The sequence below is a fragment of the Alnus glutinosa genome, chromosome 12 (assembly GCF_958979055.1).
Source record: "Alnus glutinosa chromosome 12, dhAlnGlut1.1, whole genome shotgun sequence".
Taxonomy (NCBI): Eukaryota; Viridiplantae; Streptophyta; class Magnoliopsida; order Fagales; family Betulaceae; genus Alnus; species Alnus glutinosa.
The window spans coordinates 20,466,464-20,610,642 of record NC_084897.1 but is presented as its reverse complement, the minus strand read 5'-3'; the positions used below and the strand labels follow the sequence as shown (position 1 = coordinate 20,610,642).

General features: G+C 36.3%; 9 protein-coding genes across 12 annotated transcripts; 1 reads left to right on the top strand and 8 right to left on the bottom strand.

Annotated features, from left to right (window-relative positions):
- Positions 1-912: 912 nt before the first annotated feature.
- Positions 913-6,497, bottom strand: LOC133883106 (DNA excision repair protein ERCC-1). The gene is given in 9 exon segments (XM_062322316.1): positions 913-1,419; positions 1,560-1,628; positions 1,733-1,804; positions 1,958-2,057; positions 2,402-2,478; positions 2,622-2,721; positions 3,078-3,181; positions 5,058-5,184; positions 6,179-6,497. Coding segments are annotated over 9 exon segments (1,212 nt in total). The 5' UTR covers positions 6,451-6,497; the 3' UTR covers positions 913-1,128.
- Positions 6,498-17,041: 10,544 nt separating this feature from the next.
- LOC133851420 (E3 ubiquitin-protein ligase ATL6-like) lies at positions 17,042-18,465 on the bottom strand. The gene has a single exon (XM_062287843.1). It carries the CDS (start codon positions 18,362-18,364, stop codon positions 17,207-17,209), a length of 1,158 nt encoding a protein of 385 aa, XP_062143827.1. The 5' UTR covers positions 18,365-18,465; the 3' UTR covers positions 17,042-17,206.
- A 30,101-nt stretch (positions 18,466-48,566) lies between these two features.
- On the top strand, positions 48,567-50,336 carry LOC133883017 (transcription factor bHLH94-like). Its single transcript, XM_062322194.1, has 3 exons — positions 48,567-49,287; positions 49,578-49,985; positions 50,130-50,336. Exons 1-3 carry the CDS (start codon positions 48,814-48,816, stop codon positions 50,220-50,222), a joined length of 975 nt encoding a protein of 324 aa, XP_062178178.1. The 5' UTR covers positions 48,567-48,813; the 3' UTR covers positions 50,223-50,336.
- A 7,039-nt stretch (positions 50,337-57,375) lies between these two features.
- On the bottom strand, positions 57,376-91,920 carry LOC133883016 (branched-chain-amino-acid aminotransferase-like protein 1). Of its 2 annotated transcripts, none has more exons than XM_062322192.1 (20): positions 91,625-91,919; positions 90,444-90,542; positions 89,652-89,723; positions 82,078-82,170; positions 74,337-74,474; positions 69,319-69,377; positions 68,599-68,701; positions 68,254-68,439; positions 68,033-68,133; positions 66,947-67,001; positions 66,674-66,760; positions 66,043-66,094; positions 63,124-63,209; positions 62,346-62,399; positions 61,693-61,776; positions 61,218-61,289; positions 59,874-59,954; positions 59,515-59,550; positions 57,923-58,068; positions 57,376-57,564 (listed from the first exon to the last, which is right to left on the bottom strand). In XM_062322192.1, the coding sequence occupies exons 1-19, from the start codon at positions 91,718-91,720 to the stop codon at positions 57,940-57,942; spliced, it is 1,683 nt and encodes a 560-aa protein (XP_062178176.1). In that variant the 5' UTR covers positions 91,721-91,919; the 3' UTR covers positions 57,376-57,564; positions 57,923-57,939. The 2 variants fall into 2 exon arrangements, with proteins under 2 accessions (XP_062178176.1, XP_062178177.1); XM_062322193.1 differs by lacking the exon at positions 57,376-57,564 and adding an exon at positions 57,591-57,770 and having other exon boundaries at positions 91,625-91,920.
- Positions 91,921-93,541: 1,621 nt separating this feature from the next.
- On the bottom strand, positions 93,542-99,183 carry LOC133852634 (uncharacterized). Its single transcript, XM_062289401.1, has 10 exons — positions 99,083-99,183; positions 98,777-98,846; positions 98,038-98,166; positions 97,860-97,923; positions 97,620-97,707; positions 95,455-95,539; positions 95,049-95,105; positions 94,607-94,723; positions 94,430-94,500; positions 93,542-94,224 (listed from the first exon to the last, which is right to left on the bottom strand). The coding sequence occupies exons 1-10, from the start codon at positions 99,181-99,183 to the stop codon at positions 93,699-93,701; spliced, it is 1,308 nt and encodes a 435-aa protein (XP_062145385.1). The 3' UTR covers positions 93,542-93,698.
- Positions 99,184-109,351: 10,168 nt separating this feature from the next.
- LOC133852066 (probable cinnamyl alcohol dehydrogenase 1) lies at positions 109,352-111,653 on the bottom strand. The gene is made up of 6 exons (XM_062288738.1): positions 111,522-111,653; positions 111,250-111,363; positions 110,937-111,167; positions 110,547-110,832; positions 110,310-110,460; positions 109,352-110,184 (listed from the first exon to the last, which is right to left on the bottom strand). Exons 1-6 carry the CDS (start codon positions 111,608-111,610, stop codon positions 109,988-109,990), a joined length of 1,068 nt encoding a protein of 355 aa, XP_062144722.1. The 5' UTR covers positions 111,611-111,653; the 3' UTR covers positions 109,352-109,987.
- A 5,565-nt stretch (positions 111,654-117,218) lies between these two features.
- On the bottom strand, positions 117,219-121,705 carry LOC133852321 (probable cinnamyl alcohol dehydrogenase 1). Of its 2 annotated transcripts, XM_062289062.1 has the most exons (7): positions 121,589-121,705; positions 120,658-120,752; positions 119,443-119,556; positions 119,138-119,368; positions 118,019-118,304; positions 117,753-117,903; positions 117,219-117,630 (listed from the first exon to the last, which is right to left on the bottom strand). In XM_062289062.1, the coding sequence occupies exons 2-7, from the start codon at positions 120,744-120,746 to the stop codon at positions 117,434-117,436; spliced, it is 1,068 nt and encodes a 355-aa protein (XP_062145046.1). In that variant the 5' UTR covers positions 120,747-120,752; positions 121,589-121,705; the 3' UTR covers positions 117,219-117,433. The 2 variants fall into 2 exon arrangements, with proteins under 2 accessions (XP_062145046.1, XP_062145044.1); XM_062289060.1 differs by lacking the exon at positions 121,589-121,705 and having other exon boundaries at positions 120,658-120,764.
- A 3,114-nt stretch (positions 121,706-124,819) lies between these two features.
- On the bottom strand, positions 124,820-131,939 carry LOC133851774 (cytochrome c oxidase assembly protein COX15-like). The gene is made up of 7 exons (XM_062288348.1): positions 131,591-131,939; positions 126,891-127,189; positions 126,262-126,487; positions 125,935-126,180; positions 125,729-125,839; positions 125,317-125,448; positions 124,820-125,119 (listed from the first exon to the last, which is right to left on the bottom strand). The coding sequence occupies exons 1-7, from the start codon at positions 131,762-131,764 to the stop codon at positions 124,949-124,951; spliced, it is 1,359 nt and encodes a 452-aa protein (XP_062144332.1). The 5' UTR covers positions 131,765-131,939; the 3' UTR covers positions 124,820-124,948.
- Positions 131,940-132,900: 961 nt separating this feature from the next.
- LOC133851775 (uncharacterized) lies at positions 132,901-137,683 on the bottom strand. 2 transcript variants are annotated; one of them, XM_062288349.1, is made up of 9 exons: positions 137,166-137,683; positions 137,008-137,074; positions 136,807-136,835; positions 136,509-136,717; positions 135,960-136,078; positions 135,247-135,342; positions 135,089-135,164; positions 134,563-134,716; positions 132,901-133,631 (listed from the first exon to the last, which is right to left on the bottom strand). In XM_062288349.1, the coding sequence occupies exons 1-9, from the start codon at positions 137,373-137,375 to the stop codon at positions 133,482-133,484; spliced, it is 1,110 nt and encodes a 369-aa protein (XP_062144333.1). In that variant the 5' UTR covers positions 137,376-137,683; the 3' UTR covers positions 132,901-133,481. The 2 variants fall into 2 exon arrangements, with proteins under 2 accessions (XP_062144333.1, XP_062144335.1); XM_062288351.1 differs by having other exon boundaries at positions 137,026-137,074.
- Between the last annotated feature and the right edge of the window lie 6,496 nt (positions 137,684-144,179).

Below are 144,179 nucleotides of genomic sequence, written 5' to 3'. Positions count from 1 at the left end.
AGCAGCAACGTCTTCTATTCGAAAGGAACCACAAGCCAAAGCTTGAAAGAAACGATAACAAAATATTCAATAACTTTACTTATTCAATATTTCATTATCGAAAGCTGATTTGCAATACATCCATCGGTCTTCTTATAACATCAACGTAAATTACTTAGAAGATGGAAACTAAAACCTTAAGAGTAAGCGAATAAATAAATGAATAAAGGGAAAAAAAAGAAGAGTAAAAGTAAAGCATCTAAAGAAAAACATTACCAAAGATTAAATCTAAAAAGGCAATAAAATCAACTAAAAATGGAAAGACTAAATAAAAATGACAAGTCCTAATCTTAATGGAAATTATTAAGGTTAAGGTTAATGCTAATTAAGGAAGAAAATTGGTTGGTATTGTCATCGGTAAGGGAAAAGTTCACATAAGCGCATTAACGCCCAAATCTACGAAGAATCAAACAATATTGTTTGTCGGGATTTTCGCACATTCTCATGCTTCTATACTTGTCACGGTTGGGCTTCCATTCGAATGGGAGTCCAACCGGGTGGTTTTGTCAATACTCCAGAACCTGATGGTTTGAAACCCTGTTCAAACGGGAATCCAACTGAGTGGTTCTGTCAAAACTCCAAAGCCTGCCAATTGGAACCCTATATGAACAGGGGTCCAATCGGTCGGTTCTGCCTGGCTGCCTGAGAGGCACAGTTGCGCCTCGTTCGAACGGGAATACAATTGGGCTTTTCTGCCTCGATCTGTAATCCGTCCTACATCACCACAAAATCCTTCAAAATAGTGAAAATCCTTCTTGCAAGCTTCTAGCACAATCTGATGGCAAACCATTTGTCATTGCAAGTCGCATGTACTTTCAAGATACCAAACATGGCTATGCTGGAGTTCATAGTGCTTTTTCCTTTTTTTGCAAGTTATAAAAAGACAGCTCAATTTCATTGCGGAAGATGATAGTTAATTATACGGTACGACTGTAATTCTAGGCAATCTATATATACATACAAGTTACAATAATTCTCTGCATAGAGAAATAAATGTTACAATACCTCTAAGATTTTCTGTAGTGCAGAATCACTGGGTGCACAAAATTGGGTGATCCCGACCTTCCAATCTCTTTATTTTTGAGCTTCTTATTCCAAAGCAACCCATGTTTCTCCTCTCTTCTCTGCTATTGACTATGTGTTCTTTTTACCAGCTTTATCAGCATACTTGGCAAAAGCAGCTGACAGGGCTGATTTAACCGTCAATTCAGGTTCTTTCTTCTTACGTTTGTTTGCATCTTCTGTGGACGTGTCCTCTTCCTTTTCTTCACTCACTGAGCAAGGTTCAGCATTGTCCTGGCCAGGAGTCTCTGAGACAGCAGGGCGGCTGGAAACCACACGCTTGAATGGCTCATGAAAAGTGTCATACAAGCGTCTTACCTGTTGAACATGGTGGACTCATTTTATTTGGAAACAATAATTCCTTTACTTTTAAGGAATTCAAATCAACCACAGGCTTACAAACACAGTCAACTGAATGACATAATTTGACTTGGCTCACTTTGAATGCTGAAAAGTACCTTGCGCTCTCCTATTCCAGGGCATCGAGCTAGATCTTCCATGGATGCATCCATGATATGAGAAAGGGACTGCAGTGATATGACAACCAGCACTATATGAACATACAAAGAATGACAAAGAATATAAAATAAAGCCCCAGTGGAAAGATCTAGGTGTGAAGCTGCAGGCCTACCCCGAATGTAGTACCAAGGGTGACTACATCAGTCTTGTTAACACGTCGAACTGTTGTAAGAGCATGATTTAGCTACAGTTTAAACGAAATGGTGTCAGTTCAATAAATTCATAGCGCTCAGCGCAGCAAACAAAGTTCACATTTTAAGCAAATTAAGACTCTCAATCAAATTTTATAATAAGCACAGATTTACTAACAGACCAAAGACCACAAATATATTGATACCCGTGATAGATAGTCCGTATCCATTTGGCCTTGAATAATGTCTGCAGGCTTGTTCTCATAGACTTTTATCGTCTCCAAGTACCGACCACATTCCTCCAAACTATAAAAGAGGAAGCTCGTCAAAAAATAAATAAATCAAACATGTTCTCCTCTCAATAGGCAGATTCATTAAGTGCTACTGCACTACTACTAACATAACCGAGCCACTTGCAACAATATACCAACTTCCTAGAAAAGAGTTAATTACATTTTGATTTGAACAGTAATGGAAGCAAAGCAATTCATCCTTGACCAGGCGTTGTAGCAAGCATATGATCTTCCTAGGTTAGAACCATTGTAAAAATATGATTTTGTAATACAATTCAGACCCAGGCTCCTACTGTAATTAAAATATGTCTTCATGATATGCTATTCACTAGCACTTGAAAGTAAAATAAAGTGTACCTCCAAGCACATAATAGGGTACAATCATGAAGCAGAGCTGTCTTAGTCACTTCAAGTAAAGGCTTGACTACATCTTCCTGAAACCAATGAAATAAAAATATTGCACCCTTTATTTCAAATGGACAACAAACAGCTAAATTGAAACATCCACATGGATCATTGAAAATCTTAAATTAGAAAAAACTCTACTAAGGACGGATATTAAAGTAGGTTGGCTTACCACATCAACATGGCATAGGACGACGCGAAGCTTGAAATTCTTTTGGAGTTCTCTGATACGGAAATATAAGTAGTCTGGGTGCAGCAGATGATACCGAAGACTGCATCAATTGCTAAACTTAATAGTGCTGATGCATAAGAGTGGAATTTAACATTCATATTACACAACAATTAGAAAAGGCAAACTAGGCAACTCTATATATCAAAAGCCAGGCCCAGTTTTTTTGTTAACTAAGGTTCTAACAAGGCCAGTCCTGGTCCAATGAGCCTGGATGATACTTCACATCAATGAGGCATTTGTTTGGATGAGCTAGCTCACTACATATGTTTCACTATCTATCAAGCTGTATAGCTGTAAGTTTAAATTCCTCGTTGTAACAGACTGACTAAATAGCACCCAGTTTATCACCTTGCATTCATGCAAATGAAAAATATGACAAGCTGCAGATGTTCAAACCTCAGATAGAGAGCACATGAGCTTTGACCAAGTAAGAAGTCACAAACAATATCTGCAAAAGCCCACTTCACATTCCTTATATGTCTGAGCAAGGGGTTTCCCTTCTACACGAGGAGAAAGGAATTCTAAATTCAGGCTAAGAAAGAAAAGAAGCTCAATAATTACTACTAAGTAGTTCAACTGAGCTCAAAACTTCTAAGTCCAAACGAAATTATCTTTTGCCATAAAACTTGATTAAAAAGGAGTACTTAAAAAGCAATGCAAAAATAAAATAAAGACATAAAATGTGAATGTCGAGATCCCAAGACAACCCCCAACTTTCAAAGGAGATGGCCCCACTCGAGGTGTCAACATTCTATAAGCTAGATTAAATTGCTTTGAAGAGAGTAGTACATTACAAAGATGCCAAACTGTCGCAATTATATATCCTATGCCTTCCCTCCTTTTTTCTTTTTTTTTTCTTCTTACTTTCTTCTTCTTCTTTATTTATTTATTTATTTGGTGTGTGAATGTTTTGTCTAGTCTTATTACATTAGAGGGTATGAAAATATATTAGAACCTTCAAGATATGAATGTTGATGGAAGATATTCTTTCTGATCCAGTTTAGGTGCAGATCTGCCTCCAGATGTCAAAAATAAGAACATACACTGCACAATGAAGTCTTATCCTAGATCAGCCGCTGTTTAGCAGGGTAGCTGAGCTATGTTTTACACTTAAATAGTATTAAATTAACAAAACCAAGCAAAACCTTCTTCCCATATAGCGTTGTTACTTACTATTATCGAATTAGACAAATACTGTAATCAATAATATATAAAGGAATAACTTGCAGCATCTAAAAGTTTCCTAGGCAAACCAAATCCAAAATTTATTGCATGTATTAGTTTATAAACAAATCCTCACATTCAACAGCATGATTACAACACATCTACCATTACCAACAGCTCTACATGTATATAGAGGGAAAGCCATGTGCAATGAAAGAGGCAAGCACGAAAATGCCTAAAGCTCCAACCACCAACAGATGCCTTAATCATAACATCAAATTATACAGCTGCAATGGCTATAATTAGGGACGGACCTATAGGGGTCAGGGGGCCCTGCCCCCCTCCCAAGAGGTCCATCCCAATTGAAGTTAATTGAAATAATTAGTTACCACGTTTTTTTTTTTTTTTGGGTTGTGTGCACCCATTTAGGAAGCTTTTCTAAAAACCCATATATTCGGAACTCCAGCCTCTCAAAACTGTGATCAGTCTTTATTTTTTTTTTAAAAAAAAAAAAGAGCCTTCATAATTTTTCCCTTAGTTTAAGACCAAGGGCATATCTATTTTCATAGAAACAAAAAGTAATGTCAACCTCTTCAACCTAGCTCTTCTATCTTTATCTTTTTTCTTAAAAGAACAGTAAACGAATTTACAGACAGAGAAGTAAGAACTCTTCTGAAAAAGGAAATAAATCATATTTGATAAACATGTCATAAATAGTTTGTCAGTTTTCTTTACCCAGTTCCAATTAAGAAATTTAACTAGTCCCCCCATTTTGTCACAAGGCAAAAAGTATATAAAAATATGTTCTTATTATTTTTTTTGGATAATTAAAACATGTATTTATTAATGTGAAAAATCTTGGTCTAACACAAGCGCAATGTAAATCTTAGACTATTTGCACTTTGCTATGTACGTAACGGGCCCTATATATGCTACAAACATTTTACCTATTTCAGATATCTTTACCAATCAATGTTTTCTTGCCAAAAAAATATGAGCATACCATCATTCACCAAGAATACCCAGCTGCTCATATATTTCTAGAGACAAACCCACACGATACCAGGAGGGATTTTATTTTAGAATTATATCCGACCCCCCCTTAGATAAACATCTTGGTTCTGTATCCATTGCTTAAAAACAATGTAAAACACAATATGACCATTTGAATTCTATGCAATGGCATAAGATGCCCTAAATAAAGACTCTTACCTGTCTGTGGCTCACAAGAATTGCATTGCGGTTCTGCGTGGCAAGGGATGTTGGCAGCGTTGATGAAGTAGCAGCAGCAAAAGTTGATGATGATGAAGAAGATGGTGCATCTGATTGACTAGTTTGCCTAAAACAAACAACAGATCAAATAGAGCATCTCAATTACAAAGAAGCCTAAAACAAACAACAGATCGCAGAGAGCAGTCTGAATTTTAAATGGAACTAGCAAAACAAACCCCCTTACCACAAAACTCATCATGTGGTTGCTGAGAAAACAAAGGAAATGAAAAGAAAGCAACTTTATGTGTTATAGTTTTGGTTCTTGTTGCCACTCAGAATTGAAAATCTGAACCTGCTTATAACAAAAAGGCCCCTACAAGAATCAATTCTTCATAGTGGTATTAGCTTCGTCTGGTAAAGTTCCTTCGTTTCTCAGGTATAAATCAATAAAAACATGAATATCTAAAGAGCGTTATATCCCTCTAGATTGAAAACGCATGCGTCATTGGCTCCCTAAACATAAAGCATTGCAATGACATAAAATAAAATCTTGATTTCGCTTTCATCCTTAACTATTTGGTAGCAAAGAAAACAATAGCCTCTATTCACCTAAGTCAAACACATATAGCTAAATTGCACATTTTACTCATAAATTTATCTCTTACAAACAAAAGCCAACAGAATCCACAAGTCCCCAAATTTCGTTTCCCCCTTTTCCTTTCCAATGTCAAATACACCAAAATAAAGCAAACAATGACAAGACCTTCCCACTTTCCAACAAAGCAAACAATAACCTAAATTTTCCCAAAAACCAACTTCCCTCCAAACAAACAAAAAACCAAAGGGTACCTTAAGGCTAAACTCTAAAACCACAAAACTTTCCCAGAAGCCAAATTACCTACAAAGGAAACCATCACATATAGATAACAACTAATTACTCCTATACAAAAAAGAGATTTTTAATTGAAATAGCTAAATGGGTAACCCAAGCCTAAACTGTAACACCGTAAAACATCCCAAAAAAAAAAACAACTTTCCACCAAAACGGACAGAAATCCAACTTTATAACATCAGCCAATATAAATATATTGGGTTTCAATTCAAAGGGGTAAATGGGGTACCTTGAAACGGTGTCGTTGGAGGCCTGTGCGAAATGCGAAGAGGAAGAGGAGGATGCATTGGATGGTGGGGGAGGTGGAATGTAGAACTCAGAGGATTTGATGAAGGAGAAGGCCTGAGAGAAGGACTGGGAAGGGTTGAAGAGAGATGGCGGGGTTGACTTCGACTGTGAGCTCTCAATGACTTCCTGATAAGATGGTATCTTTATCACTACGGAGCTTTTCCTCTGCTGCTTTCGCTCCCAGTTTTGCTGCTCTTCCTCTTCCTCCTCCATTACTCTTCTCAAATTGATGCAGAGAGAAACGCCTTCGGCTTCGGGTGGTGCCGTGGTGGTAATGTTTTTTTTTTATTATTATTATTTTTTTTTCGCCCTCCTTGTCAAAGTTGGGCCTGGATCTAATTATGGGATTTTATAAAACTTCGGCCCATTACATTGGGATCTTCCAAGGGGTTTTTTTGCGGCGCGTTTTAAACTTGTCAAGGCGGCACTTGTTGGTTCTATAATTATTGAAATCGTTTACTAGGATGATACTTATAAAAGAGAAATGCAAAGAACAAGAATTTCACGTCTGGTTTAAGGTGGAGATGCGTGGTAAAAGTCTGAAATCTTGCCTATGCAAGCTATGCTTAGGGGCGATAGTGTACCACCTCTGGAAAAGGCCTTGTTTGATAAGCATGGTTACAGGACATGATAGTGCTTAGCACTATTCACTGTACATTTTTTTCACCTTTTTACTTTTTCCAACAACAATTCACATCAAAATATTCCTACTTTTTTCACTTTTTATATCACATCAATAATTTTTATTACTATTCAATTAAAAAAATTCACTACAATACAAATTTTTTTCACTTTTTTATATAAATTCTTTTTATTTTATATCACATCATTACTTTTTACTAATTTCAAAACTAACAACTCACTACCCTGTAATGTTATGTTCTTTGCCAAACAACCCCAAAGAAATGACAACATTTCTCGCTCCGAAAAAGCTATTGTTTCTCAAATTAAATGGCAAGTTCGGGCTAGCTAGGATGCTGGCTAAAGGTTCTGTGAAGATTGTTGAGAATAATCTTGGCCTTGTTCATCGTTGGAATTTACAGAATCTGATTCAGGGTTGATGAGTTGTTTATGCTTGCTGCTCTGTTTTATTGCAGTTTATTTGTGCTGTGTGTTTGTTGATACTTATCCGGATCAGGGGAATTGTCCTTGATTAGAAGGCTTTCTTGTTTTGGGTTTGATGCTCTGTTTTCGCATCTTGTTTGTCTGCTGAGTTTTGTAAGTTTGCTGCTATTTGTGCATAGCTATGTTTTTTGGTTGTTGCTCCTGTCTAGGAGGTATGTCCCTGATCAGGTGGCTTGATCCAGTTTTTTTCTGGAGAGCCTATTACTCCTGTATTTGGGCTTTATAAAGGATTTAATTCATTAAAAAAAAAAAAAAAAAAATCACGTCTGGTTTCTCAAGCCGGACATAATGGACGTGTTAGAACACCATTTTAGCCAAAAGCTTGAAGTTATAGGTTCTAACAATTATCCCATTTTTTTTTTTTTTATAGGACCGATCCCTGCACAACATTGTGCACAACCACTCATATTGGTAAGACCCTTCCACTCATATTGGTAGGATCCTTGCTCATATTGGTAGGACCCTTCCACTCACAAGGGTCACACCAATGTGAGTAATTGTGCACAAATTATGCACAACTTGTTGTGCAGGAAGATTTTTCATTTTTTTATTCTCGTCCGATGTAATTAACCAATTAACCCCTCACACTCAGCACATGTATATTCTAGTAACCTTCTCCTCACTCACGAGTCTATTACCAAATCGGCTACACTCCTCCTCGAACAATTTTTTTTATCAATCTTACAAGCTAATTCCGAAAATCAATTATTTATAAATGTGCACCATGTCTGCTCTAATGGCAAAAGAGACCACTATCATCCATTATAATTAGGGTGCATGTCACCCTCAACTCTAATGCTTGTGGGTCATTTTCTAATATCAATTGTGAGTTTTGTACACTTGTTTGCGCCAAGCACTTTGTCCCTGCTTGAAACTGTTAAACAACAAAAGAGAATACAATTTTTTGTTCTTAGGATCATTTGTGTGGGCTTTATGAAGTTGTCTAAACCATATGCACCTTCTCTCTAATCAAACTATAATAAATTAATGAAGAAATTGAGAAAAAGCCTATGGCTCATTGGCACTCTCAAAATACGTATTGAGAGAGAAGGAATACCATGACTTATAAAGTGCCTAAGTAAAAGAAACTTTAGCGATGTGAGACACTTTAACACGCTCTCTCACGTGTGGCAACTAATAACCAAATACATGGACAACGACGAAAGGGAAATGCTCATCATCGCAAGAAACTTGGCTCTGATACCATGAAGAAATCTAAAATACAATAACAAATGCGGAAATAAAAGAGAAAAAAGAACACAAAGAATTACAGGTGGTTCGGTGTTAGACACCTATATCCATCACTACGAATTAACCATAGTGGTTATATTGTACTCATTGACTTGATTTGTCTACAATACAAATATCCATATTTATAGAGTTTAGAATAAATACAAAGTATGGTAATCAAATTCCCATGATTTGATAACAATTCCAATATTTGAATATAATTAATCCGTAAATAGAGAATATTACAATATCGACCAAATATAGAATATATGAAAAATATAATATATTTTCCATATATTCTAACAATTACAATGTCCTCCACTTCCACCATGTTGCATATCACCATAATTTCTAAGAGAAATATTTGGTTGTAAACTCTCATCTCATTCTTATCTCACCATTGTCTACGTGGATCAATAGTGTTGTTAAAAAAATTAAGGTTCTATTACACTCTCTCTATTATCTATCACATTATTGGTTAACGTAGACAAGAGTGGAATATGAGTGAAATGAGAGTGTACAACCAAGCATTTTTCAATTTTTAATACCACTATTTGGAAAGTAGATATGTAGGGAGTTTTTAGTGAAACATTAATATAGAAAGTTGAGATAGGTACCATTTGATAAATACTTTAAGATCCAAATGTGAGATACTGTGACATTACTCGACCCAAAAAATTAAAATATGAGTTTAGATCAAATTATGTTATATTAATCACCCGTACTCTTGACTACTCATTGTGACCGAGGCTTTGAGGATATTGGTACGTAGGCGGTTCTAATTTTAATTTCTTGTATTTTTTTTTAAAGTTTATTCTATTATCACAAACAAAATTCTAATACCCACACCTACCTTCAAAGGGGCAATTAATACAAGAAAAAGATTTATGTATGATTTGCCAAAAAAAAAAAACTTTTTAAACGTGTGAAACATCATATTGAGAAGTCGTTTTCTCCTAATTAATATACTTTCTTTTACAAATTTAAACAAAGAAAAATATATAAAAAAAGAAAAAAGAAAAAGAAAGTCCCACGAAGTAACAATCATTTTTTAAAGAGTAATGATTCACTACCACCTAAATATACAACTTTTTACCACCTTACCTATGTGGCAAGGTGGTCCCCTACTACTTTTTGAGTTTTATTATTTTTTAAAAATAAATTAAGGTGAGGGACCACCTTGCCACATGGGCAAGGTGGTGAAAAGTTGTATCTTTAGGTGGCATTGAATCATTACTATTTTTTAAATAGCTCCATAAAGTGACAAGTGTGCTAAAGGGATATATCAAACTACTAAGATGTGCCAAAAATATCACTTTTTTAATTATATTCCTATAATACATTTATTATCTTAAAAAAAAAAAAAAAAAAAAAGGATAAATGCAAAATCAATCTTTGTAGTTGATCTAAATTACAAATTGTTCCCTGCGGAATAAAAAATAATTCAGATGTCTTCATAGTAGACCAAATTAACAATTTAATCATTGCAGTCAAATTCTGTCAAAACACCTGATGGATTCTTGTTAGTGTCAATGTTAGCACCAATAAAATGACAACATGTGTCACTCTGAATAAAAAAATATTAAAAATATACATTTATAAAACAAAAAAATATATTTATTTATTTATTTATTTTAGTTTTATTAATGTATATTTTTAATAATTTTTTAAGAGTGACATGTGTCATCATTTTACTGGTACTGACGTGGCACCTAACGGAATCTGTTAAATGATTTAACTGAATTTTACTCTAAGAACTAAATTGTTTTTTTGGCATACCTCAGGGACCTTTGAATTCACTTTGATACGATATGAAGTGATTTATAATTTATGCCAACTAGAGAGACTGATTTGCATTTATCCATATTTATAATATATTTATATTGTTTTTAATAAAAGTAACACATGTCATCATTTTATTGGTGTTAATGTGGACACTATTGGAATCCGTCAAATGCTTTGACATAATTTAACTGTAAAGACTAAATTGTTATTTTGACTTATCTTAAAGACCTCTGAATTATTTTTTATACCGAATACAACGATTTGTAATTTAAGCCAATTATAATGACTAATTTTACATTTATTCCAAAATATATATATATATATATATATATATATATATATATATATATATATATATATATATATATATATATATATATATATATATATTGTATTAATCCACCCCCTTGGATATTTTTTTTCTTTTCTTTTTTGGTTTTAAAAAATAGTTTAGTTTAGTTTTTTATTTTATTAATTTTTTATTTTAGTTTTTAAGAGAATAAGGGTATTATAGGAATATAATAATAATAATAATAATAAATGATATTTTTGACATACCTTGTTAGTTTTTTGTATTACTTTAGCACACTTGTCACTTCATGAGACTATTTCAAAAACAGCTATTAGTTCATGAGGCTTTTTTATATTTTGATTATTTTATCCTTTAAACAATAAGTGAATAATCTTGAACCTGTTTTTGTAAAGGAAAATAATTTTTACACAATCCAAAGACATAATTCTTACACAACTCAAAATACATTGATGGAATTCATGCATGGTGGAACCCACAATCATAAATCTCATTAATGTATCTTAGGTTATGTAAGAAATTATATAAGAGTTATGCATTTGAATTGTGCAACAAACACATCTCGCTTGCAAAATAACAAGTTCTCTCAACCAACTATTGTTGATAAGATAAGATGGACAATTTTGAGCATTAATTACACGTGATAAGTTGTTGGAGAAGTAGGAGTAGAATATGGATGTCCATACTCCATAGGCCTCGAGCTTGAAAAGTTTGACCAACCAGCCTCCCAATCCAAAAGGCTATAACGATTGGCATGATCATATATTTAGCCCTTTCCCTGAATTATATAAATCTTCATAAAAATAAATATTTTTTTTAAAAAAAAAAGTTAACAACTTGTTTTTTGGCTCCTTCTGATATAAGCAACTAAAAAATTGTTTCTAGTTCTTGGTCCATATTAAAATATTTGTTAACAAACATGTTGATGTCTTATTAGAAAGTACAAAGGATGTGAGGTCAACCAAAGAAATGAAGGGACAGAATAAAACATTTAGAAAGAGCAATGTTTACAGCACAACGACCAAAAAAAAAAATAAAAAATAAAAATAAAAATCATTTTCATGTTAGTATTGTTGTACAAAATGTGTACATTTGTTGCGCAAAAAGCATTCCTCTTCAAAAAAATTCAAAAAAAACTTGAGTAAAGAGTCCAAGCAAAAAGGCAAAATCAAGCTACACCCATGTGGTGTTTATTCCATGTGGGGAGAATGAGATGGTGAGTTTTCAAGAGTAATGCTATAAATAAGTTTTTTATCTTCCAAATACGACGTGGTTTTTAAAATCATAATTAAATTTGTGTGTGTGTGTTTTTTTTTTTTTTTTATGAACTGATTACTTCATTGATTAATCAATAAAATCTTGCTCCGCAAGAATAACATGCCGAATAACACGCGAACACTCATCCAGCCATGATACATCAAGAAGTTGAGAAAGAGCAAATTTAGCCAACTTATGAGCTACCATATTGGCTACTCGATGCGCATGAATGACAGAAGAAAAATGCTAGGGGTACTTATAATCCTTTACAAAGAGAAGTTTACAAACTGATGTGGCGTCCAACATGGAATAAATGTTAAAATATAAAAATGTCCTTCTCCCTTATAGTCCCCGTTCCAGACCCGTTCTCCCCTCCAGTCGCCGGCCCGTTGAACCCATACACCGTCGAAAATCTAACACACCGGCCGACCAGTAGATTCGGTTGAACCCAAATTGACCGGTGAGAACGGAGAACGGTCAGCGAGGACGAAGCAAGGGAACGGCGACAGGGGTGGGTTTCTGGCCGGATCTGGGTTCGGGAATGGTCGCTCAATGCTCGGCCGGAAATGGGTACGAGAATGGACGCTCAATGCTCGGCCGAAACTGGGTACGGGAATGGATGATCGATTATCGGCCGGATCTGGGTTTGTGAAGGCTAGATCTTTGGACGGATTGGGTTTCCGGCTGGAACTCTGGCTAGAAACCCACGCACACCGGCGTGGGTTTGTTAGATCTCAGATCTAGCCGATGTGGTTTTTTGTTATGGCTCCTTTTTCTTGATTTTCTTGGCGATGAACATGGGCTGTTAGGATTTGGGTTGGGAAATGTCGGGGTCTGGGTTGGGATCCCTGTGGCTACGTTGACGGTGATCGGAGTCTGGGTTGGGATCCCTACTGTGACGTCGCTAGTTTTCTAATTTGATAAATAAAACACCAACCCTACGTGGCTAAGTTTTTAATTGATAAAATGCCACCTAGATGCCATGTTAGTTTGTAAGCTTCTGTTTGTAAGAGTTTGTAAGTACCCCTAGCATTTCTCATGACAGAATAAGAAAACATCTAAGAGAGGTAAAATAGTGTATCTTCTATCCAACGGCCAAAAGGATGTCAACAGGGCCCTTCCTTCTTCAGTGCTTCCACCACGTTCAGTGCATCACCCTCAAGGTGCACATGGGAGAGGCCCAATTCACAACCAAATTTCAATGCATTCCAAGCTCCCAGTGCTTCAGCCATGAACAAATCCACCACAAATGGAAAAACCTTTGCCCTGTGCTGCATAGAAACCACCAACTTCATCCCTTATCACTATCCCTATTCTCGTCTTTTGCAAAACAGGGTCTATAGCAGCATCCCAGTTGATTTTTAGGAACCCACTGGGAGGAGGTGACCACCTATCCCTCGAGGACACAATTCCTCTATTCATTCTAGTAGGCCGCTATAACACAAGAGAAAACTCTTCCACCATTTTCCTTGCCACAACTACAAGCTTTGGGGGTGCTAAAAATACTCGGCCAAAACCTACATCATTGTGCCTCAACCAAATCAGTCTACCAACAATAAGAGCCATCAATAGCTCCTCTCCCTCAAGCTTTGCCCACCAGAATTGCACCAGCCCCTTCCTATCCGTGTTCTCTATAGCAAGTTTATGAATTTTTCTCCCACACTCTTGCCACACCCCCGTAGAGGACGGGCATCTTTAGAGAATATGGAAGAGGTCTTCCTTAGGTAATTTTAATTAGATTTGTGATGGATTATTATTGAATTTTAATTCAATGATAATTTTAAAAGTCACATCACATTCAAGGGATAAAAAGAGGATAAAAGTCATACTTACAGCATTACTCGAGTTTTCAATTCATTATAAGTAAAGTCAATGCAGCTTAAGAGCATCTCAAGCATATGCCTATATTGTGTATATTTAGTTAATATGATGCAAAAATCGCGTCCAACAACTTGTCTTCTCCTTATCTAAAACACATGTTCTGCTTTTTTATTAGCTATTTTTAGGCAAACGCTATAACTTAGGGTTTATATTAATTTTTTTTTTCTGCAATCAGTTTTCTCTCCTTTCTCATGGTGGTTTTAAGAAAACAATAAATAAATATAGAATGGAATAAAAAATTTATTGGAGTTTGTATTGAAAAGTATATAGTAAGTAAAGTAAAAAAAAAATGATGCTTTTTAATTAGCTAAAATACATAACATCGTTGGAAATGCTTTGACTAATGGCTATCTAACAAATTCACTCATCAATAATTGAACTTTCCCGGGGGATCATTTCATTTTTACACCAACTTCCTTTATCAAGATTGTCATTTCGAAGCAATTTTGGCCAAGCCTTGAATACAAGTGAAAAGTAGAAAAACTTGGAGAAAATTAATGTTGGCTAATTCAAGCCACTTTTTGTTGTTGGGCAAACTACCAACGCAAAGATCCTGAGTCCTATAGAGCTGCCGGCTGCCAGTAATAAGCCTATTTAGCAGCTGCCCAACGACATATATTTCGGACCATAAGCCACCAACCCTCATCCACATAGCCTTCTGAGTTCAGGCTTCAACCACACACGTGTTGATGGTGGGGATCGGCCTACCTACCAATGAGGCTTTGAGCTTAAAATGTCTACTTTGTTAGGCACAACACAACACAACACAAGACGCAAAGCCAAATGCAATGATTTTTATTTTTTCAATTTAGTTTATAAAATTGTTTGCGTGTTTTTTAATTTATAAAAAATATATAATTTTTTAATTAAAATGTGAGAAGCACATGATATTTTAGTATAATTATTAAATAAAAAATGTATTTCTCGTATATTAAAACTTGAAATAACACGTAACAATTTTATGGACCGAATTAAAAGAAAATTTATTTACATCCAACAAAAGTATGCTTTAGAGATGTCACTTTAGCTTGTATAAGTTGTATATATTTACTCCTCAGAGTCAAAGAAAGAGGCTCTCGATAGCCTTTATGGCAAGGCGGATGAAACTAAAATTTCTTAGTATGAGGGACCAAAACATTAATTAAGGGTTAACTCTAATTTTGATAGGAGCCGGCCACACCTACTTTTTTTTTTAATGCAGGGAACTTTATATACTCATGCTTCGATTATTTTCGCGTAGAATGATTCTTGGAAAATAATTTTTGTATTTTTCGGTGTTTGGTAGGGATGAAAATAACGGTCAATTAGAAAATGATTTCTGTTTGACCAAAAATGCTTAATAAATTTTGAAAAATGATTTACGTTTTTTAAAAGTGTAAATTATTTTTCGTAGATGATAGACGCAGCCGACTCTCTTTTAAACAACACAGTCGACCTTTACGTTCAAGCAGTTGAGTATTGCTGGATTCCGACACTGGTCGGTGCCGGAATCCGACAAATTATGCCAGAATCCAGCGACATCCGGCAACTGTCACCAGATTTCGGCGGTACCGTGCCAGATTCCGGCCAAACTGGCTGGAATCTGGATGGAGCGGCCGGATCTTCGGCTATCTGGCCGGGATACTGGCCGAATCTCAGGCCAATTCGGTCGGATCATTTTATGTACGCGCCAAACACCAAAAAATGATTTCATTGGAAAATATTTTTCTGAAAATTAACTTTTCTAAAAATATTTTACGACGGAAATCATTTTACACCGAAACAAACGAAGTATTAATGTAAATATTTTAAAGGAAATTTGTTTTAGCTATATAAATATTTAACCATAAATACATTAAATATACTAGAAATGGGGTATGATAGTAATAACAAGTTCAATGACATTAAAATGTTACTGTGACCTCGTTTGGGTTGGAGAATGGACTTCTGGAATGAAATGATTATTTTATAGGAATAGTCATTACTTTGTTTGGTAGGGGTTTATTATTTGAAATAGTTATTTCCAACTATTCTTTCACGAAGAGGAATACATATTCCAAAATGAATAGATTATATTTTTCAGAAAAAATCACTCATTATTTTTTATTTTCTCTCAATTTTTTTTTTAAAAAAAAAATAAAAAGGAAAAAGAAAAAAGAACAGTAATTTTAATTAGATTCCAATTAAAGTATCTGAATTGTTACCAAACTAAAGAGTAAGAATAAACATTACATTCCACTCTCTTTTATTCTTGATAATAACTGTTTCATATTTCAATAGAACACTCATTCCGCAATTCAGACCAGACTGTAGCGTTTACAATGCCGGTCCTATATGCTTGCCTTAGGAGTCGATCAGGGAAATTGACTAGTCATTTAATTTGAAGCAAGGAAACAAAAATATTGACAGATAATTGCCTCTGGCCTCAATCAGCCAATATCCTAAAATACGAAAAAAGTTTTTTATTTTTAAGAAAATATGAAAAAAGTTTATCAGCGAGTTTATGTCAACTTTGACAAAAAGAAGGTTCCGATGAAATCAGTGTGGCGTTGCATTCCTTGGCGTTTAGCAACTTCAATGAGCTGCCAAAGAATAACTAAAATCACATGAACGTAATTATTGAAAACAATCAAATCTCAATAACCTGTTTTGTTTCGATTTGGTTTAGGTGTTCTGTAGTTACTTTTAATGGCTAAGATTTAATTTGAAGTTTTTATACAAAAAAAAAAAAAAGAAGAGAAAGTACAATTATATCTCAATCGTTGAAAAAAAAAATGTAGCACAGATATTATAATTTTTTTTTTTTTTTTTTTTTCACATTACTTAAGTCAAATCCGTTTCTGTGTTTGGCGCGGTTAAAAATATTTTCGGTTCAACAAAAATGTTTCCTTAGTTTTAAAAAATAATTTTTATGTATTTAAATTTCGTAAGCGAGTTTGAATTTTTTCTTCCCAAACCACCTACCTCTGCTGTACCACAGTCGAAGATTGCCGGCAGTAACCGACTTTTCTCTATCGTCGTTATCAAATAGAAAAACATTCTCAAAAAAAAACAAACTTGTAAAACATTGACAACAATGAAATGCGTGGTGAGGCTGCGCGCCCGGGTTTCCGGTCCACGCCAACCAATGCGGACCAAAGACATTTTGCTCTTTCCTTTTTCTTTTTCACCAAAAATTTTGATCATTTTATTCAAATTACTTGGCAATGGACATATGTCAAGCATCTAGTACACTAGTTCAAATGAAGTTTGTATGCTAGGATTGGCACATTCCCATTTACATACAAAATATTATACATCTATTTTACAAATTTAGACCAAGTTCGCTGGATAAATTAAAAAAAATAAATAAAAAAATTTACACAAATTGCATGGAAGAATCCAAAATTGAAAAATTGTGCCTTAAACCGGAGGTCGAACCGACTCACTCCCTGATCCTGATCCTTCCGGTCGAGCCGAAGTGCCCTCACCATCATTAGAGGCCACCACCTTCGTTGACTTTAACGAAATCGCTCTCATGAGAAACGGCGGCGTCATCGAAAACACCCACCGGTCTGACTTTAACATCCGGTCCCCGTTCTCGAGCCGCCTATAACTCTTTCCTCTACTACTCCCCTCCCATCCGGTTCGGTACCCCCGCCTCGAACTCCCTTCCCTTGGCAGTAGCACCATGCTTGTGGCCCGGCTCAGATGCCGGTTCATTATCTGCTTCCTCACCTCGATCGGCAATCTCAAAGTGAACCGCTCCGTGTTCTCACCCGGCTGGACCAGCGAGTGCCCTGTCGAGTGGGACCGCGGAAACGGAAGCCCACGCGTCCGGCCCGAGCTTGACCTACGTGTACGGTTCCGATTCAACGTCTGCTTGACGTTTATAACCACCGGTTCTTCCGGTCCTTGTTCCTTTTCTCGTTCGAGATCTGGGTTGGGTGGCTCATCGAGGACGGCGCCGTTTTGGGCTTCGACGTCTAACTCGGTCAATAACTCGGTAGGTAGGTGGACAGACTCGCCGGGTTGAGGGATGAGGTTGGCGCGGCAAACGGGACACGTGGTGTGGGAAGCCAACCAGGCGTCGATGCATTCCGGGTGGAACACGTGGTCGCACTTGGGGATCAAGCGCAGCGTTTCTTCGTCCTCGAACTCGTTCAAGCACACCGCGCACTCCAGCGCGCTTTTCCCGATCTTCAGCCCCTTCACCAAGGAGTAGGCCAGGGTCGGGAAGGTCTGGATCACCTCCGGGTCCAGCCCGCGCGCGGCCGCCGCGCGTCGGGAGAAAACGCGCGCCGCCACGCTGTTGCCGTTCTGGGCCCCCGCGCAGTTGCGGATGTAGATGGAGAAGAAGCCCATGAAGAAGAGGGCGGCAACCAAAACAACGACGATTATCGCCATCGAGGGGCTGAACTTGGCGTACTGGTAGGGGTTCTGCTCCGGGCCGGGCTGGGCGGCGGCCCAAGGAATCTCCAGCGCTAGGAGAGCAAGCAAAAGCAGAGAAACGCCTCCATGCTTCGCGGTGCAGGGGAGGCTTCGTAGACTAAAGATCGGACGGTTGTTAATAAAGCTCATGCTGTGTTGCTCGTTGCAGTTGAACTAAGCAGTGAGGGCATGAGTACACAAGAAGAGAGAATGCTCCGGAGGGTGAGGAGTGGGGGGGGGTTTATAAATGAGAAGAGAGAAGATCAGAGGAAGATGAAGGAGAGCTGCGGCTGCGTGGGAATCAAGAGAAAGACTTTTGGCGTTGGGGATGGGGTCCAGTTTAGGGGCCTTCGTTGCCTTTTCGTGAACAATATGGGAGAGGTGGTGGCGTCAGCACTCGGTCATGGCTGGCGCGACGCGTGGACCGATGTTATTTGCATGGGAAGGTTCCGAAATAAAAAAGAAAAACGGGGTGGATGTAATGATTGTGTGGAAGCCGTAACAGTATGACCGCATTTGAAAAAGAAAAATGTTAATAGTCACGCTCTATAATTTAGAATTTGTGCGAGATTTATTATGGACTTTTTGCAGAGTTCTTGAATAGAGCACTACTAGCATGACTTCGACCACATCCGCATGTCTGAATTTTTTAAATGAAAAGTCAGGTCAAATAAGTACTTTCAAATTTGTAACCTTTTCCTGTCCGGTAAGTAGAATTAGATAAATATTTTATAACTTTAGTTAAGGATACTGTACTTTTATTATATTTTGAAAGAAAATTATTGAACTAACAAAATATCTTAATTTTGGATATTAATTTTTTAGAAAGTCTCAATTAAAGGTTCTTCGTTAAAATTTTTATTTAAATCTTATTAAAATTCTTAAAATTTAATCGGTAGGGTTTTTTAATTGGCGACTAGAGTGTTAGAGTATATATTTCATTTTAAGTTTATTTTTATTTTTCTTTTAAGAATATTTTTCATTTAGGTTTAATTGTAATAATTTTTTTTATATTTTGTATTCTCTATATTTAGGCATTTATTATATTTTCTTGTAAATCTATTATCTTCCTTATTTAGTTTTGGTTTTCTTGTTCATTACTTGTGAGCCTCTTTATTGGAATATAGTTTAAGATCAATATTCAAAATGTAGCCCTACTTATTCTTCTCTTTTTCTCTCTTTGTTTGTGCTATAATTCTCATATTATTTATTATATTTTGTTAGTTTTTTAATTGGCTTATTTGGTGACTAAAACTTACTGGTTTTGTCTTTAGGAATATCGGTTATCTTCTACTCAAGTTTGAGATCAGTTTAAAGATTCTACTAAAAGAAGACATATCAGACTTAAGTGTCCGGACAACCAGAAGACGTGTTCGAACAGATCTTCCAAAGAGCATCTAAGTTTCTGCATGTCCAGACGGCTTGTGATTAAATCCAGGTGGGATTTCTAGAGAGCATTAAAGTTTTAGACTTGTCCGGACGATTGAGTCACATGTCCGGACATGACCTCAATAGAGTTTCCATATTTTGTCTTCTTCGAATAGTGTGACATCCAAGGACGGAGCTACCAAGCCCCTATTCCCCCCCAATCCCACGGTTTTCCAAAAAAAAAATTAAAATTAAAATTTTACCCCTAATTTTTATTTAGTTTTGTCCCATTGAAGCCAACAGGGTTCCGGTTAAAGAGATTAAGAAGAAGAATTTCCCAGAGGTTCTGTGAGAGAGGTAGGAAAATTGGTCACTTTTCTAGTATAAAATGTGTCAACTGCAAAGGTTTTGTGAGTATGAATATCTTGTAATTGCATATTCTTTACCAGTGGAATATTTTTTGAGTTTGACTGTCTAAAAATAGTTTTATTTTTGAAGAATTTTTCAAAAGGTTTCTACTTCATCATCACAATTACTTATGTTAGTTGCTTTACTGTTTTCCTTATTTTTTGTAAATGTTTGGTTGGTTGGTTATTTTTAAATAAAACATTAATAGTGTTTGAATGCAATGACGTTCTCTTGGAAATAAAAATTAATTCAATGTACACCATTAGTCTCTTAAAAAAAAATGCTATTAAAAACGCCGATAATGTGATAGTAAAAATTAATATTAAATTAACAATAAATGATTGTCATTGCCACGTCATCATAGTTGTATTGCAATTGTATGAGAGCCTACTACATAACATTTTTTATTCTTCTTAAAATAAGCATCTTTCTATCCACGTGCATCTTTCTAATGGCATTCTCTTATATATATTTTTTACATTTTATTTTTAAATCTACTTTTGAATTTATGGTATTTGTATTGGGCCCTATAAATTTAATAGTAGATTTGAAACTTAGCTGTATATAAATGTACACAAGTCAAGATGTATAAGAGATTTACTGTATTATTTCTCTATAGACTAATGTCAAAAAAAAAGAAAAAAAGAAAAAAAAAAAGAGACTTGCAGGCTTCGGTTTATATGCTTATTATGAGAGCTTCAAACCCTCAATTTTTTATTATTTTTTATATTAAAGTTTCAAAAAGACTTTTCTTGTTCTCTTAAAGTGTTTTACATAAAATTTTCTCCGGTTTCCTCTCCATCCCAATAATTAGGTTTCAACGTAGGGTGTTAATTAATTTTTTTTTTCCTAAACAAAAAATACCAATGTCTTGGCTACAACGTAACACAACATAATTTGTAAATGACTAATATTAACTTGCTGACGCATGTTAATATGTGACGACAGTAACTACGTTAGTTACTATTTTTTTTTAACACCCTTCAATCATACGATGACACGTGTTAATTATTTTTTAAAATAAGTATAAAAAACAAGCTTCCATCACATAACACAAATAGATCCCATATTTGATGTGAAATAAATGCAGCTATGATTAAAACAGCATATATATAATATTTCTTGCGAAAGAGCTGGCATTTTGAAATGAAATTTGATGCCCTTCTGGAAGAATTTGATCCTCTAATCCATAAACAAATTGACGAGTGGTGGAGGAGCCAATCTAGAAGCATGTAGACCGGAGACATATTGGACTTCTAGCTATTTCTACCCCCCAACCCCAAATTCAAACAAAGAATTCCTTGCTAGTGCCGTCAAGGACCACAACTGCCTTTATCGTCAAACCTTTAATAAAGAGGCCCCAGTTTTATTTATTTATTTATTTTTTTTCAACCTTCCATTAATATCGAATATAACATAGTTTTTTTGTTTTTTTTTTTTTTTTTTTTTTTTTGCGAATAAAAGTCGGGTACTCTTCGGTTTAAATTTACTTTAGAGGTTGCTAAATTGCCGTCTTTACTAGTATGTGAGCAAACATATTTGTGTTCCTCTCGACATGCCTCACGCTCCAACATATGAAGCAATGAATGCTCGATCAATTGACCATATCAACTCCATAATTGTCCTTCCATTTGCACAACATTTACGATCTCCGTCGCATCTTTTTTCAACATTATATTCAACGTTTCCTAGTTTCTGCTAAATTTCACCGTCTTCCAAGTTGTATATACTTCCGCAACAATTGTGTTAACTATGAATTGTTTTAAGGTACACATGGATGCCAGGATATTCCTCTCTTGATCTTTAACAATAACTCCCACATTCATCTTCTTCTTTAATACTTCAATCATCGCGTCTCAATTTACTTTAACGTCGCAAGGTGAAACCATCTATTTTGTAATTTTTGTACGTAGTTCTATCTTGCTCTCTATTAGTTTGCGCCTTTTGTACCGCTGCATTAAAGCCGTCTAAATACTCCTGGGTATTGCAAATTATTTGGCAAAAATTTCTGTATTTCTGTTAGGACTTCTTTTATTATATTTCTACTCTTTTTTTTTTTAAATTATTAATATCATCATATTGGAAGTCAGCAGTTACGTTGCAATCCTGGGAGTTTGACTTACCAACTTTTTTAGGCATTGTTTGAAAGTATATTCGAATGGATTTTTCTTGTTTTTGTGAGTTGGATTTACTGGAGTTTTAGGCATTTTAATTAGGACTGGTAATTTTGACACGATCCGACAACTCGACACGAACACGATACGAAATTAGTGGGTTTGGGTCATAAATGGATTGACCCGTTTATTTCAGTTTGACGGGTCGTGTCACGGGTCACCCGTAAGTGACCCGTCAGACACACGATTATATATATATATATATATATATATATATATTTATTTTTTTATTTTTTAAGGAAATGGGATTAAAAAGACTAACTCAAACAGTAAGGCTTTATTAGTTTATTTGAAACGTAATGCTCTGTAGAAAAAGACAGGAAAAGAAAACGGAAACGATAAGCAAGTGACCTTTTTTTACTCGATTGTTATTATTATTATTCTTATTATTGTTTTTTAAAAAGCTTCCAATCTACTTCGATCTCCTAAGCTTCCAATGAACATTCAGCATTCATTCATCTAAGCTGAGTTCTCGTAGTTCTGGAAAGTAACAAAAGCTAAACAAATCCAGGCGTACAATTAATGTTCTTTAAAAAAAGTTATCATTCTCCGGACGCTTCCTCCGTCTTCTCGCCAACCAAACAGAACAACAATTCACAACGAGAACAGAAGCTCAAGCACAGATTCAACATTAAACCACAGCAGATAAAATTACCGGGAAAAATCTTCTGAGATCCCTAGAAAAGGATCTACTAGAGATAGGAAAGGCTAGGCAAGTGGCTTGAGCGGAAGTGGGGGTATTAAGCAATGGGGTACGTATTATTTCATTTAAATACATACACACAAAAAAAGAAAAAAAAACTTTTTTAAGCTAAACGGATCAAACGGGTGTTGTCGGGTGACCCGGAAAAATTACCGTGTTGTGTCGTGTCTGGGTCTCCGACCCGTTAACATAAACAGGTCGTGTTTAAGTATACCTTAAACGGGTCGTAGGTTCCTGTGGGTTATAAACGGGTCGATCCGCAAACCCGTTTTGCCAGCCCTAATTCTAATGAACCTACAATCATTTTTTTTTTTTAAAAAAAACCAATTATGTTAATACTCAAACGGCCTACATTGTTTCTTGTTTGTGCACTTAGAACTTGTTTAAGATTGCATTCGAAAGCTTAAAAATTATTTGTAATCGAGTGCTTTATCGAGTAATTAACATGGCTGACATGTTGCCCACCGCAAGCAGTAGCACCCCTACACGGCCACCACGTCGTGCGGTGGCCAATGATGCACCTAGCTCTGCCTCTTCAGTCCCTAAACACAAACTCTCTCTCTCTTCACTGCGTTACATCCCATGTTGGAACATGCAAAGGCCAAAGACGGCCGCCCATAAAACGACCGAGATCAACACCTTTGGATGATGCTATGTAAAAAACTGAAAAAAAAAAATTGAAGAAGAAAGGGACGTGAATGCTTTTTGGAATGGCTCCATTGCATTAATTCGCATTAAATTCACATATTAATGGCTCTGGCCATATGCAACAAATGGCCGAAAGTTTGTTTGTTTGTTTGTTTTTTTATTTTTATTTTTATTTATTTATTTAATTTACGGATGAATATAACTGAAATCGACTCAACGTGTGATCTTATTCTAAGATTAAAAAAAGTCGTCAGATTATATCAAAGAAAGCGACCTTATGAATTTAATCCTTACATTTTTATCTTATTTGAATTTAGTCATTAAGTTTTTAATTTCAAGAATATGATTCTTAAGTTTTACACAAATTTTAAATAGGTCCCTTTTGTCACTTTTTTCCTCAAGATTAATAGTTTGTCATATTTCATGTGTCTCAATTGACAAATAATCGTTTATATCAGCACGTAATATCAATGCTACATCATTAAGCGTCAAGTCATCCATAGAAAAAGAAAAAAAAAAAAAGAAGACTCTACTCTAGAAACAAAAACCATCTTCTTCGTTATCTTAATCTTTTAAATTTGTAATATTGATCAGAAAACCGTTAAATTTGATGTTGATATGGACATTGACATTGTATTGGGTGCTAACATGAACCTTATAGTGTCAAATAAAATATATGTGACAAGTGAAAAATCGTTAACTTTGACATTAAATTAATAGAGGGATCAATTTGAAACTTCGGTAAAACTTATGGACCTTATTTTTTAAATTGAAAACATAAGGACTAAATCTAAATAAGATGAAAACTTAGAGATTAAATATGATTTTTTTCCTTAAATTTAATAATAAAAAAAGGACACAAATGGTCTTTCACTCGTTTGAATAAAATGCCATTTAATGATTGTTTTGGAACCATGCGTAACTTTTGCTGATTTGCTCCTTCGTCCGCCAAATTGTTTGCCCAAACGCAGTGTTTTGTGGCTTTTGTCTCTCAATTTCTCAAAATGTGCATCAAATCAATACGCACCATTTACAATAGTCAAATTATTTAAATCTAAGTATTTTTTTAATAGGAATTACACTTAATTATACTTAACCATAAGTGACATAAGTCCATAAACGACATATTATGTATAATTAGTCTAATTTTTTTTTAATTATACTTAAACTAAAATAATACTAACACTTAACTAACATATTAATAGCATCATATGTTAATGTTAGTGATGTATGTTTGTATGTATGTATGTATGTATAATATGTTATTTATAAATTATGCATATCAACATGTGTTATTATAAGTTAATTACTTACATAATCTGGTATATATATAAGTTAGTATATAATGTTACATACTAACATGCTAACATACAAACATATTACATTTTCCCAATAAAAAAAAAAAAAAAACATATTAGATATAATTAAGTTATTAACTAGCTTTCTTACTACTTATAACTTATGTCAATTAAGATACATATTGCATATTATACATTAATATGTTAATGTTAGTATTATAGTCATGGATTTATAGTATATGTTTTTTAATTAATCAGTATGATGTTAATTGTTATTAACATTATATTATTTGTATACATGTATCTAAGGTAACATTATATACTTTAATTTATAGCATTAGTATATGATTTAAGGTAAGATTATATGATCATATATGATGTAACATTATATAATTTAATATATATATATTTTTTTGTATAGTAATTACACTTAATTATACTTAGTCATAAGTGACATAAGTCCATAAACGATATATTATATATAATTAGCCTAAAAATTATACTTAAACTAATAATAATACTTAACTAACATATTAATGCATGTCAACATAAGTGTGTGTGTGTCTATATATATATATATATATATGATATTTCTGAGTTATGCATATCAACATATGTGTTAATACAAGTTAATTACTAACATAATGTTACACACTATGACACTAACATGGTAACATAGTGTATTGGTTAGCATATAATGTTACACACTATCATATTAACATATTACATATTTCTTACTGCTTATAACTTATGTTAATTAAGATACTTATTACATATTATACATTAATATGTTAATGTTAGTATTGTAGTTATAGATTTATAGATTATACTTTTTTAATTAATTAGTATGAAGTTAGTTATTAATCCTTGTATCTAAGGTAACATTATATAATTTAAGTATTATCATATGATCATATGATCTAACAAGTAACAATTCATATGATATTAGATCTTAGATATCAATTTTAGATTATTTTGTAATGATATGGTCTTATGCATCTAATGATAATACTAAAAGTCTTAAATCATATAATCATGTGAACTAAATTATAATGATAATAGATATGATATGAATCATGATCATATAATCATATGATATAATACTTCTAAAATTCTACATATAATTATTTAGTTCTAAGCTTCTAACATAAAATACATTACACACGTTATTTAAGATACTTATAAATTATAACATATAGTATTGCAACATAAATTATTGTATATACTTTTAATTCATATATATATATATATATGAGCTGCGCCAATAAGCGAGTCGATTCTTTATACGAGTATGTTTGAAACCTTTAAACGAGCGAACCAAGTTTTATATGGATATGTATTGTTTAATAATCGAGTATAGTTTTGTATCCACGAAAGGTTCATTTAATAACCAAGTTGAGCTTTATCGAGCCGAGCTCGGGCGAGCTAACGAGTAGCTTTATTCGTTTATACCCCTAGGCTTGGTAATGGAAAAGGGTCGCTCCCCCACAACCTCATATGTTCATGTTGTATTTGAAACTGCTTCTTAATTTGTTGAGCTCAAACTTAGCCAACTGGGCTAAGGTCCAAGAACTGTAACTGGGCTCATTAGCCATAGATGACAACAGTGAAGGCCCATAGGCTACTTTAGAGCAGTTTGGAAAACAGAAATGAGAATGCAAGAGCCCCAAATGAGGGCTTCACTTTGGGCATCTGAGTGGGTTTATGAATCTTTTTTTATCCTAAGCCCATAAATAACATCAAAGAATTGTCTGGGTCGGGCTCATCCCAGGTTTTAATTCCATTTAGTAGACTGCTATACAATTGAACTGACGTGACAGTAAAAATCAACAATTGAATAATACCTATTAAAATAAAAAAATTAAAGAATAATTTCCGCTGCCACGTCATCAAATTATGTAACAGTAATATAGCAGTTTACTAAAAAAGCATGTAACATTGGGCCGGGCTGACATGTTTTGTCCACATAGCTACTATATCACTGCCCCAATACCCACCGGAATGCACTTCGTTATGTGTGGTGAAAATTAATTAAAAAAAAAAAAAAAAAGTCTTGAACTTGAAGCTTAATTATAATAGAATTAATATGTAAAATATTTAGAGGAATTACGTTAAAGATACTTTTGTCGTTGCTCAAAGAAGGTACTGGCGAGTAGTACACTCTCGGCCGGCCCACTAAGAGCACAAGGCCAATAGCTCTCAGACAACGGGCGGCCTTCCGTCATTTTACAACAAACTTGCTTTTTTCTGCTTCCGACCACCAATTAATGTTTGTAAGTTTTCAACATGGAACATATGGAACTCATTTATGTTGAAAATGTACCTGTACAAGTGATTTTTGCAGGTGGGACAAAACAATTTTGTTGCACTGATTAATTACATATATGTCTAAGAATGCTGGGAATTCTTGAGTTGTTGTTACTTGCAATTCTGTCGGGATCCCGAGGTACTCGAGCGGGTGAGCTTCGTACCTTAAACTCTTCGGATACCTACCCAAACACATTAAGACCCGAGGTCATTTCTCTCATTTTCTGTCTGAATTGAATTTCTTAAATTTTGGACAATAAATTTTAGAAGGTCTTTGTCCATAGTCCCTTTTAAAGTCCATCATAAGGTTCATCACAATATTGATTGACAGAAGCCCAAGGACATTTGTCGGATAGAGTATGGTTTCTAGTTTTCGGCTATCCAAAATGAAATGAGTAATACTACCTTTCCAATTTATTTATCACACTCATTTTATATCAGCTGTGGTGACGTGTTTCAAATGGTTTTCAATTATTTATTTAAGCATTTGACATGAAAAATCACTCAAAATACGACACGTTAGCTGGCGTGAAATGAATGTGATAAATGAGCGTGAAAAATATATAGCATTACTCAAAATAAGACCATTGTTGCTAAGAGGCTCTATTAGAAGGCTTTGTCTAGCTTCTAGGGTATGTATGAGTAATACTACATACTTATCTCCTATCATACTTTCATACTATTGGACTGATGTAACATTGCTCATCAGTCATTGAATCAATTTTTATTAAAACATAAAATAATTCAAGAATAAATGTATATTGCCACGTCAACTCAGTCGTACACGCTAATGGACACCGCCCCATGCCAGATCATTGAGGCCTCAAAATAATAATGTTATACCACCAAACCTTTACACAGAGAGGAGTTGTGGTTCTTTCCCAAATGGTTGGCATTATATGAAACAAATAGACATGGAGCTTTATGAAACCGTACACAACACCCATTTAAAAAAAAAAAAAAAAAAATACCTCTGCTTTTTACTTTATACTAATAATTATGACTCAAGGAAAAGAAATACAAAAGCCAAAAAAGAAAGAAAAAAAAAAAAAAAAGAAAGAAAAGGTTTGCAATGTCAACTTCAAATTGGCCGGGGCCCAAAAATGTGCAGGCAAGATGATATTGAATAGATATGGCGTATCAAAAGTGGCTCTAGGCCTCTCTCCCTCTAGGCCTATGCTGCTTGGATTTTTGTTTAGGTTCAAATGAAAGCAACCATTATTACAATTATAATCATGACGAATAATTGTTCTGTAATGAACCTCATCCATCCATCACCCTTTTCACTTTTTACCCAAAGAACCATTACTTCCTCGTAATTAATAAATTACCTTATCTAATTAGGATGAGTTTGTTAATTATATAACAAGATAAATATTGTTTCAATTATATGCTATATATTTCCTCCCATGTATTTGCTTCCCTGAATGATTTAATTATAATATTGGGGCTGGTCGGGCAAATGGCTTATCAACTAATTACTGAAAACTATAGTTAAAACTCGATAATCAATTTTGGCTAAGTTTTTGAAAAAAGAAAGTAAAACAAAAAAAGAAAGAAAGTTAATTTGACTCTTAATGTCAACTTGCCTAGGTAATGAGTTCTTTAATTTGGCACCAAATGAATTTGTTTATAGTAGTGCTAAAGATCGTAGGGTCGCATTTATAATAATAATAATAATAATAATAATAATATTTTTTTTTTTCTAATTGATTGACGATAGTAGGCTAGGGTCTCATATGATCATGAAAATTTGAACTTGTTGAAACATTGTTCACTTAAATTTGTTGCTTAGCTCGATGCAGTCCAGGTTAATTACTTGTGACTTCATGGAGGAGTTTAAAATTAATTCTAACAAGAAAAAGTTATGGAAGTCGAATTTTTTCAAACCTGCAGGAGTTAGCGCACCAACAAATTGATCATAATCATGAAATCAAGAAGATCAGTGGGAGTAAGACTATTATATCTTTTTATTCTGATAGTGGATGAAGCCAAACATGGTGGGTTGGAAAGTTGATTTCATTTGAAAATTTGGTTAAGAAATCTCGCGCGATGTTGGCTTGAGCGAGATTGTGACTAATTGCGGGACAAAAACTTCACTTGAAATTTGCGCGATGTTCGCTCGAGTGAGTTTGCGTTTATTTTTAATAAATGCTAGTTTTATAATTTTACTCTTAGGATTGAATCACTACTTATCACTAGCTTCTATTTAAGCATAATAAGAACGGTTTTGGCTGCTAGCTAGAGTTGATGTTATTATTCAGCGTTATCGATAAGAATACTCCATAGAGAGTTTTTCTTCAGTTTTCTTATAATTCTTTGAGTTTTGTTTTGTTTGTTTGTTTGTTTTTTTTTTTTTTTTTTTTTGAGTTGTGCAGAAGAGAGTTGTTTAATCTAGTCCTGTTCACATATTCGGCTTCCCACACGTACGTTATGTCGCGTCACTATTCTAATTCCATACTAAGAAATTATGCCAGTAAAAATGTCTCATTTACTGTAAAAACATTAGGGATATGTAATATATACAAATTGTGTAATTCTAACCATGATGATGTTCTTTTTATACCCTCTACAAATTTGCTATGGATATGTAGTGTAGGCAGTACTAGTGCTGCTAAGAGTATAGGATTGAGCCGGTCTTGTTGCAAAGTCATGGATTTCCTATAATTATTGGCGTGTAGAGATAACTCTTCATACTGGACTAACCTTCATCCTATAGATCGCTCATGAGGGTAGATATAAAGAGAATAAAACTCTTATTTAAAGCAAAAACACAAACATCAGCAGCGATTAGGGATGAAATGAACGGCACAACATGGAAGTAGATAGACGGATGCATAGCGTAGACGCCAAAATTGCTGATCTGGTTGGAGATCGAACACCAGCAAACAAAAGAAAAAACTAGAATAGGAAGGAAATGGTAGGAGCGGGGAGTAGAAAGGAAAATGACCTCTCATATATATCTGTTTTTTGAGGGGTGAAATTTAAGGCCGGCCGGCTTCTGGTTAAAAGAAAATTAAAAAAAGAAAAGACAGAAAAGGCAGATAAAATCCAACCGGGTCAATCACATGACAATCATTTGTCTCTTAAATTTCGTCTGTATTCTTGATATTTTTTCGCCCCAATACAGGTTCTGTGTATATCAACTAGGCCGTAAATCTTGAATTTGTCACCATGCAAGATTTGAGCATCTCGTAGTCCTAGTCTTATTTATGTAGTAAGTTAATGCGACAAAATTCGATAGAGATTTTTTTCTTTTTCTTGTTTTTCTTCGTTAAATGAAGGGGAAATATGTGAAAGGACATGCATGGGTTAGGATTTCGGACATGGTTTTCATGGTTGGTCACAAATCTCAAGTACACTAATTACCTCAATTATATATACTTCAGATAAAAAAAGAAAAAGAAAAAAGAGCTGAAGATGAGCCAATTAATAAGGCCTAATGACCTATATATTAGTACTATTATTTGCTTTCTATAAATTCTGCTACATCGTCTCAAACAAGTCAGTGTCCATTAACTTCGCGAAGAGACGCTAAAAAATGCATGTCTTTTTTTTTTTTTTTGGTGGGTTCCAAATGGAAACCGCTGTGTAGTAGAAAAGTGGTTTTTGTTTCAGCCGTTGTTTCTGTAATATATGTCTGCACTGCATGGGAGGGAATTGTGGGGGTGAAAGTAACCTGATGTTTCGTCATGAGCTGACACGTGTACGGCCCAGATAGGGTAATTGCCTTAGATGCTCTTCCAAATGCATGATGACAAATAAAACAATTTCTTTATGTCACATCAAACAGGCTAGTAAACGTTCAGTCAGGTAAAAGATGTGTTTTTCTGCATGCTTCCATGCATATGTTAGGGTTTTGGCCTTTTGGGACTTGATTAGCTCACCGGTAGGAAAAGTAAAGTCTCACCCACGAGTTTTAGATGCAACGTGGCACACACACACATTATATAATTTTTTTTTCTTTTTTTTTTTTGGGGGGGGGATGCAGGCTTAAAAGCTCCTTTTGTGGAGTTCGATCAATCTTTGGTGTAAGATCCAAACAAACGCACACATATATATGGATGACTGTGATGATGTAAGTTATATAAATTTTGGATAAAGTTTATTTTTAAAAATTAGATTGCAAAGTGAGGATGTTCAAGAATTTATATATATATATATATATATATATATATATATATATATATATATATATATATATATATATATATGATTAAGATTAAATTTAACTCACGTGAGACACAAAAATCATAACATATCACTACGCTTTATAGTTGACATCTACGTCGATCCACTCTATCGCTATTCATGACCTGATAGTAGCCTTTATTGATCTTTTGACGGGTTCTACTAATTTATCAGTATTCAATGACTTAATACTATGCTCATACATATATAGTAACAAGATATTTTAATCCAGCCTGACCCACTCTATTGAAATTGACCAAACTAGCAATTTCTCTTTTGGATTCAATGACTTAATACTATGTTCATCATGTATAGTAACAAAACATATATTAGTCCAGCTTATAGGTCGCCTCCTTTATGACTCGACCGCGGAGCTGCAACCTATTTGATCATTTTCTCAATAAATTGCGTCCAAATTCATACTTGACGTGGTGGCTGGTTTTGATGCCAAATTATACAAATCTTTGGTACGTAGAATTCATCTTTGAAAATTGACCTGCAAGAAAAGGGTACCCAATAACTTATATACATATGATTAAGATTATATTTTAACCATATAAAACACTTAACATGTAATTAATAATATCATTGATTCCAAAAATGCCTTGTGAGTTTTACTGCATTTGTTGATTTTGTCAAAGTTTTCTCCCGTTAGTGAAAAATCCCAAAACAGAAAGTGTGTTATGATCACTTTGAACTCGAAAAGATTTCATGTGATATTTTCAGGAAGCTATGTACTATGTACGAATCATCTTCGTATCAGTCAACTATACATCGATTAATATGGTCTTAGTATTGGGGTCTTGAATTAGAATTCCGACCCCATAATTTTCTTCAATTTTATTAAATATTTTATGTATTGGAGCCATTGGGCATCACTTGTTGTGGAGGCGTTTGAGCTCTCACATGAAATAGAGGGTATTAAAGTATTAATTAAAAGTAATGCTAGATACTATAATTATATCTAACATTCATCTAACAATGCTGACGTGACCTTCCAAACCAAGTTACCAATTATTGATTTTTTTTTAAATAAGAATTAATCCAAAGGTTATTTGGGAGTGTCATGTCGATCAGCATTGTTTGATGAATTTTGGATATAATTAAAGTATCTAGCATTTCGCTTTAATTAAATGATTAAATTAATCATTTTCTATCCGTTTAAACTTTTATGATAAGTTGTGGTTTAACACATGCATGCATGGTATCAAAGCAAATGTATTGAGTTAGAGTTAACCATGCCTCTATTATTCATTTTCTGTTTCAATTAAATATTTCAGGTATTGAGTTTCAGTACTTATTGAAGAAAAGTTTGAAGAGTTTGAACTTACACGTAAGAAATATTAAAATATTAATTAAATAAATTATTTCTTATCCATTTAAATTTTTAAGATAAATGATGATTTGACTTATAGAAGTAAAGAATAAGTTTAAGTCGAAAGTCATTAATTTTTATCCTTTAAACTCCTTTCATCAATCCTTCATGTTGTTAGGTGGGAACCACTAGCCTAACGTACCAACCAAGTTTTGTCTTGTGGCCACATGTACTCACAGTGAAACAAGGTAGAAAACTCAATAAGATAATTATGCCTTAGAAAAGGAGAAAAGGTTTCTCATCACTTTGAGATACCAAAGCCTTGAGAAGAATTTGATTGGACATGTAGATGAACTTTTTGCTATTAGAATCATAATAATTGAACAAAGGTATGAAACGTAGGGTAGGTAGGTAAGATTGTGGGCGGTCGATAGATTTGATTGAACTTTTTGATGAAAGTGATTTTGCCCGTTCGTTAGGATAAATCTGGAAAAAGTGTTTGCCTTTAGCAAATGATGATTTTCTTGCTGAATTGGCTTCTAATTTCGACCTACGAGGGTTTGGTTCAATGGAAGAACCATGTTTCTTCAAACTTTTGGCTCAAGTGTCATTTTGCTATCTGCCCCAAAGACATGCTCCTCAAAACTCTCTCTCTCTCTCTCTCTCTCTCTCTCTCTCGTGTGTGTTTGTTTGTTTACATGCATTTGGATTGAGGGAATAAAGCATTGATTATGAGACCCCACACCCCACAACGATGTCAATTTTCACATGATAAAAAGATTAAAGCAATAGGTCGTTCTCTATCTCCTTTTATGGTTCCACATGAAGTAAAGATAAAGCAATGAGTTCCTCTCTCTCTCTCTCTCTCTCATGCACCTAGATAGCAAGACAGCAAAGGAATGCACGGTACGTGTAATCATAATCATTGTTAGAAAATTATGCATTAATTCCACAGTCTTCAGGTGTAACATGTTCCCAGGAATCAAAGAAATACATTGAACATACACGAGAGAGAGAAAGAGAGAGAATATCGCAGCCTCCTCGCTGTCTTAAACCGTGTGGAAAATGGAGTACTGACTCTATATGGTGGCCAGAAACTTTCATTATTTCATTGCCTACGCGCAGCCTCCTCATTGTCTTACGCTGAAAAAAATACTATGACTAGGAGGGTTGTGGAATATTTGTCATGCACGCTTTTGGAAATTGAACAACCTTTCAAGTTTCAAGTTGAAAATTGACATCGGATGGAAGACATAAAAATTTGACATTTGTTTTTTTTAGTGTTGGAAAATTTATTGTCGAAACATAATTTGATTTAAATTTTAAGTTTAGGGTTAAGTTGATATAAAAGTTGATCTAAGACATAAGAATTCAAGTTTATGTATGTTGTCCAACATACACCTAGTCAGAGTAATTTGACATTAGATGAAGACAACAAGCTTAGTGGTGTTGGAAAGATGATTCAAAGAGCCACAACTTTGTATTTCACGGAGATTTTCTAATTCTGATGTGTACTAGGTTAAAATAGGTTGCCAATAGAAGTCTTAAAATTTGGACAGAATGGCTCAATCAATGCTCGGTCGACCAAGGTGATGCAAAGATGATGCATGGTAGTCCATTAGTAAAACCCAAGAGGGTCGAGCGATGCCTCGGTTGACCGAGGTAGTGAAATCATATATTTTTATTTGAAACCCTAGTTTCTTGATTGACCAAACTTAAGGCTCGGTTGACTGAGACCCGCTGCTAAGTGTTTTAAACTTAACCAATTTTGACTTAAAACCTTGATTTTTTACCTCTATATAAGATATCATACCAAGACTTCCAGAGACCAAGAGAGACAGTTTCTCATTTTTTTTTTTTTTTTGGATATGCTTATTCTTTTTCTTGAGCTTAAACAGGTCAAAACATTCTGCTAGTTTTTTTCTTAGCCTTTTAAACCACAGAATAGTCTGCAACCACTGAATTTTTGATTTTGAAGCGGATCTGGTTTGTTCGTAAAGGTGATCCATATAGAAGAAGGCTAAAGGTTCTTGAGTCACTATGGTAGGAGGTAAACATGTCGTTTATCAGAGTTGCAAATTGGGTATTCAGATATACAAATGTTTTGTATGCAAAAATTGTTTGTAACAGAAGGGTTGTTTTTTTTTGTTTTTTTTTAAACAGTGGGTGCTTTTAAATTTTTAAGGTTTCAAAAGTGGTTTTATTTTTGAAAAGTTCTTCAAAAAGATCTCAACTTCGTTACCATAATTTATGTTTTGATTTCTTTTACTACTTTCTTAATTTTAGTATTGGTATTTGTGGTGGTTGGATTGAAAGTTGATAACTTTATTAATCTTAATTTATGTTATAAGGAATTAAGGAATTTTAATTGTAATTTTTGCATTTTCATTAGGGGTGAAAAGACGGTTATAGTTAATGGTTATCACTTCTATGGTTCTAATCGTAACCGCCTTAGGCAGTTAATATAATTTGCTAACCGCCTCCACACAGCCTTAGGTGGTTAACGGTTATTTAAACCTATAACTGCCCTGCTATAACCGTTTTTATTAATTATTATTATTATTTGTTTCTCTTAAAAAAAAAAAAAAAAAAAAAAAAAACAAAACAAAACCTTCTACTTATTAGTCCTCCTCCTTTGGAAGAAGAGCAACAATAAACGCGATGCGATGGTGATGATTGCTCCTGTTAGTATTAGATTAGCATAGATCAAATAAAAGGAAATAACAAAGAAAAGAGGGAGAGAACCAAATCGCTATGATATAAAAATGCAACCCACGAAATCTACGCAAACCCATCAAAAAATATCTAAGAGGAGGGAGAAGTCATGCATCATGGTCGGATTGAAGGTTTCAAGAAAATTATGAGATAGACGAGAATGAAGGTTTCAAGAAAATTATGACTTGAAACCCTATATGGAACGAAGTTGTTTTGTATATATATTTGGGCAGGCGGTTACTAATTATAACCGCTAACCACCTATCCTTAAAACCGCTAATCGCCTTGTCATAGTCAGTTATTTTTTTTTCCAAACTATTTATAAAAGCGATCAGGTGGTTATGCAGCTAGCGGTTTAGAGTGGTTAGCAGACGATTATTAACCACCCGCCTTTTCACCCCTAATTTTCATTGATCTTGATTGTGTACCGAAATGTTTGTCCAAGGTTGAGGTTGTATTGTCAAGCATAAATACGAAGCATAAGGCTGGCTTCTCCCTTGCTGTTGGGGAATTATCATTTCCAAAGTCCAAACAGGCCCATCATAAAGTTTAGGCTCAGCTGATTTATCCGACCAGAGTAAACCTACAGCAGCCGGTGTACTCGACCCGGATAAACCTGATTTTATAGTGCCCAGAATCCGAAATGTCCCTAATAGATCGCAAGTGGGCTTGAAAGTCCAATTAAGGCCCACCCACAGTCAACAGAGCCTAATTCAACTAAGGCCTAACCCATTCCCAATCATATACAAGAAGCCATGAGAACCCGAGATACACTGGCGTATCTCGGGCGCTCAGAAGGCACACATTCCATGATGTGTCATAACCCACGGACCATGATTAGAGAGACGTTCTTCCTCATTTCAAGGGATGACCCGTCTCAATCCTACAATATAGATACAAATCAACCTTTAGGTATTCTCTGGTTGAAATTATCATTATTGAGGCATTTATACAGATTATTTAAAGAATTGACTTAAGCATCAGAGTGGGATCAGCTGGCACCCCCAGCAAGCACCCTCATCGACTAAGGAGACCATCGCCAATTTCTAAAGCTTGTGTCGCCAAACCGAAAATTGTTTTAACACTTGCTAGGCCTTGTCGTTTTTTTGTTTTTGGAGGAATGTCTTAAGATTCTATTTGTTTTTGTTGTGATTTCTTTTCAATAAGTTAATTTTTAGTTATCCAAAAAAAGAAGAAGCATATATAATGCTGGAAAAGAAGATGTCCTCTAAACAAATCATACATTTTGTGTGATTAAGACTCTACTAGTCTCTCATTTACCATCTTGTTTGTTTTTAAAAATTTCTAGTACCTTTTTCATCATCATATATATAGTAATTCTATTTAATAAACTAACTGATTTTTACTACCATATAATTTATATGATGATTATATATAAGTCAACTAAATAATATTATTCGCATATATATATATATATATATATATATATATATATATATATATATATATATATATATATATATATATAAATATATTAAGCAACCTTAAGGTTGGTTTCCATAACCATTTAATTTGCATCGTATATGTAGAGTTGCGTGTACGTTTTTCAAGAATTGGAATATAGGCTAGCTAGTGCTCTAGCATCGAGAAATTGGAAGATGATGCAATTTTAGAGTGGATATAATTGTCCTATAAAAAAACAAAAATATAAGAATAATTTTCTCTAGTGGCACCATATCATCTCGACAATCAGCCGGCTTAATCATCAATCTTTGTGTCTTTATTATTATTGGCTGCTACTGCTAGTAGTGCCGCAAATATTAAAGCAATTAAATAACTTTCTTAGTTTTTTTTTTTTTTTTTTTTTGTTTGTAACCACGCTAGACACTGCTGAATAGGAAAAAAAGGAAGGGGGGGGGGGGGGGGGGGGGGGGGGTGAAGGGATGGGGGGATTACACCTTCCACCTCCAAACTTTTACCGTTTTAGCATTTAGACAACAAAACTTTGAAATGTGACACTTATCCCTCCAGCTGTCACTTAATTTGTTTTAAAATGCCCTTAAAAATTATTAAGAAATAATAATAATAAATAAAAAAACTAAAGGACACCAAAAAACATAAGAGAGGAAAAAGTCTAGGTACCCTCATTAAAGTACCACACAATTGACAATGTTTTTCTAAACTTTCAATTGGGACAATATTTCCCAAAACTACTAAAAAATTGTCAATATCCCCCTAAGGCAAGGACTTGTTAGGGGTGTATATGTGGATGCCGTTATTTGTAAAGTTCGTAGTCGCATCCGCACAATGTGGATATCATTTTTATATATCTGTATCCGCATCTGCATCATATTTTTACTAATCGCATCTGCGCGATTATTAAATGCGGTTATTATCCGTTATCCGCATATTAGGTAATGAGCATATATATTTTTTTGGACCTTCTTTGGGCCTTTGTTAGGGCTTATTTTTAAACGATTTTAGTGTATTGAGCTTCTTCTTCTTCTTCTTCTCCTTTTTTTTTTTTTTTTTTAAGCCATAATCTTTTGAAAAATATATTGATTTCACATTACTTTTGCCTAAGTGTTATACGAGAAAGCAACATAGCCAACCAAACAAATGTAAATATAACCTATACCAAATTCAAAACGACGCTATTTTGGTATTAAACACCAAAACTGCATCGTTTTAATGAATTTATTATATAGTATGCAGATGCAGTTAATAACCGCATTCGCATACTCTAAAATCACTATCTATATTTGTAATATAGAGATAGTAGTTTTTATTATCTGCTTTCTTGTATGTGGATAGCAGATTCAGACTGTAGCTTTGAGAGGACATGCAGCGGTAATTATGGTGGCGGTGGAAATAAAAATGTTTCTTTGTTAACGAAGGGCATGCCCTTTAAGGACTTGGATAAGTTGATCTTGAAGCCTGGAGGTGCTTCCATTGGAAGAATTGCTCTGGCTTTGGCTTGCGTAGAATTTACATTGTTATATATTGTATATTTTGTTTGAATTTGTCACTATTTTATTTTTTTTAAAAAAAATAGTTTTTGTTTTTTTCAATAGAATTTATAGAATTTTTTATTTTTATTTTATTAGAAGTATTTTTGTCACTGAGGGAGGAGAGACATTGACAACTTTTTGATAGTTTGGAGACATGCATTGTCATAATTAAGAGTTTGTTGGGAGGGGGGACAATGTTAATTATGTGGCGTAGACTTTTTCCAAATAAAAATGAAGGGGGTGGCTGAACCACCCTTTAACTGGTTGGGGTGCCGGTTCAGCCAATGTACCCCAACTAGTCAAGAGGGTAGTTGTACGACGTATGCATGCTTAAGGCTGTCGGCATGCACCGCCGTTTGGCATTGTCAAGATCATAGCACCAAGTCTCCACATGTTTGTCGTCGCGCACCACAACAAGACACACCATTTCCTAGCACCGCCCTTCTCAAGGCTTGTTTTGTCCACTTGCACGGCCTTCTCACCGTTGCACCTTGCACTCTGGTTCATCACCACACAATGTCACGGTTCGACATAGGCGGTTCTCGCACCACAATTGAAGCCACGGACCAATGGCAGCAATTGGGTCGCCGCAAATCTTTTTACTCCATGCAAGAACCACGTAGGTAACTATTGGTATGCGGCAATTGGGTTGCCGCATATTTGGCACTACCCCCAAACTTGTCAAGCGGAACTTGTCAAGCGGGTGATTGAACAGCCTTCACATGTTGTCAAGAGTGTAGTTTGGCCACCTTCCAACCAATTAAGAGGTTGTCAAACCACGCCCTCAGCCATAAAAGGGTGGTCTGGCCACCCTTTCTCCTTTCTATTTTATTAGAAAAATAAATTTTACGGGCATTTGAAAATTTCGAGTAAAATAATTCATGTGTAACGTACATGATTTTTTTTTGGCCCCTTTTAACATCAAATCCTAACACAAAAGGTGTACTTTGTAACGGGCAGTAATTGAAAGGAGCCAAAACATGCAGCGTACTATGCACGTCACCGGCCAGTACTACAGAAAATTTTGAACTTCTCTAGTCACCACACTTACTGAAATTTTTGAATACTCTAGAATATATTGATTTCTTCTAGCTGCTTTTTTAACTGAAGTAGCTACATCTTTTCAATTTTTTAGATTCAAAAACTGTATCAATTACAGCTAATACATGCATGAGTTGACATGATATGATGCCAAAATGATGATATATAGGGATGAACAATAGTACCCTATGTGATTAATATACTTATATAATTGTCATATATTATTATATTAATTGTCATATAAGTTATTGTAGAGCTAGATAGATAGAGATCATATATATATATATATATATATATATATGTGTGTGTGTGTAATAATTATGTCAATATTTTTTTCCAAAAGGATGAGCTGTGAAACATAAGGGATTTCAAGAAAGGCCGACAAAGCCTAAAATAGACCAGAGAGGGTTAGTGTTTCCTCCACCGTCGGCAACAACAAAATCTAAATCCTTGAAATCTGTTTGTTTCCATCCACATGTACACACCGGCCTTGACCTGCAATACTGACAAAGTTTCCGGTATCCCTAGCTAGCAAATAGCATATCATGTAATGGAGCCAATCCCCCCCCCCCCCCCTCCCCCTCCAGTCTTCAATTAAAGATATGCGCAGCAACGGTTGGCCTAACGCTTTATTAATATGCCCCCACACCGACTCCCGGGGGTCCCGGGCAATTGCATGCATGCATTTCAACTACAAACTTCACAAATTAAAACACCCTCCAAATTAACCGTCATCCGCGGTGGTTCAGTGGTAAATAGGTCTGAGTATACATGGTTTAATTGGAAAATTAAGAGAACGCCCGCGGTTGTTCGCCATTAATTTAGGCCGATTGTGAGCAATTTTCAACGAGTAAGTGATACCATGATAATTAATACCCAGATAAAATAGCCACGGTTGATCGCCTCCCCTCTTGGTTTTTTAATTTTAATTAAAAAAAAACCCTGAAAATTAAGGAAGATAACATATATATAGACACGTAATTATAATTCTTTTACGAGAAAATGCTATACGACTGCCGTAAAACTGGAATATGATCCTCTCCATTTCAAATAAAATGGATAGTATCTATTTTATAGTCAAGATTTAAAGTTGATGCATCTAATGATGTATACGATTTCACATTATTTAAAATTTTAAAAGACATGCCAACATTAACTTCATATACATCATTAGATCCATTAATTTTAAATCATGGCCTTTCATTTGAAATAGATAGTCTCAATTTTATTAAATAAAATGGAGAGGATCCTATTCCCGTAAAACTGGAATGGCGTGGAAGTGAAAATCAATCATTGATTTTTCTTTTTTTACAAGCTTTTATGTTGATTCAAAGGCTGATTTTCATGATAACGTCACGATCACGATAACGTCTTTCTTAGATAATGTAACGTTGACTTGATAGTGAGAAACAATTAGTGGCTAATGAATAGTTGAAACTTGACTAAAAACTATTCATTAAATAAGCCAACGGAGAGGATAAAATGGAAATGATCCTATTCCCATAAAACTAGGATGACATGGAAGTGAAAATTAAACCATTGATATTTCTTTTCTACAAGCTTTTATATTAATTCAAAGGCTGATTTTCACAATCACATCACGATCACGATAACGTCTACAATAACGTCTTTCTTTAATGTAACGTTGACTTGATAGTGAGAAACAATTAGTGGCTAATGAATAGTTAAAACTTGACTACTAAAAACTATTCATTAAATAAGCCAACGGATCGAGAGGATAAAATGGAAAGGATTCTATTCAATTCTCATAAAATTGGGATGGCATGAAAGTGAAAATTAAACCATTGATAAATCTTTTCTACAAGCTTTTATATAAATTCAAAGGCTAATTTTTACAATCACATCACAATCACGATAACGTCTATAATAACGTCTTTCTTTAATGTAACGTTGACTTGATAGTGAGAAACAATTAGAGGCTGATGAATAGTTGAAACTTGACTAAAAACTAATATGTTGACATGGTTAGCACCGGCAATCCAATAGTGACGGAGCTTAGTCTCCCTGACTCCCCCACCCATATCCCCCATCTCCCCCACATATCCCCCCGACTCCCCCACATATCCCCGGACTCCCCCACATATATATCTTTAGATTGCTTCTTAATGGATGTGGCCTAAAGATCAACCGGCCTAATGACTAATATATTCGGTCTACTTAATTAGCAGCGATTTTACCTACTCGATCAATATCAATGACGGATCGGATCATTGGATGCGGTGCTTGGATTTCTCATTGACGGAATCAGCATGACTGTACGTGCACTAGACCTAAATTTAATTATATAGTTGCATATATCTATATATTTATATATATATATACCTTGTTTACCAAGTATGTTAACTCTAACTTGTTATAAGCTTTCTTATAGTTTTCTTCATTTATTCTTGGAAAGCTGTCGTAATCGCATCGCGGAGCAATAATAACCACATGATTGAACATCACGAATACAAACAAAATACTGGCCAAAATAACATGAATAAAAAACCTAAATTAAACTAGCTAGCCAACTTGTTCTTCAAGCCCCTACTATATAATTACAGTATCACGATATGATAGTCGATTTGATTTGACTCTCCAAGAAAACAGGGTTTAGAGAGAGAGAGTACTACTATGTTCTTTTTGTCTTTTATTAATCTCTATTTGTATTCGGTGCATGTATCTGCCCGATCATCAATTTCCAGACAAATAGAAAAGAAGAAATCTAACATGTAGTTTTATTTTTTGGCTAGACATGCATGTTTCCATGAAGTTGATGTATATATATTTAATTCTTGATTCAACTTGTGTGTGCGTGTTTTTGTGTGAAAACATCCCAATATGTGTCACAATGCTGTTCAAAGGTTATTGTTCAATACCAGCCATATAAATCTACGAGAGGACCACCTAATTAACCACATGTATGAACACAACAACATAATATGTGCATATGCTATGGTACCCTTATTAAAAAGCACTAGTATCTTGACATTGATCTTAGTTGATCGAATCGAGCTCATTCAAACACACTACGAGGCTGTTCGAACGGGATTTGCACATATTACTTCAGTTGATCGAGGGAGGCCGGACCGATTAGGGTGGTCGATGTTGGGAGTCATAAATTAGGGTGATTGAAGATGAGTTGATTTTGACCAAGTTCTTCTCGTTCAAACAAGAAGGGATCCCGTTTGAACAATACTAGCCTAGTTGTGAGGTGGTAATTAGGGTTGTTTATTTTGCAATTTTATGTATTTGTACAAATGACAGGAAAAAAATTTAAATTTATCCGAGTCTCCAATCTTATGGTTTATGTATTATTTATGTTTCCGTTGCAAAGTGATAGAATAGCATACTTAAAGGTCAAGAGAGTATCATAGTAATGCACCAAATATTAATAATATGGGGCATTACAAGAAGCATCAAGAATTCTTTCCATCTGTTTGTACTCCCATTTGTTCTATATATGGACATTGCATGAGACTATTCATCCCCTTTTTGAATTGGAGCAAAATTAGTTGAACAATTATTCATAACAAATAAAATCTTTATTATTTATAAAAAAAAAAAAAAAAAATCATGCCAAATATCGCTAGAAATCTTTCTATATATGCTTTTTGAAAGACACTTATAACCCACGAGATCAATCTTGGAATATTTCAATTCCTATCACATAGGTTGCCTCCCACATGTCTTTCATTTCAAATTTCTTGGAGAAAACTTTATTGGTTTCATGCAATAAATATGATCACTATTGGTAAGTAATATATTGTCAACATATAAAATAAAAAATAAGGAAAAATACACTAATTAGCCGCCCCAATAGATATGGCCGGGATAGTTTACCACCCATACTCTTTCATTCGAATAATTTACCCACATACACATGCAATAGATATGTGATAAGTCAAATCTTATTATAAAAGTTATCCGTTAGTCTAATGCAATTATTAGATGTTACATAATGTGTTTATCATTTACTATATATCTATCTGAATTATAGAATAACCAATCTTCCTTAATATATGTGCTTCAATATGGTTTAAGATGCAAAGTTGACATAGATTGCATTTCTAAGTAGATAAAATCTGGTTTAAGATGTTTACAAAATTAGGAATTATTTTATTAATCCAAGATAACATATGCTTCAATATGCAAAGTTGACATATATATTGAAGCACATATATATACTAAGGAAGAATATATGATTGTTTTGTACTTTGAAAGGATAGCAAAGGACGAACGTCTCGTTTAACATATAACTCCGTTACATCTAATTAACAATTTCTAATATTAGATCGAGGTTAATTTTAAGTTATTACAAATCTAACGTACAAGGAGTACATTGTTCAAATTAAAAGTATAAGTGTTAGAATATATGGTCAAATGTGATTATATCTTTATCATATACTATAACAGTAAGAATTAATTTGACATTTACATCAAATTGTAAGGGTTGTAATTGTTATTTTTCCTTTAATTTTTAATTTATACAAAACATCACATAAAATATATGAATCAACAAAAGATGTTTTTTTTAAACAAATCATCAATCCTACGTTACACAAATCATCAAGGATATATATTTTTAAACAAATATATATCCTTTTTCGCAAATCTCAAATAATTTGATAATAGATGCTAGAAAAGTACGGTTTCCCTCACTTGACCGTCAATCATCAATCCTACGTTACACAATAATATTGGAAATTAATTGTATAAATTTGTAAGTAGAGAGAGGCCCAAATTTTCTTTTTCAATTATAATTTCATTTTTTTTTTCATTTAAGGCTTCGTTTGTATCGACGTAGAATATGTATTAGAATACGTTTTTCCTATTTTTTAGTATTTGTTATGACTGAAAATATTTGTCAAACCTCAAAAACATATTCGGTTGACAAAAAAAACCTTCTTTAATCTCCCGTAAAATGGTTTTTATTTTTTTAAAACTGTAAACTATTTTTCGAGTTTGAGTTTTTCTTTCTCGCACGCACTCTCTCTCGCAAGTCATTCTATGCTGCCGTCGAAAGTTGTCGGCCGTTTCCCACTACCTTAGGAAGTCGCCCGTTGTCGTTTGTGGTCGGTAATTTTCCATAGGAGTCAAACGCCGAAAAATTGCTTTCAGTTGAAATCATTTTCCTAAAAATGAATTCGCTGAAAATATTTTTTAACAAAAACATTTTATGTCAAAACAAACGAAGCCTAAGTAAGCAGAGTCTACTTTCCATCAAAAGAGTTATAAATATTAGAATTAAATAATGAGATGTGTTTGGTGTCATTTTCTTGTATATTTCTTTTGCAAATACACCATTGAATCTATAGAACTTACATATGGTCTCATATAATATATATTCAATTGTAAATTTACACATCTCTTATACGAAAGATCGTGCAAGAGAATGAAACTAAACATTTCTCTTAATAATCATATCTTTTGGACCTAAGTGGCCTACTCAAAGTTGTCGTTAAAGAGGTCTAAAACAAACTTAATTAACTGAGCAATTAAGGAGCTGGTTGATTGAAATTAACTAAGTTGAAGACTTAGTTGTCACCGTATCTCTTAATTAAAGACTTAAACATTGAGATTATCGATACATGCATGCACTGATCATCGAGTGCCAGTTGGGTCTAATCTGTTTTTTTAAATAGGTTTCAGATTTGTTGGTGAAAATGGATGGCATTTCACTATTTTTACTCGGAAAATATTAGCTGCGCTGCATAATATATATATCTGGTAAAAAGTTATTTTATTCCTTTCACCAACTTCCAAATTAAGTAATCCTTTGGAGTTGGACGACTCAGGATTCTTCGGTCCTTTTCTGTAAAAAGAACACAAAATATATATTATATGTATACTTAATTTGCATCGATTAACTTTTCGATTATTAAATCGTATCACTGCCAACTTAAGCCTATATGATCGGTGTGACTTTGAGTTTCAGTAGGGTTTTCTTTAATCTTTTGCTGCCATCGATCCGTTTCTTTGTTGACTAACAATTGCATGCTTAGTTGGCCGGCCGTGTGCTTACTTCATATATCAACCAAGAAGCTCGGAGATGATTTGCAATAGCTGGCTAAGTGGCTAGCTAGCTGACACTTTTAGACCAAATCAATATATATACCCTGCATTCAAATATATATTATTATTTAATTGAAGAAGGAGAAGAAGAAGAAGGAAAAAAAAAAAAAAAAAAAAAGGTAGACAAGAATGCATGTGTTAAATTTACACGTATCTCTCTAAATATCTTTAGAGATTTAACTTATTAGGTGTTGTAAAAAAATTAATTACACTATAAAAATTACTGTTTTTTTTTTTTTTACTTTACTAAAGCAAATTCTATGTTTAATTACACGTACGAGCTAGTCTACGACATTTGTCTTATTGCCGTACATTTGTTTTTTTATACATTTGTTATTCGGGCATGTTATCATCTCACATGTAGAGAAAGATGCGTTGAATAGATATTTCTGCAAACTTCTCAAATATCTGTTATTTAAACTAATTTTCATATGTGAACTGTACCATTAACACATTTTTTTATAAAAAAAATAAATTACAAAAATCTTTTAAAATAGCAAAACAAGTCTTGCAAAAAAAAAAAACTTCTCAAAAAATTACTAAACAAATGCATATTTTGATATTGTGTGGAAGTTGTATTGTTACATGTAGAAAAAATAAAAAGAATTAAATTATATATAAAAAAAGAAAATTAAATAGAGGCATGCGTGGTGGCCACTACTAGTGGTTGCCTGACCCACGATGACGGCCGACTGGAGCCACCATGGGGCGCTAGATAGATCTGGCGACCACCTTCCGATAGCTTTGTGGTGGCTTTCAAGATTATCAAGTGCTCTTGCCTGGCCTTTAGAAGCGTCTAGCGCAACCACCACCATGGCTGCTGCCTTGCGGGCGACCACCACATGGAACAAAGTAACTCCATCAATTTTTTATTTTTATTATTTTTAATATTTTATTTTGTCAAAAAGTTTTCAATTTTTCAAAAACACCATTAAAATTTTACCAAATCAATTTTTTTTTTTTGAACCCCTTATATATAATACTTTTTTTAAAATATGTGGCTCCTACCAAATTAATTTCAATTTTTGATTTTTTTTTTAATCAAAACTCATACTACGAAACACTTCACAAAACTTACCTATCCAAGTGTTTGTACAACAATAGTTTTAGCTTGTTGGATTGTCAAGCACATCATTCAATTCTATCATTTTACATAGTTCTTCCTTAATTGGTGCATCTAGCATGACTCTTTGATTCATGTACTACCACAACAAAACTAGTATGTGTATATATATATATATATATATATATATATATATATCTTATTTTAGGAGCTGGTTACACTAATCTTGGAAAAGGAACATGCATTATGTTTATGATCATCAGAGATAGGAGAACATATATTTATTATGGAAAAAATAGAAGGAGTACAGTAGTAGCTTTTGTAGTTGGTATTCCATCACATGGATTCCTCTGTACATTGTCTGGCGTATCCAAAGCTACGTACAAACTTTGTAGCTCAGTAGCTCTTTCTATCTCTCTTGTAAAGTTGTTAAGCTTTTTCTCTCAAACTTTGTGAGAATCTCTGCAATTGTCAGCTTTTTCTCACTCAATGGCTCGTACGTCCGACCGTATTATTTCCAAATGACGAAGCTCCTCCTCCTGTTTTGTTAATCTCAAGGTTTTTAAAATGTTTCTTGTATGGCGCGTAACTCTCCCTCCTTCAAAAACTGTGGCCTCTCTCGGAGTTTGATGTTCACGCTCAAAGAGGAGTACCGGAAGAACAGCATTACTTCCATGCACGTAGATCTCAGATCACAAAAAGCTCATTTCGTGTTGATGCCTTTGCACTGCTCTCTCTCTTTTTTTTTTTTGTTAATTTTGGTACAATTTTTTTCTTAATTTCTTTCCCCTTCTCGAGTGTATACGTGGCTATCTAGGACAAAGCACTGCTGCATCTTTTAGGAAAACAAAAAATAAATATAAAAGGTCTTTGGAATAGAAGAACTTTGAAATGATTACAATTTGGTCATTTGTACATCTTTTACTTCTTTTGATTCTTTTATTCATCTTGTTAATTTTGAATTGAAACTGTAAATTTAAGCATCTGTACATCAGAAATTAATGAAAAATAACATTATTTTTATTTTTTCATACAAAATATTTCTCATGTCTCAAAATAGATGATAGTATTTTTCTTTTTTTCTTTTTTTTTTTTTTGTTTCAAAATACAAAATAAAAACTTTTCTACGAGTAAAAGTTTATAGGTATTTAATTTTCTATATTATCCTCGTTTTTTTCAGTTAACAAACAAGATTAATTCTGAGAGATGCTAGAGTATCTTCTGGTGTTCTCCTGGAATGGCATAGAAGTAATTTTTTTGATTAAAAAATAACATCTATGCCATTCAAAAGGACATAGATGTAATTTTTTAATTACATATATATCATTCCAGGAAAACACCGGGAGATGCTTTAACATTTTTCAATTTCTTAATTATAAAAAATTATGTGACTTTTAAAATTAAATAACGGATATCTTATGTATTTAATAAACCCATATTATGTGCTTTTATGTGAAGGAGTAACATTCTAATGATCGATGCTATATTTAATATATTTTTACCAAGCAAAGTTAAACCTTCATGTACATATGCCTTGGCTTTTGCACTTGATTTCTTTTAAGTTTAGTTTATTGGCTTAGTTCTCTGAATATGGGCGGAGCGATACAATCAAACGTGAAAATATGGTTATTTTTGTGAAAATTATATATATATGGATGACATGTCTAAATTAATATCCTTACGAGAAATGATTCATTTTCTCCATTATAAAATTATTATTATTAGATCTGTAGGGCCTATGTTATCTTACACGTACATGAATTGCACAGATTCAATAATGATTAAAAAAGAAAAATGAGAGAAGTACCAAAGAAAAATGTATAGCACGTCTCTCTATTCTTAATGATTCAAAATCAACTATATATTCCATCAATTTGTTCACCATTTTCAGAAAATGTGAATATGGATAAGATAAGATTTTTGTAAATATATATATATGTTTATCCTTTAATTTATATTCAAACAATTATAAACCACTTATTATCATATTTACTTGATGAGGTGACAAGTGACCCTACGACGTGCCCATATATAGGGGTCTTGAGAACAAAATCATATTTCTCAATACATGCTGTAGATTTTGTTTCATCATAAGATGGTTTCTCTCCAGCAATAAGTTCAATTTTATTTCACGTGCAATATGCTGTAGATTTTGTTTCATCTAGGCCTTTAAAAAGCTCGATTTCTCCAGCCAAAGAAGACCAAAAAGGCAAAGTGGTCTCTATGCAACTCCTCCACATGGGTCCTTCAGCTTAGAGTGAGTGGAAGTGAGTGGAAGTGAGAAAAAGAGAGAGAGGGAGAGAGAGAGAGAGAGAAAGAGAATGGCACTAGAAGCTGTGGTTTTTCCACAAGACCCATTTGGTTACAGTGGCAAAGATCTCTACAACTTGTTAGGAGGGAATTGGAGCTCCTACGACTTTGGCCTTGAAAAAGAAGATGAACAAGGCGGCTCCTTTGATTTTCTCGAGAACCAAACAGAAAACTGCCTCTACGGAGATTACAGTCCCTCACCTCCCTCAATGGTACAACATCTGAATCAGCTTCACCACTCCAATGCATCCTTGGACGCCACCAGTGCTTCTTTTCAAACCGCCAATGAATCCCAACAAGTTGATTCTTCAGCAACAACCATCCCTACTCGTCCGAAGAGACGCCGGGCAAAGAGTAGAAAGAACAAAGAAGAAATTGAGAACCAAAGAATGACTCACATTGCCGTAGAGCGAAATCGAAGAAAGCAGATGAATGAGTATCTCTCTGTTCTTCGTTCTTTAATGCCAGACTCCTATGTCCAAAGGGTATCTCTCTGTCCCTCTCTAATTTTTTTATATATATATATATATTATTATAATTCACCGGAGTATTCGGGACTTCACCCCGACTAGATCGATCTCCGAGACATCCTACAGGCCGGGTAAAGCTTGAGCTTTTGCTACACGGGTTGAATCTTAAACTTCGATGCTTCACTGTCCTTCTAATTTTCAGCTAGAAAATAGAATTTGTCAAAATACATTGGCTTTATAGACTTTTTCTTGCTTAATTGTCAATTTTTTTTTTTTTAATGGGTTTCTTTTGTTTCTTTGATCAGGGTGATCAAGCATCTATTATAGGGGGTGCGATTAATTTTGTTAAGGAGCTTGAGCAGCGCCTACAGTTCCTTGGTGTTCATAAGGAAATGGAGACAACATCGGATGGTGGTGGTGCATCTTTGCCCTTCTCTGAGTTCTTCACCTTTCCACAGTACTCAACAAGTTCGAGTCACTGTGATAATAATTCTGTGGCCATGAGTACCGAGCAAGTAGGTGAGATTCAATTGGCTATTGCTGACATAGAAGTAACGATGGTGGAGAGCCACGCAAGCCTCAAAATAAGGTCGAAAAGGCGGCCAAAGCAGCTCCTTAAGCTTGTCTCTGGGTTGCATACGATGCGCCTCACAGTGCTTCACCTCAATGTCACAACCGTTGATGAATTTGTGCTCTATTCTCTCAGTGTCAAGGTAAGAGAAACAGTTCTCACAAATATCCTGCCAAATTGGTGGAAATTTACTGTGGGTTTATGTCTATCCACAAATTTAACATTTTGTTGGGTTAATTTTATTCAGCTAAAAGTGATATTTTTGTGGTGGTTGTGATTAATGCAGGTAGAGGATGATTGTAAGCTGAGTTCAGTGGATGAGATTGCAACAGCTGTGCATCAGTTGCTATGTAGGATTCAAGAAGAGGCATATTGTTAATTGATCTGAAAAATCTTGTTTTAGTTGTCTCTATTTGACCTCGGTAGACCAAATGTGCCCATTTTCTCTTGCTTTTTAGGTTGTCTCAAATTATTGAAATTAACGTTTACTTAATTGTTCCATGCTAGTTATTTTGGGTTTCTTTTCTCTTCCTCTTCATTCTTTGGGTGATCGATCCCCTCTTGTTTTTTTTTTCAGTTTTTAACCACACAATGGTTGGTCAGTTTAACCCATATCTTTTCCCTCTTCTGGATGAATATATAATAAAAAGGATATGGATTCAACAATATTATATATATATATATATATGAGATAGTTTAGGATTATATATATCAATGCCGACCGCAACTCAAAAATCATGGAAAATTTGTCAGTCATATAATTGTTTTCTCAGTTTATTTGCCCGACAATCTATTTTAAGAAATTTTTATTTTACTTAATTCTGGCCAATCGTTCCTAGCAAGTCCAAAAGTGGCAAACCCATCACCAGAAGCATGCAGCCAACAACAAAGGTACATACATGACTATCGATGATTATGATCGATATATGACGTATTACTATTATAGATTCTTTCTTTCTTTTTTATCGTAGTTTATTCCTATTAGCGTAATGATTATAAATGAAGCCATACACAGATTATATTGTTATTATATAATTTGTCAGAAAACGTGCATGGTTAATTCCAATGGAAAACCAAAAAAAAAAAAAAAAAAAGGTGATTTAATTAAGGCTGCCATAACTAAACAGCTTTAGAAGAGCTATTATATATATATATACAATTAGCTTTTCTGAGTCTCAGTATTTATATATTTGCAGTGCTTTGAAAATACATCCCTGTATATGATGATAAAAAGACCAAGATATCATGGAACTTCGTTCCTTTTATAATACTAGTCATGCATGTCTAGGATAAGCATCATTATTGTATAGGACTTTCAAACCGACATCATTTGCGGTTTGAAGATACATGTGGACCATCGACGTTGTACGAAGTTCACGGTTGCATCCCAATGTGAAAAAAGGTTGATATGCTGGTGGGGTTTGCGTATCTTTGAGAAAACGGAATAACAGAGAATAATATTGTGGGATGTAAATTGGTAAAGAGACAATCGACAATTATGTGATGTTTGGAGAATGGGTACGATCGATCAATTGCAAAGGTTGTCAATTTTGAACTTGCTTCTGGTAAAAATAATAATGCTCTCTTGGTTAATTTTTTTCCACTAGCTAGCTTGGACATTTGTGGCTGCAATGATACTTTCTGTGTTAAATCAGAGCCCTACCCAAAGAAAAAAAGAAAAGAAAAGCTAGCTTGTGATGGGAGATGTCGATTCTATAGGTATTCATTCATTATAGAAGACTTATATTATAAATTGTTCTTACTTATACAACCTTTGTTACACGTACGGATTACCTTCACAAATAAACCTCGTTTGCTTCAAATTACAACTCTAATGGTTTTAGGTTTTATTATGAAACACGTACGCTGATCAACAGTTATTAGATAACATTCAACAACAGAATTGTGCTCATCAAGGGAAGAAAGGAAGAGATAAAGTTCAACTAGATAACAAATGACAAGATAAGAAATAGAGTTGTGATTCGTTCTAACACAGTGGCAAATCACGAAAGTGCATGTGTCGTCTAGGTTCTTCTGTGGTTTAATGTCAAAAAAGAAACTAGGAGAAGTGTAGAATTTGTTTAGTCTCAATAACAATAGTAAACTTCTCTCACAACAAAGGAATAATGTCTCTATCTCTTGGTGTATATAAGTCGTGGTATGTAAGACTTATATAGAATGGGAGAGAAAAAAAAAAGAAGGAGCTTTTTAGACTAAGTAGGCTAGGTTTTCACAATCTATCACAATCTTGTTTGAACGAGATCTTGGGTTTCACAATTTTGAACATGTGATGTTCTAACGAATTACTTCAAACATCAACACTTACGATTGAAATATTCTTTTATCCTCTTTTTCGAACAGTCTTCAAAAGAAGTTGCGAATGGAGCTCTCTGAAACTCATTTTGATCCTCGATTTGTTTGGGATGCGACCGTGATAACTACTGAAGCATTCTGCAACTCGATCTTCACATAATCTCGTTCGAACCAACTTGGTCTCATTCGAACGAGATCTTCAGTTTTTATGTTTTTCACCCTTTTTGCTCTAAAAATGCATCGACTCAACCTTCAATCTAAAACTTACACCCAAAGATATTTTGACATTGAATTTGCCGATGCTAAAAACCTAACATCCTTGATTGTTGATTCCATATTTACTCCCATTTTTAATTTCTTTGTGATTATGTAAAATAATGAATGAATAATTTTTGTGTAATTTGACCTAGTTTGATTAACTTATGTGGGGTTTGAATTTAGTACAATTTGATTAATACGTGTTTGATGCAACCTAACACAAATGATCAGGAAACACAAATTCACATGGTCAGACTCGAAAGTATCATCATCTAAGCTTAATTGCCATAGTTATTACTTGAATTTTCGTGCATCCAGAAGATGTACAAAATCATATACATCTTCTCTTGGTAGAAGTCTCACCACCTCCTCACGAGGTTTTCCACCGCGTCGTGCGGTTGTTCTGAATGAGGAGGGATGGAGTCTTTTCCTTCCCTCATTTTTCTCTGATCCGGTGGCTCTACCTCCGGCCACCTCCATTCATCTCCGCTCCTTTCCCTTAGTTGAGCGTCTGGTTTCAGCCTCGTCCATCTGCTCCCAGCCACAGCTCCTCTCCCTTTTTGAAGTTTTTAGATTTGGTTTTTCCAAAATTAGATCTATTAATTTTAGGAAATCTTACTCTATCATGCGCCACTCCATCGTGCTATTGGCCTCCTCCGCTTTCCGCCACCACCAACCACGGCATCATTCTGCCATCACTTGCCAGGTGTGTGCAACACGTCTTAACGCGTGACCACTTTTGCCGCATGTGGCAGCTCCTCCCCTCTCTCTTCGCTGTTCCTGGCTTTCTGCAGCTATCCCCTTCACTTCGGTCGCCACTGCCGGCGCATGGTCTTCACACATCGACGAGTGGGTTGCTCTTGCCGGCCGGCTTCTAGCCACATCTGCCGCTGTAGTTTGCCAGCCATCCGCTGGTGCTACTCTTTCATGGCTTTTTTTGGCTGTCTTTTATTTTTCCATGTATTTTTATTTTCCTTGTGTTTTGCAGCTTTTTTTGCATTTTGCTGCTTGTTTGTTTTATGGGTTGCTATCTCCCAACTCTTAGGCGACTTGATATTATCACAGAAACTTTTGTAACTGAATTTGTGTTGATTCCTCTCTTTTCTGCAGTCCCTACATCGAACTACAATAGTGCATTTTCGGCTTTAGCCTTATTCCAGTAGTTGTTGCTGTTCCAAGTGGGGGTTCATTAGGTTCGCTTTAATATGTGTCTTTTTGTTTCTGTAACCTCTTTATACGGTCCCTTGAGAGGATTGGGTTACTTGTTTGACCCATTTTTCAACTTTTGTAATTATTTTCGCATTATTTTAGTTTGTGTTAAAGAACCTACCTGATTTTTCGCTTTTAGGATTATCTATTCTTTCTTCCATTCGAATTAGGAGTAGTAATGATTATATTCTGTAACCATGTTCTTATTTAATTAGAAAGAAAGAAAAGAAAAGAAAAGAAAAGAAAGTTTTAGGACAAAGTGTGAAAGCAAAGCACACTAGGTTATGTTTGATTGCTTTTGTGCCAAACTAATTGATATAAGTCGCTGTCAGTGAATGACTGGAAATGAAGTAAAGAGAGGGTTTCTTCTGTATAACTTTATATGTGACCAGTGCCCTCTTAAAACGCGAGCCATGCACAGTTATTTATAAGATCACCAGTGTCTTATAGTGTGTTATAAAAATTAAACAATGCCTGCCTTGAGAGTATATATATATACATATATATATGTGAGGTCTTCTTTTTATATAACAGATTTCTCTGCATGATTTTTATATCATATGCACAGTTATCATATGATTTTTAAGCCTCCAGAGAGATGAACAAAATAACAACGTTTCTTGATTCTTGGAAACCTCTACTGCCTTTCGTTTTAGAAGATTCCCCTGACCTCTCTCTCTCTCTCTCTCTCTCTCTCTCTCTCTCTCTCTCTCTCTCCACACCTGTTCTTACCTTATTGTTTTCTAGTGTGGAATATTTGGTTGAAGGATTCTAACTAAACTCTTCTCATATATTTTAACTTCGATATATGTTTAGTGCCACCAACAAAACATTGGCTTGCACGTAGCACCCCCGGAAGAAGAAAAAATGAAGAAGCAAAATGAGATGCAAAAGGCTTCTCTCTCTCTCTCTCTCTCTCACACACACACACACACAAAAGAAATAGCTGAAGACAGTGGCTTCCTTTGATCAAAACAGAGAACATTAAAAAGAACAATATAATGGAGTAACAATAATTGAAAATAATGATGTGATATATTCTACCAATTAATCTACTGGAAATACGATTTGGGTTTTCTAGGCTGCATAGAAAAAGAATTTTGATCCCGAAATTAATGTTAGGAATGTCTGATTTCCTAAAGATTTACTTGATGAATAAGCTGAATTGTGAGGTGACACTCTTCAATAATTGGCTTCATCAATCACCTCGTCAGCCGTATTCTAGCTATAGGTGGTTTTTGGTCCACAAATGTGAATAGTATTGACTCTAACCTCGTCGTGTAAAGGTAAAAGCGTAATTTCTCTTTTCTTTCGAGTAATTCTAAGAAGATAGATGTCATCAGATGACAAGAAATTTTGGATTCATGCTCTCTGAGAAATTTGGGCTTGTCCCTTTCTATGTTCCTTTTTCTTTTTCTTTTTCTTTTTTTTTTTTAATTTTTTTTTTGTAATTCCCAGTCGACCCTGCTTGTTTTGATGTAATGAAGAATATAGACAAGTGGTCCTTTGTATATTGTCTTAGTTTTTGGGACAATGTGGATCAAAACCTTTTCTTTTTCGTTTTGAAGGTAGTATATTCCCAGCAGCTGTACCAGTACCACATCCATCTCAAGTTTTGAGGGTTTCTTTTTTTCCTTTTTTTAAATATTTTTTTTTTTAAAAAAAAAAATATTATTTTTTATAATGTCATTTTGTACACATTTGATTCTACATGTACCGGTTAGAAGCGATAAAAATTTCCTACTTGTGAGATTCGGCTAGAAAAACAGATCCAAGTCTAGCGGATCGGCCCACTCTTACAGATTATATAAAAAAGCTTGGCCTAACATTAAGAAGGCTTAGGAGGTTGTCAACCACGTGGCCAACTACTCCTAGGGGTAAGCATGGGGCATGGTGGGGCAAATTTTTGCCCTTTTTGCCCTCGTCACGCACCCTTGTGGTTTGAGAATTTCTCACCCGCAGTCCGCATAAAAGAAGGGGAATCCGTACAAGGGTGGGTTCGTGCAGGGCGGGGCGAGTTTGGGCGAACAAGATGAAGAGACAAAATTACAAAAACATGAAACATCTATGCAGTCTATCCAAAATCCCAAATTGAAGACAAAAATAGAGAAATAAAGATAAGAAGATTACAAATGTATTGGATTATCGTCGACCTCGTTGGTGCAGGCGGTCGTTGACGTTCCACTGGACGACAAGGCCATGTAAATGAGAGATTTGCTCTTGAGCTTCTATTCCCCGGATCCTTCTATGTCCTCCCTTGATACGATGTTGTCTTCCTCCAAACGCACCACCCTCAACGCCATCAACTCCCCCTCCTTCGGTCCTGACCAGTATATGAATATATTGGTTTGCCCTAACCCTATCTGCGAGTCGTTGAAGAGAAAGGGTTGGAAAAGGTGAAGAGAAAATGAAGACCGAGAGAGTGAGAGGCGAGAGCGGCACAAAAAATGAGATGAGGTATAAGGTGTATGGGTTTTTTTTTTTTTTTTTTTTTTTTTTTTTTTTTTTTTTTTTTTTTTTTTTTAAAGGTTTTATGTTCTGTGTGGTGCGAGGTGGGGCGGAGACCCAGTATTTTTTAAAAGCACAACCCCCCCCCCCCCTCCCCCCCGGCACAGTTTGGCAAAAATCCAAACCGTACCCGCATATTTCAACGTAAAAACCATGGTGTGCAGTTCGGATCGGGGCGGAGATAGCAGGTCGGTACAGTTTTGCACACCCCTAAGTATTCCATTACTCTTTGAGATGATGGCCGACCATTCTATGGAGGCTCACTCAACCCTTAGGGAGGTGGTCAGGAGGAGACCACCTTGTCACCCTTTGAGGGGGTATTTAGCTACCCCAAATAGGTGATCAACTATTCCCATATTTTGCTTGAAAGTGGTTGATCACCTTAAATACCTTTTTATTTATTTATTTTTCTCTCTGGGTGGCCAACCATCCCAAGTTAAGTTATTGGGGTGGTCGACCATCTCTTTGAGAATTAGGACGTGGTTAGTCTCTACCTTAGGGGTGGTCAGCCCACTACAACCACTCTCACTCCCTTTGGATGGTCAACCAACCCCTCTATCCAAGGAGGTGGTCCGCCACTCATTAACTTTTTTCTTTTTTTCCCATTTTAAATGCCTATATGACTCAATCCATGCCATTCATTAATGCCTAAATGAATGGCCTGCATGCAATTCTAAAGGAATTGTAAGAGACCGCAATCCATGAAAGAATCCCATCATTTTCAAATCTTCCTACAATAGTTTTGGATCAATTGGACTTGGTCGTAATAAAATTGTTCATTAGAATTTCTCTCTTAATGCTATTCATATAGCAAGCCAAATTAGAAAGTTGAGTCTTGAGCAGATCTCTGGCCTAGGAAAATCAGTCTTCTTTCCAGCATCCCTGGTTGCTATAAGTTTTAAAACTGGGTCTGAATAATTTCTCTGGAGAGTGAGATTCTCTAGTTGTTGTTCTTATTCTTTAGAGATATTGGATTGTACCTCCTCAACCCTTAAGGTATGTCCAATTGTTTATAGAAAACATAAGAGTAAGATTAGCTCTATCTGTAACTGAACTTTGCCAATATGGAGATTGAAAATTTTGGAAAAGCAAATTTCAGTTAGCATGTTTAAGGATAAGTGCTGCTGATGTAATTGCTATTTGTCTATCAAAACATGTCCCTGTTTGAGTAGACAGTACAACAAACATAGTTGCTCCCATAAATTGCTATGTATTCAGTAACAGACAGTACAACAAACATCAGATATACACAATGATACAGCAAAAACTTTATTAATCACGGGCAGATGTTAGTATCCTCAAATATTAAGTTGAAATATTATTTACATAGCACCTGATTTTCAGAATTTGAATGGGTTGGCGCTCTCAAATCTTTGTTCACATCTCTGGTAGCAACTTCCAGCTTCTTTTAACTTCAGGACATGAGTACCCCACTTCGTTTTATATTCACATGCAGAACAAAGACACACTGGGCATTATGAACTTTGCAGTCGATAGTATAACAAACATTGTCGAAATTAACTGAAAACCGCGATTATAAATTTCAGACCAGCTGATGAGTATTATCTATTCCACCTACTGTTTCCTCAATCCGTGTGTGTGCGCGTTCATATTTTACTTGGATCCCTACTCTGTAAATCTAATAAAACAAAAGTTTTATTTGCTAGAGTAAAGGGGTTTTTACTTGGCATTATATACCAAAAAAAAAAAAAAAAAAAAAAAAAAAAAAAAACAAACAAACCACAACTAGATAATAAATCAAGTAGATGAATATTGAAAGAGATGTTGCACCTTCTAGCAGCGTAGTATCAACTCTTATCATAGGTCGGTATGGGAATTCCTGATTCTTCTGTCAGGTTTTTGTAAGCATTTTGCAACCTTAGAGTCACAGGCCCAACTTGTCCGTTGCCAATAATGCGCCCATCAATCTTCACCACCTGAAAAAGGAAATTTCGCATGTGTATTACTTATCATGAAGAGGAAAGCATTCTAATGTTGAGAGAAAGCTGGCACTGGAGAAAGCTAGACAACATAAATTTCCAGTTCTCTCACCATCTTGTTTATCAAGTTTTCTTTAGGTTCTGCAGTATCATACCAGGTGAGTCAAGTTCTATAAAGGCCAAGTCCAATAAATATCAGCTAATTGTGACCAAGCCTATTCATTTGGATAACCACTTGGCTTTGCAACCCACAGGCAAGTTCTAAAAATAGACTTTGCGGTCCCCAGACAACTAAGCCCATGAAGTGGCAAGTCTATCTTGGATAACTCAAACATATAGCTTTACTATGATTTTCTTTTCAATATACAAATTTTCAAGGTTCAACAATGAGAGTAAATATAAACTGAAACTATGTGAGTGGTACTGGTGCAATTTGTTTTAAGAATGGAATTAGGGCTGTAAATGAACCAGACAGTTCATAAACAGCTAGACTTGAGTTCGGTTTATTTAAAAAATGAGTCGAACTCAAACAATAGTTATTGCTTGAATATAAAATGAGCCGAACTTGGATACACTCGGTTCAGCTCAGTTAAAACTCGACTAGCTCGTTAAATTCATTTATAAATATACACGCACATTACATACATAAAAAATACACTAAAATATTAACTTAAAAACAAAATACTAACATATAAATATATACTAACATAATACATAACTAAAATATGTTAGTTTGTACGTATTAACATTTACATATATATATATATATATATATACACACACACACACACACACACACACACACACTAACATATATGTTAATGGATGTAAATATGTATGTTATAATATTAATAATATTCTGTGCGCGTGTTAGTTTGCAAAAAATAATACATATATAGTAATTTATGAAATTTTTATAGCGTTCAGCTTAGCAATTTTATGGCGTAGAATCAATGTTAATTTGCCCAACAAAAAAAAAAAAGTCAATTCTGATTCGAGCTCAAGCTTGAGTCAAGCTCCAACTTGATTGATTTATGTCAAGCCTGAGTTTGAACATGTTCCTAAAGCTCGAATTGAGCTCGATTCTACGTACATTTTTTTCGAGCTGAATTTGAACAGCCAATACTCAGCTTAACTTGGTTTGATTACATCCCTAATAGAATTTATTTACAAAACAGAGCAATCTGAACCTGTAGAGCATCATAGCCAGCAAACCTGAACAACGTAATACATCAAAGCCAACACTAGATTACAAAACCTTGAGATAAACTATGGATGGCAAAAGGTTGGGTTCGAAATGACCTCATCCGAATCCCATCACTTATGAAAAAGGTTCAAAATAGAACCCAAATACCATCACGTAATATGTGATTGACCTACAAGCAGTTCTTATTCAAGAACATTTCAGTATTTCAGAAAAATAAAATAAAATAAAACACTTACCGGGGTGAGTTCTCCCATTGTCCCCGTCGTCCATACCTGCAGGGTATCAATCTGGCGTTAACTAAAAAGGTAAAAGTGCAGATCTGAACTAGAAAGAGTTGATCGTGAACAAGATATTAATGGGTTTGAACCATTAGCAATTGACACCAAGACTGCATAAAGATCTACTTGTGTGCATTTTGCTTTGTAAGAAACCAAGGGTTTGTAAGAAACTAAGGAACTTTGTTAATAATGTAAATGTACCTTCCCATAAATTCTTTCTAAGTTACCAAAGTTCCTAGTCTAAACTTCATGGGCTACTTCACAGCAGAAATCCCAAATAATAATAATAATAATAATAATAATAATAATAATTATACCTCATCTGCAGTGTGGAACTCGGATAGACTAATATTTCGCTCCTCTAAGACGAACTTTTCCTTTACCACAAGGTCCATGACCTGCAACCCCAAAAAAGCAAATAGGTCATACCAATGCCAAAATATAAGATATGCCTCATTAATCAAACACGCATGCAGTACTGACATTAAAAGATTAGCATCTCTTATATTTGGAAAAAGAGAAAAAAAAAAAAGAATGAGTTAACACCCCGTCATGCAAGCAAGGATAAGACAAGGGGACGGTTCAACTGGAAGGGGTTTAGAAACCGGTTCATGTCATTCTATAAAGAATCATTTCCAAAAAGCTTATCTTTTACTGTCAAACATATGCTTACAAAGTTCCTTACTATAGAAGAAGTATAATATGTTGAATAGAATATAGGGAAAAGTACACCCACCCCCTTCAAACTAACACTCAATTTCCAATGTCCCTCCAAACTACCAAAAATTTGCAATGCACCCCTTTTGTCCAGCAAAAAGACGAAGATGCTCCTATAATTTTTTTAATAAGACAAAAATACCCCTATAAATTCGAAAGAGGAAAAAAAAAAAAAAAAAAAAAAGCACAGTGAAAGACCCACGATGGCCGTGGATCAAAACAAGCCGTTAAGTTCTAGCTTTCTAGACTTGTCCATTAGTGAAGTGCAAATCCAGTAAGGCGCCTTTGTTTACAAGTTCCATAGTTAGATTTCATAAAACTTAGATTCCGTTTTGGTGGCAACAAGCCGTCAACTTAGACTTCATAGAAAAGTGCAAATCAATCTCCACTTTGATTTCTAGATCTGTCCATTGGTAAAGATTGTAAATTCAATGAAATTGACTGTCATTATGTTTGGTCCTGCAAAAATCCAGTACTGGATTCGTGCATTTTCTCACAACACCCACGGCAGTGCCATGGGTCACCATTTCATTTATTTATTTTTATAATTTTTCGTTGAGGGTATTTTTGTTATTTGTATGCAAATTATTGGTAATTTGGGGGAGACATTGGATGCAATCTTTAGTTCGGAGGTACATTGCAAATTGAGTGTTAGTTTGAGAGGGTGTGTATACTTTTCCCTAGAATATAATTAAATAGCTGAATTTGGAGTCCAATAGCATTAAAAACTTTTGCCCATACTTATACATTAATTAAACTATTTCCTTTTGTGTACAAACTCGAAATTAGCTTAACTAGATTCACAGTTGCTCAAATTGAAGGTTCATGCACTAATTTACCTGGTTCAACTATTTGTTTCTTATTTGAGATTTTATGAAAGAAGTTCAAACTTTCATGGAGCACAATAAAAATTGTTAGAAAGGAAGGAAATATACACAACTTACAGTTGCTCGAGTTATGCCAGGAAGGCAATAATCAGCATGAGGTGTCAGAACACGGCCTTTCTTCACTAAAAACTGCATGATTAAACAGATAAACCTTTTTTCAGTTTGGAAGTTAACTTTCAAGATATGTGCAATATAAGACACTGAGTTCCTTCAATGATCAGATTTGAGAGGAAAGGCTGCCCACGGAGGCTGCCAGGAAATAATCAAATGACAGCATAGTGACCATATGTTGTATAAGACAGGGAAGTGGTAACTACCTTTATGTGTCCATGAGAAAAAAATGCAATGCATAGAGTTTGTTGCTCAATAGAAGTTTATAGCAATCAACACTGTGGACGTTTTAGAAAAAAGATGTTACAAAAAGAGTCCAGGTCAAGGCGTTTGGTGGCCACCACCTCCCTGCACTTATAATAGTTCATCCATATGGTTCACCAGAACATAAGACTTCCATGTAGAAAATGCATAAGCTTACAATGTTTGTAGCATTTGTTTCAGATACATAACCATCCTTGTCAAGCATGATGGCATCATCAGCCTTTGCATTATTGCCTTCTATCTGCACCAAACTCAAATCAGCGTAAACCAAAATTCAAGAGAGAGACATCTACGAAGGTGATAGAATAACACTGTAGTACTCACAACAAAAATGAGGATTTCTACCAGCTCTCATACACTGATTATCATACTTTAAATTCTCAACAAAATTTAAATCTCCACCTTTTGGTTTTTCCTAGGAAAGTTGGTGACCAAATCATCCTGTATATGGACACCATAATCATCTTTTATCTTTCTTGTGTCTCTGCGTTTGTATTTCCACAGGTCTTTTTTTTTTTGGGGGGGGGGGGGGGCGCTTAAATCAGTCTAGTCATGGATGATTAAAAATCTGAGTGCAGGTTTTCTGCCAGGGAAATTCGTAAAACTAAACAGCTCAATACCAGTCAAAGCATTGATTAGATTAGAAGTGCAAACCAGGATAAGTCCATGTGTCATACACATTAAATTTATTTTTTTCCCTCACCTGCATGTGTGGTATGCAATGATCATCATTTATTGCAACAATTGAAAATCATCATAGTCTAACCTTAACATTTCATAACATTTTTAATGTTGAGAAAAAGAGAATACCTTCGCAAGTATGTTGTTCAGGAGGTTATTGTGGTGAATCTTTGAATCCAAATTCTGTTGAGGATATAGCAAAAATTCACTGTGAGTCATATGAATACAAAACTACATCAATCAAATAAGACCTTAGTAGTTTTGAATTATTTTTGTTCACTTCCCACATTTAGGAACAACCACTGAGAATGATGAATAACAACAAAAGGGCGCTAAGATGACAAACACAAATCCCTAGTTCAATGTGAGCAACAAAGCGAAGAAAAGGTTACAGTTTCCTCAGGTGTGCATGAGGACAAAACTTTGGATCCAAATATTGAAAAGCTTTTGGGTGGAGCATGTTCTCTGACCAAATCAATCCCTTTTTTACAAGCTCTAGCATTTTTGTCTTACTAGGATCACTATCTTAACAATGCAATCAAAAACCGAATGACAATGGATGCTGCCTAGAGCATGCAGCTAATCATACAGTGATCTTAGAAGCATAGATTTAAGCGAGTTCCAACCAAGCTCAACATTTCAAAGGTATGCTTTGTTCCCCTCATGCCAATAGTTTCCACATAAAAGGCATTGCCAATTATGCTTCCTCGCCCCAAAATAAACCCAGTTCAACATTTAGCCATTTACTCATGAGTTATTACCATTTCCAGTCATTGTCTGCTTTTATACATGCCCACAGTAAGGCTCACGAGGAACCATCTTGGTAAGACATGGGAAAGAGGTTTTTCACCTTCTCCACGTAAGAACCAGAGGGTGAGGGAGAAAACAAAGAAAAAAAGAATCTTACATTTGGTGAATTACGACGTGTGGTAGCAGTCACCAAAGTTATACCATGTGTGTTATCATAGACAGGGGGCTTCCATTCAGGTAGCACTGCATTTTTCAAAAGAACAATAAGTATAGCCTTGGAAAGCCCATGCATTATAATGGCAACTTATATTGTTATAAAATGATTATTGTAACATAATTCACAAACAAAAAGCAGGGAAAATGTTGTTCACTAATGAAAACTGAACAGGGCCAAAAACCCAACACCAACTCTATTAGCAAGTTGAGTATGACAAACAGAAGAATTCAACAAAACATGCAAACACATACTAGTACAGATACTAGATAATTCCAAGACTATAAATCCATTATTAAAAAAAAAAAGGGTTCCAAAACTTGATTAAGAACAATCTGTATAGCCCATGCACAAAGTCGTGCTCAAAAGTTGTTATTTCAAAAAATTTGGGTGGTTTCCATGATCTTTTCAGCAGTTAAAGCAGAGAAGGCAGTCACTTCCAAGTACAGTAAAAATAATAAGTGAAGATATCTATTTCCAATTTTCAACTTTTTAATGGTTTCATTTGTTTAACAATTTACTATGTTTTGAAGGCTATTGAGCAGGGGTGATTTAGGGATCCTGCTTAAAGTTTATACATCTGCACAAGAAAAAAAGACAGGTTAGGGTAGACGGGTGAAACAAACACGTCAGAGCTACTGTGCGGTCCTGACTTTGTTGGGAAAACAGTACATTAGAAATTCAAAATCTTACCAACCATACAGGTTATATACATTCCATAGAAAAACTTTTATGTCAAACTGAATAAATATCTATATATATATATAAAAGCTAAGTTCCAACTTAGAGTTGGCAAAAAATTAGGACACGTGACATGAATCTATACTTTTTAAACATTGAACCGGTCATTTAAGTAAAAAACCGGTAATTTAAATAAAACTAAACCGGTTCATGTATTTCAAGTAAAATAAACGGTGCATTTAATATGATTAATTAACTCTCTTATATTGAATAAAAAATGAATAGAAACGTCAATTTTTTTTTGTCATTAAATTCTCACTAATTTCTACCTCTTTCTCTTCCTTTAAGTAAAACTGAAAAAAAAAAAAAAAAAAAAAAAAAAAAAAAAAGAAGAAGAAGAAGAAGAAGAAGAAGAAACGTCAATTTTTTTTTGTCATTAAATTCTCACTAATTTCTACCTCTTTCTCTTCCTTTAAGTAAAACTGAAGAAAAATTCTACCGCTTCCCTTCCTACTAAATGTCCGTTACAAACTAAACCTCAAACAGTCAAACGTCATTTTTTTTTCTTTGGGAAATGTCAAAAGTCATCCAACATTTCTCGCTTTCTCAAATAAATATATGGATAAGTAATGGTTTGTGGCTATGCAAAACTGCAATGTTGGTTACATTACCGGAGAATGGTGCTCAAAGCAAAAAGAGCAAAGTCTTTGCCATTGTTGGAACCTTTTTGTTTGTAATACTGCTATAGTCTTTGTTTTTTTAGTTTGCCTTTTAAATTTGTCGGGGTTGTGTTCAATAAAATTGTAAATAATATGTTTGTTTGTATTTATTTTATGTGCTTCTGTTTTTCTGATTCGATTTTTTTATCCTTATTTTTGCATTGATAATTTATAAATTATTTTTTATTTCTGTTGAAAAAGTAGTTTCTTTTACTCTTATATATAAGAAGGATGGTCGAAATAATAAATATCTATTTGACCGGAGTTTCTTCTTATACCTACAAATTTCATTGGAACTGGAAAAAGTAAATAAAAAAAATAGTTATTTTTCTATTATATTAGTGGTTATCATTTTAAATTATTATTTTTTTAACTTTATTTTCTATGATTTTGTTCTTTCTTTGCATTTTTTTTTGTCCCTATTTCCTAATTTATATTATATTCTTGTTCACATTGCTTTCTTTTTTTTCCTTCTAAATTTTACATTGAATTCAAGGAAACCATGGAGAGAGAGAGAGAGAGAGAGAGAGTTTACATTTATTGTTGTTTTGGGTACGAGGTATGACAATTTTTTAGTTTACATTGTTCGTTGAATTTTTTTTTTTTCCTGTATAATGCACATTGTTAACGTGCTTAATTAATAGATAATATTGATTTTCAAGGTTTCATATGAACCGGAAAAGTATACGGAAAAGAATCTATTCTATTAGTATTTTTCATTTTTCATTTTTCATTTTTTGTCTATATTTTCCATGGTTCTCTTATTTCGTTTCCTCTTTTTTTTTTTCCTTATTTTTTGATGTAATTAATATATTATTTTTCATTCAAATTGCTTATTTTACCTTTTGTAAATTTTACACTAAATTCAAGAAAATGATGGTGAGAGAGAGTTTCCTATGGTTGCTTTTTGTACGGGGTATGATGATTTTTTAGTTTATACTGTTTATTGAGTAGTTTTTTATTACTTTGTGTAATACAGAAAAGATAACACTATTATATTATATTAGATTTTTCATTTTTCATTTTTCATTTTTTGTCTATATTTTCTATACTTCTCTTCTTCCGTTTCCTCTTTTTATCATTTTTTTTTTTGTTCTAAAATTAAATTATAATGAAGAATCTCGCGCATGGCGTGGGTTATGAGCTAGTTTTAATCAAAACTCAGTCAGAATCCTAGAAGAGAACCTCTTTTATGAAGCAGGTTCTCAAAATCCCAGGCTGTTGCCTACCCAAAAAAACCATTTGGGTGGTTGGCTTCCCTGGTCTCTTGGAGAACCTATTCAGCCATGGAAAACACTTAAAACAGCTTTTGGTTTGTCAAAAAAGCAACCTCATGCAATTCAAAATGCTCCATATATGGTTTTATAGATATGGACCAAACATGCAAATTTCTACCGGACAACAAAGATTGATATATCAGTATCTTCGCTATAATTGCAGTGGACAAGAAATTTATTCTTACCAATTAAGGTGCATCCATAGAGATTGAATGCTGGACTCATGCCAGAAGTAACCTGAAGAAGGCAAGAATATTGCAAATCAGTAAAGAAATAGATTGCAACTCTTTTTTTGCAAACTATGCTGGGTTACAGAACCATGAAGTGAAGAAATTGTGGCAAATGTCCCCATGGAAAGTATGTACTTGTAAGCCATATGAAAAAAATAAAGAAGTAGCTTAAAGTTCTTGACTCAAAAGTTATTAAAAACCTATCACCACGTATGGTCAGATGATCACTAGCAACAGAGATGCATTCACCAAATAGCTTATTGAGTTGATGGTGACAAATCTCCAAAGCAGCATATTGCATGGACCCTCTAAGAGTTGTCATCCATGTGAAGGTTTCAAACCAGATAAAAATTAATTGTTTAACAAAGAAAAGAAATAACAACACTAATTTTTGTCATTTAAGGCATACATTCCCTCTTCTACTCTTCTATGGCTGTCTTCCAGCCTAAACCTTTAAATGTTGGCCAGAGCCATTGTGAATTATGATGGAATAGAATCAATAGATAACTCATTGATGAAAATGAATACGGATTTTTAATAACTTTCAGTACACACAAACACACACACACGGAGAGAGAGTGTAGACCTTCTTGCCACGAGTTAGAGACAGTCGGATGTGTGCATTATTAAACATTCCATTCCTAATTAGAGTTGAGAAGATGGCTTCTTTAATCTGCATTGATGCAACAGTTAGCAGGATGAGCCAAGCAACTTTGTAGCAACTACATGCAAAAGCCAGGAGAGTAAAATTTCCTTTGCCCAAGATCCAGTACAATTAACTATACACAACAGAAGAATGCAGTTAAGGGATTAAACAGATTAGTAGACATGACAGAATAATAATCATCTGCGCTCTCACCTCTTCACGAGTTGGAACATTGTTGAAAGCCAAAGCTTTTGCTGAGTCAAACAACCTAATTAAAAGAAAAACACATCAAAGATTTTACTAGACATTGCTGGTGAAAGGCCAGGATGTTTCATGATGGAAAATTGTCTCTATTCCCTATTCATAAGACAACCACAGAAAGAAGAAATTAAATGCTTTACGTGTATGCATAATTTCTTAAGAGTTCTAAGAAAAGGATGGTAATGATAATGATAAGGAATACATATTACAGCTTTTGGAAAGGAATTTATAGAACTCATAACTCCATTACATCATAGACAGAAATTTCCTACAACCCAAATATAAGATTGACATGTGCCCTTTAAGCATGTGAAAAGCACATGTTGTTTTATTAATGCTATTAAAAAAGCATGTGAGAAGTACATGCTATTAAAACAACATGTGCTTCTCACATACTAATAGACACATGTCAATTTTATATGTGGGTTGTAGGAAATTTCCTACAAACCAGTTTGTAAAAAATTTCTGTCCTTACATCATTACATGAGAATAAAAGGAAGGTGTTCCCCAATAAATGAAACCAGTAGAGTAGAAAATCCGCTGAGTATGTCCAAGAAGAATACAGAGAGAGAGAGAGAGAGAGAGAGAGAGAGAGGCAAAAGGAAAAAAATATAATGTTTGCCAAGATGCATGGCTCTTATCAATTCCACAAGCTGTTAATGCTCCCAAATCTTTTTGCAATAGCAACATAAATGTCAGATAATTAAGACAAGCAAATGATCGAGATACTAATAACGGTGTATGGATTCAAACTTTTCAAACTAATATCCTGCTTACAGGATTCACGAACTTCAACTTATTTGTCAAATTGGCTAAAACAAAGGCATCATTAAAATATTTTACTAGACATTGAGAAACCAATTACTTTGTCCATTATTGATTCAGACTTCTCAAATTAATATCCTGCTACATGATTCTTGAGCTTCAGTATATTTGCCAAATTGGCCAAAGGAAGAGCATTATTAGCATATTAAACTACAACAGTCTGAACCATATTATACTATGCATCACCTTTTTTTAAACTTCTCTTTCACTAACCTGTCTAAATGCTCATCAAGCTTAAATATCTTCCCACTGTAAACTCGAAGTCCCTCCCAGACAGAATCTCCGCCTTGGACAACCGAGTCAAATACAGAAACCTTATACAGGTCACAGGCTAAGAATAAGAAACCTAGAAAACTGTGCACTTAAACATTATAAACTAAAAGTTCAAATATACTGAGTAGCAAATCTTAACATGTCCACCTATAAACAGGTACCTTTGCACTCTCACGGGGTAAAATCTCATCACCAACCCATGCAAGCAGCTTCTCATTTGCAGGAACTGGAAGATCAGGAGTTAAGGGGGACTTTAGAAGGGATGATTTCTGCTTCACATGGCGCCTAAGCATGTTGTACAAAGGAAGACTTTGCTCCAGCAAGTCGTACAGAGAAAAGGGAAATGGCTGAAAAAGATTTAAAGTTAGAGAATAAGCTCATATATATTAAAAGGCAAACCTGAGAGGTGTCTATCAGCCTTGATACTTATATTCAATGATTTGCATTTACCTATCACAATCTATGATTCAAATCCACATAGCAAAAATATAGGCCACACTACATACCACAGGATTCTTTCTTGGTTGTTCAAAACCTGTTGATTTATGTACGCTTTTATACCACCATGGGGCCCAAATGCCATCTATTGGTTTTGGGCCAGCTTCCCATCTGAAAATGGTTGGATTGAAAACTTGTCATGAACACATTAAAAAACAGAGTGGGAAAACAAAGGATAAATAATATCAATGTCCATGCACTGTCAGCATTACTAGCTAGATGCATCCAACAACGCTTGTGAGGGAGTAATGGATGGATTTCAACGGAACATGAAGGTAAAGAAAAACTTGATGTAAATATTAACAATGGAAAGAGATAATCCTTAAGGAATATTAACAAGAGGAAAGCCAAAAAAGAAGTTGCATAAGATAGGGACTTGGGATTAAATTGAAGAATGTCCATGAGTATAGTTGAAAGGATAAAAAGGATTTGCATAACAAACCACAAACAGTAAAGATAGGGGTTTAGTGAGCAGAATTTACATTTTTATAGCATATCTAGTATTAAGAGAGAAGGGCTTTAATAAGTTTAATTTTACATTTTTATAGCATTTCCCAAAATTAAGCAAGAAACTTAACTTTTTTTCTAGCGTCTGAGGTCATACCTTATTAAAAAAAATCCACTTATTACCTTTCACATGCAAATGCATCTAGCTTTAATCACAAATAACCAATAAAATAGACTAGATGAAACAATTTATCTCTCAAAGGGGTATAGATTTTGCATACTTGAGCATTGCATCTTGAAAGGGAATATCCAAGTCGTCACAAAGACCGCGTAAGGTAGCCTGCAAGTCAATGAGATCAATATACAATTGTATAAGAGAATAATATATAAAAGATTGACTAAGGTCTCTAGAAGTGCATAAACAGTAAGTACTGGATAATGGCAAAACTCTGAATCCGAAGTGCTTTGTGAGTGTGTGGGGAGAGAGAGAGAGAAAGGAAATGGGCAAGTAAATCGAGTCTTATTGAAAGCGTACAGCGTCCCTAAGTATACCAGAAGTATACAAAATGAAACATCTAACTAGGAAGATAAAACGAACAGGGAAATCAATAAAACTAAGCAACAAATGGGATAAAAAGGCCACCATCCAAAGATACAAAGTATGAAAGAACAAAGCTAAAATATCCTCTATGGAACTCTCCACGTCCTTGAAACATCTAAGATTTCTTTCCTTCCACACACACCAAAAAATGCAGATTGGCACCATCTTTCAAATCAAAGAACTCCTCGGCCTTCCAGAATTCCACCAACAGGCAAACAAGTCGATACTCTTCTAGGCATAACCCAATACATACCAAATTGAGTGAAGAGAGAATTTCACAGAGCGAAAGCCACATCGCAGTGAAGAAAAAGGTGGTCCATTGATTCCTCATTTCTCTTGCATAAGCAACATCTATCCACTATGATAACATGCATCTTCTTGAGATTATCCACTATAAGGAACTTGCCTAGGGCTACCGACCACGCAAAAAAAAACCGCCCTCGAAAGAGCTCGAGTCTGCCACACACTCTTCCAAAGAAAGCGACTACCTTCCGAGCAAGCCAAGAAGCTAAAGAATGACTTAACCTCAAAAAAGCCTTTCTTGGAAGAGACCCACCAAAGTCTATATGTACGACCTCTACTCATAATAGCTGAGTGCAACACCTGGAAGAAGGAAGCAAAGACATCCACTTCCCAATCATGCACTTCTCTAACAAAGCTCACATTCTACTGAGTAGAACCACCCAAAATCTCCATATTATCCGCAATTGAGGCATCCTTCGCTCGAGCGCTACCAAAGAGAACAGGAAATGCTTCCTTTAGAACTGTATTCCCGCACCATAGATCATGCCAAAATTTTGTCCTAACCCTATCCCCCACCTCAAACCTAACAAAACCAGAGAAAGTGTCCCACCCTTTCCTAATGTTCTTCCACAATCCCACTCCAAATGCACCTACAGGCTCAAGGGAGCACCATCTGCCCCACAAACTGCCAAACTTGGAGTCCACCAAGCATCTCTCTCAATCCCAAACCGCCACAACCATTTACCTAATAGAGCGCGGTTGAACATCACCAAGTTCCTGATACCCAGCCCTCCCTCTAAAATTGGGGTACAAACCTTAGACCAACTAACCAAGTGATATTTGAATTCTTCACCAAACCCACCCCACAGAAAATCTTGTTGTAACTTCTCAGTGCGAGTAACAACACTCCCTGAGAGAGGGAATAAGGACAAGTAATACATAGGTAAATTGGCAAAAAAAGGCCAAACCAAGCTGATTAGTCAAACCTCATTAGAAGACACAATGTCCTACTTAAGCAAGAAATTGATGATGACTTTCAACTCTCAGATACAATCAAGATTGTCCATGAACATGGAGCTAATGCCCCTTTTTCATACATCAGAACAAGAGGCTTGCATATTGCAAAACCTGACAGGCGCTTTGTATGGGTTCGAGGTTTATCTGGGAGAGGTGGATACACGAAGTGGCCTTGCCTTGGAAGAGTTCCCGGTTATAAAAAAAAAAATATAAAAAATAAAGTATAAAAATAAAATAAAAAATGCAAAACCTGACAACTAAATACTCATAAAAATTACATATTCTTTCAGTAGAGACCTCTACCATTAAGGGCAAGAGAACACCATGTAAGTACCAAAAATATCATGCTCGTATTTCACATCCACTAATGCATTAACACCTCATAGAATCATGAAATTAAAATTTATAAATATAATATCTTCAAGTCACATTTAGTTTTTGATAGCTCAGAAAAGTGCATTAATTTATTATTGATCCAAGGATGACCAGTGAGTAACTCGACCACTTGTTACTTAGAGAAGATTCCTTTAGGACATTATAGAGTCAAGTTTTTACTTGAAAGAACAGTAATTGTCAAAGGACTTCAACTCCATTGCATATGGACAAGATACAAGATAGAATTAGAGTTGTATCACTAGGAGATAAATTTTTTTTTTTTTTTTGATAAGTAAGTAGTGAATTTTATAAAAAGCGTAAAGGCGCCCCTAAGCATACAGGAAGTATACAAAAGGACACCAAAACAGGAAAGAGAGGGGAAGGGGGAAAAACACCCGAAAAACCCAAACAGAAGGAAACCCAAAAAAAACCCTACAAAACCAGCCCACAAAACCCCAAGACTAATACATCACATTAGGCCGCTTAGCCTTGCCCCTACTAGAACCAAAACCTCTAGCATCATAATTAATCGAGCACTCTAAGTTCTTCACTTCACGACTCCCTTTAAACTTAGAAGCGGAAACTAAAGCCTCTAGACGATACTCCGCATCAATTAGAGTCATGAAGTCTAAAAACCCTTCACATTCCCCTCGTGGGAGACCCCTAAAGTATTAACACAGAAGCTAAGATCAATCGCAGCCCCGGGAGGATCACCAATCTCTTCAAAACCACCTCCCCGCGAAGATTTACCCACCTCTGAGAAAGACATTAAAGGCGGGCACCCAAGCACAGACTGGACCGAAGAGAGTGGAACCACTCCCACTTCTGACGGATGAAGAGCCATGCCGCTTGGGAGAAGGAAGCCACGCCGAAGGATAGGCAGATAGCCCTCGTCTTGAGCAGCCGAAGACTTTGCAGGAGCTGACAAGGGCTTGGAGACAACCCCACAAAGCTGCCTAGAAAGCTCCTTGGGAGCACTGAAAGTCTCAAGAGCCTCTTCAAGCAGATGCTTTTCCAATTTGCCAACCTTGTTCTTCCGAGAGTATGTAAGCACCGACTTGGATTCCGACGGGTAAATAGGCGCGCCAGACTCCGACATCACAGGGAGGGAGAATCGCAGCCTTTCACCTAGAGCATCCGCGTCTGAAGAGCAATCGCCGAGAGCTGGATCAAACCCAAAGAGAGCCGGAGAAGGAGCCATCTCAGACGAAGGCGACAAAGGAGGATCCCCGCCCAGAGCTGACCTCACCAAAGCAGAGACACCAAAGCCCTCGGAAACAGAAGTAACGGCCGATGACGACACGTTAGAAGCTTCAAAACTGGACAGAGAAGAGGACTTTTCCCCGAGAATCTCCGTGGCAAAAAAAACCGGAGGAAAGGGATAGGAGCGCTCTTTTAACTCCGAAAGAGAGGCTGAAGAAAAACCCACAACTTCCGGCGCCGGGGCACCCAAGCCCGAAGGAACAGAACCCATACCCGCGTCAGAACCATGAACCAGAGCTAACCCGCATTTCTTAGCCTTCTTAAAGTAATCCACTCTTTTAAGACCCGACTTACTGGTCTTTTTAGAAAAAGACCTACAGCCCACCCTTCTAGACCTAGCCCTAAAACGCATTCCGCCCAACCCAAGGCAACACTTAGTCCTGCCCAGGCTCTGCTTCAGCCCACTAGAGGAAACCCAGCCCAAATGAGACCTATGCGCACAAGCCCAAAGAAGCCACTTTTCAAAAATATCAAGAAGCTTCCTAAATATCCCCAACTCCTACACTGCAACGTCACCTGCAACCTCAGCAGCATCGACTGCATCCCTCTTCTTGGAACACGCAAGAAGGTCCTTACCCAGAGGACTGGGAGAGGAACTCTCCAAAGCACAGCAGTCGACCGCAAGGCCTTTACCCAGAGGACCGAAGGGTGACCTTTCCAAATTGTAACAATCCACTGCCTGCCGAAAGGGCTCCCGCTCCCGATCCGGCGAATAGATCTTCTCCGCCTCGCACCAGACCGCCGCCGCCTTCTGAACCAGAGGCTTGCCAACACCCGGCGAGCCCACCACCTCTGCGAACGACAAAACACCAGCGGCCTTGCCCAAACTCTTCCCCACCGGGACGCCACAAAAAGAAGACGACACCACCGAGGTACCAAAGAAAGCCAACACTTTACTCAACTCCCCAGAAACTCGCCCCCAACCCTGCCCGTCATGGCCTTCAGGGAAAACAATCATCCCTCTCCGACCACCCACAGCGTACACCGCCACCTCCAAGAACTGGCCGAAGCTATTCCCACCTCTCCGAACAATGGTCACCTTCGAGCCCTCTCTGAAAGATTTAACAAAAATTTCGAGGCCCGGATTTTGCATCACCTCTTCCACCATCGACAGTAACCAAGCAACGCATCCCGAGCCCAGCCGAATCCACCCTGAGAATCCTTTCCTCTTCTCCGCCACCCTCAGCTCAAATGACCCTTCCACCACCGAGAAGATGAAGGACTTAGCCTCCACAAAGAACCGGTTCTCCATGCCCTACCTCACACGACAACCCCCGAAGGGGTTCGCAACAGCCCACCGCCACGCCTCACATGGCTGAAATCCAGAGAGCCGACGTTCTAAAACAAAGACCTTTGAAGGTATTGTGAATAGGGTAAGGAAGAAGCAATAACTCAATCCAAAAGAGATCTCAGAAATGAGGATTTAAGGAAATGCTTAAGAATGTTTTGAAGTTGACGTTTTTTTGAATAAGGGAAGAGGCTTAGCCTCCAAGCACATACATTATAATATATATGATCATAATGTCTAACAAATCACATAGTTTAGGAACTCAGCAAATCATATAAATTATATTTTACCAAAAGCTTAAGGATCAAAATGGATTTTCTTCTTTAAGCATGATCTCCATTAAATATGTGTATGCATACATTTTGCCATTGCACCATTCTGATAATAACTTAGAACAACACTCCCACAATTCCAGAAAAAGTAAAATCCATGAGCAATAAGAAATGATGTTCAAACTTGATGCATAGAAATGACTTCATGATAAATCTTGCATAATTAGATAGATATAACACCTCCGGAGCTTGCTGAAGATCTGCTGAATCAATGACAGGTGGGGCCTTTCCCAACTCACGGAGATCATTGTATATGGATACTAGTTCTGCCAAACCTAACTCAAAAAAGGATGGAGGCACAACCTTGTCAAAGGACGGCTGAAACAAATCAGATAGAACATGCAGCAAATATAAGTCAGTGGCAGGAAGAATAAGCAAAATCAGAAAGAATAAACTAACACCAATGAAGTCTATGAAACCTATACTTGAAAAAATAAAAAAATAAAAAATAAATAAAAAGGAGCAATACTTGATAAAAGCTCAAAGATCAAGCTCATTGACTACGTGCAGGATCACAATTTCATATGAAAATCAACCCTCTCAATTAAGACCATAAATTATAGGCTAAACTCAAATTGGTCCATCCAAGCTTGCGAGTGCTGTACATTTGGTCCCCAACTTTTCACTTTGGTCAATTTGGTGCCTAACTTTACAGATTGTTGTCAATGTGATCCTTCTGTCAACTTAAAACACTAGTAGGATTGCTATTGCTATTGCTCTTACGAAAGTTGCTGTAAACTGATCAAAGTGATCAAATTGGTGTTGTTTTAGTATAGAATTAAATTTTTTCTACTTTCAAATGAATTTTGTTTTTCTGGTTGAAAATAGGGAAGCGGGTCACATGCACAATAAGAATTACATCACGTCTGATGGCCCCCATCTAATCCACAGCAAACTACCATATGATGCACAGGAAAATTATGTGGCACAAAGCTAACCCCCATTTGATGCATTATTAAGAGAGAGATTGGAGGTTTTGTATATACTCTCACTATCATTTCTGAAAGATCTAGGTTAGTTAAAGCTATACCTCAAATTTTGAAAAGAAACTAAAAACGAAAATCAGGCAGTCATAGTTTTGGGAGTGATAATACAGATGTAAGATCAAATAAAGCAGAAAACTAGTCATGATCACTGGTAGCAAAGCCAGGAGTTTGTCTTTGGAAGGGTGAAATAATATTATGATGATTAAATGCTTTTTTTGTTCTCTTTACGTATTGTGAATTTTGCTATGTATAGTAGTACAAAAAACATATCACAGACATAATTTAAGTACGAAACCAATTTCATTAAAAGCGTAAAGTGCCCCTTAGTACACTGGGAGTATACGAAGGAAACATCTTAATAGAACGAGAAAAGCGAGTAAGAAAATCATCAAAACTAAACGACAAAGAATGCACATAAGCCATAGTCCAAAGGTACAACAACGTATGGTAAAATAGAGGATAAATCTCCTACAAGGCACTTTCCAAATCTTCAAAACTCCTATTGTTCTTTTCCCTCCATAAACACCAAAAGAGGCAAATAGGTGTTATTTTCCAAACCGCAGCACTCATTAGCCTTCCAGAGGTCCACCAACAATCAAGCAAGTCAATAACCCGTCTGGGCATAACCCAAGACATTCCACAACGATTGAAGAGAGTACTATACAAAGCAGAAGCCATGTTGCAGTGAAGAAGAAGATGATCCACGGACTCCCTAGTCTTCTTACACATATAGCATCTGTCTATCACGATAACATGCCGATTCCTAAAATTATCTAGGGTAAGAATCTTGTCAAGAGCCGCTGACCACGCAAAAAAAGTCGCCCTTGAAGGAGCCTAAGTGCGCCAATCATTTTTTCAGGGAAACGACTACCTCCAAAGCAAGCAAAGGAGTAAAAGAAGGAATTGACCTTGAACAAACTTTTTTTTAAGGAGACCCACCACATCTTGTCTTCGCAACCTCTTCGCACATTAACTGAATGCAACGCTTGGAGAAAGGAAGCAAAAACATCTACCTCCCAATCGTGTGCCTCCCTACTAAAGATTGCATTCCATTGGTTGGAACCGCCATCTTGTCTTCGCAATCTCTTCGCACATTAACTGAATGCAACGCTTGGAGAAAGGAAGCAAAAACTTCTACCTCCCAATCGCGTGCCTCCCTAGTAAAGCTTGCATTCCTTTGGTTGGAACCGCCCAAAAACTCCAAATTTTCCACAAAAGACGCGTCATTCGCTCAAGCAATACCAAATAAAGCTGGAAAAGCTCCCTTAAGATCTGCGTCCCCACACCACAAATCATTCCAAAGGCTAATCTTGGTTCCATCCCCCACAACAAATCTAGTAAAGCTTGAGAAAGATTCCCAACCTTTTCTTATGTTCTTCCACACCACCCACCCCAAATGAAGTTAGCCATTATAAACATTCTAGTTTGAAGAAAAACAAATCTTGTCAAAATTCTCATCCCCGATTTTCTTCTTTTGTTTTTTTCTTCCATAAAAAAGAAGGGCAAGGAGTTAAAAGGGCTTATTTGTGGGTGGGGGGGGGGGGGGGGGGGGGGGGGCATATGGAGGAAATCTTTTGGGGGCCATACTTTTGATTTTTAAGAAAAATACTAGATTTATTTTTTAAAAAGCGCAAAGCGCAATCAAGTACACAGGAAGTATACAAGAAAGGCATCTAAGAAAAAGAAGAAAACGAAACAAGGAAATCATTAAAACTAATCACTAAAGGTGCGAGGAACGCAGCCGTCCAAAAGTACAAAGAATGAAAGAAAAGGAAATGAGCTCCTCAGTGGTTCTTTCTTTGTCCTCGAATTGTCTATCATTGTGTTCCCTCCACAAGTAGCGCAAAAGGCAACAAGGAACCATCTTCCACACGACCGCACTCCGAAAGCGACCACCTGTCCACCAAACTTTTCGCTTTTAGGTAAAAAAAAAAAAGAACAGATATTTCTTTTTCTTATTTTTCTTGAGGTTTGGGACTTTTTTAGATTTTTGAGAGGTCATGGGGCTTTTTCAAAATTTGAAGGAAGACTAGAGGTTTTTTAGAATTTTTGGGGGGCCAAGGGGTTTTTTTTTTCAATTTTTTTGAAGACTAAAAAGGGTTTTTTAGATTTTTGGAGGTAATGTAGGCCACCCCCCAAAAGCCTTAGGGGTTTAAGGGGGTGTTTAGCCACGCCTAAAAGCCATGAGGTGGTCGACTACCCCTCAATTCCTCCTCTCATTATTTTTTTTCTAAATTTTTTCTCCAAAATTGAGACAATCTAGGTGTTTCAAGTTTAAAATATGCACATGTAAGTCATGTATGCCATTTTGTTGTCCCTTTTTTTTTTGGTACAAGTAATCAAAATATCAGAAAAAAGTGAAAGGCCGACTCAGGTACATAAGTATACATGAGAAACACCCAAGTAGAAAAAGAAAAAAAGAACAAGGAAATCATGAAAGCTAATCACAAAGGGAGCTAAAAATGCAGCTGTCCAAGAATATAGAGTATTAAAAACTAAGGACATAAGTTGTGCCAATGTCCTCTCTCAGTCCTTGAAACATCTATCATTGCTTTCCCTCCAAAGACATCACAAAAGACAAGAATGCACTATCTTCCACATAGCAGCACTCTTAGAGCTATCACCCGTCCATCAACAAGCATACAAATCAACTACTCTTCTAGGCATAACCCAAGAAAACCCAAAACGACTGAAAAACGCGCTCCATAATGCATTTGGAACTCGTTTGTAAGTCACACAAGATTTGAGGTGGGAGACGACGCCAAGGTGAGTTTCTGGCATGATTTATAGTGTGAGGACAAGGCCCTAAATGAGTCTTCTCCAGATTTATTGGTATTGCTTGCACTAAGGATGCTTACGTAGCGGCTCACTTGGAGCTTTCTGGTGGTTACAGTTAGTGGAACATAAGCTTTGTTCGAGAGGCTCATGATTGAGATTTGAGAGGTAGACGTCTTCACCTCGTTTGTTAGTTTGTAGTACTCAGTTAGAGCAAGAAGGAAAGCTCCTTCTATAAGGTCCTTGTTTGTAATGGTGACATTCCATTTCTTTGGAAGAGTATTTGGCGGAACAAGGTTCCATTGAAAGCAACTTTATTTGCTTGGTCGGCGGCCCTAGGAAAGATTCTTACCATGGATAACCTTAAGAAGATGCATGTTATTATGATTGATTGGTGTTGTATGTGCAAGAGGGATGAGGAATCCGTAGACCATCTTCTACTACATTGTGAGGTAACCACGCCTCTCTCTCATGCACATAACGCCAAAGCCATTTCCCAAAGAGGGCACGGTTAAACATTAGCAAGTTCCGAACCCCCAACCCTCCCTCAGTGATTGGAAAACAAACCTTGGACCAACTTACCAAGTGTAATTTGAACTCTTCTCCTATCCCGCCTCATAAGAAATCTCGATAAATATTCTCGATGCGATTAGCAACACCTACAATGAGAGGAGAGAGGGACAAGATATATGTTGACAAATTGGAAAGCGTGCTCTTGATGAAGGTAACCCTATCACCCTTAGACAAGTACGTCCTTTTCCAACTAACCAACCGAAGCTTTATCTTTTCAATAACTCCATCCCAAATAAACTTGGCCTTATAGGAGACCCCAACGGAAGACCAAGATACTTCAAAGGCAAAGAAGAAACACCGTAGCTCAAAATGCTCACCAACTCATCCACATTCTCCACACTACCCACTAGAACCAATTCCAACTTAGTCAGATTTATCTTCAAACTGGAGACAGCTTCAAAGCATAAAAATAAAGCACACAGATAGTGAAGATGATCAGGCTTAACCCCACAAAAAACCGAAGTGTCATCTGCAAACAACAGATGTGAGATACCAACCACACCAGAGTGCCTAGAGCAAAAAAATCCTGAGAGAAGACCCCCATTAACAATGGCAAAAAGCATTCTACTCAAAGCCTTCACCACGATAACAAAGAGAAATGGCGACAAAGGATCACTCTGTCTCAAACCACGGGAGCTACTAAAGAAACCAGACGAACTTCCATCACCAAAACGAAAAAAAAAACGCACCGAAGAAATACAACGCGCTATCCAAGAGCACCATATCTGCCTGAAACCACACCTCCTCAACAAGTAAAATAAGAAATCCTTATTGACATGATCATATGCCTTCTCAATGTCAAGTTTGCAAAGCACCCCTGGCTCATCGGATTTCATTCCACTATCCAAACAATCGTTTGCAATGAAAATGTAATAAAGGATATCCCTACCTTGAAGAAAAGCATTCCGAGATTTCGAAATAATCTTCTCCACAAACTTTCTCAACCTATTGGGAAGAACTTTTGCAATAATCTTATAGACTCCACTCACAAGACTAACAGGCTGAAAGTCTTTACGATCAATAGCCCCAAATTTCTTTGGAATAAGAGCAAGGAATGTGGCATTAAGTTTTTTCAAACTTACTATTAGCGTGAAACTCATGGAACACCCCCATAATGTTAGCCTTGAGCACATCCCAGCAAGCTTGGAAGAAAGTCAGAAAAACCATCAGGCTTGACGCCTTATCACTGTTCATACCTTTCACCACCTTAAAAACCTCAACCTCCTCAAACAAGCTCTCTAAACCCAATGTATCCTCCATAGATATGGAATAAAAAACAAGGCTATCCAGCTTAGGTCGCCAGCTAAACTGTTCTGAAAAACAACCTATCATAGTATTCCACAACATGTTACCTAATAACAGATTGGTCAAAGGAGACTAAGCCGTCCACTTGCCAATGCTTCAATGGAGGTGTTTCTCCTATTCGAGTTAGCCATCCGATGAAAAAACTTCGTGCATTTGTCACCCTCTTTTAGCCAAAGAGCCATTGACTTTTGCCTACAACTAAACTCCTCCATTAATAAAGGTTTTTTCCAATTCACTGATAACCAAGGTTTTCCTCAACTTCTCTTCATCAACTAAAACTCTCACTTCCTCCAACTCATCTAGAACACGCAACTCCTCCATAAGAGATTTTTTAAGAAACTCCACGTTGCCAAACACATCTTCAAACCAGATTTTTAAATCAGCTTTTAAGGCCTTCAACTTCTTAGCCAAAATGAAAGTAATAAGAAGACCACCATTGCGGGGTCCACAAAACCTTCCGCCTTAAGCCACATAATCCAAACTTAAAAGATTTTTAGTCTCCCAGAGAACCACCACAATCAAGGAGAATGGAAAGTGTCCGAGCACAATCTATGCAGCCTTTTTTGAAAAGGATCAGAAAACTTAGCTTCCCAATCATGAGAGACAAGAAACCTATCAATTCTTGACCAACTTTTTGTCCATTTTAATGTCAAACATCTAATGGATGAGGTAAATTGCAAGGAAGTGATAGTTTGAGGGGGCTAAATGTTACAGAGTGATAGTTTGATGGTGCTTTTGCAAATGATAGTTTACGGCAATCTGGGCATTTCAAGTCCAAAATATGCACGTGTTAACGTCAATAGCTAATGGAGGGGTCATTTTGTAACGAAATGGTAGTTTAAGGGGGTCAAGTATCACTAATGGTAGTTTGGGGATAAGTGTGAATGAGGTGTCAGTTCATGGGAGGTACGTGTATTTTCCCCAGGTAATTTTTTCTTAGGGATTGTATTTTGCAAACCCTAGCCATCACACCCCCTTCCCCCTTCAGCCTCTCCTATCGACGCTCTTCACAGCAACATCGTGATCCTCATCCTGCATGATGTTGTACCCAACCTCGGTTTCCACCATTTCATTTGGTGCTAGTTACATCAATGGTGATCCAGCCCCAATCCAACCAAGAAACCAACACCCATTAGTGTTGATGCGGTTTGGTAGCCGTGTTTTAGCCGATTTGTTCTAGAAGTGATTACTAGTGGCCAACCACCCATCAGTTTAGCTGTCAAAAAAAAAAATTATCAAATTTAACAACACTACCTATAGTAAATTCCATTCCATATTTGTGTGAAATTTTACTCCAACTGAACTCATACATCAAAATCCAAGATTATCCCAATCCTAATTTGTAGTTTGGCCTCATAGGTCTAGTAAAATGAAAGTAGCTTCAGTGTCTCTCCATATCCAATTGAATTATTCAAGAATCATGAACCATGTGATGAAGTTTCAAAATGATATCAGCCAAATTTGTAAACACCATGTCAGAGCTAATGAACCTAGCCCCATGAGTCACCAAAATTGCCTGGTCTGAGGATGTCCAAACAAAATTAAGGAAATTGATTCCATGAGAAAGTTACAGAAAGTTCTAGAAAAATATCGTTGGAGAGAGAAAGTAAAGATAGAGAGTACAAAAGCTTCAATATCTCTCCACTGTGCATCAAATGGGGGGACGGTTTTGTGCGATGTCTTTTTGCTGTGCCTCAGATGGGGTCCATCAGATGCGCGGTTGTTTTTTACTGTGCACATGACCTCTTTTCCCTTTTCAGCCCAGGGAAAAAATCATTTGAAATATATATATATATATATATATATATATATATAATTTGGCACCAAGATGCGCCATTTTGGGAACTAATGGCAGCTGTTTTAGCGAGACACTGACCGAAGGATTACATTAACCATGGTCTGAAACTTTAGGGACTCAATTGATAAATTAAAAAAAAAAATGATAAGTAATAAGCCAATCTCATTAAAAGCATAAGGCGCCCCTTAGTATACTGAGAGTATACAAAAGGAAACGCCTAACTAGAAAAACGAGTAAGAAAATCAAAAAAGCTAAAAGATAAGGGGAACACATAAGCCGTAGTCCAAAGATACAGAGTGTGATCGAAGGAGAAGGAGGATAAAAGTTCCTCAAGGGTCTTAAGGACCAAATTGACAACTCACAAAAATTTAGAGGGACAAATTTGTAGTTTAGCCCGAGTTATATAACAAAAGGAATTATTGGCTAATATCATTTGCAGATTACGAGGCAAATGACCAGTAAATAAATTGCACAAGTATCTTACCAAAATATCAAGAGGATTTCTTATCAATATAAAGTGCTTTCCTTTCTTCATCAAATCATTCGGCAAACCACACAACCGTTGTTTTGCAATATGCTGTAATCAGTAAAAGTAATGATAATGTTATGAAAATCATAAATTCGAAATTGAACTATTTTAGGTGTCAAAGCATTGTAAATTTTCGAAATGCTGTAGTTTAACTGGAAACTAAAGAAATATCTAAAGGTAATAAGAATTGTAACATTCTATGATCCAAAATTGACCAGAAATGACTCAGACCTTTCTCTATCAAAAGTCAACAGATAATAATCTCTTTATTTTTTATTTTTGATAAGTAATGTCAACTCATTAATAAAGCACAGAGGGGCGCAATCCTAATACACAATTAGTATATAAGAGTGCCCCTAATATGAACGAACAGAAAATAAATTTAAAAAGTCTACAATATATATTAGAAACTTGAAAAACTAGTAAAGGTGATCTAACAAGGAAGATTTTATTTATTGGAAATATATGGTGTTAGAATATTAATGTTCATATAATCAGTTCTACTATTTGAGATGCAACAAAAGGATGATCTAATGGATAGATTATTAATGCAACTACAACAGAAGACTCTCATTCCAAGTATGAGTCTTGTGCGGCACAACTCTATCCGAAAGTGGTTGATAAGAAGTCTATCTCATCCGGTCTCATCCAGACTCCTGGTTCTAAGCTAGAGTCCTAAGTCTAATTGTATGCTAAATAGATGGGAGTTAAAGAGTCCTACTTTCAGTATGTATAGGAGTCTTAATCTATTATGATCAGCGTGTATAGGAGTCCTAGTCTATTATGCACTCTTGTAATTCTCCTATAAATATTCAATGAATGCTCAGCTATAGAGTAAGGTTTTACAGCCTAATATATTTGTTCTATCATGGTATCAGAGCCAAATCATCGACTAACGTCGTGATCCATGGCTTCCGACTCTGAATCCTCTGCCACATCGGCAGCTTCTCATGCTTCACAGCAGCCCCCACCACCCGTTCAGCCCCCTGTTATCTTTTCAGTCCCAAATATGAACCATAATCTCAGTATTAAACTTACCAAAGGCAACTTCATGGCCTGGCGAACTCAGATTCTTGCGTATATCAAAGGCCAAGACGCTTATGGCTTTCTCAATGGTTCTTCTCCACCGCCTGCCTAGACGATTCCCAATCCCAGCACTATTGCCGGAGCACCAGCCACCGTTGTCAACCCAGATTTCCTCGCTTGGAATCAACGGGATCAGATGATCCTTGGTATTTTAATTTCTACACTGTCCGAGCCCTATGTCGTCCATGCAGTCGGCTCTCCCTCGGCTTCTTCTCTCTGGAACACGCTGCTCACCATGTTCGCTTCTCAGGCCCGTGCTCGGGTCATGCAAATTTATTTCCAGCTCGCAACGGTCAAGAAAGGCAATAACTCGATCACCGAGTACTTTCAGACCATCAAGACACTCAGTGATACGCTTGCAGCCGCCAGACAGCCTCTCAATGATTTTGAGAGCGTATCCTTTCTCCTTAAAGGACTCGGCTCCGAATATGATCCTTTTGTGACGTCGGTCACAACCCGAGTCAACCCACTGTCCTTTGATGAACTTTATGGCCACCTCCTTGCTCACGAGATGCGCCTCGAACAACAAATCCCGATCATTGATGTTCCCCAACCTGCTGCACACATCACCACCCGCAATTCCACCTTTCGCAGGCGAGGCTTCCGTGGTCGTGGCGGTCGTCATAACAACCGGGGCCGCGGGTCTTTCAACAGCAACAGAGGCCGCGGTTCCTACTTCTCCCCGGATGCAGCTTCTTCTCGGCCTTACTGCCAGATTTGTGCCAATCCCGATCACACGACAGTTCGTTGTTACTACCGTCAGGAACAACCCGAGGCTTCCCAACAGCACGAGTCATACCAGCCATCCAATCCACAGGGTTATTACTCCTCCCCTGTACTACCAGCCGAGGACCTCTGGTATCCTGACACCGGTGCAACTCACCATCTCACCGGATACCTTCAGAATCTCAATTTAGCTCAAGAGGCATACCACGGCCAGGACCAAATTCGCATAGGTGATGGAACAGGTTTGAATATTTCTCATACTGGTACTGCACTTCTTCCTTTGTCTCGTCGTAAGTTCTTCTTAAATCAACTTCTGCACGTCCCTTCTATTTGTAAAAACCTTTTGTCCGTTAGAAAATTTGCCCTTGACAATTCAGTTTTCTTTGAATTTCATTCTTCTTATTTTTTGATCAAGGACAAATAAACCGGGATGCTTCTTCATCACGGGCAACTTAAAGATGGCCTCTATCAATTGCTTCCTTCTCCATCCAGTTCGTCGTCGTCGTCGTCAATAAATCAAGCTCTTGTTGGTGAACGCACCACTCCGGCCTCCTGGCACAAGCGCTTAGGTCATCCAGCTTTTCGCACCGTTCAGTGTGTCTTGTCTCAGTTTAAACTTCCAGTTATTTCCAATAAGGCCCAACTTTTTTGCTCTGCATGTGCTGAAGCAAAGGGTCATCAATTGCCTTTTTATCCAACTATCTCTAAAGTTTGTAAACCTTTACAGTTAATTCATTCTGATGTATGGGGACCATCTCCTACTATTTCAATTAATGGAAATCGTTATTATGTTTTGTTCATTGATGTTTTCACTCGATATACATGGGTTTTCCCTATTCAAGCAAAATCTGATGTCATGCCCACTTTTCTTCAATTTCAAATCATGGTTGAACGTTTACTTAATCATAAAATTATAAGTGTTCAATCTGACTGGGGTGGTGAGTATCGTAATCTTCATCAATACTTTCAATCTGTGGGTATTACTCATCGTCTCTCTTGTCCTCATACACATCAACAACAAGGATGTGTAGAACATAAACACAGACATCTCATCGACACCACTTTGGCATTGCTCACTGACAGCCATCTTCCCCAAAAATATTGGGATGAAGCTTGTCTTACATCCTGCTACCTCATTAATCGCATGCCAACTCCCTTGTTACATCATCAATCTCCCTTTGAAAAACTTTTCCATACACCACCCGACTACAATTTCCAAAAAATCTTCGGATGTGCATGCTATCCAAATCTTCGTCCCTATAACTCTCACAAATTTTCTCCTCGCTCAAAAGAATGTGTCTTTCTCGGGTATAGCCAAAATCACAAGGGTTATAAATGTCTCCATCTAGAATCTAACCGGATGTACATCTCTAGAGATGTCATCTTTCATGAAGACCGGTTTCCCTTTTCCAAGGTCTCTCCTATTTCCGAGTCTCCCAGTGTTCCTCTTCCTATTGTGCTTCCTCCCTCATTGTTTCCTCCTCCTTCTACCACTATATGTCCTCCGGCCTCTCCTCCAATTTTATCTTCTTCTCCTTCTCACTCCCTGTCCACCCCTGATTCTTCCACTCATTCTCCAGCAGTTTCCAGTATGCCTTGTTCCACTTCCTTTGCAGATCAGCCTCCTGCTCGAATACACTCTATGAGAACTCGGTCCATGAACAACATTGTGCAGCCACGGCAACTAACAGATGGTCGAGTTAGATATCCAGCTCCTCAAGCCTTAGTGACAGTAGCTTCTCCGGCCAGTTGTGAACCCACATGCTACTCCAATGCTGCCCCTATTCCAGAATGGCGAAATGCTATGCAAACCGAGTTCAATGCACTTCTTCAAAATCAGACTTGGTCACTTGTTCCTCCTCATCCTTCTCATAATATTGTGGGATGCAAGTGGGTTTTTAAACTTAAAAGAAAGGCTGATGGCTCCATAGAAAGACACAAAGCTCGCCTTGTAGCAAAAGGGTTTCATCAATAGGCTGGGGTGGATTATGGAGAGACTTACAGCCCAGTTGTGAAGCCTACAACAGTTCGGACAGTCCTCTCTCTAGCCTACTCAGCCGGCTGGCCCATGAAGCAAATTGATATCCAGAACGCGTTTCTCCATGGGTTTCTTTCTGAAGATGTTTTTATGGTGCAACCACCAGGTTTTGTTCATCCCATTTTTCCTAACCATGTGTGCAAACTCAAAAAGGCCATCTACGGCCTCAAACAAGCCCCACGAGCCTGGTTTTCAAGACTCAGTGACAAGCTAATTCAACTTGGCTTTGTGGGATCAAAAGCGGATACTTCCCTTTTTCTCTATCGCACTGAGACAATAACCATGTATCTTCTTATTTATGTTGATGATATCATCATCATAGCCTCAGATCCGGCTGCTATTACCGAACTTCTACAACTTCTAAGTGCAGATTTTGCTGTCAAAGACCTAGGTGATCTCCATTATTTTCTTGGTGTTGAAGTCCTAAAGATGGATTCGGGTCTGCTGCTCTCTCAGAAACGGTATATCATGGACCTTTTGAAGAAAACTAATATGCATGAAGCAAAACCGATCACCTCTCCAATGGCTTCCTCCTCAACTCTCTCGGCATTCACAGGTGATCCAATGGACGACCCATCTCTCTATCGAAGTACGATTGGCTCATTACAGTATCTCTCTCTCACTCGGCCTAACCTAAGCTATGCAATAAATCGTGTATGTCAATTCATGCTTCGTCCGCTCCAGCCACATTGGCAAGCTGTCAAACGAATCCTTCGGTACTTGAAGCATACAATTTCTCATGGCCTTCTTCTTCATCGCAACTCTCACAATACCTTACAAGCATACTCCGATGCTGATTGGGCCGGATGTTCAGATGATCGCCGCTCTACAGGTGCCTATTGTGTCTACCTTGGCTCTAATTTAATCTCCTGGAGTTCACGAAAACAACCGACAGTTTCAAGATCCTCCACTGAGGCCGAATACAAAGCAGTTGCAAATACCACAGCAGAACTTCTTTGGATACGTGCACTTCTTCAAGAACTCGGGATTGGACAGTCTACTCCACCAATACTTTGGTGCGACAATATTGGAGCCACCTACATGTCGGTCAATCCAGTCTTTCATGCACGTACGAAACATGTGGAGATCGATTTTCACTTTGTCCGTGACCGAGTTGCTAATAAATCCTTAGTGGTTCGGTTTGTTCCAAGTTCGGATCAGATTGCTGATGTTCTTACTAAGCCCCTTGTTTCCGCCAAGTTTCAAAACTTTTGTTACAAGCTCAACGTGCGATCTCCCCCGTTGATCTTAAGGGAGGATATTAATGCAACTACAACACAAGACTCTCATTCCAAGTATGAGTCTTGTGCGGCACAACTCTATCCGAAAGTGGTTGATAAGAAGTCTATCTCATCCGGTCTCATCCAGACTCCTGGTTCTAAGCTAGAGTCCTAAGTCTAATTGTATGCTAAATAGATGGGAGTTAAAGAGTCCTACTTTCAGTATGTATAGGAGTCTTAATCTATTATGATCAGCGTGTATAGGAGTCCTAGTCTATTATGCACTCTTGTAATTCTCCTATAAATATTCAATGAATGCTCAGCTATAGAGTAAGGTTTTACAGCCTAATATATTTGTTCTATCATAGATAAATGCATTACTATCATTAGAACATATTTTTCTTCTAATGGATTTTAAATATATTTGGGATGCACCATAAGATGATCTAATAGATAAATAAATGAATTACTATTATTAGAATATTAAAAAAAAAAAAAAAACCAACTTCATTTTTCATTATAATAAAATAATAATTACCATCATCAAATTAACAACCTTTTTCTTCAATCTACTATTATCAACACGGAGTGGTCTATGTATAGATCCATTTTCCAACCGATTGAGATAATTTTTTTCTTCTTCTTAATCACTGGAAATTGATGGAAGTGTTTACACTGAGAATACTTTTACATCACATTTCCCGGCCACAATATGTTGATAGATCTTTTTTAACTTTTATAAAGGTGCCCTTATGTTTATCATGTAAGCCAAGCATCAATGAAACACAAGTTAACTTGGGTATTAAAGCGACCACACATTGGCAGAGGGACCAAGATGGGTGCTAGTAGACATCAGCCCATTTAACACCACCAAATAGGTGACTCTTCTTGATCCATCTCCTAAACTAATTTTTGTGACAGACAGACTTCCGTTATTAAAGTATTAATCTGATGTATAGAAAAAAAACAAATTAAATGCCTTTGAATGAGCATTTTTCACATCTGAGACTTTCACCACCTGGTCCGAATTACAGGTGGACAGTGGCAGCAACCTTTTTTTTTATAAGTAAAGCATATTCAAAAAGCGCAAAGGGGCGCAACCCATAGTACACAGGACGTATACATGAAGCCCCTAATTCAAAGAAAAAAGAGAGCACCTATCTATAAATTCAAAATAAGAACACTCATGCAACCTTTTAAGGCAATCCAAGATTAATATAATGCCCAAGCATTAAATTACACATGTTGGATGATGCCAAGGCCACTTGGCCCCTTGTATATACTTGTTTAGCAAAGCATGAGTTTTATTTGTATGTTTCTTGGTATTAATTAACAGCTGGTTTTTAGTTTTATCTAGCCAGGGAAGTTTTATAATTTTAGGATTTCTGACTATGAGCTATAGTTGGGTCCATTATGTCATATTAGGGGTTTATCATAATAGTGGACCTCATTATTTGTAATATTAACATCTCTATAGTTTTGATTTGATAGTCTCAATCCGTCAAGTCCATGGAGTCCAAATAGCCCACATTCATGGTTGTTATGGTTTTATAAGAAACATTTATGAGAATTTTCAGCAAGAATACTTTTGAGGATTATGTGATGCAACCCTATCCTTATGACGTTGAGGAACCAAAATGTGATGCTTAGTTCTATCTTCTCCTCCTTCCTATTTTCTTTTCAATTTTCCAGCAATTTTCCAGTAATCTCCAACCAATACTAGATCAGATTTTATGCCAATTCTTTCCCTAAAACCCAACTTTTAAAACCCTCACCCACCAAATAGTCTTGGGTACGTTTCACTGCATCCAGATCAGCCCCTGATTTTAGCCTTTCCTCGGCATATTTCAACCCCAAAATTCATTCATTTTCTTACCCTATTGTAAACCCTAAATTCTCTAACTTTGTTTCCCAGCTTTTTCCCACATTATAACCCTAACCGTTGCTACCCCTGAACCCCAAAAATGTATCTGCCAGTAGTTTCCAAAACCCTGAAACTTTGAAGCTTCAAACCGCAATATTTTCCCTAAGGTCTGGTATCAAATAATCCCATAAACATCCTATGCCTGCTGTTCTACATCAATATGGCTAAAAAAAATGTTGATCTTGCATATATTATCTTGTAATAGTTGGTCTGTCAACTACATAATATATTTGTATAGTTAGTTTGCAAACTATGAGATCTTTTCTTATTCTTTTTCTGGATAGCTTTTGCCCATTCTTAAAGAAGAAGTCAAATCACACTAAAAAATCTTTGAATTGATCAAAGAATTGATTATCTCTAGAAAATTATGATTCTTTGTATTAACAAAAAGGCATGTTCATGGAAAATTAGTAGCACAACAAAATAGTAATGTTAAAACAAAAAAGGAAGTCATATCATACCAAATCTAGTCAATATATGAAATTTTTTGATTACTTATGCATTCTAAATTAATCATGGAAAAGCTTGTTGTTACCTTACAAAATCGATACTTCTTTCTTCCTGGGGCAAAGATGACCTCTTTGACAACTTTATTTCCTTCTGATTCCTACTCCAATCAAATAACTTGAATATCATTTCATGCAAGAGAAGAGAGAACATGATGTATTTTGAAAATAAATGGCAATCATTAAAAACATAGAGAAAATTGAAGAAAATCTAAATCTAAGATATTAAGATGCAACATGTCGGTTATCAGATCAGATAAAAATAATAGGACACAATCAACAGTTAAAGGAAATAAAGGAAGATCTGCCATAGATCATGATAATCCAATAAAAGCAAATACACATTCTCCAACCTAAAGTTATAATGAAAGAAAGATCAGGAAAAACTTCTCTGTAGACCTCAACTTGTCCTGTATTTGACTTTTCAACTAAATGAATTTACTGTTAAGAATTACTTATCAAAATTTAATGTTGAGAATTCCAATTAGTATGACACTAAGAAAGGAAAAAAAAAAAACACACATTTTGATGCACTCACTCTCCTTATAAAAATTAAGACTTTGTTTGACCAGTGTTGTTGTTGGTCATACGACATATACAGAAAAGTAAGCTGATGTAGGGTAATTTGCTGACCTACAGCAATCTTAAATGTCATTTTCTTTTTCTTTCAGTTCCATGTAGATCCTAGTTTTTATATCACTCATGGTAGTCAAACTCTTTTCTTCAATGTAGCCAAATCTAACAAGTGCAAAAGGATGCATTGTTCAATGCACAAAAATCTCCGAGTCTCAATACAATACGTAAGTGCTCCATCAACATACCATTTTGGAGAGTAGCTCCTCCCTGTAGGGCCTATCAAGGCCTGTAACCCGTACGAAATTTGCATAGAGGGGTTCATCAAGCACTTCCATATCGTTCCGCTTAAATAAAGCAAAAAAACAAAAAAACATAACAAAAAAATTGATAAACAAGTACATGAGTAAAGAAGAAAGTGTGTCCTAATTCTTCAGTAAGAAGGAAATAATTTATCAAAAAAAAAATACGAATGTTGGCTATATGTGAGGACCCAATAAAACATGCTCACGAGGCAATCTCATAGTAACTACCATTACTTACCAGTCCAGATCATATCTAATATAATACAGCAAGACGCATAATCAGAAACGAAGAAGAAAGAGTGCAACATCAAAAGCACAACATAGATTTTTTAAAAAACAATATATATTCTAAATCAATTCAATATAGACAATCAAAAAAATCTCATAAATATATACTAGTAACCTTAAATTCTTGAAACATCAATTTCTTCCCAGTCAACTTGCAATAATCCTATCACACAGTTATTAATTTTTTTTTATTTTTTTTTTATAAGCCTATCACACAATTATTCATAAAAAGGAAAACAGAAGTTTGAATTTCTCTAATCAGGAATTTTTTCAACAATACTAAATCCAGATGTCAAAAGACAAATTTGTACTAAAAACCCACCAAAGTATCAATTGTTTGTAAGGAATCCAAAGTAGCCTTCATTATGTTACACCAGTAAATCATAATCAAGTTGCAAAACAATGTCAAACCCAATTGTCTAGTGCACAAGGCTGATAACCCCGACATATAAACAAAAACAAAAATGTTAGCAGTAACTTAATATATTAACCCAATTCTTCAAAAATTAGCAACAACAAAAAATAAAAATAATAATAATAATAATCTTTGGAAATGCAGAACATTAATCACTTATCATCCCACTGCAAGGAAAATGTTGCAGTCCAGAAAATTCACCTACACTCAGTTGGACAGGTGAGAGAAGGCCCTCACAAAAACAATTTAAAAAAAAAAAACAACAACAACAACAACAAAGAAAAACCACCTCCCAACCAACACATAGCAAACAATACACAAAATTCAGTGACTTCCTTTCCCTATTGGCTTATTCTTTTTCAAGCAGCCAAACAGACAGTTCGCCACCAAAAAAAAAAAAAAAAAGTGCTAGAAAGGCAACCTGCGCAAAAGAATACATGAGACTGGTACTGAGGGATCTTGGAGCAGACCACGAGTGAATCACCTCCGCCTCCATCTCCTCCTTTTCCTCTGCCATTTGCTGATGATGAAATGCTGTTTGAAAGAGCGAAAGATATGGTTCCTTCACTGTGTGCCGTGGTTTTTTGAAAGGACACGCAATGCAGATTGATTGTGGGGGATGCAACTTAAGACATTCTCCGTGTCAAAGCCAAAGGGCATGCCATTGCCAGCATGAATCCTGATGCCCTCTCCGGTCATAACGGCTAAGCTTCGTCAAGTTGGCCAATACAATGATGACATTCAAGCATTCAAGAATATAGTATTGGCCTGACACCATTAAAAAAGATAAAATATATATAAAAAGAAAATAAAATGATTGTCTACTTGACTGCTTCCTGCGTTCTCAAAAACAATTGAGAAATAATTCAGAAAGTTTGTCTAATCTTTTTACCTTCTTAAAAACAATTGTCTCCGTTGATCCTTAGATGGACAAATTACTACTTTATTTCTAATATTTTACAATTGTATTAAACAGATTCTAGTCTTTCTGACTTTGAGACATGTCCTACGTGTCAATTCCTTACTCGTCTTCAAAGAAATAAAGTTTTAAATTCGTCATTAGATTTTTGAGACTTACATTGGGTCCACAAATCAATGATGAATTTAAAAATGAGATGGATAGGAGATTAGCTGTGTCCCAAAAAGTACGGCCAACCATTTAATAAAAACAGTTAGATGTAAATATAGATCTACATCACAATCAATCGTTGATTAAGATGTAACAACGATGATGATTCAATCCTTAGTAAAATAATAATTTTATTCTCAAAATATAAAAAATAATTGTTTTTAAAAAAATAAAAATAAAGAAGAGCAATCACTCTCAAATAGGGATACTGTGAGAGTGATCAACTACTCTTCTTTAAGGGAGGTCGTCACTCCTATGAAAACATATCCCCCTTTACCTTGTTAGGTAAGGCCGAAGGGTGGCCTCTTTTTCTTTATTTTTAATTTTTAAATTTTTAAATAAAATTATAATTTTATAACATATTAAATCATCAATTATATCATGCGTCAATCAATGGTTGATTGTAATATACATCAAATATGCCTTTAGCATTTTCCATCAAAATGGCTGACTAGATAATCATTTTGGACAAAAAGTAATTTATTTCACGAATCTTTTAAGATATTTATAAATAATATCACACGGGACAAGTTTAATGTGACTATTAATCTTAAGGACCATAGAGTAATTTTTCACGATCATTTTTTCACCTTGGTCATTATGTGTCTTTTTGCTACTTTGGACTTTGGAGTGCCCGGCATAGTGTTTTCTACTTTATTTACAGAACTGACCAACTTTTTCAATTAAAAGAAATAAATATTAGCTTAATATTTCTATCCCAATTTCTGCTTTGGTCATATCAAACGTCCAATCCAATTTCGTTTTCAACCAACTGTTTTGCCACTTTGCCGAAAGAAAAGTCTTGGATCGGATTGGGTAACTCGCATCGCACCCTCCCCACCACCCTGATGGAGTGATGGGTATTGCCAAGCTGGTAATCACACTAGTCTTGTCTAATATCTGCCTTTAATCAGTGTATATGGACCTTTAATACTTCGTACATCTGCATTGGCTGCAATTATCCGCTCAAATTATAGTTTTTTTTTTTTTAATTGTATTTGCGAGAAGTTTGATGAAACACATCTATTAAAACAGATGCTTAGACAACCCAAAACTTGCTCAAGGGAGTAAGCCTCCTCAAAAACCTCTTGTAATTTCAGTCGAAAGACTTGTTCGGGACGGGCAATTACAGAAAATCCGGATCCTTGACACAAAGATCAAGGGATGTTGTCTTATAGTGATGGAGCACGTGTATGAGAGAAAGGAGCAGAAAACAACAATTCAAGATCTCCGGTAAGTAATAAGATATTGGTATCCCATGATGTAACAAAGCAACAGACGAGAAATGCAACAAAAAATTTCTTTCACGTGAGTGGGAACAAGCCAAAAAGCCCCACATGTGAAAGAATTAAAAAATTAAATGAAGTTATTTACATGAGAGAACAAGTAGTCGTACTTGGGATCTATCATACGACTGCATGTAAGGAAGCAAATTGATTGGCTTATGTGTTTCAGTTAGGTCTGTGATGGTAATGTCAGCTTGGCCTACAAGAGAAAGAAACTGATTAAACGTATTAATATTACGAATAACAAAAGCAATATAAGCCATAGGGCCTTCCCTTGAGCCAGAGTTTGAAGTGCCATCACAATCAGCACTAGGATTCCCTTGATTACCACCGTTGACTTTACTATCAAATCCATCACAGTTGTCATCAGCAATCCCTTGATTAATACCATTCACTTTACCATCAAATCCATCACAGTTGTCATCAGCATTCCCTTGATTAATACCATTGACTTTACCATCAAATCCATCACAGTTGTCATCAGCATTCCCTTGATTAATACCATTGACTTTACCATCCATTGATTTATTCTGGTTCAAAAGAATGGAAAGTACTCGAACAAGATGCGGGAGACATACTGGATCATATATTATGTCTGCACCTAAACTGGAGAACAAGAAGGGAATAGGAATAGCATTAATTTCATTATCTAGATAGTTGATAAAAAGAACCGGAAAGTTCCATATTATCTAGACAGTTGACTTAAAACAATCAAATTCAATTGCCTTCTATTTGACATGGCAAAACCTTGGAAATTGGAAGATTGTCTGCATAGTCACAGGACACTCAGATAATTGAGTTGAATACTCACACAACATCAGGCCTCAAGTCTTGGAGCTCCTTTTCTGATGCAGATTCCCATGGCAGATGAATGCATTTTACCTGATATTTACAATTTGTTTCAGCTTCAACTGCTATATAATCCTTTAGTATGTGACCAATATGATCAATATAATAAGCCATTCCTTTCGTCATGACCAGGACTCACCATATTTGGATCTCCAGTAGTTCTTTCTGGCCCATCAGTTTCAATGCTCAAATTGTTGGACTCCAAATTAACTTTCAGGTTCATTAAGGTCGACAGGTCACCATCAGTTAACGTCACCTATATCAAATACAAAATGTTTGAAGGTGATCAACCAAGTAGAATGTTTAGATAACGTGTCTACATTAAATAAGTGATTTGATAGATGAGAAAATAATAATAATAAAAAGCAATTAAAATTACACGCACCACTTGGGGAAAGAGAAAACTATGTTTACCTTTTCAGTAAGATAACAACTCAAGGTTTGCAAAGTAAGAAGTTAATTTTTGAGGAAGTTATAACATAAAGAAATTTTCAGCAGACTTTTAACAAAGTGGGCAAACAGTCATAAAAGGAGATAGTCTTCCAACATATATTCATGGGGTCTGAATTTTGAAAACATACCTTTGACGCATTCACATGAGCAAGACAAATGCCAACCAACCCAACACCTGAACCAACCTGGTTTCAAATCTTTGGTAAGCCAAAATATGCAATATATATGGTCCAGAAAAATGTAAAGCAAAATTTAGCAGTATCCAAGTGAAGAAAAAAAAAAAAGACTAGAAATATGCAGTTCAAGTTTATAATACAGATAAGAGGGGAAAGTCAATTAAATTACGATATAAAGCCTAAATCATGATTTAAATTTTGTCTCAGAGATTTAGTAGTAGATGCAACCCAAGCAAGACCTCATTGTTATATCATTCATGATTGAATTAATGAAGAGCTTCTTTTTTTTTTGACAAGTTAAGAGAGCATAATTTGTAGTTTAAAATAGATTAAACAAAATCTTGAACATGGAGCTTACCTCAAAACATGATTTATTAGAGAATAATTCTGGAAAAGAAAGTATGAATTCTGACAAAAAAAGACTGGAAGGCCAAACTGAACATCTGCATAGTCCAAGCCATTACTAATTTAAATTAGTCTAAAATGTTAATGCAACTAATTGAGAAAACTTTTATTCTCTAGCCCAAAAAAACTGAAAAATAGCAATGCAACTGAAGCTAGGTTCAATATGTATGACAGCAAAACTAATCACATTGCCAAATGCTACAAAATATTATTTTCAAGTAGCAAGACACCATAAAAACATCGAAAAATGCCTCTCCAACTTTTTTTTTTTATAAGTAATAAACTGGTCTTATTAAAAGCGTAAGGCGCCTCTAAGTACACCGGAAGTATACAAGAGAGAGCACCTAACTAGAAAGCGAAAAACAAAGCAGCCACAAAAAGAAAGAAACCCAACAAACCCTCAAAAACCCAAAGCACACCCTTCTACACCACGTGAGCCTTGCATTTCCTATGCCGAGAGGACACGCTTGCATCACCATAATTAATGGAGCTTACCACAAAATCTCTTTCCTACCTTTGGTCTTCAGCCGCGCAACCTTAACTTCCCGAAGAAAGTCTTCTTCAAAGGCATCCATAATCGCCAAGGACGGATCCTCATCCTCAACATGATCCATCTCGCAGTCCAAAGCCAAGTTGGGAGGAAGAACACCCAAAGGGTAAGGGAACTCTCCATCCTCCCCATCCCAGATCTTATCACCCTGCTCCCACACAACCACCTCCCCAGATGGACCAAAACCTACTAGCCACTTGTGAGATTGGGCAAACCATTCACCCTGAAATCTTCAAAAACATCTCCTCTCGAAGATACACCTACCTCTATGGAAGACGACAACAGAGGAGGGGCACCAACATCCCTCATCTTCACACCCACAAACTGAGCCGAAGAGAGAGGAGACCCACCTACTCCACTCGGGAGAAGGAAGCCATGCCAAAGAAGGCTAGTCAAGGGAGTCTTACTGACCGTTCCCCCACCAGGCTCCGACAAGGGCTGGGCACCAAAAGGCAGCGGCATCGGAGCACGAATCGTCGTCAAGGCCTCGTCAATCAAAGAAGCGTCCAACTGGTCTCCTCTTCCTACCTTCGATCTACAGTAGTATCTCAGCACCGATTTGGACTCCAATGGGTAGATAGGAGCCCCACTCTCCGATGAAAAGCGGAGCCTTTCACCCAAAGCAGCCGCCCCGAAGAAGTGGAGCCGAAGGAGTCCCCTACCGGAAAAGACCCCTCAATAGCCAAGTCTACCTTAACAGCCGAGTCAACCCCCAAAAAGAAGGCTAGCGCAAAGGGAAAGTTGATATTTAGGACCTGGTTTACTGAAGCTGAACTGACCTAATTAGCATAAGCAAGTAATATATAGGCCATAGACAAACCACTAGTGGCAGGATAATTGAAACCTTCTTCAAAAGATTAACCTGTCAAGCCCACATCTCAATTCTTTCACGGAATCGTTAAAATATGATATTACAAATTCTGTCAAATAGCACATTCTTCTTTACCACAATTCCCCTTTATAGCACCTCCATACACAAATTTACATCGTACCAGCACCATAAGCGATTATTCCCAAAGTATGAGAAGGATTGATTTGTCGACCAGCCAATTTCAAATTAAAACCCAATTGACTACTATAGCAGAAACTAAATCCATGTTCATTAAAAGTAATAAGTATTCATATGAATAAATACAGAGGCAAGATTTTTTGCTGTGACTTAATTTTGAAAAGAAAGAAAGAAAGACAAAAGAGGGGAAAAAACAAAAAAAAAAAAAAAAAAGTAGGCAGGCTTGCAATTAGCTACCTGGTTTTTTTTTTTTTTTCCTCAACATCCAATAATCCTTCTTACCAATAATAAACAATAACAAGAATTCAGAGCATAAGTAATGTCTAAATGATTTGCCAGAAAATCTCTTCATAGCTCCAACAGATGCAATAGGGTAAACGCAGGAAATGGTCTCACAAAATGACAGAGCAAGTCCAAATTCACTATGATTGAATATGCTTTTCATAAATTTTGCAGTTCGATATTTGTTTAAATTCAAGGGGTCATACTGAATAATTCTTCAACAACTTAGTTTTGCAGATATCACCTTCAAGATAGAGACATCAATAACAAAGATTACCCAGTATCTCCTTCAAGCATGTTGAGTGAACATTGTAGTGGGACCACCAATCTCTTTGAGTTAGGACAACTTGGGAGTTCAAAACAACCTAGAAGCACCAAAAATCAACTAAAGATAAGTTGAAGCAAATAAAAAGCAACAACTATCAAGTTCAAAACAACCTAGAAGCACCAAAAATCAACTAAAGATAAGTTGAAGCAAATAAAAAGCAACAACTATCAAATGATAAAAAATAATTACCATCAGGAAAAAGATACGAAATGCATTTGCAGACCCTCGCATTTCCTTTCACCAAATTATCATCCTATCAGATAAACAAATTTGTCAGTCAAGTTCAAGCAACAGATCTAAAAAAAAAAAAACAGAAACTATTCAACGGGCAATTTAATTAAGCAACCCCTGTATTCACAAACTATACCTTCAATGATATCATGTAATAAGCATACTGTTCATATAATTCATCCAAAACGACACCATGGTTCAGCTCAACTTCAGTTATAAGCTTCTTTAGAAAACTCTTCAAGTAAGGTACATGAAATTTTCCACCCTGCATTGAACATTCAACTGAACAAAGCTTTATAGCAGAGGAACAATCAAAACAAGGGATTTGTTTGGTTGCTGAGGAAATGTAGGACAAGTAGAAGATTAATAGTCTGAATAAATATTGATCTGTTATTGAAGAGTACAAAAATTACACGTCCAGTCTACCAAGCCTAACACAACTACTTAATTCCTTTGACTTCGCGATATACAGAAACCAAAATGACATTAAACATATCTTAATCTTTGAAATAAGGGTTAGAAAAAGGTAGGGAAAGGGGGGGGAAACCATTTTCTTCGAGCTTCAAAAACTATCTTCCCTGTTAGCTAGTCAGACCTAAACATCAATTAAGAAAAATCAACAAGAAACCAATATGGGGACTTCAGGAAACTTCAGTGCCCTGAAACTTAAGTACAAATTCAAAAGAGAAAGGAAAAAAAAAATCTTGTGCCTAATTATTTCCTTTTCTTTTCCCTCATTTTCTCACCAACCAAACAAAGCTTAACACCTAAAGTATCATTCCCATACTAACAACTAAGCCAGAAAATCCCACAACCCATAAACAGACTACACTTTCTTATTTAAACGCACGAAATAGAGAATAGAGAATTCTTACACCTTTGCTTACGCAATGGTCCCAAATGAACCTCTGCACTCCCTCGGTAACCGACCCTCCACCGCATACCCTACAATTCAACAAACCAACACATTCACACAACACCAAGCCATTAAAACAAAGAACATGAACATGTATCCAATGCACTTAAGCTACGTGTGCCACAATTTGCTAAAATGTGCCGGTGCGTGCAGTTGGGGACTAAGCGGTTATCTCAATTGACTTGAGGACAAGGAAGGGGAATATTATCGCGTTGTGTGCTAACATGCACCGTATACGAGTATGTCAAAGTGAGCCGACGAGTACCTGGCCAAGGTGACCAAGGAGTCGGTGGGTTCCATGGCAAGAAAAGCTGAGAGCAGGTAGAGACATGGAGGGGCGGAGGGATCGAGCTCTTGGTCCGCCATGGTCATTCACGGTTAGGGTTTTTTGGGTTTTACGGCTCCAGAGGGAGATTCAGGAAGAGGAGGCCTATTGCGGCGGGGGGTTTGGATGGTGGGGAAAGTGGTGACAGATCCATTTTTTTTCTTTTTTCTTTTTCTTTTTGTTAAACACATTTTTGCCTACCCACCATATCCCACTCCTATCCTACAATTGCATACGTGGACCAATGATATTATTAAAAAAATATGAGTCTCACAATACTCTTTTTATTATCTCTCACATCATTGGTCTATATATGTTATGGTGGGATAGGAATAGAATCCTAGTGGGTACCCAAGCATTTCCCTATGGTTTAACTCTTTTATTTTTTACTTCATGTGATTCATTTCATATCGCAAATGTTACATTGCTTTTGGTTAAAGACGGAGATGATACATTCGTCCAAATTTCCATTCAAAAACTAGCGATTATCCACGTCAGAGCTACTAAACACACTTAAAAAGTCGACACCTATCCTAGATAACACGTAAGTCACCACATCAGCGCTATGTCACTGCCATGTGCAATGGTGGGATATGAGTGGGATCCTAGTGGGTACCCAAGCATTTCCTTATGGTTTAATTCCTTTATTTTTTACTTCATGTGGTTCATTTCGTATCGCAAATGTTACCTTGCTTTTGGTTAAAGACAAAGATGATACATTCGTCCAAATTTCTGTTCAAAAACTGGCGATTGTCCACGTTAGCACTACTAAACACACTTAAAAAGTCAACACCTATCTCAGATGACACGTAAGTCACCACATTAGTGCTATGTCATTGCCATATTTTTTTAAAAAAAGAAAAAAAGAAAGAAAGAAAAAAAAGGCCATCCTCTTGGCCAGTTTGAGGGTGGCCGAACAACCTTGTGGCTCTTGGGGGTGGTTTAGCCACTCCCAGATAGTGAGAGGAAAAAAAAAAAAAAAAAAAAGTTTTGGTGGGTTTGGTCCTTAGGGGGTGGTTTAACCACCCCCAAGAGGCAAAGAAGAAAAGAAAAAAAAAAAATAGGGGGTTTGGCCTTAGGGGTGATTCGGCCACCTCAGGCTCCATTTTTTCTTTGGGGTAGCCAAACCATTCCCAGACCGCCCAGGAAAGTGTCTGAGCCACCTCTTCTTTTATTTTTTATTTTTTAAAGCTTTTAAAATAATAATAATAAAAATAAAAATATGGTAGTTATATGGCGCTGATGTGGCAACAAGTGGCATATGGGACAGGTGTCGACCTTTTAAGGGTGTTTAATGGCGCTGACATGAACAATTGTTAGTTTTTTTATAGAAATTTGGACGAATGTACCATTTTCATCTTTAATAAATAAACAATGTACAATTTGCGATACGAAATGAATCACATGGCAAAAAAATGAGTCAAATCATGCAAAAAATATCTTTTAAAAAAAAATGAGAAAAAACAAATTTTGTTAATTTTTCTTTTAATTTTTAAATTTGGCCACTCTTAATTTTTATGTATACCTTTATTAATTTGTTTTCAATTTGAGTTTTTTTTTTTTAATTAGTATTATTTTTTTACTAAGGATATTTTTGTTATTGGGAAAATATTGATAATTTTTAATAATTTAGAAGAGATATTATTATCTAAATTAGAAATTTAGAGAGATTATCAATTAAGTGGATAATTGGAGGAGTACGTGAAGCTTTTATTCTTTTTATTTATTTTTCGTGATTCTTCAGGTTATTCCATCTGTTTTTATGGGCATGTTTGATAAGTTACCGAACATAACACAGTGTAATGATGTTACTGCTCACGTACTTTTTTTTTTTTTTTTTTTCCATATTTTTATATTTTCTACCACCAATTAACATCAAAATATTTTTACTTTTTATATCACATCAATAATTTTTTATTACTATTCAAATAAAAAAATTCACTACAATACAAATTTTTTTTACTTTTTTATACAAATTATTTTTATTTTATATCATATCATCACTTTTTTCTAATTTTAAAACTAATAATCCATTATTTTGTTCTGTTTTATCATGTACACATTTTTGCCAAACAAATTCTATATTTCTATGACGTGGCTCTAAGCTCATGACAACAGCCAGGTCATTAATAACACGTAAGTGGGCTAGGGCCTAGGCCTTGCTTCCTACTGCCTTTACTTGTTGACCACATGTCTTCGTCCTCCTCTGCAATCTAATAATTCATCTACCCTGATTGAGAAAGCATGATAATTAACAAAAAAGGAATGCTCATGAATTCTAGGTGTATAGGAATCCTAGCCTTAAGGAACAAAAAGGTTAATTAAGAATTTGTTAAGTTTACCTGATTGCCACATCTATAGAGTTTTATTTTGCATAAAAAGATTCTAATATATTAGTGCATCTATATATATAATGACATGATCAGGTAAATTTAACTTTACTATAGACCAACAAAAAAAATGATTGTTCATGATATCATAATTGAATAGATTAGGAAAGATCAGTAATATTGATCAAGAATGAAGCTCGATCTTAATTATATATCACAAGAACATTCCTGAATTTTATTAAGAAAGTAATTAATATATAATAACTAATACTTTAATTAATTGATCATCACAGTAATTAATTACACTACTGAAATAAATCGATTGCCCGTATAGCCACTGTCTTCGATATATATATGCCCAAACAAAACATTAACTACAAATAGGGGTCAATTGTAGAATTGCAAATTAAGAATTATAAAAGGAAATAAACTATCTTTATATATGTAATTCCGATAGTTTACAATAGAATCAATAGCCCTAATTACCTTAATCGATCTTGAATATTTTTACCTGATCGAAACCCTAATCATATCTATCCTTCTACACAACAATTAATAGAACAATATGTTCCATAATACAGAGCAAGAAAATCAAAACTGGCCCTAACTTTACTTAATCCTCAATCTTTTCCCAAGAAACCCTAATCATATCCATCCTTCTACACATGTACAGCAAGAGAATAGAGTCGTCTGAACTAGCCCTAACATTAATAATCTAGAATGTTTTTCCATGCATGCAAGAAAACAAATTAAAAGATCGATGAAATCTTGATCAACCCTAGATAGGTCATGAGCCTTTTGACACGAACGGCCCGACCCACATCATCCTCGGCATTAGGCGCACATGCATCTTGGAGTGATCCCATGGAGTGGGCGTTGGTGATGAGGCGGCGGACGAAGACCCATGCGAACATCGTACGCCATTCGAGTCGTCTCGTCGTTGAGGACCTCCCAGGCGTTGGTGATGAGGCGAAGAGCACCTGGCGCCGCAGGCGAGCAGAACCTGTCTGGGTGCACCAGCTTCACCAACTTGCAGAAGGCGTGGGAAATGGCATCGCCGCTGAGAGATGGGTCAGCCTTCAAGCCGAGAAGGGCGTAGAGATCGGGCTGCCCAAACTTGTTCCTCTTCGTGGCCTCGTAGTGGACACGGAAGACGGCGTAGTACCTGTCGACGCTACCAAAGAAGGGATCAAGAATCTTGGCCGAACTCGCAAGATCGAAGGCCTCTCTTACTTTGCCCTCCATAAATTTCTCCTGGGCGTAGTCAAGCATCACATCTGTCATCGCTTCAAACAAGAACAAGATCGAATGGGAGGAAGAACGCAAGAGCAAGAACAAGAACTGTGCAATATAAAGAGGGTTTCTTTTTCTGGGCAAAGCGTGTTAGTCAAGTAAGAGAGTGCCCGGTGACCCCGCTGACCCCGCTGACTTTTGCTTTCCGTAGTGGAATAGGGCACGCTCGTCTCTCATTTGCCCTAGCTGGCGAATGCCCACTGCCCAGTGTATGTAAAATAGCCGTAGAGGGAGATAGCCTCAAGGCATTAGAACTAAAAAACGCGTTTTAGCAAGTGCCCGCATGCCCGAGATTTTCACTCGTCTCAATTTTACCCTTGGCAAACAAACGTCCCAGCCAAAGAGAGTCGGTGTATTGTTCTTATCAGAATTAATTAGGAAACCCAATCGATATCTGATAGGCTACAGATAGTCGGTTTAGGATACTCCAAGTCGAAATAGGAAATCCCAGCCAAAGAGAGTCGGTGTATCCGTGTATAAACAATCACACCAACCCTAGCCTACGCCTTCGATCACTGCAACACTCATTTGATCAGTACTCTTTCTTGGCCATTTCTAATGAAGATCAGCATGATAATGCATCCCAATATTGTTGGTGAACATGGGATAAAAAAAGTTCTTCATGTGCCCACACGACCAAGAACCAAGCTTGTGCGTAACAAGAAGATCAGGAGGTCGTGTCTTGCCTCTTTTATCAAAAGCCTAGGGCTTACCCAGGAAGAGTTAAACGAGAAGATCAGAAAGTTGAAGTATTCAAGGGACTACTCTTTCTTGTTCTCTGATGATCATGAGCAAGCTGAGAAAATCAAACCTTATTTTCGTCGGGAAAAGGTTGAAGCTTTTGGCCACAACAAGAAGCTTAAGGTCGGTGCTCAAAACTGCTCTCAAGAATATGTTCATCATGTCAAGCAAAGCCATAACCGTAAGAGCGAAAGGAAGAAAGTTGAAGATTTCAACCATAACTACAAGGCTTCTTTCCAGGCAAACCATACATACAAGGTTACTAAAAAGTGTTTGCCAAAAATTGCCCATCATCGTAAGCATGAAATGCCATGCAAGTATCGACGTGTTCGTGAAGCTAGGGTGGAATTGGGTCATATTAGAGAGATGTTTTGATACCAATATTGATCGAGACGATTAGTATATGTGATGAAGCCAATTTTGGAAGGATCGGCAGAAAGGAGTCAAGGACATGAAAGCTCGTTGGAAAATATTCAAAGAAGCGAAAAGAATTTAAAGAGAGGTTCCAGAGATCTCTACATATAAGCTAGCCAGCTTTTGTTTTCCCCAGTTGCATGTACTTTTGCTGGGTTTTCAACTTTCTAAATTTTTTCTTTCTTTAATCTTTAAATTGTACCTGCATGTTCATGATAAATAATATGAGATTTACGTTAAAAGACAATAGTACTGTTGTGCAGTGCCGGCCAGTGATTTTATTTTATGAACTCCTGCCATTTCAAAACCCGGCCCAAACAGAGTGAAGATGGTCTGATCAAATTATTTTATGGTCCAGTACAGAGATCTGGAAAGGGAATTGAGGAAACAGTAACATAAACTTAAGGAAAAATCTAACATCAAAAGATATAAACAAAATGGATCTAATCTCATTTACTAATTTTATCATAATTAGAATTTAGCTGTAGTGATATAATTGGTTTGGAGATTTTTTAGAAAAATAACTAATGAAACTGCATAGAGGATGAAGTGGTCTGATCAAATTATCTTTCTGCTAGCAATGATTTGTGATGGATATCTTGAATAAGACAAACCTGATCGATCGACTGCTATGGTGTTTTTGTTGATACATTTATGTCCTTTCTTGAGTTTTGTGTATGTGTGTGGGCATGTATGTACTTCTACAAACAAACTTGTGAAAGTGGTATTCAAGCATATTGGGGATTTGAAGCCAGGTTTATGGCACAGCTGCATCATATTAGAAAATTAGGACGACAAGTATAAAACAAAATTACACAATTGTTATTAACATATATAAGATGGTGCACAGAGAGATTTTACAAAAGACATGCTCACCTCTGTTGCTCCAGAGAACAATATCGATCCCTTGTGCTTTGCTCTCCTTAATCTGTATATGGTCTTTGGATAAATCAAAGAGGTCCCTCAGTAATGTGTAGGAAAGATCAATAAAGCTCAAGACTGAGGTAACATCCTCGAATGTTTTCAAGAAAGTACAGGTATAATAAAAAATATTAAGATGTGTCAAAGTTAGGGGAATCAACCATCACAGTTAGAAGAATCATGTATTATGATTATAAATATTGCATTTGGGAGGTAAGTACCTTACTTTTAATTTCCATGTAGATCTCTACCTGGAAGAAGCACAATAGATTCAAAAAATTACAATTAGCCATAGATATTGATATTATAGCCAATGCTAGCTAGCCCATATATAGTGCACGATAAAGGAATATAAGTGTCTCAGTACCATTGACAACTTGATAGAGTATTTTGCCATTTTATCAAAAGATTTAATATACTCAAAAAGTCCATCGATCTACTACGTACTCTTGGAAGTATCCCCTTCTTCTTCTCGTCACATTTTAGAATGCCAGGCGGCCCAGGCCCCTGATCCAAAATACCAAAATGGCATCATGTAAGAGTTTTATTCAACATCTGTGACAGTCATTTCTAGAATATGCTTTTTCCAGCTCCAGTCTATCGATCACCAATGGCATAAACAAAGTTAATCAAATTAGAATATCAGTCAAATGATCGGCAACTTAAGTTACAAATCAACTGAAGAATGTATGGCAGAAAAATTGTCATTCTATGTGCTTTAATTTGCATCATAACCTGTGGATGTGCAAGGGAGGAAAACAAATACTTTGTGATTCCACAGGAACTTGTTTGAATCCAATCTTTATTTAGCAGTTCGTTTCACTAAATGGAACACAAAATGCAAACATTTACCGTGATAGTGGTGAAATCTTTTATCTTTTTTAACTAGTGCCCATAAGGGAAATGAATTGTGGTCTCAAGATATCTGACCTGTAACTTGTTTAATGCCTCCTTGGAGAGCAAATTAACATATCCAGTCTTCTCAGCCCATAAACAAAGTAGCTATGTTTACATATGTGTCAATTCTCATGTATATACAAAGTCCAGATGATTGTGTATGTGATATATAAAAGCAGGCATGCATAAATTACAGATCACCAAAAATTTAACAGAGAAAAGTAAGCCTTTGGAACAATTTTTACGCTACTAACTACATGTTACCTGTCCGTAAGTAATAATCGTCCCGTTGATTGCATTAACAGCATCTATTTCAATAAGCGAGCACAGCATAAGAAGAAGATTTTATTTATAGCTGCATAGATATCCTATTTGTATCCTCCCCCCCCCCCCCAAAAAAAAAGAAAGAAAGAAAAGAAAGAAAGAAAGAAAGAAAGAAAGATATCCTATTTGTAAACAATCAATTTCCAATCAGTTAAAACCTTCCCGAAAGCAAGTAACAATTAATGAAGATGATTATAATTAATGATTGTGCTGATGAAGTTTCTGAGTTATCGGATGCAAAGTAATCTAATGTTTCCTTCTATTTTCTTAGCAGGCATGAAGTTTATGAGATATACCTCGAACGATTGGCAAATTAAGCTAGAAATTCATAGACCTCAGCTTGTTTAGATTCCTCATAGAATAACCTATCGAAGCTGAAAGTGAAATCTTCCTCCTTCTCGTCCTACAACTTAACACAATCACACAAATTGCTTAAACAATCAAATTCACATGCATACACGCACACATACGAATTCAAATTGCTAAAACAATCAGATTCAGATGCACGGTCATTACTGAAAAATTAAGTAAATCAATGTCTGTGATATAAAGTCAAGCAAACTGAGACCTTGAAAAGGAAAGTTTCAGTGTCTATGTGTCGAATATAATACAGACACTATCACCATGATCACTTTTGTCTTTTGAACTCAGAGGCCTGAAGCGAGCACAGACCGTTATATTTGACATAGTTTCGAGGTGCGAAAAAGCTCAATTTCCTAAAAATTTGATTCAAACCTGAAAACAAAAGAATGAGAGATTACGAATTAATTCACATCTACATTGCAACGTCAACCAATAACAGAATCATTTGAAAAATAAAAACGAAAAAAGTGACGTGGACCACTGTTTGGATGCTGAGAAGTGAGAACTCCAGAGAAAATAAAAGAAAACGAAATTTCCAGTACAAATTTGAGGCAGTCTAGTTTCGCAACAGAACGAAAGCTTGTATGTATTGAGCTGAATACGCGTATTAAGAATTTATTCAAGTCCCGCTTTCTTTTCCTTTCATTTCTTGGCAACCAAACAGAGTGAAGAGGAAAAAAATCGAAACCTGAAGCCTCGATTTGACCAAAGGAAAGGACACAAACTTTATCTGTTTGGACGACAAGAAAAGAGGGAATAGAAAGAGAAAATGAACATTTCACTCTCAAATTTTCGTAAAATCTCGTCCGCACTAGCCCGCCGCAAAAATGATTTTGTAGATGGACAAAATTTATTGGATATAGACAAAAAGAATTCGTTTCTTTTCTTTTCCTTTTCTACATTTTCTGGGTAGCCAAACAACGATCAAAGAGAGAGAGAGAGAGAGAAATGTTTAGGTGTTAGCGCTAATGGATGTGTTGGCGGGGATCAGAAATTTCAAAGTGGATTTTATAATAGTACTGAATTGAACGGCGTCGTTTGGTTAACTCTGCGCCCTATTAGACAGAATTTTACAATTTTAATTAAATTCAAATTCATACTTTTTTATTACAAAAAAATAAAATAAAAAATAAAAAATTGTACTCCTAAAAGTGGAAGACATTTACAATTTTTATAGTTGGTGAGAGATATTGTCCCAATTTTAGCTTGGAGAGAAATTGACAATAGAGTAACAATTTTGAGAAACTTATGTATTCTTTTTTCTAGATATACATACAGTTTATCATATACTCAATTGCTGACTAATAATGCATGTTATAAGGAAAAACAATGAAAGAGCTGACTGAAACGTACCAACACGAATAACTTTGATGCTTAAGTTAATAAGTAATTTAAAGGAAAGCGAAGTAGTACTTAAATAAACTAGAGAAGACGAGTGAAGATGATCTTTAATTACCTGGCTCTTTAGCCCTTTATTTATAGCAAAGTATCTTCTAATTGTTTACTACGTGTCATTTTCCTTTTGGCAATTTCCCTGCAACCAAATATCTCAATTTTGGAGAGGTCAAGGTTTCATCATACATTGGTATGAGAGTAAGTTCAAGAGAGTATCTTTTCTACTCTTGATCCGAATGGAAGATAGAATTGAAGACCTACTAAGAACTACTGAGAATGCTTCCAACCACAATGTGAGAAGCTACCCTCTTATTTAAAGCATGTACACAAAAATTAGCACATTTAGAAATTTTCAAACCACTCCAACTTTATAAAAATAAATAAATAAATAAAAAATCATATCCGAAAGGATACTACCAAAGTTCCAAACAAGAAACAGTGAAGGAGAATTAATAGCAAAAATCACAATAAAGGCATCTCCTAAAAAAAGAGAATCAAAACCACAACTGGAAGCCAACCGAACTGCAAGCAAGGCAGCAGTACGTAGCTTCACCAACGTACAGCATCATCTAGAGTGAGAATTTTCTTGATAGCAGCTTGAAGCCTTGAAGAATGTTACCCTCCAAAGTCACTAACCACAGCAACTGCGCGCAACAGCAAACCCAGGTCTGATTGCAACATCAAAATTTGCTTAATTTTTTTATGCTACCCGGTTGAGGAGAGAACCAAAGAGAGAAGGTTGGACAGCGGCCTGCCAAGCCGAGAGATGGGACTAGTACTCCAAGCTGTAGCAGTAATGGACGTTATGGATTTGGAAGGCTCAGAGAGGTCACCGCATTGTACGTGCACAAGATCGATTTAATTTGTAAGTTTTTTCCTTCACTTAACACAACATAAGAACTTACAACTTCATGGCTTTTCTTACCATAACAATTTGAATGTTAGTTCTCTCACAAAAGTCTGTTCCTTTTTTTTTTGGATATACATCACAAATGAAACGTTACATATTTTAATTAGCTTTTGTATATTTTGTCTTGCCCAGCTTGGTAGGAGCATTTCTCAATTCTCATCATTGTGGGTCTTTACTGGGTGCTTTGGGCCAAAAAGGCAGAAAATCTTGTCACTGGACAGCCAGAGAATGGAAAAGGATACAATGATAAGAAAATGGTGGAGATATCCATCAACGAGGTAGCAAGGATGATGTAGGACAAGGACCCCCCCCCTTTGGGGCGCAAACAGGAAACACATGGTGGTCCGTGTGAAGACCGATTTGAGCCTCTTCGATCAAGGGCTTACCGGGGCTTTTACTGATGGGATTATTACCGAAGGGAATATTACCGATGGAGTTACTGTGTTACTACCGACGGAATTATATATCCAAGAAAGATTTTGTCGGCGGACCTGTTACTAGTTTAGTACGTACCGTCGGGTTCGTACGGCAAAGTGGCAAGCCGTCAGATTGTTGGCATCTGGGGTAACAACGGAAAGCACTTACCGTTGGAACCAAACAATGGGTTCTTTCCGACCACAGACTTCAAGTGGGAAATCCCTTATTGGTTGAGCAGGATGACAACCAATCTTCGACAATTGAAATACAGGAGGAAAAGACATTGTATATTACCGGTGGGGTCAATGACAGCAGGAGATTTACCGACGGGCTTTCCAGTACCGACGGGATTGTTTAAGCGGAGTGAAGAATTGACCGACCGACATGTTCAAGGATTTGACCAGCGGGACTTTCAGCACCGATGGGATCTATTATTTCAGATCAATTCTAACTAGCACGTTAATGAACCAAATCAAGAAGATTCGTTCCAAGAATTAAAGTAAAAGGTTAGCTACGAGATCGCTTGCCGATTTCAACGGTCTTTAAAGAATTGAAGGCGCGATTCTTCTTTTCTTTTTGTCCACGCTTCTTGTGCCTCATCAAAGGAATTATGTCACGGATGAATCGAAATGAAATACGTGCATTTGTTGGAATGTAAATAGATACATTTATGATTATCAAAAGCTGTTATGAGCACAACACCGATCGAGTCATGCTGGGATCTCTTTTTATGTATGGACTTCTTAGAACCAGCTAAAGTCTTAACATACTTTCATTCAAAACTGCTGGGCAAAACATCAGAAGAGGATTGCAACAGAATCCTTCTTTTTCTACATGGTTTCATTTCAGGGAGTTTTCGATATCAATCACAAACCGGTACTTGACATCGCTCTTTATCAGCCTCTCAAGAGCTTCATTTGCATACTGAATTGGAATCACTTCAATCTTGGGATGAATGTCGTGCGCAACACAGAAGTTTATCATTTCTTGTCTCTCTTTCGTGCCTCCAGTTACACTACCAGAAATAGTTATCCTGCCTGCCAAGAAGAAGAAGCCAAGCATAGAGTTCATTAGGCTCCCATTTTTCTAACCGCCGATCCCAAGCTACAACTATTAGCTTAAATTAAAAATATGAACTTCAAGTCTGAAATTGTCAAATTACCACGCAAAAGGGCTCTAGCGCTGAACTTGACTTCACTCTGGGCACCCACCAGGACAAGAACACCAGAAGTCTTCAAAAGCGAAATGTAGGGATCAAATGGGTGATCACCAGATGCTGTGTCAATTATGAAGTCCAATGACTTAGCCAAGGCCTGTAGAAAAAGATAATGTTCATGACCATCAATTCAACAAAACCAAGCGGTTAGTTATCAACTTTAAGAAGCCTTGTGTATTTTACAGCCATTTGGTCTTGGTCAGATGAAATCACAAATTTGTCTGCGCCAAGTAGAGTCAGGGCTTCCTCTCTCTTGGATATGCTTGTGCTGAGAACTGTCACGTTCAACCCAAAAGCCTTCCCAAACTTCACTGCCATGTGACCAAGACCACCAAGGCCAATCACTCCTAGAGATTTACCAGCTTGATTCATCTTATGGCGCATCATGGGAGTGTAAACAGTAATTCCAGCACAAAGCAAAGGCGCTGCTGAAGCCAATGGATAGCTTTCAGGAATCGTATTGCAGTACCTGCATATTCAAGACCAAAACAAAACCAATAATCCTCATATCATCTCTGGCATTTGCACAAATTTCCTCATCCATTAACCACAGTAACATCATAAAAATCTTGCCTTTTGTGGACAACAATGGAATTGGAGTATCCTCCTTTTGTGATTGTACCATCCACATCGATGGCATTAAAAGTGGTAACAGCTCGCTTTAGACAATGTACTTCTAGCTCCTCATCACAATACTCACAATCTCTGCAAGAGTTGACAAAAGTTCCCACCCCAACATGGTCGCCAACTTTGAAACGCTGGACATTGGAACCTACCTCTTTCACAATTCCAGCAATCTCGTGTCTGGCAATGCGAATGATCATTGATTGACGTTGGTGTACTCAAATGTAAGAATTACTCAATATTATTAAATCAGTGCACATACCCAGGCACTACAGGATACTTGGAGTCTCCAAATTTGTTCCTGGTCCAAATTACATCGGCATAACACATTCCGCAGTGCGTGATTTTTATAGAAACATCGTCTTTTCCAACAGCCCTGAATGATTTTTTTTCCGAACTTGTTAATCAATCTTTATTATGCACCAGCACCATATCATCAAGCAAAGAATGATGCATGCTATATCAAACTGCAGGCTTTCTCTTTGTTTATGTAATTAAGCTTCCTTCCTCGAGGAGAAAATTAAGTAAACATACCTACGGCTGAATTTGAAAGGTGAGAGAACCCCAGATGCATCTCTTGCGGCCCATCCAAGGCAATTTTCATTTGCAGTTTCAGAGCTCATTGTTGACTAGTCCATCATATGTAAGGCAGTAAAATATCAGTATTCTTAATTAGAGTAATATATAGGGTCAAAAGAGAAAGTAATCCATCAACATCGATCGTATTCGTAGCCACCATATATATATATATAGATGAACATCATGAACATTGTAGATCGATATATACAAGATTGTCTCAACAAGGAAGTGGCTCACCTGAGAACACGTGTGACTGTGAGGGAGAGGGAGATTCTATAATATGAGCCAGTAAAGCTAATGGTATATATTTGTAGTATGAAAATGAACTTGTCAGTTGTCCTAGCTAGGATTACTCCTTTGGTCTCCTATTTATAGTATCAGATGAACATCCAGACCACGTATGCAATGACGTCCTCGGACCTTGAAAATTGAGAACCAAATGCCAAGTACTGATGGCCGGGCCAATCAACAGGGAAATGATACATTGGGAGACGGTTTTCGGGAGACGGTTTTCGGTTTCCCATCACCATTTTATTAATTTTTTAATAAAAAAAATTAAAATATGTCTTCTGATAGGAGCATCAAAGGACATCTTTTGATTTTTTTTATTAAAAAATTAAAAAGGGGTGGTGGGGGACGGTTTGTTGTCCCCCACAAATCAATTCCCCAATATGTGACATACAATATGATCTCACCACACGTAGACATTGGACGGACGTTCCCTAAAATTAAATGCGACGGTCTGTATCTCTCGCACAACGTTTAGTGCGAAACGTGATTTAAGGGAAATGCTAAAGATCCTCCCTCATCTCCTTTATCACCCTCTTTTCCTTAAAAATTAATTTTTATTATAAAAGGGTGATAAGGAAAGGATGAGAAGAGAATGTGTAGAAGCTCTTGTGATTTAATTAATACTCTTACATCTCAACGCAAAACATTCCGAAAATCAATTTTTTTTTTTCACGTGGTTTAATTAATCCTCTTAATATCTTAACGATTAATATTGTTTGAAATAGGTTCTATGGTCACTTTACTATAAAAAATAAATGTCATATATGTCTCATAACTCTCATTTAACATATTACCAATGCCACATGCAAAAAACTTCTATTTTCTTCGGTCGAAATACCAGCCACTCTAGAAGGGAAGAGATTCTCAGCTTATCAAGCTTGACGGAAGCTCACAGGTTTGACACCTACTTGGGACTGCCGGCTTTGGTTGGCAAATCAAAAACACAAGCTTTCAACAACATTAAGGAGAAGGTGGGGCTCAAACTCTCAAACTGGAAAGTTAAATTTATCTCCCAAGCGGGCAAGGAAGTACTCTTAAAAGCGGTAGTCCAGGCAGTTCCAGCTTATAGCATGAGTGTTTTCATGTTGCCAACTACTCTATGTAAGGATCTAAATAATTTGATGCATCAATTCTGGTGGACTCATATGGCTAATACCACACGGATTCACTGGATGAGCTGGGCCAGGATGGGAAGATCCAAACATCAAGGAGGGCTGGGATTCAGGGACCTAATTTGTTTTAACAAGGCCTTATTGGCAAAACAAGGTTGGAGACTTGTTCAAAATCCAACTTCATTACTGGGCAGAATTCTTAAGGCTAAGTACTTTCCAATGTCCTCTTTCCTGGAGGCTTCATTGGGGAATAACCCTTCCTATGCGTGGAAAAGCATACATTCTGCCAGAGAATTGCTCCAGCAAGGTCTTATATGGAGAATTGGCGATGGGTCCAAAATCAATATATGGGGGGATAGGTGGCTTCCCACTCCAACATCCCATGAGGTTCAATCTCCCCAATCTAATCAGCTAAGTGATACTCGGGTGGCAACACTTATTGACAGGGACTCTAAGTCGTGGAATATGACCCTGCTCCAGAACTGCTTCAATCCAGAGGAGGTTAAAGTGATTTCTGCGATACCTCTTAGTCCAAGCCTGCCACCGGATCGCCTTGTTTGGATAGGTACTGCCAATGGGATCTTCTCGGTAAGGAGTGCTTATCACCTTGGTATGGAACTACAAGAACGAGCATGGGGACAATCATCGTTAGTGAAGAAGGATCCTGAGATGTGGCGATCCCTGTGGAACCTCTCAGTACCTAACTCAATTAAAATGTTTATGTGGCGTGCCTACAACAACATCCTCCCTACAAAGAAGAACGTGTTTAGACGGCAAGTGGTTGAGGATGATAGTTGTCCTTGGTGCATACAAGAAGAGGAGACTATTGTCCATGCTCTGTGGTCCTGTCCTGCTGCTCAGGATGTGTAGAGCGCTGGCTCTTCAAACTTCCAAAAGTGTGCTTTTATTGATTTTTCTTTTCCATAAATTTTTATAGCATGCCTTCACCGTTTTGATAAAGACCAGATGGATGCTTTTGCAACAATAGCTCGGAGAGTATGGTTCCGTCGCAATGCCTGGATATTCGAGGGAACTGTTGAAGATCCAAATAAGACATATACTGCTGCGATGGCTAATATTGATGATTTTAAAAGATGCATGCAGCGGCAGAATGAACCAACTCATGCACCAACACTGGGAGTTGCACAGGTGCCTAGCTATTGAAATCCCTCCCCACAGGAGTTGTTAAAATAAATTTTGATGCAGCCTTAAATAAACAGACTGGTTTGGTGGGTTGTGGCATTGTGGCAAGAGACTATTTTGGTAATCTGTTGGGGGCAAAACGACTAACAGTAAGCCTGGTCACTGATGCTCATACAGCAGAATTCATGGCAGCTTCCTATGCAGTTCTCTTCTCCAAGGACGTGGGTTTTTTTTATGTGCTCTTTGAAGGTGATGCCTTGAAGGTTATTAAAGAGGTGAATTCTAGTCCACCTCACTATTCCCGATTTGGACATTTTATTGAAGGTATTCATCAGACTTTGGCTTTCTTCAGAACTTATTCCTTCATTCATGTGGCTCGAGAGTTCAATGAAGCAGCTCATGTTCTTGCCAAATCTGCTATTTCTACTGGTGCCCCTCAAGATGAAGTATGGCTAGAAGATATTCCTTTATGTATTTTTGAGATTGTTATTAGGGAACCACGAGTCCCTAGATCATAAATTCTTGTAATTCTGGGATCAATTTTTCTGAATAATGAAGATGCAAAGATTTGTCTGTTCAAAAAAAAAAAAAAAAAAAAAAAAAAATCCCCAAATCGATCTTCCTATCTATGAGAAATAAAAATATGATGCATGAAATAACGCAGAAAACAGAACTTCAAAAAACACAAATTTTAGACAAACACAAAGAACCTTTGTATCCCCTCCTGCCCAAAGAACCTTTGTTGGTTGCCCTGGAACCAAAATTGATATTCCTTGCTACGCTAACTCAAAGAACAAGATTTGGTACCAAGGACTTTACCTAACGAAAATCATAACAACAAGGACTTTCCTGAGCTTCCCCCAAGTCCATATTTCTGTTTTAAGAAAACCTCTAACCAAATCTACCGTACCTGAAAAAAAAAAAAAAAAAAAAAAAAAAAAAAAAAAAACTTCGTATAAATTGGGTTGTGTAAGAGATCTACTGAGTAGGATTCTAGCACGTGGATCGGTTATTACAGCTGGGCCAGAGGAATTGAGTTGTTAGTTAGTTGGATTTGTATGTTAATATAAAGCCTGTTTCGTGTCATTCAGTGAATTGTAATCTCAAGTTTAGTCTTATAGGTAGATTAAGCTTTAGTCCTGTAAGAGGAGTCCGATCAAACTCGAATTGATCTAAATAATGTAATCAGTATATCTTTTCTATTCAATATCATATTTTCTCAATCCCATTTCATCTCTATTTCTTACAAATCAACCTTAAATCCCTAAATCAGTATCAGGTGTATTACATGTTGTAGGAAAATTCTTTAAATTTAATCTCTAAAAGTGTTATGGGTTCCTTAGTATACGAGAAACACATGCTTTTTTTATAGCATTATTAATAATAATAATAATAAAAGTAGTTTTCACGTGTTCAAGGGACACATGACACTTTTAGAGACTGGGATGAAGGAATTCCTACGATCTAGTTTGTAAAAAATTTATATCATTTTAAAGAATTTCAACTTTAAAGAAAGCTCAATTGCTTTTAGAAGCAATCTTTTGACATCTAAATTTCCATAAATTTTTAGGGTATTCTACAAAGCAGATTTCTTTAAATCTCAATCATTATTTTCAAATTAAAATGTTGAGATTTTTCCATAACAGCATTCATCGTCTCATTATTTACCATACTTAACACTTGCTATGGTTATTAATGAAGTGATAAATTATATTAATTGTTGAGATTTAAAGAAACCAACTCTGTAGAATATCCTAAGAATTGTTAGGAATCTGGTATCTTTGGACTACTTCCAAAAAGCCGTCTAAAAGGCACAAATTGCTTCACAAATTTGGTGATGAAAAGCTTAGGAACATTTACTTCACCAAACAAGATGCAGGTTTAGCAAAATCACCCCTAGAAAAGCCCCACTAAATGGAGCCTTAGTTCTAAAGTTCTTATACCTCGTTTGATGAAGCTTTTTGTGGCTTCTTCAGTGGTGTTTTCTTTATCTTTTAAAATGAAAAAAAGTTATTGTTTGGCTTTTCACCGCGTTGTGGCAACGTGAATTTTTATTTCAAATTGCTTTTGAATAGCAGCTTATAGCATAAATAGTTTCCCCAATGTCAGTTAGTCCTTACATTTTCTAGTAATTTCAATTATTTGGTTATCCGGCTTTCAATTTCAAAAAATTAAGTCATTCGGTTTTACCCTATTTTAATTAGATCTTTTCATCAACTTATCATCTTATTAAGCGACAGGATGCCACATCAAACCACTAAATTAATGACATGTTACTCAAATCTAACATATCATATGTTAACTATATGTTCTATGTCGCAAATTTACCTTAATGTTCCGTTTGTTTCGACGTAAAATGATTTCTGAAAAATAGTTTCGGTATTTTCCAGTGTTTAGTAGGGGCGAAAATAATGGTCAACCGAAAAATTATTTCTGTTTGACAAAAAATGCTTAATAAATTTCAGAAAATGATAGATGCAATCGATTCTTTATTAAACAACGCAGTCAACCTTTACGTTCAAGCAGTTGACTATTACCGAATTTCGACAAGTCAGATTCCGACTCCGATCGGTGCCCAGAATTCAACAAATTAAGCCGGAATCCGGCGACGTCCGGGTATCCATGCCGGATTCCGGCCAAACTGGCCGGAGCGCAGGATCTCCAGCTATCTCGCCGGATCCCGGCCCGGATCCGGCCAGAACGGCCGGACCCCCGGCATCTGGCCGGATCCGGCTGTTCTGGCCGGAAATTGGCCAGGACGGCCGGTTTTCGGTCAACTGGCCTGGATCCGACCGTTTTGTGCCGAAATTTGTATATGCCAAATTTAAAAAATATTTTTATATTATTTTATATTAATATTTTTTATTTTGTGAATAAAATTTAATTTTTTTTTAAATTAATATGATTAAATTAAAATATAAAAAATATTTGTAATTTTCCGTACGCGCCAAACACCGAAAAATGATTTCGACAGAAAATATTTTTCTGAAAAATGACTTCTCCGAAACTATTTTACGACGAAAACCATTTTACACCGAAACAAACGGAGCATAAATTACAAAACTACATTTAGAAGTCCAGTGCAGAATAACACTTGCCAAGCACATGACAACAATAGAAAAGAACTATATTTAGAAGTCCATACTTCTATTTCTATTAAACCCTTTCTTAAAACACCACTCCACAACCCATCCACTTATTTCAGGCAAGTTACCTACTTACACATGCTTTTGAGTTTCAATATCTGATCCAATACCTTAATATGCAGAAAATTAAGAATATACATGTTGAGAAGAGGAATTCCTCGTTTCTTCAGCAGTTTCATTTCAGGGAGTTCTCGATATCAATCACAAACCGGTACTTCACATCTTTCTTTATTAGCCTCTCGAGAGCTTCATTTGCATACTGAATTGGAATTACTTCTATGTTTGGGTAAATATTTTGAGCAGCACAGTAGTCTATCATTTCTTGTGTCACTTTTGTACCACCTGTTACGCTACCGGAAATGGTTCTCAAACCTGCCAGAAGTTCAACGCATGCAGTTCAGTACACTCTGTGTTTAACTTACAAAGGTAACACGTTCTAACTAAAAGAGTAAATTTCATGAAGCTCTTCAAATCTAAGAAACTATCGTAAGTACCCAAAATTAGGCTTGCAGGGCTGAATTTGACTTCACTTGGGAACCCCACCAGGACTAGAACACCAGAAATCTTCAACAGCGACATATAGGGATCAAATGGGTGATCACCAGATGCTGTGTCAATTATGAAGTCAAAAGATTTATTCAGGGCCTGCAAACAACATGACAACCATCAATCCAACAACAGTTAGGATAGGTCATCGATTTCAAATCTGCTTGTGTGAACAGAGAAACAGATGCTTTATAACAAGCACACATAATTCTACCTTCATCTGCTCCTGGTCAGATGAAACCACAAATCTGTCTGCACCAAGCAAACTCAGGGCTTCCTTTTTCTTGGATAAGCTAGTGCTGAGAACTGTCACATTCAACCCAAAAGCCTTCCCAAACTTCACTGCCATGTGACCAAGACCTCCAAGCCCAATCACTCCTAGAGATTTACCAGGTTGGTTCATCTTGTGACGCACCATGGGAGCATACACTGTAATTCCAGCACAAAGCAAAGGGGCCGCTGAAGCCAATGGATAGTTGTCAGGTATCCTGAAGCAGTACCTGTATATTCAAGATCAAAACTGACATTCTCAATCTCTGGTAACAACTTGCCCAATTTCCTGATTATCAAGTCAATAGGTCAAAATTATGACGTCGTATTATAAAATCAAAAAGCTCTAAGTTGTGGTATAAAGTATGGTTGCTTGTTGACTGCTCTAAATCCTTAACAAGGACAATTGTATCCTTTTCCCAATAGCATGCAGAATATAGATGCAGGTTCTAAAAACCCAACCATCAGCAAGATCTATATATTGATGCTGAGCAGCCGTCCTTGATTTCCTTCATCAAAAGCTCTAATACCAAGTAAATGACAAAGCAAGAGTAGAAACAATGTATAAGAATATGATATGTCAAATTATTGGAAGTGGAGAGAACTTATCAAAAAAAAATTGGAAGTGGAGAGAGAGAGAGAGAGAGAGAGAGAGCTGTGTATGATAATGGAAATGTTTTATAAACTCAGCCACCTATGTGGCTTATAGCTTATGTTCAGTCATTGGCGATACTGCCAAAGGCTTAGGCCTCCTGGGAAGCCCCAGGCGTTACACCACCAAAATCAATCCCCTTCATGCAGCACCTCCGTGGAATAAATGATCAAATGAGTTGGCACATAACTTCCACACAGTCACATCATCTCCAATTAGTATGAACTTAGACACTTCTTATTTTGCAAGTGCATGAGGTTATAAGGTTCAAATGTAAAAACTAAGCAAATGTGAGAAATAGCTTCAGACATTCAGCAGTGTACAGTGGGGGCGCATTTCCTTCTGCAATTGCAATCTATATTTAAATAAAATAAAGGAAGAGAACATAGTTTAGCATGAGAGAATACTTGCCTTTCATGGACAACAATGTAACTGGAATATCCTCCTTTGGTAATAGTACCATCCGCATCCACACCATTAAAAGTGAAAACTGATCCTTTGGCACAAACAACTTCTTGTCCATCATTGCAATACTCACAATCCCTGCATGAGTTTACATAGGTTCCTACTCCAACATGGTCGCCAACTTTGAAGCGGTGAACATTGGAACCAACCTCTTTCACAATTCCAACAATCTCATGTCTGGTTTGCAATTACAGATATATTAGTTCAAGGAACTCTAAGACTACTCATAGTATACAATTTAGTCCACTTACCCAGGCACTAAAGGATACTTCGAATCCCCAAGTTTATTCCTCGTCCAAGCTACATCAGCGTAACAAACTCCACAGTGTGTGATATTTATTGAAACATCATCACTTTCAAGAACCCTGAATAAAGTTTCTCAAGTTAATCAGAATATCCTATAAAAACAGCACAAAATCAATCAAAAACAAATTCGTGATCCAAGTTTCAATTATTTTTTAATCACAGTTCTAAAAATCATATACAAATCATGTATAGGATCATTATTGTCAACTAATTATATGGGAAATCGATATCTGGAATTTCTGGCAAAAATTTCTATAATTTCAGTGAGTAAATTGTTCCAATTATTCCCATTATGAACATCCAAGAGAATAAAATACACATCAACAAAATAAAATGACATATAAGTAGAACATTATCTATGTTCTTTCAAGCGCAATTGGTCTTTTCCTTTATTTCTTTTAGGGTTGTACTTCAAGAAAGAAATCATCACATCAAGTGCCAGCTTATAATCTATCATATACAATTCCATAAGTATTATATGTTCTACTTCATTATTTGTATCGATAAATGAACGTGACCATCAATAGATGTGTTAGAGGACATTATAGGACCAGACATAGGCTAAACAACTTACTTAGGAAGAATTTTTAAGCAAAACAAAAGCATAAACAAGAGTATAGGACCTGCAAGGCATGCTCAAACGACCATCAAAGTAGAAATTCTATTCTTTTTCTTCAAAAATGAAATAACCCATTTGGTATCTGAGAAAAGGCCAAAAAAAAAAAAGAGTAGAAATTTTGATACTAGTGCATAGACACATTGAAAAGAGTTGAAATGAGAACACACACTTGGGGCTCATTTGGTTGCCCCCATGAAATTTAATTAATGGCTCCAATCACATTTCTATACTTTCAATAAATAAATCAGAAATTTTGAATTGGGGATTCAGAATCATGACCATCATGACAAGAACTTTGAAGTAGGGCATTTCATGAAACAGAAATTACTTATCCCATCCATTACAGTGATGGCTTCATTTTTCAAGGCGCCATTTAAGATGATGGATTCGTATGTTGATATAATTTAATCAAATTCAGGGGCACCCAAATTCACCCTTAATGAATAATGCATATAAACATAAGGCTTTTTATTGTTTTCTTTCCTTGAAAAGACAAGTTCTATAATCTTCTTTTCCCGAAAAAGAGATTAACTAAACACACCTACGGCTGAAGTTGTAAGGTGATAAAACTCCAGATACATCTCTTGCAGCCCATCCAAGGCAGTCATCATTTGCACTCAAGGAGCTCATTGTTGACTGATTTGCCATAAAACATCAAACATGAGTTTCGCCCAAGGAAAATATACTTGGGGAAAGAAATCCATCAAGGTTATAAACCATTCCCATTTCAACATTTAATAAATTCAAGAAATTGATGTTCTAGCAGAAGAGATGTAACAGTGCAAATGTTGGCTCCTTCCTTATATTACTAGAGAAATGAAATAAGACATGTCATGTGCATAGCCTGTAAGCAGTCAAATTATAGCCCGAGCTGGCAAGAAACTGAGGCTCCTACCTTTGACAAAACAAGGGTTTATTCAAATTAAAAAATCGTAATCTCTTTATGCAATGGAATTCAATATCAGTTATGATAAAAAAAAAAAAAAAAAAAAAAAAAAAAAAATGGGGCCATTCTAAGGGGAAAGATGAAAAATCTAAATTTTTATTCCTTTGATATTGGAAAGGTAGCTTTCGGAGGTAGCAGCAATTCCAGTACTCTTTCAAACTGCAACGAACTACAGCGCATCAAACGGAGTTTCTTTTTGTGGGTAGCATACTCCACTCGTAAAGAGCACAACTATTTTGGCCTTCTGAAAGCTGAAATACATGAAATGATATTGCGTCTGTGTTTCCAAACATACACTCCAAGTCTCCAACAATGGATAATTATTCTAGGTAACGCAAAGACAATAAAAAAAAAAAAAAAAAAAAAAAATGAAGAAAAGGAGAGAGATCAATTGTCAAACAGAAAGCTTAAAATCTAGGGTAGAGCAGTGTAAATGTGATTCCAGAAAGCTTTTTATCTCTCACTTTGTGAACTTCAAGACAGTACAGATAAAAAGACGAGGAGAGATGAGATTGTGATGGCTCACCAGGTTTGATGAAGGATCCGCAGAGACCGGGTGAGAGATCGATACTCGGGAAAGTACTCCAGACTCCAGAGTTCGACCCACGTAAGACAAGCTAATAAGCCTCTCCTTTTAGGTTAGTTTAGGTTTACGATTTTGAAAAGAGTGAATAAAATGTGTGATTTAAAAAAGTAATTTAAAATTACAGTTAAATATTTAATAAAATTATAGTTTAAATTTTAAAATAATAAATTAATTTTTAAAATTTTGCGTTTTTAAAAAAGCACACTTCCCTGCAATTTGAAAATGCAGATATTTTGCGTTTTGAAATCGTAATTTTTAAAACTGCAATTTTCAAACAATTTATATTCTACGATTTGATTTAAAATCGTACTTATTGTCTATAAAATCGTAATCTCAAACGCACCATTAGTCTCCTTATTTATAGATCAATTGAGTTTGAATCGTTCGTGCCTTCTTCAATTCTGGGGCAAGATCAAGGATTCTCTCTATTTGAAATGGAGATGATTATCTCCATTTTGTGTAACAGTGAAGGCATAATTGTCTTTTCACATTTTTATAAAATGTGAAAAAACTACACCTTCACTTTTACACTAATGTTCAGTTTGTTTCAGTGTAAAATGGTTTATGTCGTAAAATTTTTTCAGGAAAGTAATTTTTCAGAAAAATATTTTTCGTCAAAATAATTTTTCGGTATTTGGCGTGTACGAAAAATTATAAATATGTTTTATATTTTAATTTAATCATATTAATTTAAAAAAATTAAATTTTATTCGCAAAATAAAAAATGTTAATATAAAAATATATATATATTTTTTTATATTTGACACATTCAAATTCCGACAAAAATGGTCGGAATCTGACCATTTGTGCCGAATTCTGGCGATCTTTGCCGGAATCCGGCACAAAACAGTTGGATCCCGGCCAGTTGACCGGAAGCCGGCCGTCCTGGCCAAATTCCGGCCAGGTGGTTGGGATCCTGCCATTCTGGGAGGATTCGGCCGTTCTGGCCAGATACAGGCCGAATCCAACCAATATCTCGGAGATCCGGTCGGACTGGCCTGAGATTCGGCCGGATCTGTCTAGGATCCCCGCTCAGCCAATATCCTGGCCAGATAGCTGGAGATCCGGCCGCTCCGGCCAGATTTAGGGCAGTCTGGTCGGAATCCGGCGACGGTTGCTGGATGTTGCCGGATTCCGGCATCGACCGGTGTCGGGATTTGGCTTGTTGGAATCCGGCGATAATTAACTGCTTCACGTAAAGGTCGACTGCGTTGTTTAAAAGAGAATTGACTGCATCTACCGTCTACGAAAAATGATTTACGCTTTTAAAAAACGTAAATTATTTTTCGAAATTTATTAAGCATTTTTGGTAAAACAGAAATCATTTTCTGATTGACCATTATTTTCGCCCCTACCAAACACTGGAAAATACCGAAATCATTTTCCAAAAATCATTTTACGCCGAAACAAAAGGAGCATAAATAAAAAGGTTCCTCTCCATTTCCTAAATTCCTCTCATTGGACTTCAAAATGTCAAATAATTTTTTGTTTAATTCATCATTTAATATATGTATACATAGTGGCATATTAATTCAGCATTTGAGAATTTGACTGTTCTTTTTAATTAGAATCAATCAGTAGGATGTAAGATCAACTAATTTTATGTGAGGGCCTCGAGTCGTCGTTGTAGAAAACTTCAAACATTTTTCAGTTGAAGTAATCTGGTCCATTTATTTTTTAACAGGAAATCTCGAGTGAAAGTGAGTGAGGTAAAAAGCCAAATCCACCTAAGTTAAAGTCCTCACTGCAAGCCAACTGCACTCCTAACCTAACGTAGGCAGTGACATCCTTGAGTTTAGGATAAACTTTTAACCCACCAATAAGCATTAAAGTCTGTAGCCAAAATCTATTAGCTCTATAGACATGTAACATTACGTTGTCTTGCCATCGCCCATTTTTGGGGTGAATACCACTTTGCAAAAGGAAATCCCTTTAGAGTTTAGATCCCTGTGGCCGTGGCTGAATCCCACATTGCAAGCAGGGAAAATGAATAATGATAACCGCACAAGAGTCAAGAAATAGTCCTTTTGTGTACCTCATCCTCTCCTCCTTTACATCCCTAGGATGGAGGAGAATGGATGATTCTGTACAAGGAGGCCTAGGCTACCTGAGAGTCAAAGAACTAAAGCCTCTGTTACATGGCATTCCAAAAATATATCCAATACTTCATAAATATAACCAAGATTTGGAAATCACTTTTAGAGTTGAAAATATGGCCAATAGTTCTTGGAGGATACTTTCAAGTTTCAAGAGAGGTTCGACGTACGACACACCATGAGTGATAAAATACAAAAAGAGCATTTAATTATGTGATGATCAAATTTTTTTCATTCTAAATCCCATAAGAGCATGCATGATAATCAACAGACTGGATCTAAATACATAGTAAAGGGGAAGAGGCAAATTGGGGAGCGTACAAATTAAAGCCTAACATATTATTAGCAAATAAGTTTTTGACAGCAATCATGATGCACGAAAGATGTTAAACACACGAAATCTGAAAGAAACACTCATGTCACAGTGGATCATAACCGGTAAAATAGCTCGTTCAGTTTCAGTTTTTGTTTTTTTTGAATTGTTTTCGAGAATATAAACAAAAAAACCTTTTTTTTATTATTAAAAAAATGTTTGACAAACTATTTTCAAAAGCAGTTTTTGAAACTCAAAAACAGTACCTAAAGAATTTGGACAATTGTTTTCAAAACAGTTTTCACTTAAGAAGAAAATAGAAAATTGTTTAACATTTCTATATAATTTTTGTTTTTTCTATTTATTGGGTGATTTCCAAATAGAATTTTGTTAAATTTAAATGTCATTAGACTTAATAGCCTGAATGAAAATAGTATATTGTAATTATTAAGGTGTTCAAAGCAAAACGCTTTCACACTCTTTTTGTTAAAAACTATTCATGATGTATGCTCTATTCGGGTGGCCAACAAGAGGTCATTTTTAGTAACCAAACTTTTTACTTTCGTGCATGAAGAATATGAATAAAATGTAATGAGTGAGTGGAGATAGTAAAGAACTAAGAACTTAACATTTAAAATATGATCTGCAGGCCACAACCATTCCTACCATCGTGTGTGTCCCATTTTTTTTTTGGATAAACTTGCCTAATAAACCTGCACGATGATGAATTATATATAAGTGTTTGTTGACCACTCAATTACAAAAGTACAATAAGATCAATGCTTATCATTGCTGTTAAGGCTGCAAATTAATAAGGCCCATATATGAAAAAATTGTTGCATCCAATTAATATGACCAATCCTTGTTACAAACAATGAAGCAAAAAAATATCTAGGTTGTCTTTGCGACTTGAGGCAGAGATTTGAGAAGGGACATCGACGGCCTCCTCACAGTGTGATTGAGCAACATCATGAGTGTCAAAAGAGTTAAGGCCCCTGCCTGATGTGCAGTGCCGAGTGAAACAGGTACATAAGACAGAAGTGTTGATATTCCTAAGGTAACCTGCAATGATTATAGAATGAGCAAACATCTAGTACTCTAAAAGAGCATATTACTGACTATAACACTAAACTACCATGGTTCTACTCGTGAAATAAATGGGCATTTAGAAAACTATGACCATCTTTTTGTAGAAGAAAAAAACTATACAAGATAAAAGAGAGTAGGAAAAATAAGAAAGAATTATAGCAAGCAATTACCTGGAGGGAAGCCATGCCAACAGTGCTTCCTATCAAAGATTTAACTGCTGGATGTATGTCCAACTTCCTTGTTGACCACCATAAAGTGCCAATTGAAATTAATGTCGCAGTTGCAAGGATCCGATGGTCAAGCTTCAAAAGTGGAAGAACATTTTATTAGAATTTTTTATTTGAAGTATTAGGTATAAATGATCAAGAAAATATTATTTTAAATGTGAAGCTTTGAATTATAACACAAAGACATTTCATCAAGTTTTGAAGGAGCTCATGCTATATAAATAGATATTCTACAATTTAAAAATGCATTACTATTCACACTTGCGTTGTAAATGAGGGCATAGTTTAGAGGTTCAGGTAAAGTTTAGAAAACAATCACTTATTTTAAAATGTTGTCTTAGCCTAGAATAAATACCTGCACAGTTGATGTATTCTCAAAGAAATTTCGAATCAATGGCTTCATGTCAAAAACGTCTTCTGGTATCCATGTATCACCCATCTTTGGAAAAGTATTATATGCATGCCCCTAGCAATTTTAGCATGTGAGTATACATGGCAAATCATCTAGTAGTTCATTGTGAACGATGGAAAGCAAGACAAGAATAAAACACAATTACATACAGCATCATTTCCAGCAACAAATGCTCCAGAGACAGCAGTAATGGCTACGAGTAAGCTAACAGGAAGGGCAAATCTCTTTACTTTTGCTGCTCCGCGAACCCAAGCTACTGATTCAGCAGGTGGTTCAGGCATAACAACAGAAAGACCAGTCCAAAAAAGGCCACAATAAATAGCAAATGCTGAGGTAAGATGAGCTGCAAGACGGTAAGGGCTTACTCTTGGCTGGGCATATTCAGATGCTGGCTCCTATGGAGAAAGGAGAGATTACAAACTTTACAATTTTAAGAAATTTGTAAGCAAATTGACAGAAGATTAAAATTTTCTAACCTCCAAACCACTTTTAACCATCCACCAGCCAATTAAACCCTGCCCAGCACCAAGGGCAAAAAGAGCAGAAAGTCTCAGTCCAAGTTGTAAAGTAATATATCCCTTGCGAAGGAAATATGAAAAAGGCAAAGCAAACATAAGACCCAATGTCCTTCCCCACATACGATGTGCATATTCCATCAAATATATGAATTTGAAGTCTTCAATACTCATCCCTTTGTTTACACTACATGAGGTCAAAAACCAAGGAAATACCATTAAATCCAAAAGAGCTTCTACTCCAATCCGAGATGATGTTGTAACTTCAATTATATAATTCAATTATATACACAAGGAATCCAATAAACTTTGTCCAACTGATAAAGTAAAATTGCAGAGTCAAATAATTACCAAGTTTATCATCTCCAATAAACAATTATCCTTTGGAGCATATTGTCTTCTTATTTCTTTCTCTTTTTCTTTTCCACGACCAGAAATCAACGATGTATCGAAAATTTTATAACCAAGCATTAGGAAACTTCAAGGAGGACTTTCAATACAAGTTTATGTCAAGAGCATATAAGTAAAAATTCTTAGTGACACTAAACTATTTTAATGCTATAAACAAATGTAATGTTGCTTGTACTTACCGCTTATATTCAGGGGATTGTTTATATTTCTCAAACTCATGCAACCAATCCTCATCTGATAGAGGAGGGAGGCCGCCAGTAAATTTCCAATCAGTCATGGAAAGGCCAGAGCGTGTCAGTCTTGTAACACCACCGAGTACCACCATACTAAACACCCATGCAGCAGAGCCAAAAAGCCATATCCCGACCATTTTCTGAGCACGGGAACCCCCAGTTACTAGCAACTTTACTCCCTCCCGACAATCCATGCCAGTTGATGCCAAGGTGGACAAATTTCTGAAAGATGGCATATAATGACCCTGAAAATTGCATGTATAATTCTTTCTCATCATGTTCACAGAAGATCCCACAACAAATTAGATGCATAACTACGTGTGTGTGTGCTTTCAAGCTGCAAGGGAGGAAAAAAAAAAAAAAAAACAAGAATTGCAAGATTGCGATTTCTCTAAACTGAGGTAGTTCAATCGACTGTGACAATACCTCATGAAGCGGAAGTCATGAATCTCCTATTTCACTTCCCTTGGACCAATTATACAAACATCATTTTAACAATTTTCTAATTAAGCCTCCGCAAAGTGAAAAGAAAGAGGAATACATACAGTCAACAAAACATATTATATTTTGAGAAACATTTCTCTAGAAAAAAAAAATGACTAAGAGAATTAGGACTAATGAAATCCAAGACATGTCTGATTAAGAGAATTAGGTTGAAGAAAAGAAATTTTACAAATGTTTGATTAAAAGAATAGGGTACAAAGAAATCCTATAAAAATATTCGATTGAGAGAGATGGATACAACAAAAAAAAAAAAAAAAAAAAAAAAAAAAAAAAAAAAAATCCCTATAAGTATTAAAAAAAACCGAGTGAGGAGGTGGGTAAACTCAGAGATTCTTGGCTTGATCAATTCACTTTGGGGAGAGACATATCGATAACAATTTGATTTCCACAACCATTCAATTCCAAATTCATCAGAACTTGGAGCTCTACAACGTTAAATGTTACACTTTAGTTTTAGGAGTTGAGAAAACTAAGAAAGAAGAAGAAGAAATAGAACCTTGGGCAAAGATCTGAAGCATTTGGTTGCTATTTGGGAAGCGAAGAATAGGGTGGGGTGCTCGGGCAAAACCATAGGCAGCGTCGTTTTCCTGAGATTGTATGTCCCATTCGAAGCCTTGATCCTCTTCAGAAATGCTCTAGCCTCCCAAACATCTCTCTCTCTCTCTCTCTCACACACACACTGAAATTGAGGGTTTTAGCATGGTTTTTGTGCTACCTTATTGGTTGCTTATGAGCTAATAAAGCAGTAGGCAGGGGCATGGGTTTACATAGCCGTTTGTTTTTTGGGTTTCAACAAGCTTGAATTTTTTGAGGATGGAGCCATGGAGGAGTAAAGTCGTTCTAAAAAATTGTTGAAGGAGTAAAGACGCAGAAGTGATGCGTGAAGATACCGTGAAGATGGAGATTAAGAAGGATCCAAAAAGAGGATCCCACAACTCGAACCATGGCTAGGCTATTGTGCACTTAAATGAGAAACTTTTGAGATTGGTTTTCTACTGTAGCAAAGGAAACAAGTTTTGAGATTTAGGAAACAGGTCTAACCTGTTTCCTAAAAACTTGTTTATTATGTTTTTTGTTTTCATGGTTTTTGTTTTAAAAACAACACACCAAACGGATTGAAAACCGGTTTAAACACGTTTCCTGTTTTGGAAACAAAAAGCCTATTTCCAAAACAAGCTCTTAGTTTGCCACACACTCTTCCAAGGGAAACGGAAGCCATCACTACAGCCCAAGATATTGTAAAAAGATTTAACATCAAACAACCATCTTTTGAAGGGGACCCACCACAACTTGTCTTCACTTTCCCGACTCACTCTTACTTAATACAACACTCTAAAGAACGAGACAAAGAAATCCACCTCCCAATCATAAGCCGCTCTGGCAAAGCTTACATTCCACTAAATAGAACCACCAGAAAGTTCCATTTGAGCCGCAAGTATCCTTTGCGCAAGTAATACCAATCTATAAAGGCTTCTTTAAGGGCCGAATCTCCACACCACAGATCATGCCATAATCTAATCTTAGAGCCATCTCCCACCTCAAATTTGGTATGACTTGAAAACTTTCCCCAACCCTGCCTAATATTCTTCCATAACCCCACCCCTTATGCCTTAAAAGGCTCATTAGAACACCATTCCCCCCATGAATTACCAAATTTAGAGTCCACCACCACTTTCTACAAAGCTTTCCTCTCAAGCGCATAACGCCATAGTCGTTTACCTAGGAGAGCACGGTTGAACATCAACAAGTTCCGAAGCCCCAACCCTCCCTCAGAGATCAGCGAACAAACCTTAGACCAACTAACTAGGTGATATTTGAACTCTTTGCCTAGCCCATGTAGATGATTTGGGTCAGCCCCACAGAAAATCAAAAAAGTATTATCAACAAACAAAAGATGAGAGATATCAATCCATGTCACCACAATTAAGCCAGACAACAAACCACCAATCACTGCAGCAAAAATCATCCTACCCAACGCCTCCATCACAATGACAAACAGCAGAGGAGACAGAAGGTCCTTTTGTTTCAAGCCACGAGAGCTACTAAAAAACTTATGGGGGTGTTGCTCAACAAAACCGGGAAACACAACGAAGAAATACAATGAGCTATCCAAGAGCACCATTTCCCCCGAAACCTGCACCTTCTCAACACATACAACAAAAAACCCCAATTAACATGATCATATGCTTTTTCTAAGTCCATTTTGCAAATAACACCTGGTTCTTCAGATCTCAATCTAATACCAAAGCATTCATTGATAATAAGAATGGGATTTAGGATATGCCTACCTCGAATGAACGCATTGTGACTTAGAAATAATCTTGTCCATACCATCTTAAGCTTGTTTGCTAGAATCTTTGCAATAATTTTCTAAATTCCACCCACAAGACTGATTGGGGGAAAATCCTTGGGTCAACAACCGTTGGAATCTTCGGGATGAGGGCGATGAACATAGCATGAAGGTTTCTCTCAAACTTACATCTAGTATGGAAGTCACGAAAAACCTTCATGATGCCCTCTTTTAAAACAACCCAAGAAGCTTGGAAGAACGCCATAGAGTAACCGTCAGGGCCTGGCGCCTTGTTCCCACTCATGGCTTTCACTACCTCCAACACCTTCCATTCCTCAAAATTTCTTTCCAACCAACTAGCCTCAACCTCATCAATAGAATCAAGGAAAAGACTGTCCACCAAAGGCCTCTAACTGAACTGCTCGGTGTACAGCTTTTTATAAAACTGAACCATGTGCTCGCAAATCTCCGATTGGTTGGTAGAAATTGTACCATCAATCAACAAGGAATCAATAGAGTTCTTTCTTTTGTTGGAGTAAGCCATTCTATGAAAAAACTCTGTGTACTTATTGCCCTCCCTTAACCACAAGGGCCTAGAGGAATCAATAGAGTTCTTTCTTTTGTTGGAGTAAGCCATTTTATGAAAAAACTCTGTGTACTTATTGCCCTCCCTTAACCACAAGGGCCTAGATTTTTGCCTCCTTCTTCTTCTTCTTCTTTTTTTTTTTTTTAATTATGAGGAACTCCTCACGTCATATACCCACCCCTGTTGGATAAACCTCGGATCCGTACAAAGCACTCCCTCCACACGAATCGCCAAATCAGGTACTACTCCAGCTTTGCCTATAAGCTAGCCTCAAGGAATTGTTTGTACCTAAATGGGTTCGAACCTTAGACCTGATGGAAATGCTTCATGCGATGGATTTTAGGAAGCCCTAATCATAGCTTCAACTTGTTACGATCATAAGTGTCCCACATCAGTTAAGTGCAATCTTAACTATGTATATATAAACTATTGAATGCCCTTCCCTTACAAGCCAACTTTTAAGAGTGAATTCTACTTGAGGTTTGTTATATCTGGTATCAAAGCAGCTATCATGTCGAGTATCAGATTGAATGCTGCTTGTCGAGTATGACATTAAATGAGTTGCTGCTTTGTGGCTGAGCTACGGAGGGGGTGACCTGGGGAAGGCTGCTACTTGTAGAAGATAAGGTCTGAGAAGGCACCCACTAGAAATGATAGGTCATTGACTCATTGGTACGTTGGCTACACAGAGTAGTAGTATGCTACAGTCCTAAATGTCTCACATCGATTAAGTATAATTTTAACAATGTATATATAAGCTTTTAAGCACCTTTCCCCTGCAAGTAGATGAGTTCTACTGAGATTTGTTAAACAACTAGCCTTTTGAGTATAGTAAAGATGTGGCTAACGCTTCCCTAGATTATGACATTGAGGGAAAACTTAGACATGTTTAATGTTTCGTGAAAAAGTTATATAGCTTAAGATTGGATTGTCTAAGCTTGTGGATGGGGCCACAAAGACAAAAATGTGGTGATTCTATTGCATTTACTTTATTTTGTCTAACTAAACCTAATAATAACAAAAAATTGATGAATTTTGATTTGATCTTTTTATTGTAAATTGATGACAAATTAGTTTGTGTGAGATATCTCTGTATCTATAAGTCTATTTCTGGATTGTTAATATCTGATATACAGATCAAAATATTGATACTTAAATTAAGTCTAATATCAAAATATACATTTATGATTAACATGAAACAAAGGTTCGTATTATTCAAAACACGATTCGAAATAGCTAAATGACAAAGAAAGAAAAAAGCGGAACCTGGGCGTGAATCCAAGTTTTGGAGACGGGGAGAGGGCCGCGTCGCTTGATGACGTGGTAGAGGTCTTGAGCAACGGAAGAGGCCTCTCGAGGTGTCACATTCGGGCTGATTTTCCTAAGATCCTCCGCGCGCTTTCGCGAGAAATGCCTCACGAACGTACGAACAGCAATCATTGTGCCGATACCTCCACTCCAAGAAGCTCCACCACCTCCCAACCACGTCTACGCTACTCTCCTCTGCTGCTGAGTTCTACCGATTCCGCTCGCCACTGCTTATGCTTCTCCTACTTGGGGTTTCGGCTTTTAACTATCACCACGCCACGGGCTCGCAGAGGGACAGGGTACAACTTGAAACCCTTCATTCATAACTCATGAGTAGGCGCACGTGTTACTCACGTGGACTTCACCACAATTCGATTATTTTGTATGGAGATCGATAAAATAAGGAAAAGTTACACTTTATCCCCTTATATATCCATCATATTGCGATTTGGCCCCCAATATTTGGTAGATAACATCCTAATGTTAACGTGTAGCACTTAAAATCTTCCGTCCACTTATCTGTCTTTTTGGACGGAAAAAAGGCCACGTGCATTGCATGTAACCTTTTAACTCCCAGACACGTGGCCTTTTTTCTGTCCAAAAAGATAGATAAGTGGACGAAAAGTTTTAAGTGCCACACGTTGTTAACATTAGGAGGTCATCTAACGATTTTTAAACATTGAGAGCCAAATCGCCATATGGTGGATATATCAAGGGGGTAAATTGTAGTTTTCCCATAAAATAAATATTTTCAGAATTCTTCTATGAAATTATTCCAGAAAATTAAGGGGTTGTTTGGCAAACCTCTACTCTCCCTCTATTATTTTTTTTTTTTTTACAACCCTTTACTCTCTCTCTCTTTTTTTTTTCCTTTTTTTTTTTTTCACTTCTGTCAAAAAAGTTAACTCCAAAACATTCTATTTTTTTTTTTCACTTTCTATATTACGTCAATTATTTTTTTATTACTATTAAAAAAATATATCCACATAAAACAAAACTTTTTTACTTTTCTATAAAACAGTTCTAAATTTTTTTATACTTTATATCACCTCAATCACTTCTTACTACCATTCAAATAAAAATTCCACAAAACAACCATTTATCAAACCCAGCCTAAGACACTCCCTATTCATCATTTTCGAATAAATCGATCCCTGTTTAATTAAGTTTGCTCTTTTATTTGGCCAAAAAAAAAAAAATAAATAAGATAGTTCTTCTCCAAACTAGAGCAAAGAAATTTCTTAAATTCAGTTTATTAAACGAATACGTCTAAAATGCATGAAATTTTTACAAGCATTTTAAAAACCTTTTATTAACCTGCTGATAAAAAGGACGATTCCTGGTATAAAATACATCTAAAATCCCTGGAAAGGGTGGATAACAAGCTCATTCATTTGAATTTTGCTACAACATAAGAGATGGCATGCAAATGAACTCTAACACCAGCATTTTTCAGATTTGCTGGCGAAACTTATATCCCAAAACTTTTTATTAATATGGACATAATGGACTCCACCTCCCTCTTGCTTCTTGACTTTATCCACAGGCAACACAAACCTGTCCCAAAGACAATGTCCCTCTTTGGCTTCCATTGCTGTGTTGCACGTTTCTTCTGTCAGCCTTGCTTTTAAAGAACCATGATTCCTGAAAAGCTCTCAAGGATTTCACTAAGGCTTATATATGTAAACAAGTTCCAATTACAGATCTTCATTTATCAAAGCATCCATGAAGCAACCTAAGTGAGAACACATCTCAAGGATAAGCTAACTGCCACCATTTCAGATGCACAATCTTTCTCTGTTCTTTCGGTTGACGAAGAGAATCCGAAAATTCCTCCCTACCGCAATCCTTAACAAAGTTCCTTAACAAAAAACTGTGACTGCAAAAACAAATCACATGAAGTGTTCCAAAGTTCCTGTGCAAGTTTAGTGTTGTGCGACAGTGCAGAAGAGTTGAGAGTTCTACCCTTTCCACCAAAAAAGTATACTCCAGATATGTCCTGAAACAGAAATAAACTAATTAACTCAGTAATCAACAAATTTACTTGGAATACATTATTTAGATTTTCTTTCTTCAGAAAGTGAACAACAGTACACCAAAATCCAATTTCAATGTAGTTCAGCAAAGTGTTTCTAACACATGCAAGGAGAAATGAAGAATCATACCCAACTCAAAGATTCCTCATTCTCAGCAAATGAAAATAATGTCAGCACTCAATTGAGAGCTTCTAGCAACTCACTGACTAAACCGACTCAAGGGAACATGCAGAGTAATTGAAATCTTCAAGGATATAATAACAAAAGGGCTTGACCAGCCACTCATCCGCCAATCTTATTTAGATCTCTCATCTCAGTAAATACTAATGGAATAAAATGGATTCATGCACACTCACACTAAACACTAAACACAAAAGGGGTGCGTTTGGGAATAGCTTCAAGAAGAAAGAATGACTCCTAGAGGTCATTACATCAGTGCTCAGTAACCTATTTGCTGTGTACCATTCAAGATATAAGTTAAACACCAAGTAGTTTTAAACATCTTGAACCAAAAATGTCCCTTTTCAACTTTAGTAAAATGAAAAAAAAAAAAGGAGGTGTGCTAGCTCTATTAGAGCATAAGTCGCTTAATCTTCCTAAAGAGGAAAAGCATCTGCAAACTTCAAGAAAATATAGTTAGAAGAGTGCTCCTTTAAAGCTGCATCACCATTACACCATAACTTGCCAAATGCTGTCGATGGCTATTGTTTGGGAGCACAATTAAATTGCTAACACAAATATTGGCATTGGAATTTGGACTGACACATGAGATGGTAGGCACAACAGCTTTGATTAAGTTAAAAAGACACAATTAATAACAAACTCTATTTTTTATTGGAGAGTGTCAGCATTCAATTCAAGAAGATATGAATAATTAGACCGAGTTAAACTCACTGGTGGGGCAAGGGCTGCATCAAGAATAGAGTTGATGCCTTTTTCAGGAGATTGCAAAAGGCCCAGAAGTTTCAAGACTATAAACGCTACACCGGAAAGGCATGAAGGAACTTCCCGCATAATCTTGGTTTCTACTGTTCCAGGATCCACAGCACTTCAAATCAAACAAAATGAGAAAACAAACAAGAAGCAAAAATAACTGTTAATAAGAAGATCTTGATGAAGCATAATGGATAACAGCATTTGAGTAAAGCTATAAATAATTAAATATGGCAGATGATTAAAACTTTCCTTGAAAAGAAAAAATTTGTGCATGGTAAGAGAATGACAGACAATAAGTTCTGTCTACAAGACAAATCTAGAGAGAAAAACCCTAGTTTTAATGCATGAAGCACAGAAAAGGTCAAAGATGCATTCAGATTATTACACTCAAGGAAGTTTAGTGATAATAGCATATTCAATAGGTATTATACGTTCAAAGCCCCACAAGATTGAAAGAATGAAGAAGAAGTTTGTAATCACATACATGACAGAGACCTGATGAGATTTTTCCATCAAATCAAGCTGTCGGTGAAACTCATAGGAGAACAGCAGTAGGCATACTACATCAGAAAATGACATGCTGCTTGTTAGGATTGAGATAAAAGGTAATTTGATATACCTAATGGAACAATTACATCTTACATTTGGAATTTTCATAAATATGAGCATATGGATATCGTTTTGATCTTATAAAGCACTTCCCAGAAATAGTTTCCTTGTCAACCTGCATATTAAAAACTGAAGAAAAAAGAATTGATGAATTTTGTCAATAGTCTGTTAGTAGATGCAATTATGGCTTTCCGCTTTTCTAACTATATACTCATGTTGATATTCAACTAGGTGGAATACTTCAGAACCTATAACGTATTAAACAAATCAATCATCATGCGGAAAATGTAATATTACAACCACCCTCATCATAGGATATCTTAGCTTGATCGATCTAATCAACGTGCACTTTTTCTTTTTCCGTTTACGAGCAGCACAGCAGTCAGATGTCAGCGTGCAAGCAAATACATTGGTTCACTATATGGATGAAACTTTACAACCTAAGCCTGATGGCCTCTTTGCCACATCAAAATGTCAGGAAAACAAAATTTGGGGACCAACATTCATTTACAATTCTCTTTCTTTAACTTTTTGCCTCCCCATTTTCAACTTAGGCCACCATGAAGGCAGATTGTATCTATCACAAACGAACAGAAATTTCAGAGTTAGAGACAAAGTTATGGCGTCGGCATAGAATCAATGTTGAGCAAGTAGAACACAGAAAGCAATTACAGGTGTACAGACCAAAATCACCACTGAGTATTCACTGAAAAATGTTTGACATACATAACCAAGAACCAATTTACCAGATCGATGCGTAAATGATGAAACATTCACAATCCGGGAAGGAACAGGGCTGTTTGTGAGAAGTGGTAGTAAAAGTTTGGTCAGACAGAATGCACCAATGTAATTCGTAGCCATCATCCTGGAATGAATAAGACATTTAATTCAATCATTTGTGATGAGATCAAAATGTATGTAAAGCCAAAATCAGCTGAACATGTACCACAGACAAACACAAATTTTGCAGAATAGAAAAAGATATGATACTGAAGATAAAAGTCCTAAAAGAAAGTACAAAAAAGACGTCTACACAATCTTGTGGGTCTCTCCATGAGGTTCAAGTTTAAATGAGCATGGTACTGTTATATTTAGAGGTGCCAAGGTCACCAAGCAACTTACGCAAGTTAGATCAAATTATACAAATCAACAGCAAGCTTAAACTCATACAACTTGGTGGAATATGTTCTGCCTGCACGGGTTTATCATGAACAATGGAAATTTGTTTCAGGATAATAACAAATTCCATTAATATATTCTTTTTAAAGAAAAAGGTCGTGAGTAAAGAAATTTACTGATCATAGCCTTCAGCCGTGAGTCTACATGATGTTGCTAGTATCCCAGCATTGTTAATCAATAATTGAATTGAAGAATGCATATTTGAATCTGAAAGCCACTGCTTAAGGGAGCCCTTAAAGTTCAATATTGACTGGAAGGATGATATGTCAACCTCAAAATGTTTGAGATGGGCATCCCTATTCCAACTTTTTATCTCTCCCACCGTCTGTCCCAGAAAGAGTGAGAGCAAATATAAGAATAGGCTTAAAATGGAGAAGGCATGCCCAACACTAAACTTATAATAAAAGGCTGTACCTTCGATAACAAATGGGAGGACCGTCCAACTGCAGCCAAAACGAATTTCAGCTATACAAAATTTTTCATTAAAACAGAACAAAATGTTTCTTTCATGATCTAAAAAGCAACTATTATTCGTGTATCCTTTTACAGTGTCAAAACATAAAAACAAAAAATATGTTTGGACACCCGTTTAAAGTGTCAAACTTTGGGGTGTACCAAGAACAACGCAGAAACCTTGCTTTGAAAGTGCATAGGCAGTGGCCGCACCCAACCCAGATGTGGCCTACAACAAATGACAAAACCAATCAGACCAACAAAAGAACAATCTGGATTAAATTTCTAATGGGCAATAAAATTTAAAGATGAGAGATTACGCCGGTGATAATGCAGACGGGCTTGATATTGATAGAAGAGGTTGCAGGGGCGCAACGTGGGTAGGACTTAGAATTGGGAGCAAACAAGAGGTGACAGTAGGAGATGAGGAGAGAGAGTGTCCAAAACACTGCCATTCTCCAGAATTCTACTGAGCAAACGAAATGAAAAGCGTCCCCCAACTCCTCCACCACCATCCTTATTCCTATCATTATCCTTCTTAGTCGTATATTCACCTGTAACGCAAACTTTCAACTTCGGAGTTCGCCACCGCTTTGGAGCTATTCGGCTTGGTTTAATCAGAGTCTCCTCTCTCTCTCTCTCTCTCGCAGAGTTCCCAGTGGAATGGTTCGTGTTTGTTGTTGGGTCAGGTGGCATAGTCTAGGAGAGAGTTGGTGGGAACATCAGACTCCGGAGAGGGTTCGTCACAACAGAAGGATCGTAGCGCCTATGCAATCGCCTTTACAAGTTGTTAGTGATTGAGACGAGACTAAATATTGTAAACTCGCCGCGGACTAGATTCTTGCTCATTTCCAACATATTAGGCAAATAACTTATAATAATCAAATTTGGCTATTATAAGCCTTTTTTTTTTAATCTCTAACAGGATTAGAGTTGTCAATTTTTGACACGACCCACGAACCCGACACGAACACGACACGGGAAAATCGGATATGAGTTTTATACAATCGGGTTCGGGTCAACCCGATTCTGACCCCGTTGTATTAAAAAATTTTAAAAAAAAAATAAAAAAAATGGAAATGCCGGATGCAGGAATCGGGATGCCCAAAGCCCCAAATGCCCAAATCACTATCAAACATGATTTTGCCCATTCTGTTCTGTGAACCGTCGAACCCTAGCCGGCTAGCCCACTGCCCAGTAGCCCGCCCGCCCGCTCGCCAGCACGCCGCCCTCTCGCATACCGCGTCGCCGCCCTCCCGTATTCCGCACGCTCGACCGCCAACCATCCGGATTTTTCCCCCTCTCTTTGACTCTTTGCTTAGCACAGTTAGTAGATTGTGGATCCAGAAAGTCAGATTGCATTGTGTTCTCACTTGAAGGAGGAGATGCTTCATCCGTTATGGGTTATTATCGTCAATCGGGGCCCTGATACAAAACTCTTGGTTGCTAATCCAATTGAGTTATCTGGAAAGGGAAGGCCCCGTGTATTCTATGATGTTACTTTCGCTCTAAAAACGTTAGGAATATGCATTTTCTTGGGTTGGGTAAACGGGTGACACAATTATTAGTCGTGTTTATCGGATCGTGTTCGGGTCGCGTGTCACAACCCCGATTAAATAATCGGGTCGGGTCCGTGTCATACCCGTTTATGTAATCAGGTCGGTCGGGTTGACACAAACCCGACCTCGTGAACCCGAATTGCCAACCCTAAACAGGATAGGCAGAATATATTTTTTTCTTCTAGTGTGAATAGTAAATAAGTAGAAAAGTCTAGTCACTATTTACACTACATTTGGCTTCGTTTGGGACGCAGAATAGACCCCTAGAATGGAATGGCAATTCTTATGGAATAGTCATTCTTTTGTTTGGTAGGGGCCTATTCCTTGGAATAGGTATTCCCATTGGAATATCTCTTCGTAAAGGAAGAGGAATACCTATTCCTTGGGGTAAATGCAATATTTTCCAGAAAAAAGCATTTATTTATATTTAAAAAAAAAAAAAAAAAAAAAAAACCAAACTCTTAACAAGCTGGCCGGCCAGCCAATATATGGAGTCGGGGGTGGTGCGGCCACCCCCGAAGCGAATCAGTGGGTGGTCCGCCACCCATGGGTTTTCTTTCTTTTATTTTTTTTTTTAAAAAAATGTGGGGTTTTTTTAGTAATTTTGATTGAATTCCAATTAAAATTTATGTATTCTTACCAAACTAAAGATTAGGAATAACCATTCCATTCCGCCACCTTCTATTCCTAGGAATGACTATTCATTTTCCTAATGGAATAGCCATTCCGCAAACCAAACGAGGCCAAATAGTTTTTTATTGGTGCATAAGAGATAACTCAATTGGCTAGGGACCACATCTTATGAAGCGGAAATCACTAGTTTGAATCCTATATCTCTTGTGTGAACATGTCAAAAATAAAAATAAAAATAGTTTTTTATTATTTTCTCTCTCTTCCTTTCATTCTTTCACACACTCTCTCTCTCCCTCTTTCTTTCGCATTCTCTTTCACACAAAATAAATAGTAGAATAAAGAATATGTTAGAGAATAGCTACTTTGGCGATTATTTAAAAAATTAAAAAAAAAATGGGTCTTTTGGGCTTAATTTAGACCTTTTTTAGCTCTTTAAAAAATCGTTTCAACCTTTTTTTTTGCCTAATATGTTGGCCTAAATCGAAATATAAGTGAAAGTGTAAAATCCTAAATTTTATTATCTTAATTTTGTATATATATATATATATATATATCCTGTTTCAAATTTTTTAAAACAAGTAACCGCTTTGATAGGGACGGTTACCCAATTATCAGTAACTGATTACCGACCAGTTATAGTTAGCCGATTTTACACCCTTACTTTTGATTTTACTAGATGTACGTGAACTTTGTAGAACCGATATGTGCAAGAGATTAGGATTTAGGATAGATAATTGTGAGACATTACATACGAGACTTACCTAGTCAAATAAGCGAATCTCATTTTTAATCTTAATTTGAGAGATAGAGATGTTGAGGATGAACGGTCAAAAGGAAAACAGTTGTCCATGTGGACCGTCAATGTTCCCCCTAGCTAGCTCGAATGATGTAGATTTGCTGCAATTATTTTTGGGTCCTTATCCCGCGAATGTCAGAGCATGCAGATTTCTACATGGGATTATGATTTTTATAATTATTTGTTTAAATTTGAGAGAATTTAAAAATTAAAATTACCTATAATTTTAAAGAAATTTGAGAAATCAATACATTTTTTTACATTGAAATGACATGAAAAATGCTGCATATTAAAGATATGACATGTTTACAATGAAATAAAAAAAAAAAAAAAAAAAAAAATCATTCAAAAAGGCTTTTTCTTCACTTTTAAAAAGACGCTTCTTTTTATTAAATTGAAAGACAGTTTTTTGTTTAAAGCTTTTATACGACATAAAGTGTAAGAAAAATCTTTTGAAATGATTTTTTTTTTTTCATTGTTAACATGTCATATCTTTAATATGCAGCATTTTTCACGTCATTTTGATGTAAAAAATAGCTTGATTTCAAAGAAATTTAAAAATCTCAATTTTTTTTGAAATTGTATGAAATCCTAATTCAAAATTATGACAGATGATTGTGAGAAATTACTTACAAAATTTACTTGATCAAATAAAAATTGGGTTACCCTGATCCTTCGAGATGAAGAAGAAGAAAAAAAAAATTGTCTTTTCCTAATAATTAATTGTTTGTTGAACATAAATAATTAGCTACGATGATTAATTAATGTTCCTTTCAAATTGAAGAAGTCAAATCATTAACAAATCATTTTTATTACAAAATATTAACAAAAAAACTTTTTATTAATTTTATATTACATCATATGATTTTTATTTTTTTTTAACGAAAATTTTAAATAACACCATTAACAACTATTAGTCCAACATGAAAATAAGAGTCTTTTACCAATAGATCGAAATAAAACTGTCCTTTCTTATTTTACAAGAGATCAAAAGCGTGTCACTTTACAGAGAATCAATCTGTCCTTCTGATTTTTTCTCGTAGCAGTTGGAGCATTTTCTGCGTGGCACACAAATAAGTACATATCATCTTTATGATTATTTTTTTGTCTTTAAGAATTATTGAATTTATGATAAATAATTATTAAATTTTGATCTAATAGTAATTTTAAGAGTCACATCAATTTTAAGAGGACAAAAAGATGACATAAAAGTTATATGTAGCATTACTCATATGTGAGACCCTTGTCTCATTTTCGTCATACTCTCCCGTTCACGTGGCAACTAATTATTATTATTACTTTTTTTTAGAAAAGAAAAAAACTTAATTAAAACATTAAAAACAACTAACATGCATCTTGATTCCCTCCACTTTTCCCTATTTTTGAAAAAAATATATATATATATATTTTCCAAATTTTTCAAAATCGCTGCTCGAAGAGTAGCCACCAACCACTAGCCAAGAGACCACCGCCATTCCCTCTCTCTCTCTCTCTCTATCTTTGCGCCTTTTGATTTTTATTTTCTTGAGCCACATCAAATCCACGTCATTTGGTAACCTTCTTTTCGTAAAATTTTAAGTACTCAGAGCATTTTTCTAAAAAGTATCGTTATGGAGCAAACTAAAAATAATGGAGATAATTCATAGGACAATAAAAAAAAAAAAAAATAAAATAAAAATCAGAAGGTGTTTTCTATTCATGGCGAGCAGCAAAATAAATTAATTGTTCATAATATTGACGGTGAATCTACGCAACAAACTACGTGTCCTAATGTTTTGGATCTAATTAGTCTTTTGGAAATAACACGGACGCTGATTTTGGTTGTAGGAATTAATCTCCTAATTGATTTGTATGTTGTCTTAATTAATTTAATTAATTGATCGATCATCAAAGTTAGCCATCAAAGTAATTATTAATTACAGATAGGGGTCAATTGTAGAATCGCAAATTAAGTATTAATATAAAAGGAAATAAACTATCTTTATATATGTAATCCGATAGTTTACAATATATAGAATCAATAGCCCTAATTGCCTTAATCGATCTTGAATATTTTTCCCTGATCGAAACCCTAATCACATCTATCCTTCTACACTGCAATTAATAGAACAACATGTTCCACAATACAGATCGAGCAAGAAAATAAAAACTGACTCTAAAGTTACTTAATCTTCAATCTTTTCCCATGCAAGAAACCCTAATCATATCCATCCTTCTACACATGTACATGAAACCCTAACCATTTTGATCCTTCTACGTAGCCAGCAAGAAAACAAATTAAAAGATGAAATCTTGATCAACCCTAGATAGGGCTTGAGCCTTTTGACACGAACGGCCCGACCCACATCATCCTCGGCATTAGGCGCACATGCATCTTGTAGTGATCCCATGGAGTGGGCGTTGGTGATGAGGCGGCGGACGAAGACCCATGCGAACATCGTACGCCATTCGAGTCGTCTCGTCGTTGAGGACCTCCCAGGCGTTGGTGATGAGGCGAAGAGCACCTGGCGCCGCAGGCGAGCAGAACCTGTCGGGGTGCACCAGCTTCACCAACTTGCAGAAGGCGTGGGAGATGGCATCGCTGCTGAGAGATGGGTCAGCCTTCAAGCCGAGAAGGGCGTAGAGATCGGGCTGCCCAAACTTGTTCCTCTTCGTGGCCTCGTAGTGGACACGGAAGACGGCGTAGTACCTGTCGACGCTACCAAAGAAAGGATCAAGAATCTTGGCCGAACTCGCAAGATCGAAGGCCTCTCTTACTTTGCCCTCCATAAATTTCTCCTGGGCGTAGTCAAGCATCACATCTGTCATCGCTTCAAACAAGAACAAGATCGAACGGGAGGAAGAACGCAAGAGCAAGAACAAGAACTATGCAATATAAAGAGGGTTTCTTTTTCTGGGCAAAGCGTGTTAGTCAAGTAAGAGAGTGCCCGGTGACCCCGCTGACCCCGCTCACTTTTGCTTTCCGTAGTAGAATAGGGCACGCTCGTCTCTCATTTGCCCTAGTTAGGCGAATGCCCACTGCCCAGTGTATGTAAAATAGCCGTTGAGGGAGATAGCCTCAAGGCATTAGAACTAAAAAACGCGTTTTAGCAAGTGCCCGCATGCCTGAGATTTTCACTCGTCTCAATTTTACCCTTGGCAAACAAACGTCCCAGCCAAAGAGAGTCGGTGTATTGTTCTTATCAGAATTAATTAGGAAACCCAATCGATATCTGATAGGCTACAGATAGTCGGTTTAGGATACTCCAAGTCGAAATAGGAAATCCCAGCCAAAGAGAGTCGGTGTATCCGTGTATAAACAATCACACCAACCCTAGCCTACGCCTTCGATCACTGCAACACTCATTTGATCAGTACTCTTTGTTGGCCATTTCTAATGAAGATCAGCATGATAATGCATCCCAATATTGTTGGTGAACATGGGATAAAAAAAGTTCTTCATGTGCCCACACGACCAAGAACCAAGCTTGTGCGTAACAAGAAGATCAGGAGGTCGTGTCTTGCCTCTTTTATCAAAAGCCTAGGGCTTACCCAGGAAGAGTTAAACGAGAAGATCAGAAAGTTGAAGTATTCAAGGGACTACTCTTTCTTGTTCTCTGATGATCATGAGCAAGCTGAGAAAATCAAACCTTATTTTCGTCGGGAAAAGGTTGAAGCTTTTGGCCACAACAAGAAGCTTAAGGTCGGTGCTCAAAACTGCTCTCAAGAATATGTTCATCATGTCAAGCAAAGCCATAACCGTAAGAGCGAAAGGAAGAAAGTTGAAGATTTCAACCATAACTACAAGGCTTCTTTCCAGGCAAACCACACATACAAGGTTACTAAAAAGTGTTTGCCAAAAATTGCCCATCATCGTAAGCATGAAATGCCATGCAAGTATCGACGTGTTCGTGAAGCTAGGGTGGAATTGGGTCATATTAGAGAGATGTTTTGATACCATCGAGACGAGTATATGTGGTGAAGCCAACTTTGGAAGAATCGGCTGCGCTTTCTTCTTTTTTCTTTCCTGTTACATGTACTTTTGCTGGGTTTTCAACTTTCTTTTTTCTTTAATCTTTAAATTGTATCATGTTCATTATAAATAATATGAGATTTGCGATAAAAGTCGTCTGATTCAATATTGGACGGCCGGTTCAAGCTGGCTAGCCTTTATTTCTTGTGTCAAGAATCTGCTCAATTGAGCTCACCTTTCACTAATTAATCTTAACGAACTAGTTTCTTTGATATGAGCTAGCAATAAAGACTATATTCACTTGAATGCTAAACACGCGCGCATACAACCATCCCAGTCACATAAACAAATCAAAGCATCTCATTGAAAGACAACATATAGAATTGCAATAATT

Coding starts and splice junctions, on each gene's coding strand:
- LOC133851420 (XM_062287843.1), bottom strand. CDS start 18,364: ATGAGCTTTATTAACAACCGTCCGATCTTTAGTCTACGAAGCCTCCCC.
- LOC133883017 (XM_062322194.1), top strand. CDS start 48,814: ATGGCACTAGAAGCTGTGGTTTTTCCACAAGACCCATTTGGTTACAGT. Junction 49,288..49,577: donor CAGACTCCTATGTCCAAAGG/GTATCTCTCTGT, acceptor TTCTTTGATCAG/GGTGATCAAGCATCTATTAT. Junction 49,986..50,129: donor TCTATTCTCTCAGTGTCAAG/GTAAGAGAAACA, acceptor TGATTAATGCAG/GTAGAGGATGATTGTAAGCT.
- LOC133883016 (XM_062322193.1), bottom strand. CDS start 91,720: ATGGCAGAGGAAAAGGAGGAGATGGAGGCGGAGGTGATTCACTCGTGG. Junction 62,400..63,123: donor CACGTCGTAATTCACCAAAT/GTAAGATTCTTT, acceptor TATCCTCAACAG/AATTTGGATTCAAAGATTCA. Junction 59,955..61,217: donor CTGGCATAACTCGAGCAACT/GTAAGTTGTGTA, acceptor TTGGGGTTGCAG/GTCATGGACCTTGTGGTAAA.
- LOC133852634 (XM_062289401.1), bottom strand. CDS start 99,183: ATGGCGGACCAAGAGCTCGATCCCTCCGCCCCTCCATGTCTCTACCTG. Junction 98,847..99,082: donor TCCTTGGTCACCTTGGCCAG/GTACTCGTCGGC, acceptor GTTGAATTGTAG/GGTATGCGGTGGAGGGTCGG. Junction 95,106..95,454: donor CTAATAAATCATGTTTTGAG/GTAAGCTCCATG, acceptor ATTTGAAACCAG/GTTGGTTCAGGTGTTGGGTT.
- LOC133852066 (XM_062288738.1), bottom strand. CDS start 111,610: ATGAGCTCTGAAACTGCAAATGAAAATTGCCTTGGATGGGCCGCAAGA. Junction 111,168..111,249: donor AAGTATCCTGTAGTGCCTGG/GTATGTGCACTG, acceptor TCGCATTGCCAG/ACACGAGATTGCTGGAATTG. Junction 110,185..110,309: donor CGCTAGAGCCCTTTTGCGTG/GTAATTTGACAA, acceptor TCTTCTTGGCAG/GCAGGATAACTATTTCTGGT.
- LOC133852321 (XM_062289060.1), bottom strand. CDS start 120,764: ATGGCAAATCAGTCAACAATGAGCTCCTTGAGTGCAAATGATGACTGC. Junction 118,305..119,137: donor TACATTGTTGTCCATGAAAG/GCAAGTATTCTC, acceptor TTGAATATACAG/GTACTGCTTCAGGATACCTG. Junction 117,904..118,018: donor CTGACCAGGAGCAGATGAAG/GTAGAATTATGT, acceptor TGTTGTTTGCAG/GCCCTGAATAAATCTTTTGA.
- LOC133851774 (XM_062288348.1), bottom strand. CDS start 131,764: ATGATTGCTGTTCGTACGTTCGTGAGGCATTTCTCGCGAAAGCGCGCG. Junction 125,840..125,934: donor TTGTTGCTGGAAATGATGCT/GTATGTAATTGT, acceptor TAAAATTGCTAG/GGGCATGCATATAATACTTT. Junction 125,120..125,316: donor TTGGCATGGCTTCCCTCCAG/GTAATTGCTTGC, acceptor TAATCATTGCAG/GTTACCTTAGGAATATCAAC.
- LOC133851775 (XM_062288349.1), bottom strand. CDS start 137,375: ATGATAGGAATAAGGATGGTGGTGGAGGAGTTGGGGGACGCTTTTCAT. Junction 136,079..136,508: donor ACGGCTGAAGGCTATGATCA/GTAAATTTCTTT, acceptor TATTCATTCCAG/GATGATGGCTACGAATTACA. Junction 135,343..135,959: donor ATCATTTACGCATCGATCTG/GTAAATTGGTTC, acceptor TTTTTTCTTCAG/TTTTTAATATGCAGGTTGAC.